The following is a 119481-nucleotide window of genomic DNA, read 5'->3' as shown; positions in this document are numbered from 1 at the left end:
TGTGAAACAGAGTATTATCTTTCAACCAAAGAAAATTATTACGTAAACTGTCGATCCCCTACATCTCATCCTATATGACAGCTTTATGTTCGGAGAAAGGTTTTCTTTTTCTTTTTTTAAACAGCTCTCATTGAAGCAGAAATGTTTGCATATGGTGACAGATGGAAGCAAGATAATGTAAACGTATCATTGTGAATATGCAATGTGTTAAATTTTTAAGTAATTTTCATGAGCCCAATATAAGTTGTAGATACTTTTAGGATGAATATATGGTGTGGAAAATTACAAACTACATTGTGAATAGTGAGACTATGTAAAAGACACAGAGTTCGTCACAAGGATTGGTGTAAAGCCTCACATGCAGCCAGGAAAGGTATGAACATGCCTTTGGGAAATGTGAGCAACTTAAGAGCACAGCCTTTGTATTCAGAAGAAAAACAATCAGAGAGACATTGTTGTGGTGGTTAAATTTTGTGATCATAGTGATACAGAGGCACTTGTGTTAGAAATCTGGCAGCAATCTTCCTTTTCTATTACAGGCTAACACTGAAAGCTCCCTGGGTGAAAATTAAATTATCTGCAGCTTTGTGTAAAATGATGTGTACCAGCAATCCTCAGAGACGGATTATAGTGTCTTATAGGGAGCAATTAGACCTGAGGTTTTCCCATGTTAGAGGTGTCTTGTGAGAGGGTGAACCGCTGTCAGCGCAGTGGTGATCAAATAAAACCGGTAAGGTCACACTCTACTCGCTGTTTGTCTTGTACTTCTTCGGGGACAGATAAATCACATTTCAACGACGAGGCACTAATTATAATCAACGACAGTGTTATTACACAGATAAATAGTGTGAAGCGTTACCACATGAACGGCTATTAGTCCGCCTCCCGAGGACTCACATAGTACATTAGTGTGTACAGTAGGCCAGCGAACAGATGGACAATACTCAGGAGGAGCTTGCACCGCATCTATCGTTCACGGCCATGAATAAATGATGGTGTGTGCCATGATCTAGAGCAGAGGCCATGTTCACCAATACACAACAAAACAGAAACAAACTAATCGGGTGGGGCATGAGGCTGGAGAAGTCTTTTCATTGCAATTGTGATCAGATCATATTGATTTTCTGTCAGAGAAATGGAAGAAGAGGCACAACTTAAATACCTGTACTCCTTCCAAATGAGTGCTGTCAACTCAAACAGTAATCAGAGGAATCAGGACGGAGGTATAACGTCTTAATTTACACATGTTGTTATTGGAGTTAACTCTTTTCGAAGATGTTACAAATTATTAAGGGATCACTTTTAGAGCATTCCTAATTGTGCACAATATCATGCATGCTGCGTAAAAGTATTTTCAAATAAGTACACATGAAGCAGAAACAATGAGCTCATTATTTGATTGAGAGAAAAAGAATGGGAAACAATTCTGTTCATAGAAATGTTTAGTTATGTGCTTATTTGAGATGAGAAGCTCAATAACACACTCGTGTCTGTATGAAGCTAAAGCCAGCAAACGTTCCCCTCAACATTTTGGATTGTTAATAATCCTGTTTGGAAAAGAATGAAAGACAGATACATTTATTATTTTAAATAACAGTCATTTGGTAAAGATTAGTGCACCTTTTCAATTCCACCTGCTACCCTGCATACAGGAGAATCATTACATATAATTCCTATTTTAAGAAATCAGTCTCCCAAATGTGGACAGGTTCTGATCATCCGGTTGAAAAAAAGAAAGAAAATGTAGCCTTGGGTAATACATTTAGCCCACAACCACAAATGAATGTTTTGGTATTCAGACCCTTGGCTTCTATTTTATCTTTTGGGTAGAAAATGAGACAAGTAATCCTTAGTTTACTTTCATCCCCTTAATCCCCCCCTTTTTAATTTCTATTCTCTGAGCATCCACCTGCTAGAGGCCCCGAGCCCCTAGTACCAGAGTCCACCTGCCCCCTGCAACCCTCCCCTCCCCTCTCAAACACACACACACACACACACACACACACACACACACAAACACAAACACACACGCATGCACACACACACATTCCACCTGATGCACAGCAGCACCTCCTGCTCTCCAGGCCTGCTGTCGGGCCTGCTGGCTCTTGCTTTGCGCCACTTCTTCCTGCCTTGAGTTTAAAAGCTGGACTTTTGCCAAGCCAAATAAACTTACAGCATCCCTTTCGGCCTAAAGAAGAATAGCTTTCATGCTACGATTACCAATGCTTGTTTAGTTGTTGTAGCTGTTGTTTCCATATTTCTGCTGGTGGGCTGGCCAGTTTCCACACAGCCTATAAATAGGTTTGGCTGTTGTTTATATTCTTCATCCTTTCACAGTTACACGTCAGATCCCCTGTAGTGAAGTGTACTTAAAATCTAATTTATTGCCTGTTTCGGTTCAGTAAACGAGGATGTGTACACAGTGAGTTCATCTGAGGCCTCTTGACATTTAACATATTCAACATGAACCTGAACCCCTGGCACTGGACTGTGGAAAAGGCAGAGTGTAGTGTAAATTGATGAGAATGGAAAAAAAACATTATCTAATGGAAGTGAAAAAGGGAAACGCATTCTCTCTGGCGGATGCCTTTGCCTTTGTCAACACAATAAGGAAATATAAATGTTGAGCAGCACCAGGAGTCAATCACACGACAATTCTGAGTTCCTGTTTTTTCGGGCGATGACTGGCGTTCTGCACTCAGACAGCCGGGCAGTGTCCAGGGCTGCTTTTTTGTTTCGTCCGTGTGAAACTCGCAAGCTTCCTGCTGTGGCTGGCTGGCCGCCAAGTCCCCAAACACCCCTCTACCCAAACTCAAACTCCAAACCCCTCCCTTCCTTGAAAAGCATTGAAACGTACAACGGAAATTTCCAGGGCCTGTCCGCCCGAGGGCGTGCCCCCACCCATCCAGTGACCCCCACCACGAACCAAACCCCTCCTCCCCCAACGGCCCTCCCTGTGGCCCCTGCTCCCTCCCCTGCCTTGAATCCAAAGGGACAGAGAGCAGCTGGAAGGTGAAGTGCAGCTTGCCGGCGCTGAGCTGAAAGTCCAGGCAGACACCTCTCGTGCGCCCTCCAACTCCGCCTTTCTGCAATCTCCCTGAAAACACCACCTCCTTCACTTGAACCCAGAAGTGCTTAAGAGGGCCGCAGAGTACTCTTGTACACCAGCCATAAGCGTCGGAGAGGCAGGGAGGGAAATGTGGAGAACTACTCTGTTTGACAAATCAATTGTCCTGCTGTGGTTAACAGTCGTTTTAAGTGTATGTACATCTCAAGCAGGGCCCTCTGACAAGGCCATTAAGATGCACAAATAGCTGCGACTTTAACACTATTAAGTACAGCCGAGGAACAACGAGCCGCGGTAATCGATATTGCTCAGGCGGGGAAACCCCTGACGCATATATTTCTTATTTTGGTGTGTTTTCAAGGCAAGAGTTATATGGTTTTAATCCGGTGGTGTCTTTGAGAACTAGATTACAAGAGAGACCTGATATAATAAGACAAACATACAACACGTCTAAAGGTAGACAAATAAATCACACAACAAAACTCCGGGGGAAAAAACAAGGTAGCAAAACATTCAAATCTAGCCTGAGGACAGTTTCCCTCTATTTCACAGGTGCTTTGAACCTAAAAGTCGTTCTGCAAAAACTGTTTACATAATTCTGGAAGATCTATCGTTGGGAAATCATTGATTGGCTCGTGTATTGTAAGATTTAAAAGAGAGAAGAAAGATGAGGTAGTTCTTATAAGTGACTGATGGGGACAACAATTAAAATATTGGTCCAGTATTGAGAGCAGCAGCTGCTAACAGTAATCACAACTTCCTCCTTAATGCACGGCAGCTCAATGAGCTTGTCTTTGCAAAGATGATTATTGTTATCATAAGTATCTGACCACATTAAGGAAAGCACCCGAGAGGGTAATAAAACGTTTTTCTTACCTTTTGCTTCCTGTTTGATATTGTGTCACGTGACTTGTTGCCGAGTTGGAAAGGGGAGGGCCGGTGTTGTCAGAGGTTTGTGTGTTGGAGTACAGAAAGTAAAGCTTAGTGTTCCCTAAAACATTCAGACTTTGTCTTAAATGACATAAAAGCGGACTGAAAATACACCTTTTTTTTTCTTCTTGCGAGTTAGATGAAAAAGTTTAAATCTCTCTAAATGTAAGTAGTTGCAGCCAACAGCCAGTTAGCTTAGCTTAGCTTAGCTAGCAGTCCTGCACAAAACCACAAACTGTCCCTTTTACACTTCTGTTTTTGTGTACACAAACAAAGATAACCATGTTGATTAGTGTGCTTTACAAGTGCTGTAGGGTTTTACCCTCAGACACTTTCCTTTCCAACAAGAGCTAAATCGATCTTCTCATTTAAATGACCTAACTTTGGGAAACGTTTCTCCTTTTCATTTGAAGTTGTAGGATTTTCTGTTCACTTCCTTTCCCCACTTCCTGCCTTTAATCACCCCCCCACACACACACACACTTCTTTTGTACCCCCGATCCCATCTCTGGTAACACGAACCACTGCTTTGCTTTATTGCTCACCAATTCTGCGTATGGCAGCCTAATTCTTCTGCAGCTGTTATAAGCAAATAAAAAACCCACCAACAAACCAGAAAAGTCAAGACAGGGAAGAGGAAAACAGGGAATCAAACAAAGCACTGTTCTAAAGCCAATGAAAGTGGAAAGAAAAAAGGCGGGAAGGAGGATGACTCAAAGACAAAGACGGCAGCGGCCTTGCCTTTTTACTTTCCATTCGTGCTCGCTGTTTGTTGTGTTCGCCTCACTTAAACAGCATCAAAGCACTTTGTCTTCAGAGTGAAGAAGTTAATCTATGACGACGCAACCGCACCACAGCAACCGTATCACATGACGCCTTGTTTGGCTGTTTGGTATTATCGGGACCTCCCACATTACAGGCTGCTTCCCAAGTCCAAGCCACAAAGTCTTGGCGTTTGGGAGCTCTGCCGCGCTTTGCAGAGCCGGATGCACCGCAGACAACAATTCCGCCTCCAGGACTCTCTCATGCACACATTCCTGTGGCTGGTGGTAGTGGTGGTGGGGGAGTGTGTGTGTGTGTGGGGGGGGGGACTTAACCTCTGGAGCTCAGCATGCTTTGTCTAATTCTACCCCCCCCCCACCCCCTTCCACCTCCATCTTACACAGGCTACCCCGACCTTTTTTCTTTTTTACCAAGTGCTCACGTACACAACCAGCTTTCCTCTCGCCAGGAGCAGAACACGGAGGCCTTCCCAATCAATGTCATTAAGAGTCAGGAGCGACATTTACGTCAAACAGGATCTGTCGCTTAATGGACGAGCGGACGCAAATGATGCGAAGCCTTAATTTCATCAATGTGAGCCGTGCAGTATCTATTAGGAACCCTTTCGGATCGCAGTCATTCGTATTAATGATACCACTTTCCGATTATTGCAGGGTAATGGGGGCAAAAAGTGTACATCCCCATGAATGATGAGCCCTCCAGAGTCGCCGTGAATTGCATTACGGAGGCAGCAATGATCTGTGTTGTTATTATGTAAACTGTGTTGAATCAGTTATTCATTCAATACGGACCCTAATTGAATAATTAGATCATGTCAGTGTAAAGACATGCATGTGTGTCGCCCCCCCTGTGCTACCGAGAGGCAACAGATGGAGCGTGTTACGTCATCATATTCATGTAAATTAAAAGCACAGATTGTCCTGAGAGACGTGGCACAAAGTGGCACGCTTATACATATCACACTGAAGGTGATAAATACCTGCGGTCCTTCGGGATAACAGTATCTTGGCCAGGTGACAATGACAGAGGACTTGCTGTGTTTTCCATACGGAGAAATACCACAGAAAATGCTGCTGAGTGATGATTATATTGTGTGTCATCCATCAAGGTTTTCAGCCTCCACATTTCCTGACTGGAACAGGCATCTACAGGGAAGGAGTGGAGGGGAAAGTCAAAGTAAATTGTTTTATAGCTTTTTTTATATGTGGGATACATTTCAATGAATGTATTGGCTGATATGCATTACAATCCCGGGAGTGATATATAATTGATGTGTGTTCATATTGTTTTGCCTTGTTTAGTTTGCCTTACAAAGGAAACAACCTTTTATATTTTGTGATACTGAAATTGCCACTTACACACCAGGCCAATATACACAGCGGCATTTTAAGATTACAGACATTATATGCATATATGTTTCTCATCTTTGAATATTCAGCCATGCTCGTGGCGTGGCATTCAGACAGTGGGAGGGTCCAGTTAGAAATGTTTTGTCCAGTGTTTCCTGGTCCTCAGAGGATGAGTCCTGCTGACTGATGACCTGACTATTCCTCTAGCGCCACCTTAATGTTCACATTCATGTTTTTTAGTGAAATGTCTCACCAGCTATCGGATGTATTACTATTACCATGAAAGTTTACACAAACATTTACGGTGGTGATCTTTTGACTTTTTTTCCCAACCCAATCACAGGGTAATACTTTTATTGACATAAAAGCAGGCTGAGAAGACACATATTTTTTACACAGAAATCTCTCTAAATGTAACTAGTTGCAGCCAAAAGCCAGTTAGCTTAGCTTAGCTTAGCTATAGCAGTCCCGCACAGAACCTCTCGCAAAACCACAAATTGTCTATCTTACACTACTAATTTTGGTGATCTTTTGACTTTTTATTCAACGCCATCACAGGGTAATAATTTTAATGACATAAAAGCAGACTGGACATACTGTAGATATATTTTCTTTCTTGCGAGTAAGATGAGAGTTGAAATCTCTCTAAATGTAAGTAGTTGCAGCCAAAAGCCAGTTAGCTTAGCTTAGCTTAGCTTAGCGAGTAGTCCCACACAGAACCTCTTGCAAAACCACAAATTGTCCCTCTTACACTTTAGTTTTTTGGTGACCTTTTGACTTTTTATTCAATGCCATCACAGGGTAATACTTTGAATGTACTTGGGTTTAAATACCAGCAAAACTAAAGACATTATCATCAACCTCGGCTTTTCTTTGTGTTCAGTCCACGTAGCACATAATAGCATATGCTATAAGGCCTGACTAAATGAATATGAACACGGTGAACAATATAACTGCTGAACACCGGCATGTTAACATTGTCATCCTGAGAATGTCGGCAGGCTAATATTAGCACACATATTGTAAATGAACTAAACATAATAATAACTCACATCAGCAAAGTGATTTATAACTCCCAGAGCTGCGAGCAGACTCTGTTTTGTCATATTTCTTTGTCTAACCTTTCTTGACCCGCATTCTATTTCATCTTATTGCACACAAGCCTCTGAAGCGAAGCTATAATAAACGCGTTTCTCTGCATGTATTATATTCATCTCTTTTTATGTCCAAAAAAACAAAACAAATACAAAAACTTGGATGTAACATTCAGCTCTCAAGTAACAGCCAGCGCTTCCATGGCAGTGAACTTCCCTCTTGGAGGTCATCAGTCCAAGTAACTCAGCTTTAACCCCGCCTTGGCAGTCGCTCCAGCCTGGCCCTGAGGCGGCGAGTCCTCCCCTGACCCACAGAATCACAACATCCCCTTTTAATGCAGCGGAGGCCTGGAAGTCATCACTGATACTGGCAACACACAGGGAGCGCTGAGGTCATCAATAATGACTCCATTTACTTAACACCGACCCACACACCTGCTCATTTATCATGGCTGACACATGTCAGCCTGACCCCATCGCTCAAACAGGAGCCAGCCACTGCAGATCTCGATCAGGTCACCTCCGGCTCGGAGACGGCTTCAGTGACTAGATTGATACGCAGAAAACACACAGAGTTAAGTGCTAATAGTTTCACAGTCGTGCTTGTAAATCCTGGATGCTGTCCAAGTGAGTGCATGGAGGTCAGCAATTCAAAATACTTGGGTTTTAGAATAATTTTGGAGTATAAAGCTGTTGTAGGCCTTGTGTAAAAAAAAAAAGAAGACCTGTTAACATATTGTAATTTAAGTAGAGTTAAAAATTAGCTATTTTTGCCTTTGTTGTCAGGGATTAGAAAATAATCCAGCCGGGTAACTATGAGGTGGGTTAGGGCGTTAGGACAGAAGGGAGATGAGAACGTTGCATGAATAGGGCTGTATTTTAAATTCTAGCTTCTTTTTAGGGACCCTTTTCCAGAAAACTGCATACCCCTGGAGTATTATCTTAACTTATTCTGTAATTTCTGTAAAGCGAAGCCAAAAATAAACTCCCTAACCCAGCTTTAAGGGTTATTACAGGTAATATTTCAAAGGCTATTTGTGCATTGATTATTTTAACATTTCTATAAATCAGTGTTTAATATTCCGTCTTGACAGCAGCTTCTGCACTGGTTTGTTTCATTTCGACACTGAACTGTCACACTCAGATATCTACACTATGTCTACGACGGCTAACCAATTCAAAGAAAACCTCTGAATGAATAAATCATGGAACCTAATGAATGTGCATGATTCCAACAGGAGCAGAGGTTTGTTGAATGATTAGATGATTATGACGATATGAATCACAAGTTTTTCCTAGTTTTCACTTATTGAACACCCATGGGAGATAATGTGTAAGTGGTCCTCCACCAGTAGCACCAGCTTTTGCCCAAATGAGAGGAGAGAACTAACGTGGCGTAACAATATTCAGCACAATCAATAGGAGTTGAATTTATCCTGCCTTGTATTATTTGTAAAATGTATATTTAACCTTAAAACAAATGTGTGCCTGGTTTGAGTGCAACAATACACTATTCTTCTTTAGTTTGGAGCTCTTTCAGCTAAATCTCTGAGGTCCCTCTGCAGAAGGAGCAGCAGCCTCCTCCAGCTCGATGCTCACACAGCTGCACGCAGAGTTGAAGATGGCGGCTCCCTCCAGGGATTCCCGTCAAAGAAACCGCAACAGTTTTTGTTTTCCAGTCGCAGTGGCGGGCTGCCTCCTGCCTCTGGAGACGCCGTGTTGCTGATGTTGGATCCGTTGAATCTCAGACGGACAGGATTTACAAATCATTGAGCCTTTCGAATACACGGAGGGAGAGTGGGCCCTGGTACTTTCCCCAGCATGCAACAGTCAGAGGGGAGGGAAACACCCTGCGCAGGTCAACAGTACGCCGGTTACGCAACACACAGGCGAAGGGGCAGAGCTCACATCCACGCCCAGAGGGCATTCGTGTTTTGGGGAATGTAATATGAACGTGCACGGAGAAACATGAATTCAGAGAACGCAGATTCTAACTCAGCAGGGCGTTCTGGATGTGGGGCAGAAGTATCACGGTCCTGTTAGGTTTTGTGCAACGACTCTGTGAACATAGGATTTATCATAATCGATGATAACACACTGGTGGAATGAAATGCCCAGTGACGTAAAAATATACAAGCAATTGTGACCAGTATATGTATTTTTTTTAAACGAGAAATAGAGGAATAAACTGTAAACATGAGGCATTCATTAAATCATAAATGTTATCTCATCTTAATGTCTGAAACTATTCTTGTTAAAGGGCTCAAACGCATCATTCATATTTCATCGTGTCTGGGGGCTTCACAGCAATATAGAAAAGATACAAATGATCATGAGAGCTTTCTTCTTTACGAGCCCACAACACCTTTGTGGGGAATCCCAAGTTTCCTACAACACCGATATTACACATGAATCAAATCGTTGACCCAGTACGAGTGAATGTGCCGGGAGAGTCGTGAAGACTCTTTCCCACAATGCATCTGTCGAGTTTGGACATGCCCAGACATTTTGCACAGGTACGTCAGCGGGCAGCTCTCGGGGTCTCGTGTAACACACACCACACTTGATCCTGACCATTTCAACTTCTTTAGAGACACACACACCTCACATTAAGTTATAGTGCGATATGTATTATTCTGTATTCTTGTCTATGACGAGCGTGTCTGCTTCCAAATGGTTAGAAATACATATCATTGTCCAACTGATCAGAGGCATTGATATGCGCATAATTCTCAGACACATGAGATTGTGGTCAAGATAATTGGGAGCCTCTTTCATCTGCAGTGCCGTGAGCACCTGTGTCACAGAAGTGTCATTTGGCAGAATTCCTGCCGCTTCCCGACACAAACGGCGTGTTGTTGGCGGTTTCCTCCTCTGGCCTCGCTCTGCACGCGTTTACAGATAAGGCCAAAAGAAGGAGGGAAAAAAGCTGACGGCGTTTTACAGACGCCACTTTACATGGAGACCTAAAGGAAGCTGATGGCGTGTCCACACCGGGAGCACTCTGCTCAGAGGACAATCAACCAAATATTTAAAGCTCTCAAGAAAATGTCAACGCATCTGACCCGAATGAAGGAAGGAGTGTCTTCTGGAAGAACGATGAAGATGAAACAATGTGATCCACTCTCCTGCAGTGTGAATCAACTCCGACTGATGCAGCAGAACCATGTCGTCTCTTCAAGAATATGCATTCTTGTCAATGGCGTCCAGCCGCGATGCTCCATCTCCATCTCAGCCTCAGGATTCTCTCCATCGTCACGACACTGGCAGTCAGCATCACTCCCTTGGATCCGACTTGCAGATGTTGAACTGGTGGAATTCCTCTTTAATGTGACAGAAATTCTAAGTATTGCACGAAATGCAGGTTAGACTTGAGGCAGAAACAATAAGATCTGAATGTACATGGTACGACAGGATAGAGACCACCAATTCATGATTTACCATATTTAATAAAGCTTTAGAAAAGCAACTCGATATGCGTTCAGCAAGCAGAGATGTTGAAGTTACTGCATCGGGGGTTTGCAGCAATGGAAGGCGAAACAAACGTCCATGAAGCCAACTTCCAAAGTTGTATAGGGCTAAAATAAAAACGTATTCATGAAAAAGAAACATTTAATAAATATTGCTCATGTCCTCAGGCTGCTACAGTAAGATTCAAACCTCTTTGTTCTACAGAGAATAAAACACACCTATGCTGGTTATCTTGATCCTTTAGGTAGATGAACAAATTTACTCTGGAATATAGAACACCACCAAATGACACCTAGAGTTAAACACAAAAAAAAGAAAAGAAGAAAGTAGCACCTGCCCACTAGAAAGCGATAAAGGTCTCTAATGGTTCCAGAACAGCAACAGCAGTACACCAGAGAGTTCACATCAGGTTTCTGCCTCAACGAGCTCCGGAGCCATGATGAATGAAACACTGGAGAAGCAGCCGTGTGGAGGTCCGAGCCGGCCGCAGCTGGGAGATGCAGACGCACCGAGACCGGACACCGGCCCGAGGAGCTGGAGGACCTCGTCCTGTCGTCCTGCCTTTGTTTGTCGCTCCACAGGAGAGCGGCGCAGGGCTGAGAGCATCAATAATAGAGGGCTCGCTGCATCACGCACAGAAGAGGCCGAGGCGGCGGGACCACTTCATGCCATTCAGCTCCTAATTAACTAATTGAAAGACAAAAGTCTCTCAATCTGGAAGCACAAATAAGTGATTAGGCTGCTTTGTGTCTGGACAGAAAGTGCTCATCCGTTTCAAAACGAGGCGGAACATCGAGTGTCGCCCGCGGCGAGCGTGAACTCTCGCGGCTCAGCCCCGTGTTCGTCAATGAGATCAATGAGATCAATGAGATCAAGGCTCTCGCTCATTACGGCGGCAACTAGAGCCCATAAAGACGGGATTTATTGTCAACTCGTCTGTGTGTGGAGGAGTTGGACGGGCTGTCGGTGGCAAGTCAAGCTCAGAAGGTCAATCACATGAAGTTGTAAAATGAGATGTAACCGACATTCATAACGGACACCGAGTGGAGGGCGACGGGGGGACGAGGGGGGAGATGTCGAGCAGGCGAGCTTCAGTGGAAAGAAATGGACTCCATTTTTTGTAAATCCTCCCCTCCAGCTGTCAGCCCGCTCCCTGTCCCATGGGGGGTTGCCACGGTGACAGGAGGCCACATGTCTCGGGGGCGTCGTTTTGGTCAAAGGACCCCATTGTTCTCGTGTTAAGCCGTCTTCGCTATGCCCGTCTGCTGGGGACAGGCGCTTCACACCCCACTGGCAGAGGAGGTGCAGCCGTTTGGCTCGACACTCAGACGACCGGCGAAGACGCTCCCAGATGCAAGTTTAAGAATCAGACGACGGGATGAGAGACAGAACACGGGCACATGATGCTCTGAGAAAAGTGAAAAAGTACCGGGCAACACACAGGCCTCAAGTGATGATGAGCCTCAACTGATTCCTATTCAGAAGCAGCCGCAGACAAAAGCCTCTTTGACACAGGTGAAAGTGCATCGACCAAATAATCTCCTCTCCCGATGATGACATCACTTCCTGGGGACTTCTTTCATCTCGTCATCGTTGTGAAGTTGACGGACGAATAACCGCCGTCTGCAACTCCCGCGGTCTGCCACCAGATGGCACCGTCGGCCCACGGCCTCGATCAGGCAGTTTCCCAGAAGACTTTGCAGAGCGCCAGAAGCCGCCGGCGTCCTTCAGCCAAGTGACTTGATGTCAAACGGAGCGAGTCAATTACCAGTGATGGAGAGATTACGGCCATGCGTCATTCCGGGAGCCAAATTCCCAATGTGAACCGAATTTGAAACTCAATTTGTCGCCGCTCTCCCCGCTCCTCTGTGACAGATGGATGGAGCCGATTTGAATCTCCGACCGGTGGAATCGGAGGTCAGAGGTCGATTTACTTCCAGACATTTGGCTGCGTTCAAAATGTAAATCAGGATGGTAATTATGTAAACTCTGCTTTCGGTTATGGAAACGGTTTCTGGGTTTATGTGAACGGAAAGCTGCCGAACTTGAACTCAACGGACCACACAGCTGGACCACGTCTGTGGAGATAACGGCCGTTTTATTATCCGGGTGAATTCCTTTCAAACGAGATTAAATCATGTTTAAATGAACACAATATGATGGAATGAGATGTCTTCACTTACAACCAAGGCATTTAATCAGCATAAGAACATAGCAAGGTACATTCTGATGTTCACTGAGAACACAAACTTATTTAAGATTTGGTGCAACCTATTTCCACCCGATTCACATCTTAAAACAATCCATTAAAAAGATCAGAGAACGCGATGGGGACCTCTTCTGGACATTTACCTGGACGTCAACTGTTTAGATCACCGAGGGGACCACAAAATAAACTACTCCAGCAACCACCACTCAACAGAAGTGTCTGAACCTATAAATTTGATTTGTGTTCCCCCCCCACTTGCTTACTTTACCATCATATCTTCCTCCTGCCCAACCTGGCATGGCAGATGGAGAATGCAGTCCAGCCGTCTGCATCTATCCACAGAGAAGAGATATTGACTTGGAGATGCTGAATCCAATGACTCTGTAGAGGGAGCCTGAACATGCACTGTGATTACCAGCCGAGTGCTCGGGTATTGATTGGGAGGTGGTCAGCAGAGAATATGATTGGGTATTGACTGGCTTGGTAAGCGGAGGGGAAACTGGCTACAAATGACTGGTCAGCTCTAATAATTCACAGGGAACAGAGGCATTAATGTTCTCGCGAATACAAAACAATCAGCCTGCTCTTTGGATAATCCTTCATCTCATCTGAAACAAACGGGACAGGTAAGTATGAAGGTGCGATGAATGCAGTAGTTATCCCCCTTTATTCTTCATCCATGTTCATGTCGTGGATTTAAAGTCTCACGGAGCATTTGTCTTGCGTCTCTTCGGGGAGTGACAGTTGGATGGCCAGCACAGCACTGAGCCGCCGGACCCGGGTCTTCCTGCGGGACTCCTTCATGGATTCAGGGGAGGTCCAAGCCAACCAGGCCAGACCGGCGCCGCTGTGCTCTGCGTTGCTCTGGTTCCTCAGGCTGCGGCGTACTGAGCGCACCTGGTTTCTACTGGCAACCGGTTTAAACACATCTTCAAAATTGAAGTCAGCCTGCCAGGAGGCGAGGTGTAGACCGGCTCCTCCCACCTCCTCCTGGGTCTCAGAGCTTGACCCGATGTCGTCCCACTGGATAGCGGCGGCGTGGTCTCCCCGTCCCTGCTCCTGCAGCTCAGAGACGTTTACGGCGCTCTCCTTGACCGTCATGGCGGTTCTCTCTGCTGACTGACTCAACGTGTTGTCGGGTTCTCCACCTGAAGGCGGGCAGCCTGAGGTGGCTGCAGCCGGACTGCCGTGGCATTCTAAGTTTCCATCAGAGTCCGTGCAAAGTGTATCTGCAGAAATGTGGGCCTTATGTTCAGTGTTCGGCTCTCCTTGCTCGGGCAGCGTGCGGTTCAGAGGGGTTTCGCTCGATGCCTCAAGGTTGGGAGTCGTTTGGCCGTCACCGTGCTCCTCCGTCTCTCCTCCAGTCGGATCCAGAGTCTCCTCGCTGAGCAGAGTATCATGAGAGACACTGACCGTCCTCTTCTTCAGTCCTCTCCCTCTCACCCTCTTTGTGGCCATTTTTTTAAAGCTGTTTGTTGATGTGACGGAATCTTCTGGGGAATTTTCCAAAGCGTTTGTCACAGTGAGCTCACCCGGTGCTAGAGCGCCGTTCGCCATCTCCGGGTTCCAGGGGGTCTCGTGATTTGGGGCTGAAGGGTGAAAAGAGGAAAATAAGAAAACGATCAGGTAAATTCATTTCTGCTCTTTTCAAGTTCTAACAGTAATAAATAATACATTCTGTGACAACCAAAGATTTTGAAAGGTTGAAAAAAATGGAAATAATTATAGACATATTACATTTTTTATATTACATTACACATGTCATTTATCTGACGCTTTTATCCAAAGCGACTTACAATCCTGTTACTTTCACACACCGTAGAGGCAGCTACAGGGAGCCACTCAGGGTTAAGTGTCTTGCTCAAGGACACATCGACTAGGGCGGGGATTGAACCGCCAACCCCCTGATTGACAGACGGACCTGCTAACCACTGACCCAGTCGCCCACTTTTATTATTATCTTTGACAAAAGCAAAACCCATAATTGACTATCAATACGAGAAAGATGAAGCTTTTGTCTGCGTTACCCGTGCTGCTCGTACAAGGAATGTGCGGCGCTGCTTGAGACCGGCCGATGAGGGCCAGCCTCTCGTTGATGGGGCTCAGGGTGGGGTTCTTGGAGGCGTAGGCTCGAGAGCCGTACAGGGAGCGGTCCACGTCCCGGTTCCACCGCCGCATCGCCGCGGCGGTCCTCTGTGGAAAGACAGCCTGCGTTGTCAGAGAGCTTCGCATTGACAGGTCGAGTCAACTGAAATCCGACAGCAGCTCATTATGTCATCCTCAGTAAGTACATCAATTTAAATTAGATATTTTTCCGTGGCCGATTGTGTAGGCGCCATGTCAGAAAGATTGGATATTTCAATTAATAATAATTATCATAAATAAAACATATGATCATACAGTTTATAATTAGAGTGTTACCTTCCAACAGGGACTAGAGCAGTTTTACCCCTAATCCACTTTCCTAAAACAGAATCATTGTGTCCAAATCTATTATGCATTAACCTTTTCAGACGGAGCATTTCATTTTCAGAGGGTATTAATTCCTATTTGGTTCGTCCTCTAATTACAAAAGGTCCCGTAGAAATGACACCATGTGCTTTACAGCGGATTTCGGCATGTTTATACACGGCTGTAATAAAATCTCTACCGTCATTCCACGGAGTGAAATTGCAGAACTGGGAGATATAGAACCCAAATTAAACCGAAACCCAGTCCTTACTGGGAGCCTGTATGAAAAAAACGAAACAAAAACAACGACAGTCAGCGGAGCGACAGCTTTCCAGAACGCCTTCAAACAAGGTGTTTGAGGCAGAAGGGAATTTATCGTCAATAACAAACTACCTGTTGTTCTGTATACATGTCCACAACTCCTGTGGCTCCATTTGCTGCCCTTATCTACATTTTTCTCATTTATTAATTTAGTGTGAATGCCCTGAAAGGATAAGTTTGGTGATCTTCTAGATTTTTATTGTGATAAAAAAATAAAATGAAAACACTAGAATCAACTTTGAATATATCCTGTGATCAATTCATCTTTGTTTTTAGAGGGATTTGTCAACAACTTAAAAATGTAAGATATCGTAATAGAGTTGCCATTATGATACATGTGTGGCTCACACTGGGGCATACACACAGTTATTCCCCCAACTCAGACAAAGTAAGTTGTATTTAGATTGCTATCTGCTCAGAGACTACCTCCCAGGAAGAACTGTCTGCAGCTCCTCGGTGGAGCCGTGTTAAGAGGAATCAAACGAACAGACTCCGCCAACTCACCTTCATCTTCCCGGAGGTCGTCTGGGCAGCCGAGCGCGTCGACCTCTTCACAGGTTGGCTCTCCTCCGGCTGCTGGGGGAACAGAGTTGGCAATGAGGAGACATTATATGATCATCCCTCTGCCACTCTCTTGCAAACATAAAGTCGTTATCCTCGGACGTGATTTAGTTCAGATCCAGTGGAATTAAACAGTAGATTGAATGGGAGCATGTTACGACTCCTAAATTATTTTAAAGCGTCTCGTCTGGTAAATGGAGCAGAAACAGCGCGTGGTGAGAGCAGACCTTTCTCTTTCGACTGCCGGAGCGAGCTTCGGCCTCACTGCTGGCCCGGTGTTCTGGTCTTGGCTGCTGCAGAGGACATTTAGAGAAGTTTCAGTGTATGAAATACATTTTTTACAGTGTGGGAATGGATGGTAATAATCCAGTGATGAACAAACTTTTACTGGATAAATGTGAAGCAAAGTTGTAGAAATACATCTTGTGAACACACAATGACCTCTCAGGAAGATGATAAAAAAAAACTAAAACAAGCGATAAGGATGCAGACCTTTTCCCTTCGGTCTCTAGATTGGGCTGGAGCTGCAGCTTCATGTTGCCTTTCCTGCTCTGGCATCGGCTCATCCATCTGGGAGGTGGTGCTGGGATGGACCTCAGACTCTGGAGGAAAACTGACGTTATGATTGCTGAAATCACATCTATTGAGAGTTTTCCAGCTGAGGTAATATTGGTTAGCATAGTTCATAATAACCAACAGAGACTAAATATTGGTGAAACAGAACTTTGATATAGCTGAATCCAAATGACCACGGCCCTGTTCCGTCTTTGATACAGTGGTTTAACATATATTATATAATATTTGCCCTTTTCCACACTTGAAGACTGGCAATTGGCTATTGGCTTACTCTCTAAAGCCAACGAAAATGATGAACTTTAGCTGTTTGAGCGACACGTGAACTTTAATTTAATTTCTGTTGTAGCTTGACACTCTGAAATTTGTTCGGAGACGGGAGAAAGTGGAGAACAGGAGAGATGTAGACATAAAGTTAAGAGGCAATGAAAGGAATAAATGTAAAAGTATGACGGTAGTTCACCTGTCAGAATCTGAGAAAGAGACTCCTCGATGAAGGCAGCGTTTAAATTCAACGGCTGAACTTCCCACGTACATTCTGAAGATTGCAGGAATGAAAAGAGCGGTGATCATTACAGAGCGAGACTGCACTCTAACGGAGACAATAATAGGCTGTAACTGTCAGGATAAATAGACAATAATAATCAACCTGGATTTCCCGTCCACGCAGAGTCAACCTCCTCCATGGAAGGGAAAACAATCTAGAACAACAAAATACAAAACAAGATTGACTGTGACATAAACATAGTGCGTACGGCAGCCTATTCTGATTATTGTAAGTAATAAACAATTATTAAACGACACTTATTCAGAATTGTATCCAGAGAGAAAACTAAAACTGTAGTGTCACACTTTTACACGTGTCAGTATTAATATAATGTAAGCTAGATGAGAGCCACTTGGATGGGCCCTTTCACAGCAGCTATTGTGACATGTCATTGCAGGACAAACATAGGTGGAATTAATAACATTAATTATGGCCCTGGCATTGTGCATGCTGCTCACTGGGAGCCTGCGACCCACAAAATAGAATAGAACCAGAAATAATGTTGTTAATTACACCCGTGTTAACTCTGCTTGGACACTTTCAATGTCGAAACTACTATTTTATGACATACAGAGCAGTATAAACACCATGGCATCATTACCAATCGTTCTTCATCTCTCTCGTCACTGTCCTCCCCCACAGACGGCATTCTGCAGTGGCGAGGCATCGCAAGCGTCGGCGAGGCACCAAACCCAGTGGGGCTGCTGGGATCTGGCTGTGGTGCTGATGTTTGGGATTCACTCCTCTGTGGGGTCTTCAGCACTGAGCGCGGCTGGAAGATCCCACCTGGTGTGGGTACCCGGGCTGGCTCGCTCCCCTTCTGCAACGGTGTGCTGGGAGGCAGGTTCTTATCAAAGAACTCAGGAGATAGCGGACCTCCAAAGCACACCCGCTTTTTCTTCTTCACCGATGTCCCGGTTGAGTCATCCTCTCCTGCAAAGAGTGTCAACCCGTTAATGCACAAATTATTTACTTTTTAATTATTACCCTGCCTGTTTGGACTCTTCCTTGATAAACCAACACAGCCTTTCTTCCCCGACCAAAAGAATAGCTTCCGCTTCCTGCCTGCCATTTCTCCTTATGGGCGGTGTTCCACCGAGTGAGTTTCTCCATGTGAGCAGATTGGAGACGGTTTGCCTGTCGGCTCGGCTCAACGATTGTGTGTCCTTCGTGCTGCTTCTTGGTCCTTATCACACCCGTGACAGGGTAGTTGAAGTTTAAGGTAGATTGATTAAGGTTTACAGATAATGCTCAGCCAGTTACTTCAGATAATATACTGCAGGTAGAATGTAACTATATCCGAGATATAAGGAAAAGTAAATATAATATATAAATTACACATGTTGCAGCTTTTTCCCCTCAACTAAAGACATTTTCACTGAATGAAAAGTAATATCTGTATCAATATTGGGACGATTGAATTTGCAAATCAAGCGCAGGTCTCGTGCGTTGCGGGTGCTGATCCCTACATTGCATTCATTCCATGTCGGTCTATTTGATACAAACACTGGCATTTCATGAGGACTATTAACACTCCCCTTGTAGCTAAAACACACATGGTGTTCTCCGATACACAGGACTCAAATGCCATTAATTAACACAATTTCCTTTCTGAAAATAAAGGTCAACTCTCCTGGTATTCAGCCTTTATACAATGCATCAAGCAAACGCTGTATACCAAGCCTCAGAGGCAGAGTTGAACCGAGATAAAGAGGTCAGTGACTTGCATGGCCACGGAGAGCACTGTGCGTTTACCTGTGGGATTCATCTCCAACAGAGAAGGAAAAGAGGGGATGTGAAGGGCGGGGGCATGCCGGGCTGGTGAAGCGGCTGCAGAATCATCAGGTGGCGGTCGGCGGGGGCTTTGAAGTTCAAAGATATCGTCCTGTTGAGAGAGACCATATGAGCCCCCTATTCTGCTGGACTGTAGTTCAAGGAGCTTCACAGAGCAGGTTGTTCAGTACGAGCGAATGTTATTGTGTATACAATTTGTTTCATCTAATAACCTCACTGCTGGTTTCTTTTATATTTCTTTCTTATATGTAAAACAGATCCTGTTTGTTCCCGCTAGTTGTCCAAATCTTGTGTAAACTGATTTCAACCACAGCTCTCAGCACTGATCAAAGTGATACAAACTGCATTTCTTGAAGGATCACCTGTTAAAAATGCGGGGCAGAAGGACCAGGAGATGCATAGTTCGCATTAGCCGGAGCTTTACACAACAAATACAGGTACAATATATCTGTTTACTAGCACAAATGAAAATGGGGCTGTATCATCTTTGATGAAAGTAAGATCAAAGATAACTTAAAGTGGCATTGTATAACACTTCTAAAAATTATACTTTCTGTCTTGGCGCCCGCGTGACGAGACATGTTGAGGGCAAGACGGTGTTAAGGGAGGAGATCGCCAGTCTCATAATTGTCGGTCTGTCTCGTTATCGCCTGCTGTGCGGCTGCAGTCGAGATGCTCGATTACGGCTTGGCGCCATGTTTGAGACGGAAGTGTGCTGTACTGAGCCTGAGGCCAAAGTCCCATACCTGAAGAAAACGGTGTGCTTGGTTATTTGACATTATAAATGTCACTTCAATTCCCTTTGGCAGTTAAAACAAATCGGCTTGAATTCTTACTGAATCTGGTTGTGTCAATTACACAACGTATCTTCATTGGTTCCCTGGCTATACCTTTGTTTTTGTGTTTTCCATGTGAAAATGGTGAAGTAATTATGTTACTCTAATGGTATTATCAGTGGGATGACATTTGCACCAGAGCAGAATCACACAAGTTGACATGAATTTCTCTGTGATCCACTCCTAGCTTTTGAGTGTCCACATCTGTGTGTGTTTAAGTCTGGACTAAGCCTAACCTGCTGGTTCCTAGCAGGAGAACAGGTTTGGAGCTCAAGGTCAAAGTGAAAGGTTGGGGATATAAGCACAGCTTGGACCTGTTCCACAGTCTCAGTGGATGACAACGGTCCTTGTGTCACAACCTGCATCACTGGTTCTTCTTCCTGTGGATATGATCAAAGAATTATCAGTTTCATTCTGCTCAACAGCAGCAAGAATACTTCTACCAGGGATACAGGAAATGTGTATTTAACCAACCATTGTTTTAGTTTAGTTTAGCATGAGACTGAAATCTTAATACTTGATGTTGCACTTTACAGAAAACAAGTGGAAGCTCCAAGTAAAAAAAGACCTCAATACCGAGGACTTAAATCAAACTTGCTTCGCTTGAGTTTTTTCCGTTTCTTTTTTATCGATGCTTGTATTTAAAATGTCGTGTGTAGCACGAAGATCTAACATTCATAGAAGAGTTACAAATAATCAGAGGATTCAATGGAAGCAAAGAATAGAGAGGAAAACCCTTTTAGTTCAATTATTAAAAGCAGTCAAGTAAGTACATGGACAGAGTAAGTGTACCTTCTGCTTCTTCAAACTCAAGTGGAAGATAGGAGTGCTGGCCTCTCTAATCTCCACCTCACAGCCGTCAATTGGGCCCAAGCGCCTCCTCTTGCTGGGCATGGCCGTCATCATTGGTGGGTTGTTCTCCTTTCCTCCATCATGGCTGCTCCTATCTGACGGAGGGAAAATGCACCCATCGAAAAGACACGTTATATAAACATACAAAAACAAATGGGACTTTGGGACAACTCAGTTAAATGAAGATTAAAGATCTCATATCAAATAAACATATCTGCACTGCTTAAAAATGTGATCAAAGGGATGGTGATAAACTGTCACCACAGCAACAGACAGCTCAGAAACTGGCCCGTTTAAGACCAAGCTCAGAGGGAAATACTGCTGGAAGATGTTGTCAGAGGCAAACTTATACCATGCTATGCATGAATCCACAGCTTTTCACAATGCCTCCGGACATCATAAAGAAATCTTACTGGCACATACCCTTGTTGAGAAATAAAAAACTATTAATCCTGTGGCAATGAGGCGGCCTCACCAGACAGATAATCTCTTGTCTTGATGCATCCTCCAGTGTTGCTGCTGTCTTGCTTTGGCATCGGATCACAGACCTCACTCTCTTCCACATCCATCAGGCTCTGGAAGGAGGCCATCTTCTGCCTCAGCATGGAGGCCACCCGGGGAAGTAAGGGGCTACTTCTCGCCAGCTGAGAGTTGAGACAGCAAAAACAACATATCTACTCAGTGATGCAGTTTGACAGGTAGACTTTTGAAATTACAAAATTACTGATAGGCAGGACATCGATCACCAACTACTTTCACACACACAATCAGGGATATTACTTTCTGTGCATCATCTCACTGCAAGTATCATGCTTCCGAATATCAAGAAATTACTATTCACAGACGAGAAAAAAATACTTTCCTTTGACCCAAAACGTATCCCTTTATTATCATCAGACTCATTACCTGCACCTCATTTTCATGGCAGAAGGAAGTGGGCTAGGCCAGAAACATCATGGAAGCTGAGTTTACAAGCTTAATCCTAAATTATTTGGTCGTAGACACTAAAGCTAAATGTAGGTGCATCATTAAATAGCATTTTGTAGTTCTCAAATGAGCATAACTGAGAATATATGCCGATGTAAACAAACCTTTAACAGCATCAGAAAAATATGTGCATACATAAAATACATAAGTAAAGACTCAAGAGGTTGTCTGTTGTTAGTCCAACTAAAAGGAGACTAATGCATGTTTTGTTCGGGACATATTAAGAACAAGGATGGACAGCACAGAATGGTGCAGCATTGATTTGAAAAGTATAAATGGATGTTAATATGGAGTAGGGTTGCACGATGTACAGTTACAAATAAGGTACCGTGGTACCCGTACATTCAAAACGATACGGTTTTGCACAAAAAAAAGATGCCAGAAGTGAAATCTGGAAATACTTTGGCTACATTGCAGACAGTAAAAAAAAATCTGACATTCAGACAGTGAAGGAAAGCCCACTGACATACAGAGACCCGTAAGGAAAACATATTATTCCATGAATTAAGATAAAATATGAACTCTACAATTGCTCATACTTATGAAAGGAATGATGTAGTCATCTGGTCAGATATGGACAGAAGGACTACATAGCCGTGCATAATCAATGCTATGATGGCACCATGTAATTTTCATTAATATCTTGCTGTAGGCCAATACTAATATTAATGCCATTTGTTAAGTGTTGAAAAAGCTGGGCAGGAACAAGCTGGTAAAAAGGGAACCACACAGATGTTTTATTTATTACTATTATAGATAAATAGACCAGTATCATATCTTATTTGTGGTATCGTATCGAATTCTGGTATCGTAAGTTTCAGATATTGTCATATTTATGGCAGGTATCGTATCAAAGTTCTAATTTTGGTATTGTGACAACCCTACTATGGAGTCAACATACTGGACTCATCGTGTGTATTACCTCACACTAGTATTCATTCCCATGACAAAAGAATGGGAGAGTCCAGCTTTCATGAAATGAAGTGTAATAGCTACTTTTACAATGATCATATGAGATGCATATTAAATCTAACTGAAGATGTCTCCATCAAGAAGACAGGCTCTTCTAAAATAATGTACTGTATATAACACAATCTACTTGATCTTCACATGTGGCAGAATGTGGCGAGCCACCAACATCTTCAGTGCCACAGCAGTCCCCTCTACGTAACACTGCTGGATTTAACAGCAATTTGCCAGAAGTCATCCTGTCAATCAAATGGCACATAACGGGAGCTCCATCATTTTCTCTTCTGTTCAATTGCTCCATTAAAGTTAAGTTGATGCAAAAGGTTACTGTTACTGATATGTCCAATTATTGGGTGTGATAAGTATTCAGCCCAATGCTGTTTGCAAGGTCTATATCGAGACACAATACCAGTAATGTGTTCAACAAGTCAGACATGATAGCTTGTCAACCACTTAGGTCAGGATCTAGAAAAACATTTACTGAAGTTGCTTTAAAAATCTCAATAACTCACTATATGTCTATAGAAATGTGTATGTGGGAATTTGGTTCCAAATCCAATTGGCTAATCTGATTTTAATTCTTCTCTGATCACATTTTGAAGCTAGAGTGAGTCAAAGCAGGTTGTGTACCAGGGACTATGTCTGTGAATCTATACTGTAGATGTACAACAACACCATGCAAGTACAACTATTTGTAGTTGGCCCAGTGATAACATTCCTCGTTTGCATCTCGGGGTACATTATTTGCTCAAATGTTATCCACGAAGGATCTCTCACCTCTGGAGTTTGGAAGGTTGGTGGAGTCTTCATCCTCTGTCGTGCCATGAAGCGGATGAGGGAGTTTGTCTCTGGTGAGCCACGGGCACCAACGCCAGACCTCCGCCTTGCCTTCATTTGTGCGAGACGAGATTTATCTAGGACAAGAGGAAGAACAATGCTTGAATCGATGAGAGGCAATGCAAATACTTTGGCAGTTCAACACCAAACAAATAAGTATCCTCTCACCTTTGCTTTTTGGTGATGATACTGGAGTAAAACTTTGCTCGGAGATGCCAAACTGCAGAGGTGTGAGCTCCGAGAAATTCAGTGAGGCTGAGGTGTCATTTAAAACTGGAGAGTCCTCTTCAACGGGAGGCAGCATGCTCTCTGTCTGATCTCCCTCCGTGTTCATCTCCGCGGTGGCCATCTGTACGGACAATTTGAATCAAGTTACATTTGATAATTTCAAGAGCAGCTGAACCACAATAACACGTTAAGTATCACGAACAAGTTGAAATAAATCACAACAGGCGACAAATAGGTTTACGACCATCAGTCTAATGCTTGTGGACAATGTCAGCTGACGAAATGAATTTAACATGGATTTAAACATCATGTCATGAACTTGCTAAATGTGACGTCGCCCTGACTTCAGCAGGATGCTAATATAGTTAGCTAAACCCCCGGTAGCATAACAAAAGTAAGCTAGCGTGGTTATCTCCAGCGTTCAACTTCCCTCATGTACTTCATGAATGAATAACTAAACGGTGCGGTTTAACGACACCGTAACAACTAACTTCGTTGTGGACCCCTGCCACTTTTTTTTATCGCCGACTCTCATGGAAAAGTAATAATAAAGCTTGTTTCAAGCTAACATTAGTTTGCCCACACGTTGGCTTGGTGTTAGACCACTTACCTCGTAGATTTAAAGTAAATAAAAGTGGTGTTTTCTGTTTAAATACATATAAACATCATATGTATGGACTACTGTGACGTAAAAAGCACTGACATATTATTACACGTTCCTCTAAAACACAAACGTAAGAAAGAGAGAAGCTGAGAGATTCAAATTCCGCTCCACGCAGGAGCCAGCAGCGACGTATAGATCCCTCCGCTAAAAAGTCATCAACGTTTCTAAACAAACACTTATACGACTTCAAAACATGATTATTATTGTTTAGCATTTAAAAACGGTTCAAATTGTCAATAACGGCGACACGCGTTGTTGAAAAGAATGTCGAGACTAAGTGAGAAACGGTATCATTCGGAGGAACTAACTTACGTATTTGTTCGGGTTGAAAGAGACCGGAACTCGTTTAATATGAACTGGCCAATAGAAATCCAGATGAGATTCCACGTGACCTCCAAAAGTCAAAGCAGATAGCTATATGGATGGATATACAGGACTGTCTCAGAAAATTAGAATATTGTGATGAAGTTCTTTATTTTCTGTAATGCAATTAAAAAAACAAAAATGTCATGCATTCTGGATTCATTACAAATCAACTGAAATATTGCAAGCCTTTTATTCTGATTTATTGCTGATTATGGCTTACAGCTTAAGAAAACTCAAATATCCTATCTCTAAATATTAGAATATCATGAAAAAGTATACTAGTAGGGTATTAAACAAATCACTTGAATTGTCTAATTAACTCGAAACACCTGCAAGGGTTTCCTGAGCCTTGACAAACACTCAGCTGTTATAAATCTTTTTTTTACTTGGTCTGAGGAAATATTAAAATTTTATGAGATAGGATTTTAGAGTTTTCTTAAGCTGTAAGCCATAATCAGCAATATTAAAAGAATAAAAGGCTTGCAATATTTCAGTTGATTTGTAATGAATCCAGAATGCATGACATTTTTGTTTTTTTAATTGCATTACAGAAAATAAAGAACTTTATCACAATATTCTAATTTTCTGAGACAGTCCTGTATATATATATGTAAAAATCTTTGGGTTTGTTCACTCGCTTTTCTCTTTATTTATTAATTGTTAAGTTGTGGTGAATAAAAAAAAAGTCTAAGCTGAAAACATAATAAAACATAATAAATAATGAATGAATGACATTTTAAGAAAATCAATGAATATAATAATGATGTATTCAGCCATAAATGACCACATTTTCACGTGTTTCACAAAAATTGGACAAAAATCAAGTCTTCAAAAGCTCTGTAAAGCATGCCCACACACAGCAGTCACAAACAAAAATAGTCCCTTCTTTTGTGATGTTTAGAAAGCTGGGGCCCAGCTGAATACACTGAGATCAGATGCAACCGTGAGCCTCTTCCCACAGCTGGGACTGTCGACCACATGAAACATGTGGCTTCTTGACACCAGGCAAGTCGATGGAAGTGACTGCTGTTGTTCTTGTGCAGCACAGGCTGGCCAAATAAAACAAGTCTAGTCAGTCACAGGTGAAATAAGCCGGTGTGTGTATGAGTTCCTGTCCAAATAAGATGTTCAGAATTTGAAAAACTGAAAGTCTTAAAGTGCTGGTCTGGCCCAAAAGATAATCATCCCCTCTTCTCCTTACATGTTGGGTTGTGAGTTATGATGTTTCTACATAGGATTTTAAAACTTTCGCAGGTCAATGCCTTCATTTTATGATGGGAATTATATTTCAAATGATCCCACAGTGTAGCTGTTTTAGGGCTAATCAGCTCAGTTAACGAAACATGCCTTGTTCCAAATATGTTGGTTTGAGTTGATTTTAGGTTTGATGTCCATTAACAGTCATCATCCTAAAAGTGGATATTGTTACACTAATATTTTATATAAGACATAGGAATTGTGTGGCATAGATGTTAACAGCTTATCTGTTCTTTGTTGTATTTTACATAACCACCGCTGTGAGTGGCAGAAGCACCCAGAATGCAGCACTTACAGTAATTAATGTCACTTCTCTGCTCTCTTGTGTCTTCTGGAGTCATGCCGATAAATACAGATCAGTCTCACACCAATTTGTAAGTTATGTGTTTATTTTCCTCTTTAAAATGAATTTGTAGATGTACATACCAAAATACCTTGGTTGGGCATCATTGGTTTGAAATATTTAAACACAGTCCAGTGTTTACCTTCATGTGTATGCTGAAGGAGTACTTTAGTGATTCAGTGTTGCTCTTCCATCAAATGTGAGCACTCAGAAGTCCCCATAATGCATCCCAATAGCTTCTTGTTGTTGGACCCCAGTATTTATTGGAAGCTCCGATTTATAAAAGAGATGGAAGCTATAAGCTAACCCAGCTATAGCACCTAAGGCTACTCCACTACACAGCCTACTGCTGGCTGTTTGATGCCCAATGCTGAAAAATAAGATGGATGAAATAAGACTTCAGGTGAACCCGGCAGAGGAAGGGTTGGGACTGTTGAGCCCACATCTTCACAGAGACCTGGCTCCATCGTCCATTCTGTGAAGCTGCACTTGACGGACGGAGAGCAGGACGGAGAGCAGGACCCCGGTGCGATGAGACTCTGTGTTTACATCATGATGCTTGGTGCTCAAACAGTCAAAGTTGATGGAAAATGTTTTCCTCATATTGCATTTTTAATGTGAAGATGTCCACTATATTATCTGCCCAGATAATAGTTATTATTGCTGCTGCACGACAGGAATGTACTACAGTTTTATTTGAATTTTTTTTCATGGGTTTGTTGTGTTACAAATGTGCATCCCTGTGTTGCATAATGACAATAATGATCCTTGAATCCTTTACGGCAAGCTCAGGCCAAAATAACTCATCATAAGGATCAATTTCTCAGATTCTATAAAAAACTTTCCAGAGCCACTGAAAACATGTTACTACTGTTTTCACAGGATAAGTAGTATACGTTAATGTTTAGAATTTCTGTACTTCCTCCTTACAAAAAAAATCACATACTTCGAGTATATCTCTATTTTTATTTGTGTATATATACACATATAAAAAATAAGGACATATGTACAATGATAATAAATATCAACACGTTTGTACAAGTGAAATAAGTTACTTAACATATTTGAAAAACAAACATAAAAGATCAATAACCAACGAGCAAAAATGGGGTAAAATAAAATCAGGTTGATAAAATAATACAAATAATAATGTGAAATACGGTTGAACTTAAAGCCATGTGTGAGAGAAAATATGATGAGCAAACAAACGTTTAAAAACCAAAGAAATGCACATCAAGTACATTAAACATGCATTTTTTTATGCTTGAGACCTGTATTCCTTTATCTTTTATTTCTTTGCAACATGTTCTGTAAAATAAAATGCCTAATTGTAAAAGGGAAATATTTTATAAGACATAACCGTGTACCAGTGAAGAGAGCGAACATGTTTTCGCTAAATGCTGAAGGGATGTAATAATATAAAGTGGGCACATTCTATCACTGATCTGCTTTGAATCAACAGATACATATTTGGTTTTTAGGAGCTGACAAATTAAATAATGGTTAAAGTTTTGGTACATTACTCAGCCTCTCATAAAATGAGGGGATACAGAATTGGGTCCAGCAGATCACTACTGACATAAATAGGAAGAACACAGGAAGTCCATCAGCCTCAAGACATTTTGCTTGTGGGAAAATGTAGCTGCAGCGTCAATATGCAGAGAGGTTGCAGACATCAGCTCAGTGGAGCAAAGTGGACGGACTGCCGAGACTTAAATATCGATCCGGATTCAAATCAAATTAATTTAGGTGTTTCAACAAGAACAAAAGCAACTGCAGTCTACTTTGGCTTATCCAAAAGGTGAAGAGGCACAGAAAAAGTAAACATGTTAAAATGCAGCCATGAATTCCTGTACAACCCTTGAACCATAAAATCAGACATATACATTTTTCTTCTTCTTCAAAGAGAGCATTATTCTTCCACAATATTAGTGTCTGTAAAAGTCCAAAAAAGGCCGATCAAAATGATGCGCTTGTACAAGGATGATCATATCAAAGATGTGCAGTCCACTTGCAGAGGATCATGCAACGTTAAAACGGAGTGCTGATGGCTGGGTACCTCTTCAACCTTGGGATCATTTGTGATATTCTACATCTGTCTCAGAGCTCTGTACACAGTGGGGGCGAAACAAGGTATTTCTGTCTTCCACTTCCTTCTTGCTGTGCTCCTGTGGTCCCAGCAGACACGTCCCAAACACAAAGGCCATTCCTAATGGACAAAGCACAGAAAGAGGACAACGTTTTAGTCACAGAAAACATATGCGTGCGGTCTTCCCTGTATTTGAAAGATTCCTTGAAATTGGATCAGAAAGTAGGTTATCTTTTTTCAGCCAGGAACAAATCGTATTCTGGGCAGTTGGTGCATTGGATAATGTATTCAGCTACTTCATACTAACACCTTATTATACCCTCCTGAGTGGGTGACTAGAAAACAATATAAGAAACAATATGTTGTTATCTTCCAGTTATGAGTAGAAGGTTGGAATGAAATGGTTCCATAAAGTGTCTGAATCTTGGTAGCAGAACATATAGTTATTAAACAGACGTTTCAGGCTGACAATGTTCTTCCTATACAGGACTGTCTCAGAAAATTAGAATATTGTGATAAAGTTCTTTATTTTCTGTAATGCAATTAAAAAAACAAAAATGTCATGCATTCTGGATTCATTACAAATCAACTGAAATATTGCAAGCCTTTTATTCTTTTAATATTGCTGATTATGGCTTACAGCTTAAGAAAACTCTAAAATCCTATCTCATAAAATTTTAATATTTCCTCAGACCAAGTAAAAAAAAAGATTTATAACAGCTGAGTGTTTGTCAAGGCTCAGGAAACCCTTGCAGGTGTTTCGAGTTAATTAGACAATTCAAGTGATTTGTTTAATACCCTACTAGTATACTTTTTCATGATATTCTAATATTTAGAGATAGGATATTTGAGTTTTCTTAAGCTGTAAGCCATAATCAGCAATAAATCAGAATAAAAGGCTTGCAATATTTCAGTTGATTTGTAATGAATCCAGAATGCATGACATTTTTGTTTTTTTAATTGCATTACAGAAAATAAAGAACTTCATCACAATATTCTAATTTTCTGAGACAGTCCTGTAAGTCAACTTATTTTGATCCTTGTCAAATTGAAAAGTTTTTCCTTCTTTATGAAATCTTGTAGTCGCAGGCTTCAGGCAGTGGAGGTTCCTTTCTTATCATTTGCTAGGAACGTCTCTGATGCACCTGTCCCCTCAAGACTTTAATTTGCCACAAGGACATCTTTTGATTAGAAGGAACCGGGTCGAATGAAGCAGAACCTATGATGAGTCTACATGCTACATGCAGCTCTGTAGGGCTGTACTTGCTACTAAACTCACCACACAATGCAAACTAACATCAGCAATGTGATACGGTATGAAACAGTTATCGGGGTCCAAACAAACCAAATGTGGTTATATCTCCTCTGGTTGATTGGGTAGCAAGTAAATGACTATGCAGGTTACAGGTTAGGCCTTACGTGCACGTCAAGCACTTAACAAACATATTTCATTTGAATGCAACTTTCCCAAATCCCACATTAACTAAACACAGTGGGCATAAAAGGAAGTTTACATTTAAATTTGCATTGCTCGTGACTTTATGGTGACTCGCAATTGTCCTCATAGAAAAACACGGCGACAGCTTAACCTGCACTTGACCCACATGTGCACAGTTTGATTGACATGGCATTTTTCTGATTTCTTCACTGCCATTGGATGAACACCATATTTTAGAAGAGTACATGTTCTGCAGTTATTTAACTTTTAAAAACTAAAGCCAATCAAAATGCGGGAAATTGTCTCAATATGTGGAAAGCGGGACGAGGGACACATATGCAGGACACCTGGTGACCCGAGGTAGCTATAGCTTTAGGGTTTGATTGGTTTTATTCTCTAGCCAATATGCTGTAATAATAATAGCTTTGTTTGATTATTAGCAGATCAGTCTTCTAACTGTGGGTAATGCTGGTCTCTGTAAGATAATCTGTATTGGCTCATCATTTAAATGAAGATTGACATTTTGGGAAATGCACACATTTTCATTCTTTCCGAGAGTCAGATGAGAAGATGAATACCATCCGCAAGCCTGTCAGATGGAGCTGGAGCCAGTTAGCTGAGCTTAGCACAAAAACTGAGGACTAAGGGAAACAGCTATTCTGGCTCCATCTCTAAAGCTCAACAATTAACACATAATGACTCCTTTGTTAAGTGTAAAACAACAAACAGCAGTTTGGGGGGTTACATGCCAGATCATTTCCTCGCCGGCAGCATTGACTTTGTGAGGTTGGCGACTTTGTTTCTACACTTCAGTTGAGTACAGATTAAACAAACAAGATGTGCAATTTAATGAGCCTTTTTTAAAAACCTTTGTAAAGAGCCACGTTTTGCCCGTGCTTTCAGTTTTTCATGCTCGTTCAGCTAACCGTCTCATGGTCTCACGGACAGATGGAAGAGTGGTATCGAACCGGCTAATTCAATTCTCAACCAGGAACCAAAATGTGGCCACTTTCATTCCAGTGATCATTTAAGGGACAGACAGATACATTGACTAAATCACTTTGAAAAACCACACTGAGCAGACAAAAAAGCGAAATTAGAAATCGTTGTTTGCATGAATTTAATTAAGTGGAACAATACCTCTTCACTTGTTCACGGCCGTCTCCCGCCTGGAGCCAGCAGTTTGTCTGCGTGGCAGCAATCAGTCTGTCCATTCGTCCATCAGCACTGTGTGTGTGTGTGTTTTACAGTGCTCTTCCTCAGTATAAGTCCACAGTAGCCCCGGGTCAGTCTCTGGGCATCGGTAAGAAGGGGAGACGGGGGGGGGGGGGGGGGGTCAGGGTTGGTGCGTCACAGACACACTGTCATCCAGGATCATTCAGAGGACTGCGAGTGTGTCGGTGTGCGTAGGAGGGGTTGCTTCCTTCTTGGCAGTGCAAGTCACCGCCCTCACCACACACGTACAATATAAAGCACTTATTGAGACATCCACAGCGGTCGCAACAGTGACGGTTCAACTACATTCTCCTGGCCTAATGTCTTCATGTCAGCTTCAATTAGGAATGAAGTGTGCAGTTATTGTCCTGCTGCTAAGAGCCGAATGCAAATAGCCGTTTTTCCTACTACAGTGATGAACAGACGTCCGAGAGCGCTCAGCCAAAACGCATATCTGTTACACACTTTGACTCTGATGAATGTCGTTCGCAGTGCACTTGCAGTATGTTGGACTCCAAGCTGCGTTTGAAGGTCACCGTGCAGGCCTGAGCGAGGAACGCTACGCCCTCACATCGTCACTCACAGAGTGGAGCCATTAGTCACTTGATAACCGTTTGAACGCCGCTGTAGTCGGTGAGACTTGGAAAAAAAGAACGACAAGAAATGTCTTAAGTCAAACCAACCGTCACAACAACTGGAAGTGGAAGGGATCAAGGGCTTTCTCCAGGGCTAAATACAACATGGGGGTGGTGGTGGTGGGGGGGTTTAAATTGAGCAGAGAAAGTCTTGAGAGAATGTCCTTCATTCAACCCCCCCCCACCCTTTGCATCTTTTACTCCAATTCACTTCATTTTCCATTTCATTTCCCCTCTCTTTGTCTCTGGCGCTCTCTCGTCTCCTCGCAGAGCTCCTGCTACGGGGACATGATTGTCGTCTTGCTTTCGAGATTAATTAGTCTTTTTATATACCGCTCTCGCACTCTTGGCTCACGAAATACAAAAAAGGGAAGACGCGCTTCCAGTTTTTTAAGTGCAGTAAGCTGAAAAAGTCTCAAAGGAACAGAAGGACAGAGCATCAGTTCAATATTTCCGGTTGAACTTGCCATTCGTCAACTGGTTTCGGCACGCGGGCGAAGAAACACTCTTGGTCCGCTCAACAGAAAAGAAATTGTGCCCTTCAGAAAAAGAAATGTAACGCCATTTGTTTGATTTTCGATGCTTGAGGTGTTCTCCTCTGCGTTCAGCCTTTTTTAAATACAAAATGTACACAAGTGGCGTTTGCACAGTGGAAGCAGAAAAAGCCACAACCAAGACTGCATGTTGCCCAGAACATAATAATTAGAGGAGTGCACGTTGGCGAACACAGTGTATGAGTGTTTATATTTAACATGCTGTGTGCTATAAATGTCAACAGTGAGCCAAACAGGCATTGGCAGAGCGAGCGAGTGAGAGAGAGAGAGAGAGAGAGAGCATGGGGAATTGACAGCGTGTCACTGAAAGATAGAGAGAGAGAAAGAGAGAGAGAGAGCAGGCATCCTCAAAAGGAGGGAGGTAGGTTGGTTGTTTTCTTTTTCCAACTCAGAGAATGGAGACGGAGGAGGCGGGGCCTAGACGGACGACTCCTCGGGGTTGGCGTCGGGCAGCACGCTCCTCTGCTGCAGAGTGCGTCTCAGCTCCTCCTTGAAGGGGCTGGAGTAGTCGTTCCCGCTCACGCCCAGGCCTCCCACCCCGCCGCCCCCAGCGCCAGCCCCGCTAGCCCTCTCCTCCCCTGCTGTGCTCAGGTTGAGGCGGACGTAGCCATTGCTACCCGAGCCTCGAATGTTGGTGAGGCTGAGACGGCTGGGGGAGTGGATGGGCTGGCCGGGAATGGCGCTGGGCGACGCCGTGCTGCTGACGCTGCTGGGCCCCAGGGCGTGACCGGGAACGATCTTCAGCGAGCCGTCGGAGTAGTAGTAGTTGGCGCCGGTCTCCCAGAAGCGGTCCTCGTCGGTGGGCATCTTGCTGGGCACGAAGGTGGGTGGCTCCTTGGGCAGGGTGATGGGGTACACCAGGGTGCTTTCCAGAGGCTTCATGTCGGCTCCCTTTCCCAGCGCCAGCTTCAGCCTCCGGCGCAAGTAAAGCGCCGCGACGAGGAGCAGCAGGCACGCCGCTCCGAGGGTGATGACCAGCACCCAGAAGAGCCCCATGCTGCTGTCTGGAGCGCGAGCCTCCATGAAGACCGGAGCGCTGGCGACTACGGCCACCTGGTAGCGCTCCATCTGAAACTTGACCCCCTGCTCCTCAGAGTAGCAGATGTAGCGGCCCGCTTGCTGCTGGCCCGCTTCGGGCACGACGAGGGCTTTGAGAGTCCGGTCGAAGCGCGGCCCTCCAGCCTCGGGGTCACTCAGCTGGAGCTCACGCTCGTTGAGGACCCAGCAGGGCTGAGCCAGGTTGGAGACCAGCTGGCACGGCAGCACCATGTCAGAGCCCACGACCACTGTAACGTTCCTCAGACGGGAGTGCTCTGCAGGGGAGGAGGAGGAGAGGAAGAGGAGGGGGTGCAGAAAAGAGTAGAAAGAAGAGGCGTCAGCCATAATAATTCAAATTCATATTCTACACTAGACGGCACTTGTCTGCTTTATTCAATGTATTCAGTTCAATCCAAATGTATTCACTGAGTCCAAGTCCATTTCCTATACTTGCTCCTGCACTGACAGATGTTCCCACAAGGGGCCACTACTGAGGTGTGACCCCTTACTCACCAGGGCTGGGGATGGAGACGGGCTTATCAAACTTGGCTTTTCCCCGGCTGAACCGCTCCAGCATTAGGTCCTGTGACAGGGAGGAGGTGGAGCTAGAGGGGAAAGAGCAGAAAGAGCGGGAGATTAATAATCAGAATTATTATTACACCAACTGTGTAATAATCATAATAATACTCAAAATAACCGTCTGATAACACATCAAAACAAATGCTTAGATAATATTTTAGCTACAAAATAGCTGCAACTGTTCTTAAATAGATCAATACAGTGTGCGAGTCTTTTATTACAACATGCTGGATGTTACCCAGCTCTGATCACAGCTGGATTATGGAGTCCGACCACCAGGGACATCACGGCATGTAAAGTAGGAGGATTTTATGCAACAGCTTCAGGGGGAAAGTCTGCAAAAGCTGCAGTAAAAGAAGCTTCCGTCTTCGGTTAAGAGCTGCTTATATCTCGTTAATAGACTTTGTTTAGTATGGTTTCACTGTCCAGTTAAGGGGCACATCATATTTAAATACTGTTCCAGGGGCTTGGCCGCTCTTGCAACTGGAAGGCGACAACAAATATTAATAGAAAAAGCCTTTTGTATGTTTCACATGTGGAATACAGTATGAATGCATGGGTGCATATAGGTACTGGTCTCACCCGCGGTGGAGGTCGATACGGACGCAGGCCCGACCCTCGCTGTCCCAAGCGCAGTAGGGGTCCCGGGCGAGCAGGCAGTCTGGCTGGGACTGATAGCGGCTGCAGTTGGCCAAGGGCAGCTGGAGAACCTCCGAACGAGAGCCGATGTACAAGTACTTCTACAAACAAACAGAGAGAGAGAGGACGAAGAAGCAGAAGAAGAAGACAGAGAGCAGATCCAGCCATCACCCGCAGACAGAAACCAGAGAGAGATGAAGAACAAGGATAAAGATAAACAGAAAGAGAGAGAGAGGGACTCAGTTAGAAGTTATGGGAGATAATGGGATAATCACTCTCAATTACAATAACAATCCACCCGCCTGACCCTCTTCCAATCCAATCTGGATTGCACTCTTTTTTCAAAAGCCGTTGTAAAAAGTGTGGTCGCGGCTCAGCCGGCGTTAATGAGATAAGCAGTGGGGCTTTAGGGGGCGGGGAACGCCTCGTCAAAACCGCATCGATCGGCGTACATGTCATCGTAGAACCACAGGGAGGCACGGCCGGTGTCAACACACGCGCTCGGTTGACAGGACAGGGACGTTGAGAAAACAACAGGGGCAGAGGTTCAAATCCCTGCTGAGGTAAAGGGTTGTAATTACTGTTATTGTGAAGAGGGTTTTGGATTCACGAGGTGACACTTGATCAGAAAAAGGGGCAGCGTTAATAAAAAACGTCAGGCCAGAGGCACCAGGCTGCCTGTCACTGGATGTATGATTGTAAGTGTCTGGCAAAAACAGATATTAACAGGACGGCAGATAAAGATAAAGTCAGCCGGTTATCATTCAACAGCAATGGAAAAGTGATGCAACAGCACTGCAAGCTAATGGAGCTCCGGAACTATTCTTTCGAGGGATATAATCCAGAACCAAGCTCGCTGTGCCAACAAACCTGAGTAACCATCCCCCCTGAGAGACCATTAAGAGTTCTTATCTCTCCAAAAGACAGAGAACAATGCAACGAGGAGTGAATGACGATAACGTGCACCTGGCAAAGCTTTCCTATTCAAGATGAGTACGAGCAGATAAAAGCTCAAACGATCACAAAAATCATTCTAAATCCCGCTCAATTTGTTGAATTTGTTAACATGTTCTGAAGAAAAATGTATCCGGACTTAAATGAATTAACTGAAATGCCAACACTAGCCGTAATGCATTTTGGGACGTTGTATTTGCTCGACTAAACGGAAGCGATGAATCTAAAAAGGGATCCTGCGGTGATTTAGACCCTTTAAGCCCGCAATGTGCTGTCATCAAAATTGGAGGGCTGGATGGGACAATTTGTTCATTTCTTTTTAAAACAGACAATGCACCAATCAAGCCCACTTTACTGTGATTGGCTGTGGGGAGGTGAGAAGGTAAGCGGGATTCAGACTACTCTCTCAAGCTCTCTTTGTGCATTTTATTTGTCAAACTCCATATGTAAAAACAAACTGCAACGCTGTGAATGACCCCCTGATGTTCAAATGAGCATCACGTCTCGCCCCTCTCTGTGACTGCCATCTTTTTCATTTATTTGGGACTTTTTGAGTTGGTGACAGTTGACGAAACAGAGGTTGTGACCTTTTATGTTCTAGTGTGGGCCAAGCTCCAAAAAAGCTAGCTTTTGTTAGACCTCTCTGCCTGTGAGGTAAACACCCACATAGTAAAACACAATTTCTTCAACACAGCCTTTTCCATCTAAACCTGCATAATTCAAGCTAACCCAGGTGACACCATCAGGGGACACTTTTCTCAGACTTGACAAAGCTCTTCCGGAGCCACAAGAACATTACACAGCTGTTTAATGTTCCCTATGAATAGTTTAAAAGTCTGCAGAATTTAAATTGCGACAATTCCCCTTGACTAACACATTCAGTGAAATAACAGGGAGACATGCCTTCCCCTGGTCCTTACCTTGGAGTGGGAGATGGTCAGGCTGTCCACCGGCTGCGCGGTCTCAAACAGCTGGATCTCCTCGATCACGTGGGCCTCGGAGCCCAGGATCACCACCCTTTGCAGCCAGCCCTCCGCTGCAGCACACAGGAGCGAGAGAGAGGAAGGAGGAGTCAGCTCACTTTCATTTCAAGTGCACATTTTTCAAACAAAAAGATTTGCACCTTTGACCGTAGAACAGCTGATTTGAAAATCATTGATATGATATTAAGACATATTTTAGTACACAGCTACGACTGCACACCAGTTCATTTGAATAATGAAAATGTGATTTCATCAATTTGGCTGTTCAGCTGTGCCGGCATACCAATGAATTGAAGTATAAAGAATCTGCAAACAAACAAACACCTGCTGTGACTGCAGCCGTATTTTACTTTAAATATTAAAGTTGTCCACAGACATGATGCCCGACTAATTGAGTTGAATGTTGATGTTAAAAAAAGTCAATAAAAGACAAGGACTCTCGACAGGAAGGGTACGCTTGCGATCGCTTCCAAGAAAAACACTTTCATCAACTTCCATGTGTGAAACGTTGCGGCAGCACGAGAATGTCATGCAACTCTGCAACTGAGAAAGACAGAAAAAGAAAACGACTTCTTCAGCTAGAAGTGAGTCGAGCTCAGCAAGAAAACAATCTAAAGGTGAATTTTAAAGAGTCAAGATGCTGTTCTTGGCCTTTTAAGACCTTAAAGGTAACATCAGACATTTGCCGACTTTTTTATGTGCTGTTTGGGGAGCTGATGCCGGAGGAGGAGATCCGGTGCTCCTCCTTTCATGTATGCCATTGTGAACAAGTTGAAATCCCATGTGATGAAAAGCGTTTCAGGCACCGCTGCTGGGGTGACCTTGATGTGTGTGAGTGTGTGTGTGTGTGTGTATCCATGGATGGAATAGTGCTACGTGCTGACACATACTTTTTTGTGTGGCCCTCTCGATTAAGAGACCGTCACGGATAATATGAAAAACTAACTCGGTAGCCGGCGATGGGGGGGGTCTGAGTGAAACACACACACACACACACACATACACAGCAAGCAGCATATCATCACTCTCGCCTCTCCCGTCGCCAGGGACCAGCGTTGGCTAATCCCTCAATCCTGTAGTCTATTTTAGTGAAAAAGAAAAAAAAGGCGTCTCCAAAAGTGTTCCCTCTTTCTTCCTCTTCGCATCAGCTGTCGCTACGCTGCAGCTAATAGCTAATCAAGCCCGCAGCCCAATTGGCTCTACCAGCGCGTGTCTGCCAAGGGGCCCTGTTGAGTCTGTGCTGTGAAGCACGTCAAGCGGGGATGACTGCAGTTGGCTGAGGGAGCGAGAGTGTGTGCGCATCCCAGTGCGTCGGTGTGTATCAATCTGTGAGTGTGCGCCCACGTGTGCGTTTGGTTTGTGTGTGTGTCCGGGTCGGCCTCCCCGCGTGCCAGCAGAGAAGCCCCCGAGTCCGCTGTTGTCAGTTTCCACAGTCGCTGCAGTGATCTGAATGGTAAGTAGTCGAGTATTCTCTCCATTCACGAGGTGGGCTGCATTCAAATCCACATTCCCTGGAATCTACCGTCGGATCTGCGTTATGACGGATTAAGGCTCCGGCGGGATTTCTCGATCCGTGCCAAAACAGGACACCTGCATATGGGCCTGATGGCTACGACTGGAGGTATTAATTAAGTCGTGCATACGTAGATGTTTCCTTTGATGCATTAATGTGGATATCGGCATGCAAATCAAGTCCTTAATTGAAACCCAGCTGAAGTCTGGCCAGATGGCATCTTGTACCGTGCCTCATGCCAGTACCTGTCCCTGTCTGCTGCCATGACCTGTGAGCTTTCATCTCTTCAACAGATACTGTGTGCAACTTCCCCAAAACACACACACACACACACCCACACACACACACACACACACACACGCAAAGACATCAACACAGACTTACCCACAGAGTTATGGGAATATCAGTAATTTATAATCATTAAGTATATAATAATAAGTAATTTCAGCCGCTATGGGGTCTCTCAATCAAAACAAAATTGTGGGATCGTGTGTGTTTTAGTTTTCCTTGTGAAACAACCCCCGCTGTCAATGACAAAATCAATTAATTCTAGCAATAAGTGAATATCCTCCATCACGTGTATATGGCAAACAATATTAAACAATAACGTGTCTCGACAACGACCTTCTGCACTCTCTGACGCATCACCTGGTGTTTCCCTTGTTTTCCCGGTAGTGAGAGCAACCAGAGGGCGTAAAGGGGACAAGACGCCACAGACAGACAGGCGAACAAATGAAACGCACCGTTACATTAAATATCAGCACAGATTTCTCTGGGTTTGAGTCTCGTCTTGTGTTTCTTTCGACATTTTAATGTCCCATCATAATGATCACGTAGCCTCGCCTCCCCTCATGTAGTTTGTACCTGTGCCGATGAACAGCATCTTGTAGGCCCGCTGGTCCAGGGCGCTAACCCGGTCCACCACCAGCCGTGTGAAGTTGACACCCTTGGCGAGCAGCAGGGGGCGAGCCAGAGCTTTGTCCTCGGTCAGCGGGTGCTTCTTGGCAAAGTTGAGCGTGGCGTCAGGCAGCTGCAGAGAGCTGTTGTAGCCGGCCTCCCTGTCTGAGTTGGTTATACACTGCGGCACAGACAGAGGACAGAGAGACGGGGGGGAGAGAGATGGAGGGAGGAAAGGACGGAGGGAAGAGCGAGAGGGCCAAGAAGGAGAAAGAGGTGAGGGAACTTCTTAGATGCAGCTGGCACAGGTTGGCATGGCTCGCTGGCTTTGAGATGACTCCCTCCCTCTTTCCCGTTCTCTCCTCCTCTTCTCCATCTATATTTCACTCTCCCTTTGAAATCCGCCTACCATCACTTCCCTTCCTCTGCTTCCTTTCCTTTCGTCCTGGATCATTACCTTCTTAGCTTTTCGTGTCGTGCCAGCTTTTGCTCTTTTCCACTTCCATTGCTACAGAAACTCACTTGACCCATTTATACTCCCCTCCCTCTTTCATTATCCCCCCTCTGCCCACTTATGTCTACTGCTGTGGTGCAGGAGTTAACAAAAAAAACGGATGCAAAATCCCCCCGTACATTTTAGAATAATACTCTCGCTTCCTAAAGTTGGCCGGATGGCTTCACCAAACATCACAAATCATACACGCTAGTATCGGGCTGCCAGTTTCTTACCGATCCAGGTCGTGGAACAGGGACAGCGCCGGTGTAGCGCCCCCACCTTTGAGACGCCTCCCTGTACTCCTTGTAGGATCCTTCAAACACCTTCTTCACATCGCTGATCTGGTACTGGCAAACGGCCGACACATCCACGTCGCCCCTGAAACATGGCGACAAGGCGGGGGAATTAGCGGTGTGTGGCGGGACAGACCGAGAGACGGATTACCCGTCGTACACTTCACGTCTTTTCAGTCGCAAACAGCTTTTGGATGCAGCACGAGTGGAGCGACGGATGTGAGCTGTAGCATACAGAACGGAATATGGAAAAACACCCAGCAGCAATACTGTATTTACACATATATACATTTATATATACACTACCGTTCAAAAGTTTGGGGTCACTTAGAAATGTCTTTATTCTTCAAAGAAAAGCACTGTTTTTTCAATAAAGATAACATTAATCAAAAATCCACACTATACATTGTTAATGTGGTAAATGACTATTCTAGGTGGAAACGTCTGGTTTCTAATGAAATATCTCCATAGGTGTATAGAGGCCCATTTCCATCAACTATCACTCCAGTGTTCTAATGGTACATTGTGTTTGCTAATCGCCTTAGAAGACTAATATCTGATTAGAAAACCCTTGTGCAATTATGTTAGCACAGCTGAAAACAGTTATGCTGGTGATATAAGCTATACAACTGGCCTTCCTTTGAGCTTGAAGTTTGAAGAACAAAATTAATACTTCAAATATTAATCATTATTTCTAACCTTGTCAATGTCTTGACTATATTTTCTATTCAATTTTCAATTCATTTGATAAATAAAAGTGAGTTTTCATGGAAGACACAAAATTGTCTGGATGACCCCAAACTTTTGAACGGTAGTGTATATGTACATATATCGTATATTGCTGAAATGATAAGATGTTTTGATACACCGCCTGTTAGGAAGCAAAGTGATGTACAAATTGATTGTACATGTAATACATTTACTAACAGGCCACTGAAATTAATTAGTTGGTGCCCCAGCTCAGGTGATGCATTTCATTTAATGTTAAGGCAAAGGGTGTAGGATCCTTTTATTTTTGTACCTACTTTTAGACCCAAATTGGTACTGAATTTGGGTAGTGACGCATCAGCCAGGCATATTAAGTGATACTTGATCTGCTTATGTTACAGATTTATTTCATTTCCATCCTCATCAGCTGGGACGACCCTTTTTTAAAATGTAGTTCTGAAACAGAGTTCATGTTGATACAAAAAAGCACACAGTTATGAATTAGCCACTGACACTGTGGATTTGTCCTGTAAGGAAAGTGCTATCCCGTCTGAAACAGTACCGCTAATGTGCAGCAGTGCCACGGCTCTTAAAAGATGAACATCTAAACCAAAGGACGGCTCTGGTGTCTTGACGTTAAAAAGATGGCCTATTCACTCAGATTAAGGTTTGAACTCTTAAGTCAGCATTTACATAATGTCCAATTATCTTAATGCCAGGGGACTTTAAGGAATGCCCAGCCAGTCACGGAGAAAAAAAAGATGAGGCGTTTTTTCTGCCGCAGGAGGAACTCTGAATGAAGAAACAAAGCTTTAAGTTCCAAGCTGGTTCTCTTTGCGATATGATATCTTATTGAGGAACACAAAAGACTGACATCAAAGGGTGTTACCCAGAGAGGGAGAAAGTCTCCAACTCTCCTCCCAAAGAGAGCCTCCTGTCCTCGCTCCTAAGTAGCTCATTTACACATTACAGTTACGTAGCGGTCCAGTCTTTACTCCACTAATAACACCACCTGATCAAAACTAGGATACTTTTGTCAACACCAATCACCAGATTGTTGTTTAATTAACACTTGTGTTGAAGTTTTCTGTTCAGAAGAATTAAATCGTAAACGTTGATTTGACCCTGAACTATTTATTATCAAGCTATGTCTTCCCTGCTCAGTCTCACGAAGATGTAATTCACTGTTACTAAGGCAACGAGAGGTACGATGGATTTCTGCTCCCAAGACAAAACAAAGGGGGTCACACGACTCAAATTGGAAGGTAAGAGACGAGATGTGAATAATTAGATTCAACCAATGATTCAATCTCTAGTCTATTGAAATTCAGGATGGAATACTTGTAGAACAGGACCTAATGAAAACAGTTATTTTCTGTCTCCCGAATGTGGTAAATCTCATCGGAAACAACATTAATTCTGTGTGACATTAAATCTCTAAAACATGTTCAAGCACACTTGAGTTGTATCCACTCAAAGTAACTCACATTACTGTCAGTTGAAGGCCTATTATATTAAAAGTCCAATTACACAGTAAATACCTAATCACATAAAGTACATCATGATAAGTATCATGTCAGACTGACCTGAGATTTTAATCAAAAGCAGAGTAACTGATATGTTGGCAGAGTGATGGAGTGTCTCACCCAGACGGCAGATGGCCCGGGTAGTAATTAACTCCCATTCATCCGAGGATGACAATTAAATTGAGCTAAAGTCTCCATCAAACGCGTCCGACAGCGGTCAATCCGACTCACCACTGCGCGTGGAAGATGCCGTAGAAGGTGGTCCCCCTCCAGTCCTGGCCTGGCAGCGTGAAGACAGCCCTCAGGTTGTTGAAGGACACGTGGCGCTCGGGGAGGGAGCACTCCAGTCGGGCTTTCTGGAAGGTGGTCCACTTCTTCTGCAGGGTTCTGGTACCACCCAGATCCCCCTGAGAGAGGACACATTAAATCTCATCAATGGCTGATGGAGGTTGAATATATGCACATTATTTTGGGTGGTTGGACCCCCCCACAATGTGCCTTTACGTGTGCATTGTATTCAGTTAATTATTAAGGAACGTTTAAGTACTGGAATAATCAACGAGTCACAGTCCTGTTGCTGCGGTCTTGGCGAGGGCTCCCTTAGAAAAATACATCATACTCAAAATAATAACAACGACAATAATAAATCCTCATAAGAATAAATCCTGATTTTTATCAGTGTAATTTATTTTTCTTGTTGACCATGTTCAAGTATTTAAGTTCCTTAATTTGTACAATACAAATAAGGCCCAATTAGCCAATGTCTATGTGTGTTATAATTTTCTTTTTTCCTGCACCGGACCTTGAGATTAAAACGGGGGAATGTACCAAACCAAGAATGTTGTGTACCCTTCCACCCCAACACTGTTCCCATCCGCAGCTCCATAATCATAAACCTGATCCATGCGAATGAGCTGACCCAACTGTCGGCATGCTGGAAAAACCTCTTAGTTAAGGAGCATTTACACCCTGGGATGTTGCCAGGTGCCATTGAAATGCAGGATAATAATAATAAAACTATTATATTATACAATAACCATTGCGCATTGATGAGCTGTCCCTTTAAATAGTACACTGTGGGCTGAAAAGAGGCCTGTCTGCCACATATGTCTTATTCCTATCATCTTCACAGATTGCAGAGGCTGTAAAAGGGAATGGGAAAAAAATAAAACGAATGCTTAAAATACAGCAGAAAGACACAGACACTGTGCCACGGCTGCGACAGCAATATCAGCAAGAGCAGCTGAATTGTGCATTGCTTTAGTACACATCATGTGTGAGCATCTGTTTCTAATTCCATTCAGAGATGCTCCATTGTTCATCACATCAAAGACATGAAAGGGCACTTAGCATTATACCCTGCATATATTGTACACTTAATTTAACACATCTCCTCAGACGGTTAACAATCTATTTTGCGCAGTTTAAAGGTGACCAAGATGATGCGTCTGCGTGTGTAACTGTAACAGTAAACCTTCGCCGCTGTGACTAAAAGCTCCTGAAAGCCACGCAAAGATAAAAGTAGCTGCTGTCTTAAGTCCCAGCGAGAAGCACCTCTGATGTCTGACCATAATCACCGTGGTATATCAGACCTAATCAGTTATCCTAATGAGACCATTCATTAAGCAAATGAAAGCATTCATTACCAAATAGCTCCATGTCAATGTAATTGTCTTCACGTAACACATTGTTGGTAAATGGTTGTTTAGCGGAAATTCAGGGTGGGATGAATTAAAGCGCAGGACAGCTATTTCCTCTGTGCTTAGTGCTTAATGCTGGTCATAATATAAACGCTTAACGAAAATGTGTCCTATCACATGCATCAGGTTTCTATCACCTTCCACACACACACCGCTTTGCAAGAGGGAGATGGAGCTGATGATTAGATGGATGCGTGCAGGGATAAGTTCACAGATGTCAAAATGTGAATGCTTATATTTTGAGCCCTTTTGAGAAATTGCGTGTCATCTGTGTAGAAAAGCTGTGTGCTCTCAGTTGAGGCCGTTTGTATCACTTGCATTAAAATCCACCTAAAAGCAGAGTGGTTGGATCTGAACTGAAATAAAAACAACGCCGTTATGTCCACTTAGCGCCGTAAGTAACGTCACGCAAATCCTAAGTGTGATTTATCAGATTTACGGCTATATATATTTAGTATTACTTAATGTACACTGGAGCTGTTACCTCCTTATATGGGCATCTCCTGTTGAAGTCCAGAATCGTTAGCGAGTGCTGTCTCGTCCTATTAAGTTCTCAGAAACAGCTGCCAAAAACAGCTGGAGAGAACACAAAACAGCTGATTTCAAGCCAAGCATGCGTGCAACTGTTTTAGTGTTGGGCTTACGAACGTCCCCGTGCATTCTGAATTAGTCACGTTCAGATTGGTTTCGGTTTGAATTAGGTTGATCCATGAATACACTTCCACAGACGCACAGCAGTGTGAAGAAGACCGTGTTGGGAGAATCCTAATGGGATCTGTTCTGATCAGCCGGAGTATTTATTACCTTGCAGACTCGGGCCACTCGGGCCACAGTGAGCTCGGTGTCACAGTCCAGCTCCAGCGCTCGCTCGCTGAAGAAGAAGTAGATCTTGTCGTCGTCCCCTTCTTTACTGCCGCTGCTCTCCCTCACCAGGGCTGAACCCACAAAGTCCGGCTCTGCACACGCACACACACACAAACACACACACACAGGTAAGTATTGACACACACATCAAAACGGAGCAAATGCTCTAAGCCTCTCGGTTCATTTGAACTGAATCACACACATAGACACACACACGAGCTCCACACCTCCGTCTTATTCCTCGCCGCCTCTTCTCACCTCTCTGTGTATTTTCTATCAACACTCTGTCCTTCGCCTCATCTCTCCTCCAGTCATTTCTCGCCCCGTGTCTCTCTATTAGCGTCCCATTTTGTGTTTCTCTTTCTCCCATCCATTCCCGTCGTCCTCAGATTGTCTCTATATCCAGCCCTCATCAGATTTCGATTGATATGTTTTGAAAAAAGGCGGATGCAGACATTCAAAACGACATTCAGCCATATAATGCTGAAGTATGTTTTTTCTCTAATTACAGGGATACAATTTTTCATCCAGATGGACTTTTTTTGGGGGCAAAAAAAGCCTCTGAAGCAGTTTTTCACACCATCTTGGGACACTTTAACTCCCCACTGAAACCCAGGGCCAATTAAATGCTCTGAGGCAGGTTAGAAGCTGCTTAGATTAAGGTGAGGTCAGCTTCATTGGCCTAGTTTTTAATAAAAGCTCAGTATCAGCATGAATAACAAACAGACACATCGATCTGAACCTCAGCCTCATCTGTATGTTCCTCATCCTCTCTTCCCTCAATCTTCCATTCATGTTCTTTCATCACACTTTTTCCCCTGCCGTGACTTCATTCTATTCTCTCCCCTTCATTTCTCCTCAAGTAGCTCACTCCTTTCTCCACCTCCTATCCCCCAAAAGATAATGATCCTCCGCTATAGCCAAGCCCTGTGCTTCATTTCCTGAAACTCATTACTCCCCCCCCCCTCTTGTTCTTTTGCATGTTTCTCGCTTTTTCTTTTTCTTTTAATGAAACTGTTAAAAAGAAGCTGGCGTTATCTCTAATGCGATTCATTTGTATTTAAATACATATTTAATGTGTCAGTGTCGCAGAGTCTTGGAAAACTTGAACTGGTGCAGCATATTAATATTTGATTCAATAGTAATTATGGAATAGAAGAGCATATTGTGTGAATAATTATAGTAGCTACTGTGATGGCGTAGCTTCTACGGTGCTTCTCCTATCCCCCTTTCCAAAACCAAAACACACAGTAAATGTGGAATGAACAAGGCTCCAAACTAGCAACTAACTTACAGAAGTTCGACTAGTAGTACTAACTACCGCGAGATGGTACGCACTCTGCAGCTAACATGCAGCAGCTAGCATACAGTAGCTAACCGAGATCGAGGTACATTTCTCCTTCTTCTCAAAGACTAAATGAAACACATTGCTTGGATTTAACCTCTGTGTTGCTTCTTGTTTCCACAGGAGAATTCACACAAGGTTACATTAGTACAAAATAAAATGTTAATGAATTCTCGACATGAATTAATGTGCTATAAAACTACGGCAAATGAGGTATTATGCAAGAGGAGAGCAACGCTACCCTTTTGTCTTTTACATGCACCATTAACTGGCGAGGATACTGACCTGGGACCCGTCTTCTAGCATTACATCATGTATATAGCCAATAAGTGCAGATTAACCATCCCTTTACATTCGCTTTAAAGAGCTGATCGTATATCAAATGTGCAAACAACGGTTTAAGACAACAGATTTATGGGTCGTCACCCATTGTCGAAGACCCATTGTTTAAAAAGTCGAAGACCCATTGTTTAAAAAACTACTAAGCATTGTGAGTAGTAAATGTGTTTGAGCAAACAACCAATGTAATACTCTTTCCATCCATTCCCTACCCATTACTTTCCAGATAAACACTTTTTTCTCTGTCTTTCTGATGTTACATTACATTACATTACATTACATGTCATTTAGCAGACACTTTTATCCAAAGCGACTTACAATAAGTGCATTTCAACCTAGAGTACAAACCAAGAACAACAAGAACACAGGAAGCAACACTTCCTCAACTCAGTCGAACCACAAAAGCACCACAATAAGAGCCATCCCAGTGCCACTGAAATGCAAATCTGTGTTTTAATCCAGATATAGTCGGAAAAGATGTGTTTTCAGTCTCAGGCGGAAGATGTAGAGACTTTCTGCTGAATGTCTGATGTCTCCTTTTCCACGTACCATTGAGCCAGGCAGGCAGGTATTCACTCTTCATGCTGTAGTGCTGTTGGCCCAGGTTCCTCAAAATGACCGGCTCTGTACCCAGGAAGTTGTTGAGCGTTGCAGAGTACAGCTCCTTATCTGTAACAACAAAATACAAGCTCTGGGTTAATTCTGGTTTTTTTACCGGCCACAATTGTACAAGCCTGAGAGAGGGACACTGGTTTAGCAGGAGGGCCGCCAACAATAATATAAAATGGCCGCCTTTAAATTCAAAAACTTTCACACAAATGCAATACGCAAAGTTATATACAAAACAGCTGCTGCAAAAGTGGGTTGTGGAGATCTGATGGACATTTTATTTTTCCGTTAGAGCTGTAAAAACACGGTGGTGCTGTTCACTGCTGAGATGGAACAAGCGGAGCAGACCGTCGGTTGATTGGCGTTGATTGATATGACTCTGTTTCCAACGAATGACCGCTCATGCCTCTCTGTTTTAACATGATCCTCTAATGATCGTTACGCTCGCTCAGAAACACTTAAATGGCGTTTTCTTTTCGATCCGTTTACATTTAGTAAAAATGATGTCATCGGAAAGTGCGCGCAACCTGAACAAATTGACTTTCCTCATCCGTTTGCTATTTGTGAAAATTAGGGTTTATATTAGGATATTTTCATGTATTTGGTGGAGAAATTTAACAGCCAGGGGTTACGAGCATACACGTCACTCAATGCTAAATACTAAGCTGTCTGCGGTTGTGGACAGAACGTCAAATATCACTTTGACTTCATTGAGTTTTAAAGTGGTCGGCAATGCGTTTAACCGCCAGTGTTTCAGTTCAACAAGTGACAGTGATAACCGGTGACTCTCGGCCAAATGCTTCCTCGGTTGCTGGAAGTGATGGGAGCTGTTGAAAACATGCTCCACAAGACACTCTGATGCTGTTGACAGTTCAACATGGATATTTAAAGCTCGCCACCATGCGTGCGCAGATTTTTTTGCCTGAACACGGAGTTGATGAAAACATGCGTTCATTTCCATGCATTCCCACTGTCACTCACCCACTATGAGACCAGTATGCCCCTTGGCAGGGTCATATGGGCATTTACCCTTCCCTTCCTCCAGGGCTGCAGTGCTGAGCGTAAAGGAGTCGGCGTTCTGCAAGCACACACAGGAACACAGGTGTTTGGTGGTCAGCGTGTGGTATGACCCACACCACACAGCTGTAAGCTCCGTCTGTCCTTTCGCAGCTCCGCCCCTGGTCATGTTGTCCTATCGCATCAGTGTCACGTATATGCACACACACTTACACGCACACATGCACGCACACGCATATACAGACACACACAGACACACACAGCATTCACACATTCAACGAACCCAGCATGGGAAACTATTTATTTTTACATTCTATCACACAGTGGTCTTCGCTTGAGGTCAGATGGCCGACATCTCAAGTTGACACCTGTCAACATTGGTTTACAATAACTCTGTCAAGGGAAACACACACACACACATACACACACACGCACACGCACACGCACACACACACGCATAGTTACCACGTAGGTGCATTTGGGCTGGAAGGCGTAGGTGCCGCAGGTGTAGAGATGCGTGTGGTTGTAGCTCTGCAGGAATCGGATGTAGTTGAAGCACTCGGTCTGTGAAGGCGAGAGGAGGCATTGTTGGAATGCTGCTGTTCGTTGGGCAGGTGAAGCTTTTGTCCTCTGTTAAGGTGAAGTTTACTCCACCATGAAGTCTCTCGGTGTGCTCACACACACCTGTGAGATTTAGCTTTCGTCTCATGCTTCAGTGTGACTTCTTTCAATTAAACCCTCATTGACTTGAAACATGTTTGCTGATTATATCCTTTTTTATTAAAAATGTGTGAAATCAGTTGGCCAGTATTGTCAGATTGAGAGGATCTTTTGGAGTAACGTTACTTTCATTTATTATGTGTAGGAAGTCAGTCAATCAACACTGTGATACTAGTGTCCCATTGCGGACAAAATATTAGGTAAACACAATATCTTAGTAACCTTTAAATTGAAGAAAAAAATTACATGTTTCCATTCAAAAGATATGCGTGTAATTAGCAGTGTAATACATGCAGTGTTTTATGGAAAGTGCCCTTCAATGTCTGTGCTGTGAGGAACAATAAAGCTCTTTGAAGGTGATCACAAATGATCACAACTGATGTGAGAGGAATGAATAATTCAGTTCATCCACTTGATTTTGCTTTCACAGCAGCTAGCTATATCTTTATCTCAAGGCTGTAAATTCATTTAAAACAGCTCCTGCAATCAGTGAAGATAATAGGATGAGATGTGTCTGACAGACACGGCCGATAACTACAAGATGACATAAAAGACTTAAGTATAACAACGGTCAGTTAAAACACCATGTGGTTATTCCTGTCATATATTTGTATGTGTGTGTGAGAGTGTGTTATGTGTGTGTATATATATATGTATCGCCATATGTGAGAATTCAAAGCTGGACTATAGAATAACAAATAATTTTCTTTTCTAAATGTTCTGCACAACTATCTTGAGTCATGTTGTACTTTCTGAAACACATCTACAAAAAATAAATAGTCCATTTTAAAAAGGTGAACTTTGAAAACACATAGTTTTGATAACTTTTGAAACTTTCTAACGCTGCTGTCTGAATTTCTCAACGGGTTTTTCCTTTCCTTTTTTCTTGGACTCAGTTTTAGTTAACTAGAGCACTCTAGTGAACTATTTCCCTTTCTGTTTAAAACCACATCAAAGGTTATAGTTTTAGCTTCATTTCCAAAAGGGCTGTGAGCTTCTATAAAATATTAAACCCAAGTGTACATAATGCAGTGTAAACCGAGGGAAGCTTCTCCTGAGACTCAAGTGCCGAGCAGTTCACCATCTGTGTTCACTGATGGAGAGAACAGCTCGGACACTGTATGGGCGTTAATGCTGAATCACAACGAGTTACTTCTCTTTTAAATAGCATCATTTTTGGAAGAAGCTAAATATCATTATGAGATTTGTTACGTTTAAAAAAAACAGATCTGATGGAAGAATGCATCTCCGACCGTGGTCCATAGTTATAAGATTGCAGATATTAAAAGGAATAGCTTCCTGCTGAGAGTTTGACGAGGAGATGAATACCACCCTCGAGGCTGTCAGTTGAATGTGAAGCCTCTGCATCAGGTGTTTCTTTTATTTTAGACTCTCTTTGGAGCAGAACCCCCCTTCAAGGTGGCTGATCCTAGCCCCATCTGGAAGATGCACATCGCCTGCATGCTGATGTGAGTCCCAGACTCACTTGATAGAAAAATGAGCAAAGTGAAGTGTTCTCGTAAACTACTGTCTTAAAAAAACGACTGCCACTGTGAGCAAGGCCGCTGACCCCGACCACTGTCAGCTACAATCCAGGTTACCTGGTTGTTCTTCCCCTTGGCACTGCAATCCCTCTTCTTGTCCAGCGGCGCCGGCCAGTCGATCTGGAAAAAAGAGAGAGAGAGACAGATGTGATGTGGGCGCCATGTTGCCTTCAGGACCGATGCCGTCTGCCTTTTGGCCCATGAGTAATGCATCCGGCAAGTACCGATGTATCGAAACATCGTGCTCGTTCGCTGTCGTGGAACTTAGACAATAGATATATGTGGACATGACATCAGCTCATGTCTTTCTAAAAGAGTGCCCTAAGAGGAGACATCGTGGCAACAAACAGCTGTTTTTGCTTAACTCAACCTATTTAATACACGTTCATGTTTCGCTTCACCGCTGACCTTTTGTTGGTTGCTATTTGGTGTTACTCACAGTAGCTGCTTTTTTAATGGCTATGCGACACATGACTGAACTTTGCTCCGTGGCCAGAGGTCCACACTGTGTTTACTAAGAGGTTTCCACATCATTAGAAATAATTACACCGCTCATTACAGGCAGAGAGCTGCAGAAAACGCAATATTAAACTCTGATATACTTGAGTGGGATTTAACCAACAGCAATCCAACAACGAGTTGTTGCCATGTACGGTGCTGGTAGACAGACTGACTTTTATATTTTATAATAATATAATGAATCATTAGTATCAGTGGCTTTGACGTATCACCTGTAGGATCTGTGGTTTTTACTAATGTGTTGGAGTTTTTTTTAAAGAGAGATAAGATAAAATGAAGCATAGCAACACCAGTTACTTCAAATTTGTTCCCGAGGGGATTCTCATTCGAAACTCGTCACTGTCTACTTTATTAGCTATTGAAGAAACTCAACTTTCCCTTTTTCTCCACATAGATCAGGTATTTCACAATAAAAGCACCAGGCAGCGGCAGCGGCAGCAGCAGCTCTCTCTGCGGATGCCCGACGACCTACAAAAGCACGTCTGCCGAAGTGAACGTCCTCTTCACAATAACACGTGGCTCGAATAATAAGCTCTTTTCACGTTCGCGGTTTTAGAGACGGTCTTTGTGCGACAAATAATTGCAGGAATTAAGTATTGTTAATGAATGGTTCATAAGTATCTTACACCGCCAGTGAAAGAACCGATGAAAAAGAAGCTTTTGCTTAGGGAAGGACGGTTTCACCACCTTGAAAACCCTCTGCTATAAGCTCCGATGGTTTATCTCACAGTGTCGCAAGTAATGAAATCCATGCTTGGGCCATTAGCTAATGAATACACATAGTACAGTGGTTCCAGGGCAGCTCCAACCCTAAAAACTAATGTGCAGAGAAAGGTCAGCTGGATATATGCGAGCCGGGATTCTCCAAATGCAGTACTTTTTAAAATGCTGGCGGTGAAACGGTGCATTAATGTAGCAAGTTTAGTCCAAATTGTATCAGTGGTGTCTGAGGTACCATTCGCGAAAATGACTGAACACAATTACTAAATGAAATAATGAAAAACAGAAGGAACAGAACTTTTATACAACCGACGTGGGAGAGAACACCACTAAATAATGCAGGAGGAAGCGCGTCAGGACACCAATGAGAGCTGCCTGGTTTCAAACACTGAGAAAAACACATCGCTCGGAGAAAAATCCGCCAAAAGAAAAGACCGCGTCCATAAATGTAATGACGGGAGACAGGGAGCGAGCGAGGCGGCGAGTGAAGGAAATAAAAGAGCAGCAGTTGAAGGAAGGAAACGGGAGGAGGGCTGAGGGAGCGATGGGCAGATGGCGGCAGAGGGGACGGACCATTCCTTCGTCTTCACACTGCCATTTTTCTGTGTTGGGCTCCTTCCCACGACACTGCACACTGGGGGGCTGACAACAGGTGGTCTTATCATTACTGTAAGACTCATCACCCGCGCTCACACAGCCACAGCCTGTGTTGCGTGTGACAGTGTGTGTGTATGTGCAACTAATAACTGCTCATTACGGCACTGAATTAGATAACAATTCCCAGGCCGCTGCCGGCTGCCTGCTCCACCTTCATTGGACGGCTGCAATTGTACTGATTGCAAAATGGACCAATTATTGAGGCAGCGAAGCAAAAGCAGAGTCTCTGAGGCCGTCGCATGTCTATGTGTGTAGGTGTGTGTTCGTCTGTGTATCAGGTCAAGTCAAGGGTATTTATAGAGTGCTTTAAACAAGCAGTTTTGTCCCAGAGTGCTTCAGAAAAACAAGATACGCAAATTAAACAAGGGCAATAAAAAAGTGATTGAATAAGTGCATCGTAAACTCTTGAGAAACCGGACCAACGCCTGGGAAAGTGTGTGTGTGTGTGTGTGAGAGTGCCTGTTCACTCCCACACATTCATCGTGGATATGTTTGTGCTAACAGAAGTGAAATATTGGAGCCAATAGCCACGCCCATTAGGACATTTGGCAGCGTACTCACAATATTGCTGTTGGAGGCTTTTAGCGACAGATAACATAAATAACTTCAAGTTTAAGCAATAACTTGTCAAAAAACATCTGTATTTAGTGCAATATATATATATATAACTTGATCGTGTAAAAATCCCTTTGCTGATTGACATGCATGATACATTTTTATATTATAAGACCTTGCTTTTATAAGTTTATGGGATTTTCATGGTTCGATTTAGTTTGAAGATTTCCAGGTTTGGCACCAACAACTGAAAAAGTTAATTAAGTCTAAATACTGTACATAATGATAATGGATGCTTTATTTCGCTGGCTTCTCTTCATTAACGTTCACAATAGAACAAATATGGAAGTGACCTTTATCATCTTCCATGAAGAAGTAGATTTGTTTTTATGTTCTAATTTCATTTAACAAATGATAATATTATTTTACATATTCCAGCTATGATAACGTGTTACATGCATTTTGTCAGTTTCAGGGCTCCACATGGTTTTCTTCGCTTTTGTGTTTTTTTCATCAAACTAAATTTAAAAAAGTGCCCGTTTTCTGCTCTTGAAAGTTGACTTTTAGCTAAGAGCAGTAATAAATACATTTTATTATATTTGTTACCCTTTAAGGAGGACACTTTTTTTTAGAAGGCATTAAATTGCTTGTCAGCTCGTACATTATTATCTTGTACGAGGCCTCAACATTTTATAAAAGAAGTACAGTACAGGCCAGACCAATAAAGAACCCAACAACCATATGACTCAGTCGACTTTATTATGGTACCATTACTGGGAAGATCTTTGATTTTTTGTGTGTGTGTGTTCTGAAATTTCTTTTAGCCCAAAAAGGATAAAATAGGGTCAGTCTAAGTTAATAGACAGCAACAAAAGGGTGGCAGAGCCTATGCAGCATGCTTTTTGCCCCTTTGCTTATTCAAGCTGAACCTTTTCAATACTAAGTATATCCCAGTTGATATCATAATTGAATTTGGCGTATTTAAATTAAATATTTGAAATGTGTGTTTATCTCAGTAACCAGGCTGCGCGGGGGAGACCGACGCTTTTTGTTCCTGAACTGTCCATCATGAAGCCTTGTGATATTACATCTCATGTGTTATCATTTAATTTCTCACATTTCTACAAAAGCCTTTCAGAGCGTGTGGGCGTCAGTCACAGGCTGTATTGTGTGGATACAATTGCTTGTCTTGAAATCCTTCCTATCATCCCCGTATTGAAGTTTGGGCAAATTGTAATCCCCTCAAATGAAACACAGAGCTTTTAAGGCGTGTTACCTGAGGCCGGAGCTGCTTGCTAATGTCGTTGGGGTCCAGGGCGAACAGCGCCTCCCGTGCGCCGACGTACAAAACCCTCTCGTGGTCGGACAGAGTCAGCATGCTGTAGTTGAACACGCCCTGAATGCTGAACCTGGCCATGCTGTCCAAAACATCTGGAGAAAGACACAGAGGGTCACGGTTACATCGCTGATAACTCACAGCAGCAGCACCGCTCATATTTCCTTTCGACGGATCTGTTGACAGAAGACAGAACCAAACCCGAGAAGAACATTTCACACTTCCCTTATTGCAATCGGTTGATGTCTCATCTTATTCGTACCGTCGAGCCTCGCCTACTCCACCGCCCCCCCCCCCCCCCTCCCCTCTCGCTCAATGACATCTGTGCGGTACACGGTGCACTTCACCCACAGCTTTGCTTTTCAATTTAACCCCGCGGCAAACCGTCCCCCATCTCAGCGTAGTTTGTACCTCTATTTAATACTCACAGCTGATCTAATCGCCATTTAATAATGAAAAAAGAGGACATTTTTTCATGTTGAAGATCACAAGTCATAAAGATGCAAGAAGATCCAGATATTTAATCAGGGAGTTGAAAGGAAAAAAACAGCCTCGAGGAGAGTGATGAGAGGCCTTCTTTACCAGGGTACCGGAAACAAAAGGAATAGTAATGTGTCTGTTGTGTCTGTCGGTTTAATGTGTAATTTATACAACAACGTTTATATATTTTTGCACTGCCCACGAGTAATATCACCAAAAATATCAATCCATTCTGGAGTGGGGAGGCACCCTCTACACTTCCGGGACCTCAGGCCACACCCATTTTTTAACCCGGTCCTCGTTTTGACCTCATCAACACATCCGATGTTTCCTGACTGCATATTGCAGAAATAAAAACACTGCAGTACTGTAAACGGCCTCTGCGGTAGTCTAACAGGTGTCTGCAGGAACAACTCAAACCTCACAAGCTGAATGAGATGCCAGCGTCACTGTCTGGCTGCCAATCAACACAACAACACATCAACTCAACGGATGAGATTAAAAAAAGCATTTTTTTCTTATTAAAACCTCCCACGGTTATAACTCAGGATTGCGTTTGCTGAAACTAGCCGAAGTATCTGGCTTTAAGATCTGTTGTAAATGAATCTTGCGGGAACCACTGAAAGCTTCCCAAGCTCGGTATTTACTTTCAGGACCTTAAGCAGAAGCCGGTCTTCAAGTCAAGTCTGATAAGTTACAGATCTGCATGTCAGAGGCGAGATAAGATGGTCTTCTATTTGGAGAAGCTGTGCAAATAAACAAGAAGCAATATTGCACTTGCCCTCCCCGCCCTTGTTTTTGATGAAGAGTGCAGTGACGTGTGCCGTTAAAGTTATGCATCTTAACGGCAGCATGAAAGCAGCAGCGTTAGTTTTTAAAGAGGCGCCATGTTGATGAAACCATGATCTCACGCTGATAGAAGCCCAATCTGCAATCTAAATCTTTTTCTTCTTTTCTTTCCGATAAAAGAAAACTAACCGCCAACCGCCTTCAATCAGACGTCGGCGTCGCTTTAAAGTGAGCTTTAAAAATTCAGCTGGTTATCGAGCCAACCGCCGGGAGGTTTGTTTTCATGCACTTAATAAATCATAAATCAATAACCGTTCCTTTAAGAATAGCTATTTTCAAATTGAGAAAATCGGCTAATCTTGTTTTTGTAAAATTACCTAAATTGCGTTTTGCCTCAATTGGACACTTTTGCTTTTAAACTAAAGATAGTTGCAGGACTCGTAGCACTGCAGCGTTAGGAGAGAGCAGCTTCATCAAGGAGACGTACACAACGGGGATTTAGAGGCAGACGTTATGGGAAAAGGGAAAAGGAGCTCCGACGTGGACAGAATGCAGAGCACAAGAACATTGATAAAGGGAGTAAATCTGCAGGTGTGATTAGATTGTTCATTATCTTGATGCAAATCACATTTTAATAAAAGCCTGAATGAGGCCTTTTACTCTGATTAGGCTATCACTCAAGAGTATTAACGGAGTATTAGCCTCCTTGTAAACCCAGTTATTGATCATTTGACATCAAATAAGTGACTCGATGTGATTTGTCTCCTGGCTGTCTGATTTGTTCCGGGAGCGTCCACGTCCTTAGGATTGTTTCTGATTCCCGGACTCGTGTGCTGGCGAAAACAATCTCAAAAAGGTTATGAGAAAATCACAGAACGCGCTTTGTGTGTTCCCCGTCCGAAGAGTTTGTTGAAAAATCAGAGAGAATTTTTTTTCATCAAAATATAAAATAAGGTGCAAACACCCACCCACCCATTCACCCACCCACCCACTCACACACACACCCACTCACACACACACACACACACACACACACCCACGCACCCACACACATGCACCCACACACATGCACAGCCCGCCTGCACAAACACACGCGCGCGTACACACACACACACACACTCACTCAAAGGCACACACATACCCCCACACCCCCCCACACAGACACAGATGCCCGAATACACACACAAATACTCACACTCACACTCACACACACACAAACAGATGCCCCAATACACACACACACACACACTCACAGGCGCACACACACACACACACGCTCACAGGCACACACACACACACACTCACACACAGGCACACACACAGATGCCCACACACACACTCACACACCCACGCACCCACACACATGCACCCACACACATGCACGCCCGCCCGCACAAACACACGCGCGCACACACACACACACACGCACACACACACACACACACTTACTCACAGGCACACACATACCCCCACACACCCCCACACAGACACAGATGCCCGAATACACACACACACACACTCACACACACACACACAGCGTACAAATCCCCTGACTAGCATACTGACATCCTCGTGGTGCAGATGCAGGACGGGAGGAGAGGGAGAAAGGAGGGTGTTTAGTTTCCTTAGCCACACTCTTGTTGCTTGTAGTGTCACCTTGTCTCTTCTCTCTCACTTTATCCGGGCTGATAGAACGTGTGCTCAACGCGAGGCGATGACAGCACGTAATGCGCTCTCATAAATTGAATATGAACATTCCTTTTTTTGTTTTTGACAGCATGAATATTTTCACGTCTTTTCGCTGTTTCCCCCCCGAATGAAAATAGCAGCTGGAAATCCAGAGAGGGAACGGCAGGAGCTGCTGTGATTTATAGTGTGACTAACAACTCATGTGATGCTGTGGCCTAGTTGGGACTAAATAGACTTTTATACATGCTGCAAGATGTACTGGATGAAGGAGATGTGTGTGTGTGTGTGTGTTAGATAGAGAGAGAGAGAGAGAGAGAGAGAGAGAGAGAGATTAAAAGTGAGGCCTGTTACTGAAAGCCTCAATTTTAAAAAGCCTCCCAAAAGAATGTAATTTCTCCTGATCACATTTTCCTTCTCGTCCTTTATTTTAAAGTAAACCTTTTTTTTCTCTGGTCGCCACTGTGTAAAATTGGAGCACAATACTTTTCTTTTCTTTCTAATTTCAAGGAGCAAGATCCAGATTGCCTCTCAAGGCTCTCAGCATGTCCACAACGAGCCAACGGCTCACCGCTAACGGCACTACCAATGCAAACTACCTCGAAAAGTAAAAAATCACACCCCATTATCAGCCGTATCTGAACCACTCAGAGAAGCTAACCAGTGGAGCACGCTCACGCGCACTAACATGCACTAAAAGCATACATGGACAGCCCAGCTATGTCAACAAAGCACAGACAAGCTCGGATAACAACACACACAGAGATGGAGAGCGAATTCCTTCTCTGTTCAGTTAGACATCCACTCCACCATATCTTTACATATATAATATTTGTTTGCTGCTATGAATGCTCTGAATGTTAAACACAAGCCCTTCAACATTCAGCCCGTTGAGTCTCGCTGCACAGCTGGTCAGCGATGGCCAACAGCGGTCCGATTCGACGCTGCATATCTGTCACACGATAACAAAAAGTGTCTTTCTAAAAGGAGGTTTCTTTTGCAACCTGATTTTGGAGGAATGACCACACTTTTGGAAAAGCTGATTATACACTGGGCAATTGGCTTCTTTAAATGGGACAATTTTCATATAAAAAGACACAAAAGGTTCAAAGTTTTAGCTGTTAACGGCATAATTGTTCTGGAAAAAACTCTAAAAGCCTCTCAAGAAAGTATTTTGACCATCGTGCCACAATTAAACCCTTCCACTTAAGCTTGTGCGTGTGTGTGTGTGTGTGTGTATACAGTATATGTGTGTGTGGATGTGCGTTACCAACACCCGGCAAACATTGAAATCTTTCCATGATATGGTGAAAGCAACCAGAGAGGGTGGCATGATGCACAGGAGGATGGAAGGAGAGATATAGAGGAAAGGAGGGGATAACCAAAGGAAGGGAACAGGGATAAGTACTGAAGTCAGCTTATTATGTGAAGAGCAGCGGCGTATAAACATTGGAGGGTATGCACGCGGATGAGGGCGCTTGATGAGCGAGAGAGTGAAGAGAGAGAGGCAGGCGGTATCCTCAGGGGAGAACTGAGCACATCTGTTGTGTTCCACACAGTCGGGCAAGAGCGGACACACTTTCACTGACACGCACACACACACACACACACACACATCAGTATGCCTCTGAACACATGAACGCGCGCAGGATACACACAATTTACGGGTAAGCTAAAAGACACATTGCCTTTGCACGCACCCACACACACACACACACACTCGCATGCAGAGCTCTATATAGATCTCCAGGGGGCCTGCTCAGTGACTTGAACATCTCTCCACCAACGGAGGGAAAGTATTGCTCCGAGTGGCGTGTTTGAAGGGATCAGTGGCTCAGTCATTAAGAGGTGATACGGGCAGGAGCACTTCCCATCTGCCACCACTCTGTGGCAGCCCTGAGGCTACCTGCTGTGTGTGTGTGTGTGTGTGCGTTGTAACCTGAGTGTGTGTGGGTGTCTCTACAACAGACACAAGGCTGTCCACACCTGTGGGTCATCCCTATTTATGTGCAAGTGAACAAGTGCATATGTATTTTTTGAAGGAGAGTGTGCGAGCTTGAATTGGTGTAAACACCATCTGTCGGTTTACAGTTTTTTTCGATTGCTAAACGACAGTGGGCACAACTGGAGTCACATGTGCAAAACTCTAACTACAGTCTGCACTACCAACAGTCACCTGAGCTAAACAGTTCACATCACCTGCAAAACTCATTCCAAGCAACACAACTCTTAACACATGATTCAAAACACGCTCAGTGCAGCCAAACACTCTGCACAGCCCTCACTGAGATAACACACACTGTCACTCAGAACTAACAGAGAGTAAAAACACTAGCATCAAACACCAATACAGAAAATACTAACTTTTCATCTTTACAGTTTGAACAATTTCAGTGACTTCAAACAAAGTCATATTTTCTTCAAAGAAAAGAGAGACATTCTTTCACATGATTTATTATTTTTTTTAGAACATAACAATTCTTTAAGGTAAATGAAAATTAACAGCTTGCTTCAATAGTCTGCAGTAATTTACGGAATTACAGTAATGAGAAAAAAAAGGTAGAAACTAAAAGTACATAATTCAAACAAATAATTGAGGGGCTAATCCTGCCTCTCTCTAGCATCAGGCCACATGTTGTCATCAACATCACATCTCATGTTCTCTCTTGCCACCTGGGGAAGAACCTTCTGGAGGGCCTTATCCATCCCTGGCAGTCCTCTGGACTCGTGTCCTCACATCCGGCACGCATGGCTTCCAAAAGAGACATTTGGTCATGTGGGTGGTGACCAAACACTTTTGTTGCACCCTCAACCCTGCCTCTCTCAATGAGAGACCATGGTTCATGACATTACATGACATGGTCTATAAGTGGAGCCCTTATTTCATCTGGAATAACAGCTCTTTGTCTTCCTCCATGCATCCCGCTCTCCCTGCCTCCCTTCTCCCTCCACGAACTTGTCTTCCTTGTTCCATTTCCAAAATGAGTCTTTCTGAGCTCTACCTATATATACTGTAATATATATATATGTGTGTGTGTGTTCACTAACAAGTCTAAAACAAGACACCTACTTAGCCTTTCAGCTGAAATTGCAATCATCAGTGTTTGAAAGGCACAAGGCTGAAATGTATTCCGTTTTGAATGTGTGGTTCACAGTTTTGACAGCAGTGTGTTAGCATTTGAACAAAGTGCTGTCGATCCTCAGTGTTGTGCAGGTTGTGGTTAAAGTCATGGGATAAGTGTTAGAGTTTTGAAAACTGTGTTCAAGCAATGAAAAACAAACTAGAGTTTGGTCCACATGAACTGCTGCTGTGCAGACTGTGGTTAGAGTTTTGCACATGTGACTCCAGTTGTGCCCACTGTCGTTTAGCAAATGAAAAAAACTGTAAGAGAAATCCTGTTTGATGTTTTCACAGCTGTGGAGAACTGAAGGAAAAGAAGGCCAAAATAAAAGAGGCAATGATGACATAAAAAAATCCTCTTAAAATCAATGTATTCCAAAGCATAAAGGATTCATATTATACAACTCGCCTTGTATTGAATATTCAGCAATGCGGCACAAAGAATCTGTAGTGTAAGACATTTGAAAACTGTTTCAAGCTTTTAACTTGAAGATTGTTTTGAGAGACGTTCCATCATTTCAAGGACCGTGTGTGTGTGTGTGTGTGTGTGTGTGTTTGTGTAAGAGCGGTTTGGGTTAAATTACAAGGCCTTTGATCCTTCTAGACAACAGTAGGGTGCAGAAGGAAAGAGAGAATATAAATAAAAGAGCATGAATAAGTAATGAAGGGCAGAGACGAGGAGGAGAGGCATAATGAGTCCACCAGATGAGGAGAAATACAAACAAAAGGGTAAATAGAAAGGGAGAAGACAGATGATTGTCAACGCAGAGGCCCTGACCGAGGCCAGCTCCACTCGAAACAGAACTCATCAGAGATCAGGACATATCGCTGGCTGTGTCTGTGTTTGAGACTGTGATGAAGAAGTATGAGAATTCCTCTGCGTGAGTGGACTATATATTGTTGAAAAAACTAGGCGCATATAAATAAAGAGATGTTGGGGATTAAAAACGAAAAGAAAAAAGTGCTTCTCACTATTTATACGTCGAAGTTAAGAGCAAATACACGGCTGTATCATCCTAAAGGTTTTGCTCATTGAGTTAACTATAGGCTGTATATGACTCTATAAATATATATATATATTTATATAAATATATATATATATTTATATATGTATATATATATTTATATATATATATATATATATATATATACACACACACACAATTCACAATTTGTAAGTTTTGGATTGATTTCCTTCCTTTTAGACATTCTGTTCTGTTCCTTTCATTTCTACTCAAAGAGGCCTCCATCATGCTTGAGAGAGATAAACCATCAAAGTGAACCTGTTCTGCCAGAGTCCAGTGAAGCTTGACCTCCACCAGCAGCCGGTTGGCTGAAAGACAGATCGCCGGGGGAAGCCGCCCGACTCTGTCCTCAGGTAACCACGTCCACCGACCGGCACCTCTAAAGCTCACACATAAACATCTCATATCTCATTTTTTTCGGTGTAAAACTCACTGGCGGCTGACAGAGACTTCATATTTAGTGTTCAGGCATTGTAGAGGAGAGGTGTCAATCTTCTCATCGAGCTCTCGGCAAGAAAGGGATTTAGCATATTTCCCAAATAAAGAAACAAGACCATTTGCAACAAATTTCCTCCATTGAAAGGTTTTACTTCAATAAAAATGCCGGAGTATTTAAGGCAAAAATGTACTGTAAGTATCAAAAGTAAAAGCATCATGCAGAATAAAATCCACATACCCATCACATATCATTATGTATTATTATTAGTGATGCAAAGGTGATGTGTGTGGGCAGCTTGTTAATCGTCTAGCTTGTTGAGGCAACGCTTACACCTTTATATACTGTTGTATAGCTTATTCCCACAGTGTCTTATATAATGCCTTTAAACTCATAATGTGTATAATCTTCAAAGGTACATTTAGTGGAGTAAAAGCTACAATACATCACTCTGAAAAGTGGTGGTGTTAAAGTAGAACGACATAGAATGTCAAGGTACTTTTAGAAAACTTTTCAGACATTGCACTTCTACTTCTTTGGCTATTTTGAATAACATCTTTCTAACAAGTCATGACAGACTGTGTAGCTTCCGCTCGAGTGTCCTTGAATGCACCACAAGGGAGAATTGTCCCATAGTCCCAGCATACAACTGCAGTACAATGCAACAACAATGCAACTGCAGACACAACATTATCGATAGGAGGACACGACGTGGAAAACCGAAACCCAAGGCCTCCTGAAGTTAGTCAAGCTTGTGATGGGATGTCACTCTGAGGAAAGCGGACAACAACTTGTGTTAATATGGTATCTTAGTGGTGACATTAACAGCCTGGTCTCCGGGTCATGTTCACAGCTTCACCATCCTGCTCAGCCTGAATCATACCAGGCCAATCCGAGCCAGACCGAGCAGAGCTCCGATGTGGGGTTGAGGAGGAGGGGCCTGTTGCTTCAGGGCCGGGCTGTAAAGGTCTCGCTCCGGGCCTCGCCTCTGTAATCTGCCTCCATCGGCCTTCCAGCGGAGCTCCAGCCTCCCTCTCCCCGTCTCCTATAAATACACCCAGCCTCTGCATATATCTCGCAACCGCCGAGCCACTCACTCACCAAACTATGATTAAAGGCCTATTTTAGGGAGAGCTTTGAAGCGGCAACAAACAGCGAGCGAGAGGCAGAGACAGACAGACAGACAGACAGGCAGAGGAGGGAGAGACGCTGTGCAGCGCCCACACACACACACACACACACATGCAGATTTACCTGAGCCTGTGCACACACACACAAACACACAGAGCCTCGTCAGATCCTCATCTGAGCAGGTACCCTCTTTGAAGGAAGAAAAAACAACAGTGTGCACACAAAGGCACACACACTCCCACGTGGATGCACAAGCTTTGTCTGCTGAACAGATGACAAGTTCATAGGAGAGTCAGGGATACGACAGAATGAGAGCACAGATACAGAGAGACACGCGAGAAGGAAATATATACAGAACGCTACCAGCTAAATCAGCAAGAAATGTAGGTCATTATGGACGATCTGCCGTTGTAAAATGAGAATAAATGAGATTCATAGGATTATTCAACACAAGAAACCCCTGTACTTCAGTCGCTTGTGACTGAATCAGAATACCGTGACGAATAATAGGAAGTACACTGATAAAAGAACATGTTTTTAAGCCAAATAATTACTCGGCTCTGCACAGCTTACATGTGTAAGCCGTTATTTGTCGTTGATGATGCGTTTGCGTTTCCAGAACGGCTTTTTCATAAACAGTCATGTCGACACAGAGCCAATGCATTCAGATGAATTGGTAGAGCGAGATGAAGGGATGGGAGAATGGGAGGAGAGGAAGTGGTAAAAGTGGATTAACACAAGAACGGAACAAGTCAGCATAGTAGGGGGATGGTTTTCAGAGAGGGGGGCTCGGGGGGAGGTGGTTGGAAGTTGGAAGATGAAAGCGGCGGTGGGGGGAAGGGGGTTGAAACAGCCGAGCTCGGTGGGGGATCGCTCTTGCAGCCCAAAACAAGCTGAACAAATCATCGAGGGCTATGCCACAACTGAGGTTTTTCCACTCCAGCGTCATGGTGCAGCATGTATGACTGGTACAGCAGCGGTGAATTTGACTCACTGAACGATTTACATGGCAACAATTAGAGGTATTTGTTGATTCAGAAGAACAGTGAATTTCTGCCCCTCGAGTCCTCGTACTGGAGGCTGGAGACAGCAACCCTGAAGAGTTTACGGTTTCATTAAGGAGAAATCTCGTTCTACCACTGGAGCTACAATCGCAAGCAGTAGATTTCTACTGATTACTCAGGTCTGCGCCTTTTGAATGAAAGGTGCTCATGGCGTAGTTATTGGGAGTACAGGGCAACATAGAAATGTTCAACGACCAGCGGAGGAGGCGAACATGTGCATTTCTGTGAGTCACAACATGTGGTCGTGTTCATTCAGAAAGCTGCTCGGCATAGGAGACTTCTGCTTGTGCCTCAAATTCAATATTCTTGCACATGATCTGTATCCCTTGTGCTGCATGAACAGTTTTGAGATCTGGCACCGTGTCTTTTCATTTTAATTCGAGAACTAGACGAATGAAAGAAATAATTCAGTGCGGAAATTATTCTTTTTTTTAACCCAAACTCATAAAATAAAACTGAGAACATCTGAAAATACTCACATTGGAAATGCCCAAAACCAGTTTTACAATTGTACTTGTTAACTGACTTCAACCATTACTGCTGATAATGTTCCTGTCTTATCTCCTGTAGTAGTACTGTATAATACCAAGCGTGTCTCAATGTCCAAAACCCTCATGTGCCTGCACGTGAACTCCTCAGGTGGCCGAGCGTATGACGTGAGTAAAGCATCAAGTCAGGCGGTGTCGCGTAAAGACGTCCGCGCTCGCCTCTCATGTGAAACCAAAGTCTAAGTTGGTTTATTGTGAGCCACGTAGCATCACTATGCTTCGGTAACGTAGCACAGTTACGGAGCATACCCAGCATTACCATGTTGCGTAACATGGCCAACGTAACAAACTAACTCAGAAGTTCAAATTCTTCATTCCCAAATAATTTCTCAGTTCAGTCTACTCATTTAAGCCCAGCTACTGACTACAGGAACAGAGATTAACTTTTTTTTTAAGGAAAAATCCCATTTTATTTATTTGCTTTCACGATGAGTTACTTTTTGGTTTGAACTCAAACGATCTCTCCCTGAACCTATCTGAGCTGGCGATATGTGATAAACCAATATCGGGTGTTGTCACATGTTTAACGTCATAAATGACGCCTTAGATTTACGCAGAGGGATTATGAGCGGCAGTGATTTTTAGAGCTCAGCGGTGGCACTGCTACTTCTACAAGAAGGTCTTTGGAGAAGAGCGGCCACTGAGTGGCATTTCCATTTTCATCCACATGCTCACACATCAGGTTTCAGTGTGACAACAGAGAGCGCTGCAGCGCCTGACATCTGGTCCCGGCTGTTAATCTTCGCTAACCAATCAGCACAGGGTCGAGAGATGAGTGACACTCATAGCAGATGAAAAGCGCTGATGAATCTCCATCTTCCATCCCTCCGTCTTCCATCCCTCCCTTCCTCTCCCCCATTTATCCTCCCGGTCACGCACAGCCTCTCTCTGCCTCGCTCTCAACCACTCATTATTGTAATTAGAGGGAGATACGGCAGAGAGACAGAAAGAAAGGGAAAAAAGAAAGGTGTGGAGAGAGAGAGAGAGATGTTTCTGGAGGTCAGAGGCCCGGCCCTTTTCCACTCTCTTATTTCTCTCCCGCCATCTCTCATTCTATCTCCTCTTGGAGAGCAGTTGCTCGAGCTTTTTTTTTAAGATGCATGTGCTGCATCAAAGCTTTTCAAACAACATATCACATTTCCAAGGGCTCTATTTCTCCTTCTCTCTTCACCTCCCTCTTTCTCCTCTCCTCTCCTCACTCATTCTTTCCTCCTTTCTTTGTTTAACCACAGCTGCTGCATTTTGTCATAGTTTTAGCTCCCTGGCCTCGGTCCTTGGGCTGGGTCGCGGAGTGTTTGTGTGGTTGTGGGCACGAGGGGATGAAGCCAATGGAAGAAAGAAGAGAGAGAGAGAGAGCGAAGGGAAGAAAACAAGAGGGAGAAGACAGCGCTATCAGCTGAAGCTCCTGTGGTCCATGGAAAAAAAGGCCAAGTGTGTGAAAACAGCTTGAAACTACATAATCGATGCGCCAATCAGCTGTGAGCCATTAAGTAAGAAACAGGAGGGAAAAGGCCACAGCAGGTGAGTCTAAGAGTCAGAGAGAGGAACTCTTAACTTTAAAGGTTAGGTAATGTTCTAGACTCTAGAGCAACAAATCCCATGAATAAACAATGTTTTTTTTGTAAATGTGGAAAAAACCCTCTAAAATAGGGGATATGATCCGTAACCAATTTTCAGTAGGAGGATGCCTCACGGTTTCTTTCTGATGTGACAATGTGACGAGCGTGCCCAAAAACAGGGTTCGTAAAGTGACAGTGGAAATCGTTCAAACTTTCAAACTAGAGTCGCTAATTGTTGGAAGCAGTGGAGCAATAAACAAAGTCGCTTTCAATAAAATATATTGAGTTTCTGTTGAGTTTGGAATAAATGTGGATGAATGTCGGCGGTCTGACTGGCGTCGCTGCGAGGAGAGCGTTTAAGTCTCAACTCTTTTCCTGGGATCGGTTACCGCTCAGAGAGCCATGGATTAACATCAGCCCTGGCCTTTAACATCAAGTCAAAAAGTATGGATGAGAAGGCCTTTGGCAAAACAAATATTACAGAGACACTCGTACAAACTGAACATACATTTGAAAATAAATCAAGATACATGCACCATGTCAGTAATTCGAGAAGAAAAGTATGCAAATGTGTGGCGCTCATTAGCAGCTCTACGAGGATCATTCACAATGTGTGTGCATAACATGTCTCATCAGGAGCCAGCAATCTTTTCCCCAACAATGAATGCGACATGTGGGCGGCGAAGAATAACAACAATCGGAAATATCAACATGTGACGAGGAGAATGAAAGAAGAACAGGTGGATGAACAGAGAGAGAGAAGATGATTGTGTTTCTTCTTCTTCTGCATCCTTGTATAAGCCTCATGTAACTGCTGGGCAGGGGTGCTGGTGTTGGGGGAGGGGGGGTGAATATTATCTCTTCAACCATCTCGGCCCCACCATAACACAGCCAACACCCACACACACACACTCCTCCTGCACGGCCTGGAGCTCCAAATTCCTCAGACTGCCAGCCTAAGCAGTACACACACACACACACACACACACAGACAGACAGACAGACAGACAGACGCACGCACGCTTGTTTTCTTGTCTCTGTATTGTAAACTCACACTGCATGCAAGCAGCATCTCGCTCTCTCGCACACGCATGCACGCACACACACACACACACACACACACACACACGTTAATATTGAAGCTGTGTGTCTTTGCCCCCATGCAAAATGAAGCACGAGGTGAATGGCTTGCAGAGTGTGTGTGTGTTTTCCTTTCTCTGTCGTTCCACTAAAGCTACTTTCTGTCCTTTTAAGGCAGTTAGTGAGTGGCCTCTCTCTCTCAGTCTTTCTCTGTGTCTCTCCACCTGTCTGACTCTTGCTTCCCTTTATTGATATCGCTCCCCTCTGTCTCTTCTTATTTCTAACTCCAATCCTTCCTTCCCTTCCTCTTTCCGCAGCTTTGTTTTCCCATTTTGTCTCTCTCTCCTATCTCCTCCTCAGCAACGTGGCAAGAACCCATCCATAAAAGTCATTTTACCCAATATTGAGCCTGAAAATTTCATTTTTCTTTAACCAAGTGGAGAAATCTGTCAGCGGGAGAGATAATCCCACTTGTCTCCAATGCAAATCACTTCACGTCAAGAATCCTTCTGCACTCGAGTGTCATACTTGAATCAAGTATGGTAGAAGTGTTTCATGACAAGGATTTTATTGGGAAGACATTAACGACACACACACAAAAAAAGATGGAGCTGCACTAGAAGCGAAGGGAAGTTATCTCGTCTCGACAGACAGATTTATTCACCATCTTTTGGATACTTTTTGGTATTGCAGATTTTGAACTCTTTCCATAACGACCCTGTGGGTGCAGCTGTCCCCGTTTGCCCCGTCTGGCGTGTCCTTACCACGAGTGTGTTCTGGGGCCACTCCGCCAATGGTGGTTTTTGCTCTGTCACACTGGAATCTATCGACATCCTATTGATTGTCCCCGCCCTCGTTCCCCGTCCTCACATCCCCAGTGATGACTGTATGGGGGGGGGGGGATAAGAGGAAGTAGGATGACTGTATGGAAAAAAGGAGAGGCGGAGAAAGGGAGGAGGGGGTGGGGGGGGTGATAGCAGCGGGAGAAAGCTGCATTTGCAAATATCTCCACACCCCCGCCGCTACCAAACACCATTCTCCTCAAGAGCGGCTGAAATCTGAGCTCTTTGTGAAAACGCCATAAGAGCATTACGAGTTCATACGATGAGCCGCTGCATACAAAGCAAAAAAAAGGGGGAGGGGAGGGATAAAAGGGCCAACAGGAAGAAAAAACTAGGAAGAGAAGGGAATGGAGAGATAGATATGGGATGAAAGGTGGAATAGGTGGTACACAGAGGTGAGAAAATGTAGCTTCTTTTGCCACCTATATTTTTTCTCTCTCTTCGTAACATTTCCATAATCCCCAAGTGATAGAATGCAGTATTTCCCCTTTGAGGGATTAAAAAAAAGGCTTCTTCAGTTTGCAACAATTGGTATTGTTCAGAGGAGACAGTCGGGCTCGGCTGCAGAGGAGGGCCGAGATAAAGAGTGCAAATGCAGTTGAGCTCCGGGATTAGACTGTAGTGTTGTTTTACTGGGGGTCAACTTCGTCCTCTTTACTCTTTATCTGAAAGCATCCACCTCTGATTAAATGGAAAATCCGCCCTGGTAGTTGTAATGGAATACATTTTTGCAATTACTGGTTTTGTATCGGATGTCTGACCAGATAAATCGTTCCTCCAACAGCTGCCAGTCCATTAAATCCGTCTTACGGTCTGGCTTCACTGGATTTAGTCGAGGCAAAGAAAGAAGATATGCGTCCATGTTTTGTGTCAGTTTCAACTTTGGTGATGCAAATGTGGATGTTCACCAATAGCTCGACGTCTTTATAGCACTGAACTTTGAGAGAGCCTGAAGATGGAAGCTATGTGCTTTACCGAGTCCGTTTATTTATGTCCCCTCTGTCTGAGAAGGAATAGTTTGAGACAGTTCATCAGACTGTACGGCGACCAAAGTCAGTGGAACACATATATCAAATAAACGGTGTGAACTTACACAAGCCTAAAACCTTGTAACGGATAGTCAGTAAGCCCAGCAAGGTACCGAGAGAACAGAATAGAGCCGAGAGTCCTACAACGCCACCGTATTCTAGTAACTAACCAAGAAATATCACATGGTTCCCTTCGCCTTTAAATAAAGAAATGCAAATTCTAACTGTATGTAACTGCGTTAATTGTTTAATCTCTTAATATGTGCCAAATATGTTAACAAAATGATTTTGTTGTTCTAACTGCGCTTATCATAGAAAACCGCCATTTAGCTTGTAAGTAGCAGAGTATAACATTCTAGGAGGTGTAAGTGTGAGGATACTAGTTAGCAAACAAAACAGACAAGCAAGCTTGTATATGATAAGAAAACTAACAAAAATATTGGGACCAATATTTAGCACATAATGATCATATGGGATTATAAACTTGAGTTATTTTTCCTTTTATTGTGACTTCAAGGACCCGTTACCTACATTTAAAGTCTGTCTTTCATGTAAATGTTTCAATGGCAATGCAGTCGAACTCCTCTACCAGCTGGTAGCACACTGCTCACTCACCTTGGTATCGAACAGTCTTGCGTGGGACTGGGTTCCAGTTGAGACCCAGCGTCTTCTCCCATCCCACCAGAAACACCAGGAACAAGAGCTTCGTCCCGCCCATAGCTCCCATATCAGCTCCCATTCGTTGGAACTGGCGTTGTGTGATGGATCGGGGGATGAATCAGTTGATGAGAGGGACTCGGGGGAGCAGCCGAGCTCCTGGCAGCCTGCCGGGAGAAAGGAAAAGCAACACATCAGCAGGAAGCAGCAATTCACTTCCTTTATTGGCTTGGTTGTTTATCAGAAACTATTTTGTCAAAACAGTATTTACCACGTGCACGTTTTTTCTCTCAAAGAATGCGGTTCACACATTCAAGCTGCACTGCGAGATAAATGTGTCCCTTTGAAAACATGAACTATCGAGTTTCACAATCCAGAATAATGTTAAACAGAAATGAGTTGTGCTAATCAGTAAAGCCAATAAGGACATAACTGTAATCAGTGTGTGTGCCTCTCTCTCTCTGTGTGTGTGTGGGTCTGCCAACCAAAATAAACAACATATTTTAATGACTTTTGGCCCAGGGGTTATGCAGGAAAGTTTTCTCCGGGCCCTTCCTCACGCTGAGCGATAATCCAGCTATCAACACTCAAAAAGATCATAAATAGCTTATCGCCGTTCTCTTGTCGGGACGATTCAGCAGCAGTATATTAAACCGGGGCTGAGTTATCAAAGTTAATTGGTGCTGGCAATGCATCAAATGCCAACGTGTTGGGAAATGAATGTCGAGGCAAGGACATTCCAATAGGAGCGCGTTGTAAATGAATTGCCTTATACCTAATGAACATGTCAAGTGTGCTTCTACAGAGTGGCATTACCGTCAATAAGAGCACGGGGCGATTGACTTGTTAATGTGCTGCAGGTGAGCACAGGGTGAAAAGAGGACTTTCACATTAAAATAGTACTTCGACACATACAATGACTCGCTCGCAAGTATTTTTTACAAATGCGTGTGAGGACCTGGCAGCCTTTACACTTGTAATGTATGTCATATAACAAAGTGTGTATGACCTCCAGGACATCGATTAGCGGCATGAATGTAATTCAAGATGAGACATGTTCAAGATGAGACATGTCACTTGTCAAACCGCTGTAAAACCAACCAGGAGCAACAATTCATTTATTTTCATCAGCGGTATTTTAAATATAGTTTTTAATTACGTTGGCCTGGTGCCATCAGTAGATATCCTGCAGCCACCTGTGCTGATAAACACCCTCGATCAATGATGACAAGTGGGAGATTAAGAAAGGTCTATAATTATTCTTTAATAACTGCTCGGGGGATGGGCGCATTTATGAAACATTATATGGATTTCTTGATTAAAGGGTTGAATTACCATCTCACTCGGTGACATCTCGTGATGCAGATAGTGTTATATGCCCACGTTGTGAGACATCCATCTGGGATATTTCTGATCCGATGCTGAATGGAATTTATCACCACCAGTATCCAGATACTGTCCCTGTTACTAAAGCCTTCCGTATGATTCAAACATACTAGGTTGTATGTGTCATTTGATGCCATCTTAAGGCAACAGTGTTTGTACCTATTCTAAATGACAGACACAAGTTGCCAGACTGACCGTGTTTACATGCATTCGAATAACTGGCTTAGTCGGACTGAAATCGAATTATCCGTTTCATGTAAACACCTTTGTTCGACTATGTGCGGTCCGACTACGATCCGATTAACACCCCTGGATAACTTGATCCGATTGATAATTCGACTATCGCGGCATGTAACGGTGAATTGGATTAGGAACTGGACTTTGCGTCTTTGCGCATGCTTGAGATCCCGCCGCCCTCCTCCCTCCCTCCCATGTCGTGACCCGGAAGTCGAAAGAGACGATAATGTCACTATTAACATCATGCAAGAATAGTAGAGGATGTAACCGCCTTGCTCTCTGTTCGCCATCTTTCTCGAAATGTTGATGTTGTTGTTGTTGGTTGTTGTTGGTAGTGGTGAAGAGGTCAAGCGGAAATGGCTGTATCACCACGAGTTGTAATGAAAACAGCGCCACCTATCGTATCGGATATGACATGCTTTCGGCCAATGATTCAAATTACTCACTGCCATGTATATTGGGATAATAGCAGATCCCCCAAAAGATAGCATAGTCCGACTTAAGCAAGATTCGAATGATACCATCATGTAAACGCACTGATTGTTCTCTCTCTTCAGTTTTTCATGCCAGACTCTCCAGCGCCTGTTCTCGGACCGATCACCTGTTGCCGACCCTGCCTGTCCCTGTTTAACCCGCTAGCCTGACTCCCGGTGAACCTCCCAGCCTTCTGTGTGAGCGTTGCTCTTCCTGCTGTTTCCGGAGCTTTAAATAAAAGGTCAAAGATCCCAATAGTCGTGTGGTTGCATTTGGGTCCAGACACGAAGCGTTACAAAAGGTCATGCGTTGACCTCCTCCTGGATTCCTGATCTCTCTGCGGTACAAATACAGAGACCGGTCGGGGGAACTTGAAAAAGTGGATGTGAAGACCTGGCTGTGTGTAGTCGGTAGGATTATCAGATTGTCTGTTTTTTGAGGACAAAAATCCTCTGAAGCAGCGCCGTGTGACTGAGCCGTTGGGAATTGGGCTTCACACGCGGTTGAAGTGTAATCGACAAAAACATTTGGATCAACAGTTTTCACACATGAAAAAGAAATTCTTTAGTAGAAAGTAGCTCTCATCAGATTTTCTAGAGTAGCTGCATTGAACAAGCTATATAATGAAACTATTACATTTAAATGTCATTTTAAAATGCTGCGGGTATCACAAGAAGATTCTGTTATTTTCAAATGGCAGCAGACATCTCAGATATTTATATGTCAAAACATCAGCACTTAAAACTCAAATGATCTGCAAAAAAAAGTTCTTCCAGTAATGTGGGTTTAATTTAAATGTAAAGTTGACCCACTGCAGCTCCAACTCGCTGAACACAATCCAAACCAAGTGGAATTACTCTGACCATAATACCAAACCCATTACTGAACTTGAACTCAACTACTGCATAAAAAGAGCATGATGGATCGTTCTTAATGTTTGCATTCTATTGCTGACCAAATATCCTCATAATAATTTAAAAACAAGTTACACACACACATGGGCAGAATTGCACACATCTCCTCTCTGCACCTGCTGCTGCGTATCAGCGAGTGAAAATGGTGCCTTTGATGATGCACGCTCAACGGAGATTGGAATCCATTGACTTTTAAACAGGCACAAAATGTCAAACTGTATTTACTTTAACCCGGCACAAAGACAGAAAATACCTCTGTGCTCGTAGCACATTTCCCCCACTTATTCCCACAAGGGAATACTAAATTCCAGTGCTGGCAAAAAACAAAAAAACAAAACACACTTGGCCTATTTGGTGGATTGGCGAGGAGGTAATCGAGATTTTGGAGTGTGTGTGTGTGTGTGTGTGCCCACGTCCAACCAATGTGTTATTGATAACACTTTTGATAGGAAAATAAGAAGATGCTGAAAGAAGAAGAAAGCCCCTCCCAGACTACCTCCAGCCTCAGATCATAGCGAGATTAACTGTGAAAGGACTTCATTCCTCGGAATGACGACTCCCAGCTTTATTGGATCGATGCTGCAGGCCTCGCCGGCCAACACTCAGGTGAGCTGAGATTGAGATTGAGATTGAAAGGTGGGAAGGGAGGGAGTGAGGAATGGAGAAAGGAATGGATGACAGGTTGAAAGAATGATATAATTGGAGAGAAGAGTTTCTTGAAAGGTCGAGAAAGAAAGTAAAAAAAACAGTTATGGAGGCTTTTTTAAATGTATTTTTATCCCTCAACATCCATCCTTTTATCTCTGTGCTGAGATGTAACCAAGTGAAGTGGGGATGCTGTCGGCCGGATTAAGTGAAGAGGCAGCGTGTAAACACTACAGAGGAAGTTAAGGAGGAAGAAGAGAGCAGGGAAGACAGAGAAACAAGGCGTTGGCCTGGAAAAAAGCATAAAATCTCTCTTTAATTCCGTGTCCCTCTCTTCCCTCTTCTCTGCATAAGCATCACCATCAATATTGCTGAGGTGTGAAACTAAATGCTGCTTTTCAAATCCAAGAAACGATAGTTGATAACATCCTAGTGAAATATCATTAATACGGTTGGATAACTGTACATGTTGTTCCCTTTTCAACTGGTGCATGCTGGGAAAAGCAAAAGGTGGATTGAGAGAAAGGCCGTCGTGGCCGACTTGTCTGCAGGCAACACTTGTCCGCCTGAACTGTAAAGTTGAAGCACAACGACAACACCAGATAAATGGATTGATCAGTCTGTAAGGCCCAGGGATCACCTCAATGTGCTTCCCTATTTTTTGGAAGAGCAATATTTTTGTATTTATTGAATTTATTGATGCCAGTCGGAATGTTATTTCAACAAATAGAAAACAACCAAAATATGAAATATATTTGTGTGGGTCTAGTGTCAACAATAAAAAAACAACTAAATTACATTATTGGGCTGGAGAAATAGTTCATGTTTAGATAAAGAATAGAAACGGCTCAAAGCCATTGGCGTGAAACAATATTATTTTACATAATGAATGTCTTCTGAAATGTTTGGTTTGTAAGCAATGCTGGAACAAATAAACAGATTACTATCCTTTATTTTAAAGTAAAAGTGCCAATAATACATTGAATGAATAAAGCACTTAGTTTCAAGTAAAAGTCATGCATTTCAAAATTGTATGAGAAAAACTTTAAAAACCATTAAAAAAAACAAAAAAGGGACTATTCTTCGAATCAGTGCGATTCCTTTAGTTCTGCTTTAGTAGCATGTAGCAGAGAGATTCCACACAGAGCCAACACAGGACATGGGGCAATAACAGGCAACGAACAACTGATGATTGACAAATTGTTTACTGTTCAATTCAAAATTGCACAATGAGTCTGCGAGCCACACCTGCGGGGAACTTTCTAAACGCCAAGGGGAGGCGGGATGTATTCGTCTTTTTTCTTTCTACCAAACTGAATTATGATTCCTCGTCATGTCGTAGGAAGCGGGATTCAGCCTCACTTGCTCTCTCTCTCACCGCGGCCTCCTTTAGGTCCTGTGGTGTCACAGAACTCTGCAGGTGGCATCAAATCATCTTTTAGCTGCTGGTGTTGTTGTTGAGCCTGGTTTAGCTAATGAGCTGAGACACGGCAGCCTCATAATATCAGTCAGCACTCCACAATGGAGAGCTCATTAAACCGTACTAGAGAAATAGGCCACATGTTCTGATGAGCTTGCCGAGCTCCCGTGTGTGTTTTGGCCTGTGCTTGTGGATTTGTGTCATTGTGTGCGCACATGTGTGGGTGTCTTCTTCTTTCTGCCTGAATGCGAGCGTGTGTGTGAGCGTGTGTGTGTGTTTCTTATCAGAGTGGTTCGATGAGTCCCTGCAGGGAGAAGCAAACCAGGGTCGTTTCTTCGAAGTGAGCGGATGTCGGCGGAGAAAAAGAAAGACAAGTGCGTTGTCAACCCCCATCCCCCCATCCCCCGCCCTCTTCTCGTCATCGCTCCATGTGGGTTTTCTGTTGTCCTCTTTCTGCCCTTCATGTTCCCAACCACTCCTTTCCTGGCAGCCTGTTCCTACACTTCCTTCTATATTATCTCACACACACACACACACACACACACACACACACACACACACACACACACACACACACACACACACACACACACACACACACACACACACACACACAGTGACCTCTGGTGCGGTCCCAGCTGACTGCTAGTCCTTCCAGGCATTGTTTGGCTTTTAACCTCAACCTTTGACCCTTTTGTGGGTTCGAGAGCCAGGGCGCATCACCAACCACCCTCCACTCCGACTGTCACACTGGAACAGACTTAATGTCCATTAACCCGTGACTGCCCCTACACAAACACACACACACAACCAGACCCACCCCCCACACACACACACAACCACTCACTCACATGAACGGAGAATGGACTATAAAGGACTGACCCCACCCATCATCTCCTCTCTCGCTTCCTTGCAAAACAAACACAGCAGCTCTCTTCTTTCCTTCCTTCCTTCCTGCAAGCCCGTCCCCTCCCCTTTCCCTCCACCTTTTATTGCCCCGGGTGCATTATAAAACATACACAAATACAAACTCTCACACACACAAACTGAAGCTGTTTCACCTAAACTGAACAAACTGGATCAAACGATTTCACAGCTCATGGACGGCGGGATGAAAGCGGCTCCAGGACTTTTATGCCGCACTGGAGCAGCACCGATGGATGAATGGTTGGACTAGTGTACGAATGTCTGAAGCTGCCAAGAGATGTTTTTCAACATTCATTCAGTTGAATAGTTACAAAAAAGATCCCAACAAACTCACTGTAGCTGTATAGTGCTGAAAGCCTCTGCAATATTAAAGAGAGAGCATCATGGCACATGAAACTCAGTATTAACTATTATTAAAACCAAGGCTCATAAGTTTCTAGAATGGAGAATAATGTCAAATGAATAATTACTTTTAAAATATAAAATTCCTCATCAACTACAGCAGGGGTGCTCACACTTTTTCAGCACGAGAGCCGAGAAGTGTCAGCGCAGCGAAAGTGAGAACATGTGTGTCTGATTTTAGTCCAAATCAACTTATTTTAATCAAATGACATTGCACCAACAAGTGTTTTGACTTGACTTTAAATACTTTTGGGACCAAACAATAGACAAATATAACTTCAATAGCGTGCTAGTGTTTTTACTACCATTGACGTACCAGGGATGAATCACACAGGCAGAGGACATCACTTCAGAAGACAAATGGGGTTCTAGCTTTTTATTTTGCTTTTAGAGAGAGGTCTCGATCCGTTGTGCAAAAACACGATAACTTTCCACACAGAAGAGACGCTGCCAAATGATAATTTTGTAACCCGAGTTCACCTCATATTCTGATGGCATAAAATGATCTCTAAGAGCCTTTGAAAACACCAGACAGCCATGGAAGCAGATGAATCATAGGATAATTTGACCAATTTATATGATTTTATACAGCTGAAACGTTTTGATCAGAGATCTTCCCTAAAAATTGTTATGCTGATTTGAAACTGAGCTCACACACTTTTGGATGCTCAGCAGCTCTAGCTGAATAATGCCTGAAATATGAATGTACACATATACAATGGCTCCGCTTGTGCAATCTATCAAAGAGGTAAATTCAGAGTTCCAGGTTCAAGTACAGAGCAAAATGGCTATGAAACAGTAGAGAAAGACAGGTGATGTTACAGTGTTCTTGTGGGATATGAAGTGGGGGAAGTCAATAAGGACCTTTTCTATGCTATTACTTTTAACTCATTCACACAGTCGTGCAGAGCCATGTGTGCAACAGGGCTGTAAATAAGTTCCACATTACACTGAGAAGCTTTTCCCCATACAGTGACAAGAAAGATGAAGACAGCAGAGCTTTTATTCAGAGTGTAGAGTTAATGGAGCAGACAGGGACCCTCCATTGACATTAAAACGCACACCCACGCCAGACTCAGCATCTGAGAGTCTTTGTACAAAGACACAGGTGGAAATTTAAAGCAGGTGGTGTGTGTGTTTGAAGGCACATTTTGAAGCAATAGCAAGCATGAGTGAGCCTGCATCTAAGTGATGCATTAACCCTCCTGTTACCTTAGGGTCAATTTGACCCCAGGCTGTTTTTCACTGTGTCAAACATATAAGAAATATCAACTTTTTTATATATTTAAAGGGCTATTTAGGTAGTCAACAAACAAACATAAAGTACCTCACACTTAAACTTGGGAAACAATATTAATTCTAATAATTTTCTGGAGGTTTTAATTCTACACGTACTTCCATCGTATCTTTGTACTCTAATTCAGCTGAAAACCCCTGGAAGCTACCATCTTCGCTCTGTGACCTCTGCTCAAGGCCTCCTCTTGCTCTCCGTCCCTCACGTCCGTTTGGAATTGGGAAAAAGAGGTTTTAAGTTTGCTGCTCCTGCGGCTTGAAATTTGCTGCAGACAGACCTGGGTCTCCGGGAACCGGTCTCCTGAGGTGTTTTTAAAAATAGATTGAAAATATTGGAGGGAAATTCATCGAGCTGTAGATGTTTTATATGACGGAGGTATGTGCTCCTGTGTGAGCTGGGTTGTGTTGACTTGAGTCTTAGTTTTGGTTTTATTCATGCTGTGATTTTGTTTTTCGTTTTTTTTATATATTGTCTGTCACTGTTTTATGTTGTATTGTATGGAACTTTGTGTGACGTGCTGCTGCTGCTGTCTTGGCCAGGACACTCTTGTAAAGGAGATTTTTAATCTCAATGAGGCATTTCCTGGTTAAATAAATTTAAAATAAAAATAAAATAAAATTCTAATTGACCCCAAGGGTAAAATATGGCAGTAAATATAAAGGTAACAGGAGGGTTAAACATTGAATGGGGTCAAATTGACCCTAAGGTAACAGGAGGGTTAACTAGCATATCTGAGATTATAGGCGTGAAAAAATGGGTGTTGCGTCTGTCTGTTGACCAACTCACATTAAAGAGCTGTGTGTTTACAGCTGTGTGAGTGGAGGATGCGCTGGCACAGATGAATGACTGCTGTGTGTAAGAAGAGATTTGAAAGAGTACGTGATCAAGCAAGCATGCAGCTTCCATCTGAAACATCCAACATGGTGTTAACTTCTTTTTCAATTTTTGTTTGGGAATACCCTTTTAAATCGGCTACCATCAAAATGTGAGCCACTCATCGCATTTCATGCACATGAACACAATATTTCCCATATCTGCACACAATTAATAATTTGCTAACCAGCGGCGGGGCATCTCACAATTCAACTGCATCACGTTAATGTCATTGACTTTCCTTTCACATGGTGATTTGAATTCACCTCCCATCCTAATTACCTCAAACTGAAGCGGAACTAAGCACTGCATTTGACTTTAAACAATCCATTTCCACTATATGGAAATGGCAAAAACAAGAGAAAAAGAAGCCCTCCCATGAGAGTGCAACATATTTGCCTCTCTCGCTGCCGACTCCCCCAAGAACACTGCTCTTTCATGTCTCTCCCCTGGGAGATTCTGCAGGCCTTCAAATCTCCTTCTTCGCTCCTTTCATGCTTACTGTAGCTCTGGCTCGCTCGCCCACATCCATCCCCCCCACCCCGTCTTGTCCGTATCATGGCACGGTTGGCTGGTCAGGCGTGGTCGGCTTATACTTCTTTGATCGGCGCGCTGATCTCTTCCATCAGTGCCAGGGGCTCCAGCTGATTACAGATGAAATGGATCTGATTTGGACTCTAACGCCGGGCCAAACACCTGCTCAGACCCGAGGAAGTGATAGAAGAGGAGGTGCAGTCGAGATGAAACCAGAGAGACTGACGTCCAGCTAATCTGCCAGAAAGACCATCTGTGCCTTTGGTCTTTGGAGCTGAATGCACGTCTGATGGAGTCAGACCGTAATCCAATCATTTGGGGTGTGGACGTGGCATGGAGATATTTAATTTTAACTATTGCACTTTCAGTACAACAATTCAATTACTGTTGATCCCCAACTGTACTGATACAACCATTGTTGATGCATAACCCAGGAGGAGTGTTATTGGGCCTGAACATATTTGTAAAGCTTCTAATCAGATATTCAAGTTGTACCAATGAATATTTAACATTATGGGCCAAAAAGTTCCTCTTTTACTGGTGAATTCACATAATAGTATCCCTTCATCTCCAGTGATTTAGAGTGTCTTTCAGGTCATTATTTGTTTTTTTATGGTTGCAACTGTAACGTTTTGTTTCAGTGTCTTCGCTCTCTCATCCTCGTTGCCAGGCAACGCAGGCAGCTGTTTATGATGAAATTAATAAAAACATCCTACTCTACACTAGCTAACTAGCACAAAACAGCAGGCAGACAAAGGTAGCCACTGGTGAACACAGTGGAGCATGGAGCACCTTAAGAGACAGATACGTCTCTCAGGAGGTGGTGGAGACCAAAATAGAGCTAAGAGAAGAGTATATTGGACTTACATTCATCAGTTAAATGTAATTTTAAATGAATGCTAATGCTGCCTTACATCTGCTTTTTGTCTAAATACCATCACCCATTGCACATCATTCCCACCACTGAGAAGGTGACCCTCCAGGGCACGTGTGCCTCCAGGACCCTGAAGATCGAAGCAGACCACTCACACACTGGACACAAAGCAGGCTAGACACTGTGACCCACCAGCACCAAAACAACAACTACATGAATAAAGCTCAGGACCCCACTGACATGGACTCTTAGTTCATTTTTAATCATTTTTATTTTTCTTCTATTCATTCTTTGTTTCTTGATTTTACTTTACTGTCTTTTATTTGTTTTTCGCCAACTATGTTTATGTAACAATACAACGTAGCAAATTCCTTGTCCGTAACATAAATTATTTTGTGCTAACCAGACAGCGAACTCCTCAATATTTGTGAGTTTTATGTGAAGTGAGTACTGCGGCAGACTCCGTTAAAAAGAAATAGCACAGCCAACCCGTCAAATGATAATTTACAAAGCAATGTGGCCTTGATGAATTTGGCATACAGTTAATACATCAGAAATAATTTTCATCATTTGAACCTGGTATTTAAAAAACCCGGGAGCAACAGGCGAACCGGTTTTAAAAGTGACATATTTTCTTTTTATAAGTGCTCTGTGGTGGATAGAATTTACGCAAACGGGAAGAGTGGTTCATGATTCCGAGAAAACTTTGGAAAGGGACATAAAGATATAATATTTTTTCTCCCACCCTAAACATCAGGAATAGATTCACCATCCAGCTACTCTAGCCAGATTACTCGTAATCCTTTAACCTGATTGTGGAAACCATGTTTTTCGTTTACTTGAGATTTATGAAATAAGATTACCTCAGAAAAGCCACACTAACCAGGTTACATATGTCCGAGCAGACACAGTCTGTTTCTCTATCTCTATCAAGGGCTCCCTTTCCCTTTTTCTCTCTAGTCGACCTTGTGCTGTCAGCGCAGCGCATGTTGTGTCTGATGTGTGCACATGAGGGCAGTGAGAAATGGTGAAACCCACGTGTCCTGTGCCCTGCCTGAGGGATGCTGGGATGACGCTGGGACCTTTCATCAAAACACATATACAAGTCTGTGTGTGTGTGTGTGTTACTCAACGATCACCAAGTAGTCACAAGTCAATCAGCCTTGCTCAAGGCTACACACACAAGTACACACACACGCACACATACTTTCACCAATACTTGTTGGTGCATATTTAAATACTGAATATAATTGCTGCACAGATAAATGGACTATAGAGTAATATATCTTATCATATGCACACCCACACTTCTTCAGTTTCACCGCCCACATATGTTACTCCTGCTCAACAGTACACCGGCGCACTAATCAAATCACTCCAGCAAATATGCCCTTCTCCCCCTCTGTTCATGTTCAGACAAACAAAAAAATGGACAAACTTTCTCTGTTGTCTTTCAAAGCTCATTAAAAAGTATTCACTGCTGAACGATTTAGCGCTGCAATCATCTCTGAATAATATAAATGGTCATATTGACGCCTGTGGGCACCAGACGTACTGTCTCATTTCCGAATAACAACCGCTGGGCGTGTGAATGCAAAACACTGTGACACACACACACACAGACATGCCCACGCACACACTATCTCCCTTTCGCTCTGGTTTCACTCTCTGCCTGCCAGTTTCTGAAACAAGTGTGTTCTGGCTTGGGGAGACCGCCTACTATGCTCCTTAGGGGTCTAATTGTCCGTCCAGTAGCACTCTTTCTCCTAACCTCCCACTCTCTCTCGCTCCTCATCTACTCTCTTCAGGTCACTTCTTTGTGCTTTTCTTTCGGGGAGGAGTTCAGGAGTTCACGCTGAGCCCACAGTCCTGGATCTCAGTGAGGTACCACGAGGCAGAAAGGTTACACCTAGCTGGACTCCCATGGAAACAACCCACACACCTCAGTGGCAAGCCAGCAGGGAGGGTTACCGTGACACAGAGATAAATAGAAAGTACAGCGCTGAAAGGAGGACAGATTTGTTAGAGCGAATTTGTTGGCTTCCATGGTTAAGTGTCTTATTTTGGTACATAAAATAGATTTCTTTATACACTTATCCCGTTTTACAGCTTTCCAAAGAACATTGAGCTAGTTGGAAGTTGTTTTATAGTCACATCCAAACATATATGGCCCCACAACCTATGGTTATTAAGGTGCGTTCACACCAAAAGTTAAACTATTTTTTCGCGCGACCGAATACCGTAAAAAGTCAACGTACAGATGAGTGTGGCTGCGATAGACGTGATAGTTTCCCGGGCGGCGCGTTTGGGGCATTTGGGGCGACGCGATGTGGGCGACACGTTTACAGTGGCGCAATTTTCGCCCCGAGTTGAAATATTTCAACTTTGAGGCGGTCATCTCGCAACTCGGGCCAATCAGCTCTTGAGTTCCGCTCTCGTAGCGCTGGAAGCGGAAGTCTTTCAGACGTAACAGTAACTTCATCGGTGAAAGTGACCGAGCTGTGTGAGCCTACGGGTGATGTCATGAACCCAAACACGATAAAAAGGGGGGGAACTATTGTTTCCGTTACTGTAAAAAAAGTTAAATCCAAACTGTTTTTTGTACAAATAAACTATGTTTTGGGGCAACGGCTGCAATAGATGATTGAACAACAATCGGTGAGTCAATGTAGGCGGCGTTTGTGTGAACAACATCTCAACCTGTCATAATCAAAACTGAAATTCTAATCCAAAACTTGCTCAAACATATTTCTCAAAAACATTCCAAACTCTGACCTACCATCAGGAGGAGATGGGGAATCAATTGTTTGTTTATTATCAGCGGAGATATATTGTTTTAGAACCGATATCATTGCAGAACAGGTTTTTAGACTGTATCTAAGGTTTGGAATATTGTTTTTACCATTGTGGGATGTTGTGTGTTAACATTAATAAATAATACAAAAACAATCCATCATTTTGTTGGGAGGTATAGCTTGTCTGTTAAGAAAATGTAAGCATTGTGAAAATGTGTCCACTGACTGCATATTGTTTGAAAACGACATGAAATGTGTGAATGGTACGGCCACAAAAGACCGTTGCTGTGCTAATTGTCTTTAGAGTTTTGAAAATGTGACCACTGGTTGGACAAATGCTTGGTAATAATAATAATAATACATAACATTTCTATAGCGCTTTTCATAATTCTCAAAGACGCTTTACAACACATAATTTAAAAAATCCTAAAAGCTATGCATTAAAAATTACAATAAAAACAAACAATAAAAGCAAATAAGAACGTTCAGAGCACACAATCACACATTAAAAGCAGTTTTGAACAGGTGGGTTTTGATTAGTGATGTAAACGATGAGAGTTCGGTGCAGTCACGGATGATTTTGGGTAGCGCCTGAAAAAAACTGTAATAGTTGTGGAACTCGGGCTCAGCTTCAAGACCTGTGATGGACGGAGAAGAACACAGCACTGAAAAGGAGGCGACATTCACGTGAATGAGTCCGTTTCGAGCCAGATCGTCACTTGCACCACATCCCCAAACTAAAAGCCTGTGTTAATGAGTTATTATTATCCAACACACTTAAAGGTGAAGTTAATGAACAGGCTTCATTGCATTCAAACGAAGCTCTCGTGGCTCACAGCAGAACTGTAGAGACAAATCAACTTTCCAAAGCCAAGTGACCACATGAAACTACGAGCATCCACCAGCCTGTCGCACCGAAACATAAGCAACCAGATGTGAGCCGTAACACAATGCTTTATGGTTACCGTGTGCAGCAGTGAAGCCGTAGCACACCTGCCATAGTGATCAACTGTCGCGTTGCCGTGTTGTGTTCACTGCCGCTGGTGGACATGAGCACCCACATGAAGTGAGAGCAGTTCAGTGAGCATCCAGTGTATTTAAAAACTGAATATTGAGGAAAGAAGATTATCTTTTAGCTTTTGGAGTTATTTGGTGACTCGTCAGCGTTAGCCCCCTCCACCTCAGTGTCGGCGAGAAGACCGGACACATGAAAAGTTGTGCTTCTGGTGCTGGGCAGTTCCCAGTGGCCTAAATTAGCAGACTGTGGTTCTACTGGGCAGCTCCCAGGAAGGAATGTGCATTTACTGTAAAAAATACTAAAATGCAAGGCGGGACATTGCTAAAGAAGCGTGTGCATACTCAGCAGAAGAAAAAAAAATCCTTCTTTGGATGAATAAATGTATGAAACAAAAGAAAAGTGCCAACGACAGCTATGCAGTTCAGGAAATCAACACTCATCAGCTGAAAATGCACCTGGCAGACAGAGAGTACAGCCCAGCCCAGACAGATATGTGCTGAAGAGAAGAGAGGCGCAGTGAAAGGTGAGAAGAGTGAGAAGAGAGTGCTGGGCCTCATTGCACTAACGCAGGCTCTATTAAGCCTGATTGGGACCATTAGAAGAGAAAGACGATACACAGACCGCGAACAGCGCTCCTCTGGCCCGGCTCCACATGAACCACCGCCGGCTCTCTGCTGTGGCGAACACTCGGCCTGATCGATAAGCAATGAGGAGGAAGGAGAGGAGGGGGAAAGGAAGGTGGCGAGGCGAGGCGAGCGGGAGAGAAAAGAGGTCCAGGTTTACGGGAAGATAAGCCGGGATCGATAGAGACAAGGGGCTGCTGATTCCCCCGCGGGGAGGGAGGACGGAGGAATGATGCTGCCGGCTCCCGCTCGTCCACCTCATCAACGCTGACGGAGGGGAACCGGTGTGTGCCAGGACACTTGGGCGAAGTCAATATGCTCACAATTGGCAGCAGAGGTCCTCCTGCGTGTTTACTGCAATAACGTTAATATACTGTAAATCTCAGGGGAAAGCCGTTACTCAAACAATGGCTGATGTCATTAACGAGCCTAAAAACATTAGCACGGCAACAGCTATCACTATGCTACTGTGTTTTTATTTTATTTGTGTATAGAAAAGGCTGTTCTCATTTATTAGACGCTTAATCATTATTCCCCTCTACTTTGCCCCTTGGGAGTTTTTGGTTGAGAGTTAAGCCAATATCGGGGAAACGCAATATCTCCTGCACGTCATGCCTCACATTCAAAGATTGAGCCGCTGGAATACTTTTAATGTAGAAAGAAGCCTAGAGTATCTTAGATGGCATTCAAACTCGCATTTGTATTGAGTCATCCTGTGAGAAGAATAGTACCAACACATCTAAATTGTATTCACTAACAATGGTATTGTTTTGTACCAGACACAAACAGAAATGTGAAAAGACATTGGTGGTGGATGAAACTCAACACTTCCTGGAGAATATTAAAAGCCTACCAGGAACGAGGAGAATTACTGTATGCCCTTTAAGGAACTGCAAGTAAGTGTTTTAACGTGGAACATTAAATGCTGCAGCTGAAGTCTATCTTGTTATATAACGTGTGCAGTGCATCTCTCAGTGGATACCTGACACCTGTCCCCCAGCCTTGATCTACATAACCTCCACCTCCCTCTATCGCTCTCTCCGTCTCCCTCCTCCGACTGTAATGGCCCCCTTTATTTTTCCTTTCTCACCCTTCATTCCTCCCAAAGCTCTTGGATGACCATGCTAACACCCTGTCAGGAAAAAAGCTATTTGTGATCGTCAACCGATATCCTCACAGAGATAAACACGCAGAGATAGAGAGAGAAAGAGAGAGAGACACACTACCAGCATTATTAGATAGAGAAGGGGGATATTGTGACTGTTACACACACACACACACACAAATACATACACACACTTCAAGAAAAAATAAGGACTGAGGAAAGGAGAAATGTTGCCGAAGGCTGTTTCTTTGGAGCCTCCGTGTTTGCCGTGTGTGTGTGAGCACGGATTGATCGCTGTTGTCGTTACGGTATTTGTGTGCACGGTTAAGTGCATTCCTCTTGGTATTCTGTTTGTGGAAGTTGGGATACAAATAATTTCTTGAGTCTAGTAGTATCCGCTTGATCGAACACACAACTGAGGGTAAAGAAGATGGCCACGGACTGAATAAGTGTCGTAAGTGTCTCGTGGTGATATCGGCGTCCCTCGATGACCCAATTTCAGAAGTAACGGGAGCACAATGGAGCAGTGGTCCCCAACCTTTTTTGAGCCACGGACCGGTTCCGTGTCAGAAATTATTTTCACGGACCGGCAATATAAATGACGTAATAAATATGACGTCATACAATTATACGAAGGGCATAAAGTGCCAAAACTACAACTCATCATTACGCTGAATTAGTGTGAGCCGTGCGCTTGTTTACCTGCAACGAGCCGCTAATGGAGACGGCGACACAGACGTGTGTTTGGTCCGCTGCTCCTAACCGAGTTCTGGTCGCTGTCATTAGAACACCGGCAGAGTTGTTGTGTGAAATGTCCCTTAAGGCCACCGTCATTTGCATCTCCAGCACATGTTCTTCTAGCTCGGACGGCTCGATTCACCGGGTGGGTTTGTTTACAAATGGGTTGCAGGTCTATTCTTTTGCAGTCGGGTTTTTTGTGGTTGGAGTACCGCTCAAACTCTTTGAAAAGCCTCTTCCACCCGGTCAACGTCTGAAACATGTAGAATATTCCGCTGTTCACTCGTCCACACAGCAGCGACTTTATCGGCCAACTTGAAAACAGTTGTCATTTCCCTGAAGTGACAGAATTCATTGAGCAGGTTGAATATGTTTGAAGATTCTTTGTCACTGTGCCGCCAGCAGAGGGTTCGGCGCGTGAGACTCGCCTGCAGCGATAAACCCGAACTTTAAGACTCCTGAACTCGGCTCAGACGTACACACGGGTGTATCCGGTCCTTTTTCAAAATAATATATTTTTCCGACTGATAAAAAAAAAAAAATTACAACTTTTTTTCCGCGGCCCGGTTCCAACCAAGCCGTGGACCGGTACCGGGCCGCGGCCCGGGGGTTGGGGACCCCTGCAATGGAGGACAACCCCCGACTGTATGGCGATTGGTTCACTGTTATTTACAAGTGATCAGATTGGATGTCCTCTGGTGTCCCCATAGTGCTCTGCTGGTAGCCGCATGGATTCGTCTCAACGCTTCCACACTTTTTAAATCATGGATTGAAATTGAAACTGGCTTGAAAATGGAAAAAATAAGGCAATTAAGCTTTTTTCTTTTTCTAAAGCATTGTAATCAAAGAAAACCCTTCATTGCCTTACTTTCATGAGTGATATCTAGCTTTATACCTTTTCAAATGTTAAATCTAGATACAAATAGATAAAGTGGAAAATACATTCGATAGTTTGATGCATGTGAGTCCAAAACTATCGACTTTGTTCAAGTAACACAAATCGTGAAATGTATTTTCAGTAAACCTAAACTTTAAATTCTGTGCATGGTCGTAGCTACTGGCAACGCTGCAATCCAAAAGCTTCTCTTCCCTTTCTTCCTTGTTTTCAATTTTTACCCCGTCGGCGAAATATGGCCGCCTCACCTTCACTCGCACATACAAGCGGAAGAGGATGAGGTGCGAGCATCCCACACCCCCACTCACACAGATACACACTCTCTAACGCACAACTTTCAGCATCTTTCTGAAGGAAAATGCCCCGAAATCTGAAATCCAATATCCTACTCAAATTCAACTCTTTGTTAGCTTTCTCCTTATCTCCCGGCTCGAGCTCTCCGCTGCTTTCCCTTTGTCTTGCTGGTGTCTCATTTATTTTCAAGGAGTACCTGAAAATGCCTGTAATTCCCTCATCCTGTTTTTGAAAAACGATCACCCCCCCCCTCTCCTGCATGTCTTTCTTTTCTTTTCCCTTCTAATTTCCCCTTTATTTTTGTATTATTCCCTCATTTTACAGCGCTCCCCCTTTCCTCCTGTGTTTTCTCTGTTCTCCTCTTTTCATCCACACTACCAGGAAGGTTTCAGAGGATCCAGAAAAGATGCTGCTGTTTTTCTCCACCCCGTCTTCTGATTTCTCTTCCTTACTTGTTTTCTTCTCCTCCCTTGCGCGCCTTCTTGTTCTCCCTTTCAGTGGTTGTTGTTGTTTCCCCCCCCCCTCTCGTCTTTGTGAACGTTGAATCGAGACACTTGGCTCAGATGAAGGTCACATCGGGCTAAAGGAGAAGAGGAGGAGAACAAGAGAAGGCATGATGAGTGACGAGGGTGGATGTTTGTGTGCAAGTATGTGGCACGGCTGCTTTTAATCATTGTAATGTCTCCCTCAGAGAAGACCTGTAAACATTCAGAAGCTCACGCACACACACACACACACACACACACACACACACACACACACACACACACACACACACACACACACACACACACACACACACACACACACACACACACACACACACACACACACACACACACACACACACACACACACACGTGCTGCTTCCATGTACACACACAGTGAACTACACACAGGGACATGCTAGAGAGCCAAAGTAATAAAGTGGTATATTTCTATGGGAGCTGTGATTTTAACACTTTAATTGTTGTTTAGGGTCATTAAAGGTTTAGTTCATTTCAATAAGAAGTGCTGGAGTGGATGCTAATATGATCGATGACAATAGACAGACACACGTTTAGATAGATCAATACAAAAAATGCTAATTGATTGATGGCATTGAGTTGAAGCTGCTAGTGGAACAAATGTGTCTCTCTCGAGTTCCCAATTTGGAAACGAAATGTCTGACACGCTTGTCTTGATTGATCTTTTCCAAAACCAGTGATTAAAAAAGAGGAACAAAGGGAGAGCAGAGCGGACGTAGCTTCCTGTTTCGTCCTTGCGAGTGACGCAGCAGGACGCATTAGCACGTCCTCGACGACTTCTGCAAGTGGTTTGAGTGCCCCTTCATACTTTGTCTAGAACAAAGTATGAAGGGGCACTTTTCACAGGAAGGTTATATAAAAGTGGATGAAGCAACACAACAACAGCCAACAAACTACAAAAGATTCTTCCATTTTGCACTAGCCGTTTCCTTAAAGATGTGTTCCCATGAACCCATGTGCCAAAGCTCAACGAATTTGGTGCAGACATTGACTTGATTTTCGGTTATAATTAGTGTTTTGGGTCATAATACATATGAAACATGCATTATGGCATGCAAAGCAACACACACACACACACACACACATACACACCTGAACCCTAAGGCTGCTCACATCCATTGGATCCCACTGCAGATCACATAACTGCCAAGTCTCAGCCGTTGTGTGTGTAGGTCATACATGTGTGTGTGTGTGTGTGTGTGTGTACAGAGGCGTAGATTCATGTCAACATCGATGGCTCACTAATCGCGATGAGAGCGCCGCGAGCCAAGCAGATACTGTCGGTAACGTATGGGCCAGCTAGTGTTACACACAGGGCGCATACAAAAAAACCTCCGACACCATCATAGTTCATTCCCAGCTGTCAATAAACTAGACACTGGAAACCCTGCTACACGGTGTGCACACTGCCCGGCACTATATCGACTGCGAGAGCGCCGACGTCCATCACACTTTATTGATCGAGCGCGGGAAACCCCACAAAGCATCTCATAGAAATCAGAAATCTTTGAAAAGTGTCTCTACTTTAGGCCTGTTGGCAAATTGATGTGAATGTCATGATGCCCTTATTACATGAAAACTAAATAAAAACAGTGTATCACCAAAATGTCAACTAAAACAGCCCTGTTGTCATCATTGAAACAACACAATAGGTTGTCAAGTGGCCTCTTTATCCACCGGAGTAGACGGATGTTCTCAACCCTTAAATAAATCAATGAATCCTTTATCACTGGGCAGTGACAATATGAAAACCTTCCATTGGCCCGGCTTTTCTGAAGAAAAAAGACCAAAATAAAATAAAAAGGTTACGTAAAAATCAAATTGAAGGCAGGTCCTTCCTTCAAAATCGAGTTAGTTTAATTAAATGTGCTGGAAAGTGAATTTAGACTTAATGAGAAACCTCACGTCTGTGAGTCACCCCCCGTACGAGTGTGTGTTTGTGTGTGTGTGTGAGTTAACTGCTTCTGGTGGAGCGTTTAACCCTTCAGTGAGCGCCTCCACTTGGGACTGAACCGCCGGTGAGTCTGCTGAAGCTTTCAGCGAAGGAACTTTAAAGGCTGCTGTGAAAAACAATCTCACCGAAAGGAAATATACTGCTGCTACTGAGGCCACTGGCTGTGCTATCTAGAGGACTGGATGCCCCCCCCCCCCCCACACACACACACACACAACTATGTGACAGCACAGCAGCATACTGGTCATCTCTTGTGGATTTTTCCTAAATAAGTAAGTCATCCAGACCTCAGCTTTCCATTGGCATCATCCAAGGGAACACAGCAGCCAAAAGCCTGCGAGGCTCCACACAAACACACACACGCACACACACACACACACACACACACACACACACACACACACAAGCAGATCGCCACACAAACCAGTGTGCACACACATACTTCCAAAAACACAAACAAGGCTGAGAAGGAGGAAGAGGGGTAATGTGGAGGGGGAGTTGAGGGTCTGGTTAAAAAGCAGGATTTCAAGAACACCTGCAACCCCCCCCCCACACACACACATACACACACACAGCCTCCAGCTGCTGGCTGCCTGTGCGTTTGACAGGCAGCACAGTGAGGGGCTGTGTGGAAGCCAGCCAGCCGCTTATGAATCAGCAATGACTAACAGTTTAAACCTGTACTTTCTGAGCTAATCGCCTGCATGCTTATTGTAAATGCATGCGTTATGTGTGTGTGTGTGTGTGTGTGTGCGCGTGCGTGGGTGGATGTGCCGTATACCCACGTCGTGTGTGAGCATGGCACAGTGTGCCTGAATGTGTGTTGATGTGCAGTAGCCCTCTCCATCAGGCCCAATTGTGACAGCCCGGGCCTATAATTGCTTTGCACCAAATTTGACATTCTCTAAGCCGACAGCACCCTGATGAGCAGAATGAAAGTGGAGTGACGATGTTCCCGTCACTTCCTCCAATCTGCCTCGACAAGAGCACAACTCCGGGCTCCGTTTGATCAAGACAAACGCAATGGGATGCTAATGAGATGCAAAGGCCCGGGCTTTGAGCGCATGCCAAGGTGTGTGGGTTCGCTTCGTAAGAGTGCGTGTGTGTGTGTGTGTGTGTGTGTGTGCGTGTGACTGTGCCAGTAATGGCAGCTCTAATCAGCGGCAGGATTGGAGGAGGAATGTGGCAATAAAGCCCAACAAAATGCCTGCCAGTCCCTATTAGAGCCGAGCACTCTCTGAAAGTGTGGCTGACGACACACAGAGAGAGAGAGACATATATACACGCACACACACACACACACACACACACACACATTCAGACACACCATCTGTGGACATCTGGCCAAGGTCAGAGTGAGGTCTGTTCAATGAACGTCAACTGCACACCTCTTCTCACTCCACCACCACCACCAGCAGCACCAGCAGCACCAGCAGCACCACCAGCACCCCTTTAAAGCTGCAACGCCTGACTTCACGGTCTTGGTCGTCCCGAGTGATTCGGTCGTAAACTGTGACCCCTCTAAGTGCAGCCTGTTACCCACTGGCTGTGATTTACGAGCTAAAATTAGAGGTGGCCTCCATTTACTGAGGTCATTATCAGCGGCGAGGCCCGACAGAGTCAATTGCCACCGAGATCCCTCACGAGAGACGTCCGTCCATATTCCACCGAGAGATCGATTATTCAGTGTGCGATAGAAGTGACTGATGCTCAGCTGGCGGTCCACCATTCGTCTTCTCCGGTCTGCTTCGGCTCCGCGTGGCCATTCCTTTTGGATGCTTTGGGAGATATGCGGCTTTGACAATTATTATTTAAATGTGAACAGAGATGGCTGATGTTTGATCAATGATGCATTTGATACCACTTTTTAAAGTTGTAATAAATAGCTTTATCAATTTTAATTAAGAATGTACTCAAGCTATAGATTAGTTTAAAGCCAATAATAAGAGCCACTTGTGGGTTGCCAGATAGCCTCTGATTGATTGGGCTGTAGAATAGAACGAGGAATAATTTAATAAAATGAAGAGTTGCTAAATCGCCTTCGAAGCTTCTCATATCTGTCCGTCATAAAAATAAATGGTGAACGGCTGCACGGATGTTTTTTAAGATGGACTGTAAACTTTTTCGTTAGTTATAATTAACGACTGCTCTAACGTGATCAGCACCGGAGGAAAAAGCCCTCTTTGCCAGCTCTGAACTCGGCACAGATGCCGTCAAAGCCTCTGGCGCTGCAGTCGGTCAGAACGCATCCATCGGGTGTTTGGCAATGTCAACTCGAGGGTTTGAAGTCCTATTGTCTCTGCGGCGAGATCCAAAAACAACTAAGTAAAAACTCTGCATTTGTTAATGTCGGTACATAAAGTGATTGTGATTGTATAATATTTGTTTCAGTGAAGTGGGACCTTTCCACTATCATCCATTCATTTCCTGTGTTTGCCTGCTTTGGATGCTTTTGGCAAAAAGATATTGGGCTTGAGCTGAGGAGCCGTGATTATTACTCCCACTGAGCCAGAACACACAGGAGCCACCGTGGACACAATACACTGAGCAGCACCTGGTGTGTGAGCGAAACCGAGGAAGAGACACAGGGAGGAAGAAAAGGTCACATCCATGACACACACACACACACACACTCTATATCAGACACCTCATTCAACTAAATTAGTAGTATTCTTGAGCTTTATGGTGTGTGTGCATGAGAAGAGGAAAGCCCTGCAAAATGAGGTGGTGGGGTGAGTGCTCCGTGTGCATGCATGTGTGTGTGTGTGTGTGTGTGTGAGAGACCTCTGTTTACATAAGAGAGAGGATGTGATGGTAAAGCACTGGCTTGGGCCATGGCCTTTTCACAACAAGGCCCAGGCTGGTGAGGAGATTTCTCCCAATATTTGTCTCATAAAGGGAGTAAAGCCGGACAAATCCATCCTGCTGAGGTGTCGTCTGATGAAAGCGCTCCACGCACCGGACCACTTTCACTCTGCTCTTCTCCCAGCATGCTCTTTACGGGTATCAACACAAGTAGACTTTTCCACCTTGTGAAATGTCAGATAATATTTTAGATAACCCTAATGTGGCTTATCTAAAATATTTCAGAAGTCAATGCTGAATATTTATCAAATTTCAAAAATGTGGACGAGGTCGCACGATTTCAGAGCGAGCGAGATTTGGTTAGTCACAATAACCATCTCGTGGGATCATATCCAAATTGTTCCCTGCTCTGGATTTTGCCCTCGCTCTCAATACTGAACTGTTGTCTCCACGAGTAGAGACAACAACAACAACAACAACAACAAGGAAAAATAGGGTCTGGGTTGAAAAATAACAAAGTTAAACTTAGCGAAATATGCTAAATTTGCACTAAAATATGGAGATTCAAGCGTCCCCGTCTATTGGGAACAATGTACTTATAAACATATAAATATATATATATATATACTGTATATCTGTCTTTTTTGTGAATTGAACTTGACCCTGGATGAACACAAAAGCATCTCTTAATGTTTAAGCCTCCATTCACCGTTGATGCCATATCTCTGCAGATAACAAAAACCTAAAATACACATTCTTTGCTTTTTTAGATGCAAGTTGACGTCTATTTATGCAACAGCTTAGGCCTTCTGGCCTGTACGAGAAAGAAAATCCATCTATTCAAAGTATACTTGAAAAACTATTTTTCGGCATTGGTCCTGACTAATGTGATCGAACTCTCCAAAGACGGCCGACCTTCTGTGGTTCAGGGTCTCATTGAAGGAGACCCTGAACCATCGCGGAGGAGTACGCCGTATTTCAGGTCTGCCGTGGGCCCTGAAGAACAATGGTGCCTGCCAGTGAATAAGTAAACCGGGTAAACATACTGCCTGTCTCTGCATACTCTGCAATATTATTCTCATTCAAGGTCAAAGCCGGAGTGATTTTTCTTCTTCTTCCCCCGTGGAACCACCAGAGGCAGGGATATCCTGTTTCATTAGCTCTCACTGCTGCTGCCCAACACAATATAACCGGCTGAGGGTTGGAGCCGCAGCTGAAATAGCAAATAGAGGATTATTGACGGAGAGGAAGGTTAATATATGTGAGCGTGGATCAATGCATGCATCTACTCCTGTTACTGTGTGTGTATGTGTGTGTGCTCATCCATCATGTGCATATTTTCCATCGGGTGGTATACGTGTTTGTGAAGCTTAACTTGCATCTGCCCCTGCGCGAGCATGTGTGTGTGTGTGTTTGTTTCTGACAGTAACAGCGGGAGCTCCAAGCGTTATCTCATTACGTGGCTCTCCCAGGCTGCAGGAGGACCCTGTCTCTAATGGCCTCTGTGTTCATCGCAGTGAGGCAGACAGAGGGCGGAAAGGAGGGCCACCCTCCCCCCTCCATGGTAACTGCCAGGACCCCTGGGGGCCCATGGCAGGGCTGGCTAAGGCAGCAGCTACAGCCTTGGGGGACCGATACAAAGGGGATCTCGACAGCTAAACAACTGACATCACCTTCCACTACTGACCACGTCTGCCTCAACCCAACCCGGCCCCACACTCAGTGTATCATACTCACACAACTCTACTCATCCGAATTCTATCTTTTAAGCATCAGTTCACTCGAAATTACAAGCACATATTTTCTCCCTTACCTCCGGTGATACAGTCATGGGCCATGCAGATACTTTGGGGCTTCATTTTCCTCATGTTTTCGACTGAAGCGCATCACAACTTGAGTGTCGAGAGAAGCTCTTTGAACAAACCTTCCTGCCACAGCAGCAGCAGAGAGCAGAGATAAGGACGGCGAGAGAACTGACCCTTTAACCAAATCATACTCGGAGTGATGACAGGCAGAAACACCCTGCACCTCGAAGGAAATGACTCATCTTCCTCTTCTCTGTAACACACACAGCAGGTGACCGACGTCTAGGCACACGCACACAGTGGACTCAAACTGTTTAGCCCGACATAATGAAGCACATAATCACACCCACGTACGCTGGGACACAAAGGAGTTATATCAAGACGGATTATCCCTGTTACACACACACACACACACACATACACACACACACACACACATACACACAGATGAACCTGCATGCACGCAAAGACGCATTATGAGCCCGGGCAGACCGAGTGCAACAACCTCGGACTGTTGCCACAAGATGACAACGACAGGAGAAGGCGTTGAAACTCATGTATGAATACACATTTCATTATTATTCTCAAAATAATAATGATTTGACTCGATCAAGGAGCCACAAAGAGGGGAGGACGAAAACAAAATAAAAGGAGGGGAAAAAGCACACGCACACCTTCAGCTCTGGCCGTGGTCATCTTTATTAATAAACCCTCTGACAACAAACACACCCACATCAAGGCCCTCAGCCTTCATCTTTACCCCAAACTCCCTTCCTCCCTTAGCTCCTTGAGAAATGGCAATTGCCAGATGGACACAGTGTGTGTGTGTGTGTGTGGGGGGGGGCAGCGTTGTCTGTAACCACACACACACACGCACACATGAACACACACACATACACACAGACAGACAGTGCAGGATGGCCTAGACACGGCATTGCAGTGATCTGTCAGAGGGTAACAGCGCAGAACAGGTGTGTGTGTGTGTGTGTGTGTGTGTGTGAGTGTGTGTGTGAGCCTCTTTCTGAGTATGTGTTTTGGGGAGAAGCAAAAGAAAGGAAGGCCAGAGGAGACGCACACCGACACACTAAGAAGCATGCCCCTGCTCATTTGTTCCCACTGACAGGAGGAGAGGGATGGTTCTCCACAAGACGAGCCTAAGGGAGGAGGACAGGTGTGTGTGTGTGGAGTGTGTGTGAGGGAGTCGGAGGAAGAGGAGAAGAGGAGTAGGGAGCTCAAATCTGCATCTGTTTTTGTGCGAGCAGCAGCAGCAGCAGCAGCAGGGCGCCCTTCTCACTAACCGCGTCCTCTAGTTCTTTCGGGACCATCATTTTCCGTGGACCGAGTCTGTCCTTTACGTGTGCGGAAGTTAACTAATTTATATATTATATATGTTTATATTCTACAAGCTTGACATTTCTGGATCTACGCACATCCGGGTTCCCGTGCATTCCTAATGCCTCAGAAGGATTCCACTTCAGTGAAATCATGAGCCGGCATGATACTTTTGCTTCGATGTTCAAATGGACCACGAGCTTCTGTAGGTGGCGCTCTTTTCCTCTTCAAGCCGCTGCGGCTGTCACTGAGGCGCGACACAAACGACTCAGAACATCCTCAGGAATGAATTACACAAGCAAAGCTCGAGCTAAAACAGACAAATACAAACACTATGAAGTGAATGTTTGTTTAATCACTCGTATGAAACCCACCATGAAACACGTTAATCATCATAATAGTAGTAATAAGTTATCTATTACTTGATGTACATTCGGTGGCATTTCTTCCAGGAAGCTAAGGAGCAGAACATGTGACACCCTTCAGTCCATCGTCTTGCTCAGTAAATGCAGAACAGCTGGTGAATTTCTCCATTCTCTCCGGCTCGGCTGCATTTAACCATCGGTTAAACGGCGATCTATTTTTCCACGCCAACGAAGCGTTTTTTCGACGGTATTTGTGCTTCTTTTGGGGTTGGAGCGATGGCAAAGACAGTGAGGGTACCAACACACACATGGCCAGCTGGGTTTGAACACACTAACGTCGTGTTGGTCTCTGAAGCCGCTGGACATCCCTATGAAACACTGTTTCTACCGCGCGGGCCACATCTTGTGACGTTAGCCGACACAAAAAGAAGCTCTGAAGTGTCCTCAGGCTCTTGAGGGAGAGCATATATTTGCTATTGTACCAAATGCTTGCGTATATTTACATGTTAGATATAGATGTCAACTCAATGATGGTGCAGAAATAGAAGTTATGAGACACCAGGCATTTCTATTGGGCTCACTAAATGAGGAGTACATCTCCTCGTCATGAGATTAAAGCACAAGGTGAAGCTCTCCATCAAACCGGCTCACTTACATCTTATCCAATTCCGCCTTACTGGATTCCACGGTGAGGTAATGGGCGGTGAGGAACTGCGTCAGAGTGCAATGCTGCGCGTTGAAGGCGGTCGGCGGCCGTTCGATGCGGGTAGAATGCTCGCCGGGCAATGTGGTGAGGAGTCGTTCAAGTCAGAGTGAATAAAGGGTGATGAGTTTGATTTTTTTTTTTAAGGTTGAGATTGTCAGCACTTACACTACCGTTCAAAAGTTTGGGGTCACCCAGACAATTTCGTGTCTTCCATGAAAACTCACACTTATTTATCAAATGAATTGAACATTTCATAGAACATATAGTCAAGACATTGACAAGGTTAGAAATAATGATTAATATTTGAAGTATTAATTTTGTTCTTCAAACTTCAAGCTCAAAGGAAGGCCAGTTGTATAGCTTATATCACCAGCATAACTGTTTTCAGCTGTGCTAGCATAATTGCACAAGGGTTTTCTAATCAGACATTAGTCTTCTAAGGCGATTAGCAAACACAATGTACCATTAGAACACTGGAGTGATAGTTGATGGAAATGGGCCTCTATACACCTATGGAGATATTTCATTAGAAACCAGACACTTCCACCGTGAATATAAATTTACCACATGAACAATGTATAGTGTGTATTTTTGATTAATTTAATGTTATCTTTATTGAAAAAACAGTGCTTTTCTTTGAAAAAGAAAGACATTTCTAAGTGACCCCAAACTTTTGAACGGTAGTGTATATATTCAGGATTGAGATGTGGATCAATACAGAACAAAATGGAGTGAAAGCTTCTTGTCGGGGGTTAAAAACTCTCTAAAGCTACCTCTACACCGTACACGTGACATCCAATGAAAAACCATGCAAGCCAAATTCTTTAAGGTGAGTTCGAAGCTCCTGAGGGCAAGTCTCCCTGCAGGCTGCAGATCAAAATCAATATTTCATCTACATCACAATCACAGATGGAGACTCAATAAAACCAGCTTGATAGTATTCGAACAAAAACCTAAAGCTCTGCTTTTAGAACCTGTAATGTATTCATACAGACTGTCATCACATGCAGCTTTGTCACCGGGGAGCCTTTTCAACTTTCCATCAACTGTCACTAATTGCAGACCATTTTGAATAACATCGGCATAAATAAAGCTGCCTCCGAATGAATGCGCAGCTCACTGGTGGCGGACACATGCTGTCAGCCCTGGAACCAAAAGCTCAGCAGTCAATTTGAGATGGAAAACATGTCTTCAGTCGGGCAAATTGGAGCCACATCTGCCCATAACCAAACCCAGTGGTGGGCTGACTGTTTACACAGGCTGGCAGCATGCAATACCGGTGTCTTTAAAAGCGATGTGTCAAATTCCAGACACATCTACTTATTTTGTTTATCGTACTGCCTAAAAATTAGCACACATACCGAGACGCTCAAAGGAAACATGTTCCAAAATAAAAAAAAGTCACATGAGGTAAACAGATGCAAAAGTCAATTATTATTATATATATATATATATTTTTTTTAAAGATACAAAATAAGCTCTAGAACGAATGAGAGAGCGTTCCCTGGCCCTTGAAGTCAAGGTTAGAGGAAATAACTAGGCCATTTTGGTTGCTGTCATAAAAAAAACAAAAGCGGCAGGGTGCCTGGGAGGCGGGGAGAACGACAGCGGTACAAAGAAATCAAATAAAGGCCGACAGTGAATGAAGTGCAGAGAAGGCCCGTGGTCAACGAGCAGACGTCAGAGAGCGGCCGACGACAACGATCGCACTCCCCGCCTCTGTCGGCTTTATCTGCAGTATTTGCTGCTTTCCTATTCCTGTCTGCATCACTCTGTCTCACTTTTTTTTTGATTCTCTTTTATCATCTCAGACATTTCTCCGACTCTCATTCGCTCCCATTCGAGTTTTCTCCATTCTTTCAGCCGCCCTCTTTCTCCTCTCAGGTCTGTCTGGCACTTTCTCTCTTTTTCTGTGACTATTGGACTCTGTCCCCCCCCCCCCACACACACACACTCTGTCTCAATTCAGTCATTTTTTTTCTTTGAAGGAATAATAAGACATTTTGGGGAAAACATTTTTTTTTCGCTTTCTTTTCAAAGAGCTGTGAAAATATTGACGACCACTTTCATTTCCATACACTGAATACAAAGCAACAGCCGAGAGACGGTTAGCTTATCACAATGAAGGGATGCAAATGGGAAAACTACCACTACTACAATGAAATAGTTAAATAGTTGGAGAAACACGCTTATTTGCTTCCTTTCATGAAACAGGAAATTTGAAAATATTGGGCCAGGCTAGAGCTGAGATGTGTTTCGCATAAAGTCTGAAAGCAGAAGAAAACAACTCATCTGGCTCTGAAACATACTCATAACAGAATTAACATGTTGGATCATGTATGTTTTATTACTTCAGCCATGCTAGCGAGAATGAGATCAGTTTGTTCATGACATTGGAGTCATTTATTTTAACCAAAATGTTGAACTATTCCTTTAACTTGTTCAGGTGTCTTTCTCCCTCCTGTCTGAATAGTGTCCACTGTGCAATCCCTCCATTTAAATGAGTGATGAGGAATCCAACCCCACACTGCCACTGCACCCGGGAGGAAACACACACAATGATGTCTTCATAGTTTAGTAACAACTCCCTGGTGTGTGTGTGTGTGTGTCTCTGTGTGTACAAAAGGTATCCGACTGAGGTAGAGTTCTACAATTCAGGTGAGAATAGACACATAATTCACAACTGCAAACATTTTATGTTTTCATATTAATTTAAAACAACCTGTGTGTGTGTGTGTGTACGTGTTTTTAGGATCATTTAACACGTGTGTGTTTTCACGTGGGAGGTGTGACGCAGTATGTATGACAGAACAAGGAAATGTGAGAACGCAGTGTGTATGAATGTGTCGGAATGCTACAGCGCATGTGTTTGTTGATTTTGCAAAGCTCGCCCCCACTCACACACACACACAACACACACATTCCCTTTTCCCAATCCCAGACCCCTGGTGCCTTTGTGAGTCAGACTCGTTATTGTGTGTGCCTGTGTATATGAGAGTGTGTATGTGTGTGCACATCTTAATCTCCAAGCTTAGACAAACCCAGCAGAGTTTCTAGTAAATGTTGTTCATAAAGTCTAGCAGGAACTCTGTCTTTCATACAGCTGTGGTAACACACACACGCACATACACACACACACACACACACAGCATGTATATATATATACACACATATATATAATTAATAAGACGAAAGGAGACACAGACACAAAGCACTTAGACAAAGGCACACCCTCATATACACACACACACACACACACACACACACACACACACAGGTAAAGATGCACACAAGTTACCACACGTACACAAAGATGCAGACACAAAGAACAGCCACACCGACTCAGAGACATAAGGCATTGGCACAGACACAAAGAAACAGTTGGACACACACACACACACACACACACACACTGCGACAGACACGAGGGCCTGACGGCATGCAGCAGATCCAGCACCAGCACGTTGACGCAGAGCACACAATGCTGATGAGCAACACAAGCCTTCACGCTCTGAGCGCTGAGGCAGCATGAAACGCAGCTCCAGAGAGGACGCTTGTTGTGAGGGACGTTCAGCAACAGCTCTGCTGAACAAAGCAGGAGTCCATGCAGCTGCAGAGGGGAGAACTCACACACAGCTCACACACTCACACACCTCACAGCTCACACACTCACACACACCTCACACGCACCTCACACGCTCACACTGATAATTGTGAAGGAGTGTGAAAACTCACACATACGTGGCCAAAGGTCACCGGGCGCATCCCTAACGTCAGATGACTTGCTCTACCTGGGATTTTATATTACAGATGTGTTTTTGTTGTCAGAATGGGCTGCTGTTGTTGTTTTTCGGTTCCACTCTGCACATTTACAACGGTTTGCTAAATTTGCCACTTTGTGCTTCACGCTAAATAAATGCATCGTGATGTGATGCCAGGAACCAGCTGACACGTTCGCCGTTTAGTCAGTAGGACTTTCAGTTGTAGGCTTTTACACTCTGGGGTTTTCAAGCCTTCTTCTGCTCTGTAGAAGGACATACATTAGGACTGATATTACATCTTAATAACAATAATTAGTACGTAAAAAGCCTTATTGGAGGAGCTACTTTGTTTTCGGTCTGTATTGGTTGGGAACAAGACAAATGGGTCCAACAGGTGAAGTGGTTTGTTGAGATGTAGAAGCATGTGATTACTCTGAGGAGAGATTTTTTTTCACGCTGGCTCTGATTACCATTTATCACAGCAGCTCAGCAGTGTTTGTCAAGTCTGAATCTGTTCACAACGCCAGTAATCCCGCGGCGGTAACTGTAGCCGTTGCATGTATTCAACACAAAAGCCATGGTGTGTCATTATGATGCTGATGTGTTGCAGGGGTAAACATTTAAATAAACATTTTGTTGCATTTATAACAAATTACGAGTTGTGTATCTTCTTCAGTCACACTGAAAGACTTCCCCACTGATACATGCTGTGTGCTGGTGTTGCTGTAGCAATGGTGGCGTGCGTGTGGAAATGTGTCCAAAAAAAAATCATAAATATGAGAGTTATCGTCTACTCTCCGGTCATAGGTGATCAGATGAAAAAGGGGGTGGGTTCACACGACTGCCAATAAGATCGTGTTGTTTTCATCAGTATCAGCCAACTCTGTAATATTGAGCACTGACTTAAGGAAAGTGCACACAGGCATGCACTTTGTCTCTGTCCACCTACACACATTATGTAATGTATAGTTTGACATGTTGGTACACGTATTTGCTTTCTCGCTGAACTAGTCGACAGTCAGCCATTGATCGTCTTAGCTTAGCATTAAGAAACATGCAGTCTGGCTCCTTCTAAAGGGGATGAGATACAACCATCAGGATGTCTAAAGCTCTAAACTGTTCAAAAGAAAAAGAGTAAATACATTTAAATAGACCAGAACATAATCCCCTAAAAAATATGTATTTTACATGTCTGCAGCTTCTAATCACAAAAGGCACAGATAAATAAATACAGGCACACTCAGCTAGTTAGTGGAGGGGCGGGGCTGGTTGCTTGGCTTAGTGTTGGGGAGAGAGAGAAAGAAATACTCTGCCACAACCACACAATCACACACACACACACACACACCCCCCAACACACACAAAGAGCAGCCAACTTAATTTCAAAATCAATTAATTAAAACGCATGGTCGTCTCCCACAGGGAGTGAAAGACAAATTTGAGGAGTTTAATCCTGGTACACAAAGCAGAGCTTTTCAGCCGCAGAGATATGAGCGGACAGGATGGATGGAGGGATAGAGAGACGGAGGATGGATGGTCAATGCATTTTAAAAAGGGAAGACTTAGTGGCCTCAATTTGACAAAAACTGTTTATATCTATCTATCTATCCATCTATCTATTTTCTAAAGGACGGAAGAGAAGAAAAAAGCACAATCAGCAGATAAAGTGAGCATGATGGAAAGAGAGTGAGTGTGTATGTGTGTTGGTGGGGTTCATAAGCATCACTCTCACTCCCCCACTGTCTCTTTCCATTAGTTTTCAGGCTTAAAAAAAAAAGAGAGACGTGGTATTGATTTTTTTTGACGTGTAGAAGCAGAGGGGGGCTTACATTTAGTTTGTGTGTGTGTGTGTGTGTGCGTGTGTGTGTGTCTGTACTCCGTGGCTGGTCTTACCTCAGGCGAAAAAATCATAATAAAGAGTTTGTCTTTCTCTGCTCCCCGGTGTTCCTAAAAAAAGACTTTGCCTAATAGGTACGGAAAAAAGAAAAATTCTGCAAGATAAACTGTTCCATATGCCGCCAGCATGAGAGAGACGATGGAGACGATGTGAGTGTACTGTAAGTGTGTGTGCCGATGAAATGCGTCGATTCGGCACTTAATGTGTGAATGTGTGAGTACAGGTAAGTGTTTGTGAGAAAATGCAAGTGGCCTTCCATATTTGTCTGCTGTCTGCATTGTTGAACACCACAAGTGTGTTTGAGAGTCTGAGAAGGGAAAACAATAAGTATTTTGATCCTTCTTGTTTTTTTAGATCCTTGAGTGAAAGTATCAAGCAACAATTGTCTCGGGTAGGGAAGTCCTGATTGCAGAAATGTAGGCGTCTATAACTCCTGAGAGATTCCATGATTTCTTGATAACCAATTTGATACCACAGTAAAAAAAAAAAAAAATGTTGAGCTATTGTTAGGAAGTTAAAACGGGTTATAATTCCGTCTCTAAAATGCTTTTTTTCTGTTGAAGGGACCATTTTCCCATCAAACTACGAGATATGCTCGCCTAATTTATGCTTAAAAACCATGGAGCTTATACAGTACATGTGGAAGCGTGTGAGTGTAACAGGCGCCATGTGGAGAGGTCTATTACAAAAATACAGCGGGCGCACAGCAGTGGAGACTAAAGGGGAGAAAAGTGAATAAAAGTGAGAAAGATGAAAGAGAGAGAGAAGAAGGTGAAAGCCAGGTTGGAAATTGACATTGTAATTGTTGACTGCCGGTCGACTCTTATCTTGGTTTCTCAGGGCTGTTGTCCGGGCAGGCTGACTTTTTCTCCCGTTCCAATCTGATCTCTCTCTCTCAAAGAGTGGACCAAACCTGGCAACCCATTTGTTCTCTCTATTTTTCCCCTCTCGCCAGCCCTTCTCATAGCCCATCTTTCTCCTCCTTTCTGTCATATTATTGTGGCCTCATCTATTGATCAATTCTGTATTTTTTCCCCCTTTCTCTTGCCAATCCTCTCTTCAGACAGCCAGACATCATGCAGAGAGCAGTGGCCTGGAAAAGAGCCGCATGAGAGGGGGGAGTACAGCCGGCCTGGGGTCAAAGGTGAGTCTGGAGGAGGATAGGGGTGGCTGAGGGGGCAAACACAGGCTCTGTCTCTCTCTTGCTGCATTTACTCCAAGGATTTCAGGCCCTGGTCTACATATCAGAGAACTAAAAGGTTCCTTCATTCCACTGTTTTGTATTTCCATCGCGGTCTACAGACCGGGAGACTAACGAGGGCGGCTGGTTGTCGCAACGGTGAACACATTCTGCGGATCCGCCTCAACTAAAAAATACGTTGAAAACAAACAACCCTTGGTTTTGATCTCCCTGCGACGACATTTACTGCTGCGTAGTATTTATTGATGCACGTTGGATGTCTAAGAGCATCTGCCTCCACAGTAAATCATCTGTTGAGTGCTTGGTGAGTATATATTTATATATTTGAGTCGGGAAGTCGACAGCAAAGCCAAACGACATTCTGACTCCCAACATTGTTGAAGAACATTTGAGCAATTAAGCAAAGAAGGCTGACACCATGAAGAACTCTCACAGACTGACAGTATTGACAAGTTGTATGAACATGTCATATTTTTCAAGATGGAGAGATTTTAAGGCTAAAAAAAGCTCTCCTGGCAGTGGATAAAATGACAATCTTAAAAGTCCAACAATCCAATACCTTTTTGCAAACTTCATGTCCACATATTTATTGCAATTCTCAATTTGTTTAAACAGACCACCAAATGGAAATTGGCGATTTGAGGTTTTACCCCAAATTGCCCCATTGGAGCTGCTCAGTGGCCCCCAGCAGAAGGCTCTGGTTGGACTGGCAGCTCCCACTTTGAAGGCAGTCTGTGCAGCTCGCAGTGCTTTTTACCTTGCAGCCATCATGTCAGTGACATTAGAGCACCGCTGGGTATAACGATGCCGTTTGTATCAGGATCAAAGTGTGATCTTCCCCTCTGAGTGTTGACTAGATGAGGTATTCCTGTTGTCTGCATGACTTCATCACATCTATCGTGGGCAATATGCAAAGCCTAGGTGGGTAGGTGGCTTTGTCAACATAAACTACCTGCAGGTTCAGGATGTTCAGGCCTGATCCGGTGCTGGCTGTTTTTTACTTTTCGTTGCAGGCACACACAAAAAAGGTCTCTCATAGGAAGCAACCGAAAAGGAAACGAGTACCCTTGTGCGGCACAGTTAGCGGCTGCTATAAATGCTGCATATGAAGAAAAGGAGCAGTGACTCAAAAAGGATCCACGAGGCAACATGTGATTGCTCAGGGAAAAGGGTGTCTCTCTCCTCTTCATTGCACTTTCAATGGTTTTCTACAAATCACACTGGGTCTTTACTGAGCCACCTCCAGTGGAACCTTATTTCACACACTGTCCGGCTTCCTCTTCACACTTGCCAAAAGGGACCCATGGTGCTGGAGAGAAATACTTAGGCTACTTGGTCATAAAAGCAACACAAGTCTAACATCGATTGTTCAACAGAAAAGGGTAACGTAGACTTGATGGGCCGAGTTTCCATTAGGAAGCGCAACGCTAAGTTAACTTTACATTTCCAATTAGAGGTGCTACACTGGGTGAACATCTACGTTTTCATTGAGGAGGGCTAACGACTAACAAGGGGCCAGGATAACACGAGACACACAGCAAGAGGAGCTCTCAGTCTCCCGACAGCTAAGTAGCTAAGCTACTCCCAAATGCTAGCTCAGCCGAGCTCTAAAAGAGCGGCCATGTAGGGGTCCTCCTGCTTCCGATAAGCCTGCTAGGGCCCCTCTGGAGTGCCTACCCTGGAGAGAGCCATTAGACGGGCCACAGCTCCTTCCTGGATAAGCTGCAGCTTACCAGCCTGCGAGCCACAGGGCAACTTTTTATTGTCCTTTCAAAACTTTATGTGTGAGTGTGGGGCGATAGCTTTGGAGGGGCTGGACGTGCTGGAGTCTGCAATACAGTGTGGTGTGTGTGTGTGTGTGTGTGTGTGGGCTCAAGCTGGGCTCTCCCGGCACTTCCTGCCCACTAAAGGCCAGTCCCACGGTAGGGAGGGCGAGCTCTATCGGACCAGAACAATGCCAAAAAAAGGCTGTCATAAAAACAAACTAGCCTACCATGCTCTGGTTAGCAAGGGGGAGGGGCCTACATAACCCATAAAGCCCACTGCATCTGCATCAAACTCGCACACACACACTCATTTGATTTGCAGATATCCAGTCCACGAGCCGCTATTTTTTACTGTTATCTTTCGTTGGGTATTCATACTCATTTGCATGCACCCAGTAAACAATGCATGAAAACAGCAAGAAGGAAGAGCCACACACACACACATCATTGTTGCCACTGACGGTAAACAATAGTAACCTCTGCATTCAAACTGGGTCCAAACAGCTTTGACGTTTCACCAAAACCAGAATAACAAAAAAAAAGAGAACAATTCCGGCGGTCCTGTGTACACAAAACACAGTGCAGACGACCGAACCAGAAAACATCTGCTGAGTCAGGACAAACAAAACAACAACAAGCAACCGACGAAAAAGAAGCGCATCGGGGGCCTCAGAAAACATTCTAGATACCTTACACAGTGCCCCCGAAACACAGTTGGCTCGCTGACAAAGGGTTTTTTGGCCCAGCATATGAACATCTCGATTCCTATCCAGCGTTACAATTGGGCTACAGCAGGATGGGCTGGATGAAACGGAACGAAGAGTGCAGCTGCTATCTGAAGAGGAAATAACTGAACAAGTATCAAATATAATTTCTATGATCAAATGATGACTTCTCTCCCCGAGTCTGCCTTTGACTCCATTAAAAGATCAAAACACACTGCATGGCCAAAGATGCTCTCAAAGGATGGATCGTGCTGTACAGATGAAACGTTGTAATGGAAACTCATTAGAGGAATAGTTCAAAATTCTGGGAAACATGTTGAACTTCCTTTGTGCAGAGAGACCGATACCACTCTGCTCCTATAACGAGTGCTAAATGTGTACGTGGAGCCGGGAGGTGGGTTCGCTTAGCTTTACAACAGTTTCCCCAGATGAAAACCTCCTTTACAAATGCTCACTGTCAAACCTGCTGTATGTTCATATTCATTGAAATACAGAATTTTCATCAATTTCTCGGACATTGTTTTCACTAAACCCAGCTCAATCACGAGTAGACAAAACAATCCATTTAAATCGCTCTAATTTCCCATAAACCCCTGGATGGAAACCCATTTAATGATAGAAGCCTACATGGAAAACCGATCAACACATAGAGAGAGAGAGAGAGAGAGACGCCGGCGGACAGCAGATGGCTTACAGTGGTCAGCTGGTAACACACAAGCAGGTCAGAACTCTCCTACACCACATTCAACCACTCATAAATAATGCAGAGGACACGAGCCAGGCGGCTTCTTCTCCAGACCTCCAGGGGCCAATAAAGTCAGATAGAGAGAAAAGACCTTGATGTCATGTCACATGTTCCTTCATTTATTTCAGACAACAGTGATTAGATTTGGGGGATGTGTCTCACCACTGCATTCTGACAAAAGATATAGAAAAGGAGTAGAATGGATTTTCCCCATTCACAACCATGTAGCAGGATGGCCAGAGCTGCGTCCATTTCTGTGTGTACTGGTAGTGCAAGGCTAAAATGAGCAGTGGAATGGTTCAAGGGATCAGAGGGCAGTGTTACGAGTCCCACATGGCGAAGGCAGGAACTGCCCTGTGAACTGGCCTGTGATTGGTTTACCCTGATAGTTTGACCCCCAATACTAATCCTTACCGATCTCAATCCTCATGCCTCAAACCAACCAATCCAATCGACGAAGGCAATGAGTGTGAGCAAACCAGAGACAGAGTAGGGCGGGTCATGCCTTCACCAAAGCAGGAGTGGTCATTTTGCCTCAGGATCTGCATCCACTCTCCACATGTAATGGCCCCACTGACCACTCCACACTTACTGGCAAGATTTTGACTTTTTATATTTTAATTAAATTGATCAGCCGGAAAAGGGGGTAAATAAGAGATCAGAATGAAAAGCTTCGATAAACACAACTTCCTGCATTTCAAGAGTGAACATATTTGGTGCATCCAGCTGTACTTGCCTCATTCGTATGCGCACCATATCGAATTCTCCACCAGTCCGACTTTACCGGACACACTTTTCCTCCCTTAGGGTTCTTTTATTTATTGATTGCCCCAAAGGGAGGCTGTATCATTCATGGAGAGTGGCACATATTTATAATTGCCTTGTGTTCCATTATTCTCGAAATATTGCTTCCTTTTTTGCTAAATTGTAAATTTTTTGACGATGATGCCAATATGACTTAATTTAACTGAATTGATTTTGAGAGGAAGATCCAGAGAGGCTTCTACGAGGCATTCGGGGTACTGACATGACTAATGTGTACTGCTTTTCTCTACCCGAGCAGAGTCTTTATACACAATGGGCTGAATATGGACTTGTTTGTTCAATTGAAGTTGAGCTATATAAGTGGTAATATACTTTGGCAACGCAAAAAATGACCTCAGTATGCTACTCGAATGGAGCCCAAAGGAGTGAGAGAGAAGAAAAAGGGGAAAGAGAGAAGAAAAAGAAAGTGTGCATAAGTGGGCGAGAGAGGCAGAGGGTGAAAGAGAGACCGAGCTCAGACGGAAGGGCTAAGTCGCAAAGGAGCAAAACGCTTCTCGTCTCGGAACAACGGCGATCACAGCCGCTGCCGAAAACCTACGGATCCATTTTCAATGTCTGATGGAAACTTCTCAACAGGCTTTAAAGCCACGGAGAGGGGCTGGAGGTTGAGCAGTGTGGTGTGTTTGATGTGTGTGTGTGTGTGTGTGTGTGTGTGTGTGTGTGTGTACGTGCTTTGACTTGTTTGTGTTCTCTATTAGTAGGGCCTTCTGGAGCATTTTAACATCAATAAATTATACGTAGCTGCGTCAACTTTGAGACATTGGTTAACAACTGAGCCAAGAGGAGCTGGAAGGGCTGGAGGCACTACGGGTAAAGAGGCACGAGCGAACATCAACACTTTGACGGTACTTATGGCGCATTGATAAGAAGTAGAACAAACTAATTGGGACATTTCACAACACATGCAGAGAAAAAGGAAATGCCCGGGAAATACAACAACAAAATCGGATGCAGAAACACTGCTGTGTCATAAGTTACGTCACAATTCCATCTGCAGATTCTGAGCAGGTTTTTAACACCTAATGTACGACTTTAGTCCCAGGAGACGAGGCGCTACAGCTGAGAAGCATTCAAATGAATTGCAGGTGGTGTTTAGACAGCTCCGTGAAGTATTAAATAACAACAACAAAAAGTACTTTATTTTTGAGAAGTGTTTGTACGATAACTGCATTTGGACGATTGCCATGTCCTTCATACCGTTTGCAGTCACATGGAACAACACTACACATCATAACCATGGATTCTGGGGTGGGGGGGGGGGGGTCACTGCGACACGTAGGACTAGTTACTACACGGTTAATGCTAGAGAAGAACACTTCCCCAACGATACCAGAATCATGAAATCAGATGATTAAATGGGACACATTATGATGATTTTCAGGCTCATACTGTCTGAATATTATTGTAATCTCCTCCTGTAAACACTCCATTTTAGCGACTTTCTCTTCCCCCCCCACGGATTGGCTTGCGATAAAATATGGTCCTCTTTTGCGAAAGCAAGGGAGTCGCAGAAATAAGGACAAAACACCGAGAGGCAACATCTTAGTTTGAGGAGATGCAACAAGATTCATGGTTTTTGGTCTTCATGACCGAAACCAGTTGATACCGGTAATTAATTACAGAAGACGCAAAATGATCAACATGCCAGTGTCATGCTAATGTGTGAAAATCCTTCATGTTGGTGTGTGAATGCAATTGAGCGAACAAGACTTTTATATTCTTGTGTCACAGTGACTTCTTTTGATCACAGCTGTGCACATATCACACCTTCTCTCTCCCACACACACACACACACAACCTTGTCTCTATGGCTCCTTGATAATTAACGAATATTAATAATAGTACATTCACATACACAGAGGAAGCATGAAAACATAAGGTTTATATCACTTTGACCCTCTACCCTGCCAAAGCCCATTTACCATGATGGTCTTGTAAACAAGCTTCTTCCCTTCCTTCTTCTCTAAACATCAGCCTGTCCTGCAAAGCCCCGCCTCCCGCCTGTTTCACTCCAGTACACACACACACACACACACACAATCACATGCAAACACACACACACACCCATACAAACCAGCCTCACACACACACACAACACAGCCTCACACTCAGATACACACACACAATATCACACACAAACCAGCCTCAGACACACACACACCCTCACACTCACACACACACACGACCCATCTGCTTCTGCTGTCCAGACCTTGCATCTGGCCTGCCATGAACTATATCTCTGTTGAACACAAACACACATTTTAAACACACACACACACTCACACTCACACTCAGACAAACAAACACGCACGTACTGTGAAGCATTAAAACAACCCAGTAGGGGCGATTCTGTTCATGCAGCGTCAGAGAGGGCATGGCCGGAGATGTGCACTCCCTACAACTCAGCAGGAAACACGGGCCAGTTAGAAACAGCAAAAAGAAAGAAAAAAAGAGAGAGAGTTTTGAAAGGAGAGAAGGGCAGATAGAAAAGGAATTAAATCATTGCTGAAAGAAAAATGACTTTTTGAAGGGAAAGAAAGCTCACTGTGGGAAGCTGGCACATCAACTGTTGCTCTGCGGAGGATGTGAAGAAAGAAGAAACCTCTCCCACCATAAGAAATACGTGATTGTTAGCAAATTCAGATTCGCTCCCACAACACCAGGCATGAACACGGCCTGAATGGCCTGCGCGTGAGTTTCTGCAAGCAAAGCTATTGTGTCTAAATGATCAGGAATCAGCGAGTTATCACGGGGGTTTAATGTGCGTTCAGCTGCACGCCATGTGAGCGACAGTATCTGTTGCACTGATGCGATGCATGTGACACAGGGATGGCAATTAAACACACACACACACACAGGGTTATTTGGGAGTTTTTCCTGATCCGATGTGAGGTTTTGGGGCAGGGATGTCTTTGTGTACAGATTGTAAAGCACTCCGAGACAAATTTGTAATTTGTGAAATTGGGCTATACAAATAAACTGAATTGAATTGAATTGACACACACTCACTCAGGCAGCAGACATCTGGTGCATTGACGACGTAACGGCTGTGATGCAATGCTGGCCCTTTGGCGTCATAAACAGAGCTTATGTCACATTCGTGCATGAATGCAGACACATTGGCAAACACATAAACGAAGATAGTGAAGCTGAGCTCAAGTAATGGGTTGATTCTTTGATTAATCGGCAACTATTTTGAGGACTGATTCATCCTTTGACTCAACTAAATGTTTTCCGCAGCTTCTCAAATGATGTAAAAGGATGTGAAGCTTTTCTGTTTTGTATGTGAACTTTTGTCTCCTGGAACTTTGATTTTTCTTTTTTCTATTTTACATTTAATCGACAAAACATTGCTCGCTGGAGAAAACCACCCCAGCAGATTAGTCTTTTATGAAAGTAGTCGTTTGTTGGAGGCCTGTGGCAAGTGAACGGCAGCAAGAACACATGTCCAACACAACACCCAGAGGAGCACACAACAATACACACGCACATGCTGTACATAACAGAGTTGTCTAACATGTCAAAGTCTTTATATGAGACTGTTTAATGTGAATCTGGACACGTGTATGCCTAAATCCGGCTGTATAGGCATGGCTGTTAACATGTATGGCCCTTTGTCTTCTTGACTGAGTGCTGTTTAATTGTGTGTGTGTGTGTGTGTGTGTGTGTGTGAGTGAGGAGCATGAGAAGTGTGTGAGGGAAGATGGGAAGGAGGCTGGCTGTCAGGATGTGGAGTCCATTGTCTGTCCGACAATGAAGCGGACAGACAATGAAGCGATCGAGTCGGCAGGAGTCCTGTGGCTCTCTCAATGGAGGCATTAACATCTGGGGCCAGAGGGTTGCGTGATGTGTGTGTGTGTATGTGTGTGTGTGTGTCTTTGTTGCTACTGCCCTGGATAAAACTGGATTTCCAAGGCTTTTTTACCCGCCTGGGAATAATGCAGATGTCAGGATGAATGTTTTAACAACCCAACTAGACTACCAGTGTTGTACAATCTTCTCAGTGTATTTATTTGACAGATTACGTTCATTCTTAAAGGTTTGTGAATTTCATTTTACAAACTAAAAAGGTGAACTTTTGTCGGATTATCCTCCCTACATCCCTCTAAACTGCAAATGCCAACGTGCGCCCCACGCGCTGAATACTACACGTTATATTGCTTACATTAACTCTCTGCAAATGACACGGGGACTTACACAAACACACCAAACTATCTGCCCACAAACCTTTTAATAAAGAGACACAACAATCTTTGATGAGAAAATAGCACAAACAACGAAGCAGTGTGTGGGTCCTCAAGCGCTCGTATAAAGTCATCTGCCATATCCCACATGGCAATAACATGACTCCAATAACTTCTCCCACAACCTCCGACTGTCTTTATTTTGAAGGGCCACACTCCTCAGTGCAGTCTGTGCGTTAACTGGCAGTGGCACCATCCAGCTTGTAAAACATGAAGACAAGGACCCCCCACTCCTTCTCCTAAACCACCACACCTTTTTACTCTCACACACACACACACACACATACACGCTCACTGTCCAGTGTGGACGCCTTCCCTCATACACTTCCTCTTCCTACCCCTCCTTAGTAATTACAATAATCACTCAACTGAAGCTAATACTTAGTTCATTATGGGAAGAAATCAGAGATGGGTTGGGGGGGGGGATGTGGCAAAAATCACTTCAACATAATATCTCAAGTTAGTGGGATATTGTCACCGTAAGTGCTGAGTAAGGGGGAAATAAATATACTACAACTATGAACCATTACAATATATATTTATGTTTTTAGTAACAGTCTGTCTACAACCTATGTGAGCATATTATACTTCATATTTTGACACAACATCTGTTACATCTCTATGAACTACACACTTCTCTCTTCCGGCAGCCGACACAGGTCTCAGAGTAAATCTGTCTAGAAATATGACATCGATGCCATCGAAGATGAAAAGATACCGACAAGCTCATAAAAAGGTTCCTCAAAGTTCAGCAGCACACACGCACCAGACATGGAAGTAACGCATGCACATCATGAAGAGGGCTTCCCCGCTTGGAGTGGCTCACACACACACGGGCATGTAAAGCGCGCACACACGGTACTGATACGTGGGATTGTTGTTCCTTATAGTTTATTGCCGGGGCTGTGATTGTGGAGCTGGAGATAAACAGACGACAGAGTTGATTCTCTTCCAGCGGCTCCTGGCCGCAGTGCGCTGTGTTGACACGCCGCCCGAAAACCAGGGATAAAGTTGCACCGCATTGAGCCCCAAAAAACGCACAAAACCGACAACCGGGAGACGACCCGTTGAGACGTCGCGTTGTATCCGACCGCGTCCTGTTCCCAAGAAGAAAAAAAGGAGGCTTCATGGCAACAGTTGGAGATCCGGAGACTCCGGATCGAGATGTTTTCTTCGTTTATAGCCGACTTTCAGCAACTGCAACCACCATTACGACCAAATAGAGAACTTACCTTGTGATGGCGGTGATGATTAAATGAATGCGTCCTGCGCTTTTCTCCTCTCCGTCTTTCTCTTGACGACTGATCCAGTATCCCGTTCTCTCGCGCTCTCTCTCGCTCTTTCTTTCTCTCTCTCTCACCCCCACCCCGTCGCTCTCCTTTTCCGTTATCTCGGATTTGTTTTTTTTCTGAATTTGAGTTACGACTTATTCCACATCCTCATCAATTTCAGATGAAATCGCCCGCGCGGTTGTTCTCTTCTTATTTCCTCTTATTTTATTTTTCAAATGGTTGGACTAGAAAGCAAATCGAGCCATATGATCCTGTCATTCAGTTTTTCTACACAGAGGAACGGGCTCTCCACGCAACTCCCTCCCAGGGCTTTGTAACATGAAACCAGGGGAGGAGGAGGAGGAGGAGGAGGAGGAGGAGGAGGAGGAGGAGGAGGAGAAAAAAGGGGGAAGAAATAAAAGAAAACGTGAATTGAATACACTCTCTGGGACCAGCTAGATGAGTCTATCCGCCTCTCCGCGCAGAAGTTTCAGCAGTAGTCCGCACAGAAGAGCGTGGTCGTGGCGCTGCGTCTCAGTGACACTCTACCCTGGAAATAGTGTGTACGCGCGGGCGCGCGTGTGTCTGTGTGCGTGTGTGTGTGTGTGTGTGTGTGTGTGGCGCTGCAGCGTGTGTGAGTCCCCAGCCCATACTCCTGCAGTACGCAGCACAGCGGGGACCTGGGAGCGTTTAAAAAAAGGCACGCAAACAGGTCCCGCCCATTAGCCCCTCTTAACAAGGGCCCCGACACAGACGAGGGGCCCCCCAGCAGCCATTACACTGCTCGATTAAGACAATTTCATTGTGTGGAAAGTGAAGGTCTGTTTTGGCAAGTGAGGCCTGACCTGAGACACGCCAAGGTCCTTTTTAAAGGGGCTGGGGAGCAGGGTGGCCAGGCTGTCAAAGAGACCATTGTTAGATTGAGGTTCTTGGCCACTTCCTGCCCCGCAGAAGAGCCAGTGAGCAAGGCACCGGCTCCAAACCTATTCTTTACTCTTACTTTTTCATGGCAGAGAAAATGTTCCCCACAATGCCGTATTGATACAGCAATATCATTATGGCGCACTGTCATTGCATTGAGCTTAGGAGAAATAACTAAACCCAGAAATACTCCATTAATGTCCAGCTTTCATAATTATTTCCCTTAAACACTAAATAACCGTATTGATTTTCCAATTAGATTTTCCAGCATAGGCATACCACAGCACTGAGACAGCTCTTGTTATGGTCTTCAATGACATCTGAAACACAGACGGTGGCCGAATTGTGGATTTAGTATGACTAGACCTCACTACTGATTGACGACAACATTTTAATAGACCGACTGGAGAACTTGGTGTGACTTTTAGGCATAGTCGTAAACTAGTTTGAATCATAAAAGAATGATTTGTGTCTGTAGCTAATTACACATATGAGCAGATGTAATAATAATAATAATAATTTTATTACATTTATTTTGCACAATTCAAACAATAAAACATAAAAATCACAACGGAAATAAATGAATATCACAGTGCGGGAAGAAACAAAAAGCCAACAAGGCTTATTTGAAGCCTCCACCTATATAATATTTAACATTTTACAAAATTACAAACATAAAATGAAAAATGTATAAGATAGACAACAAAAGAAAAACGAAACTTGCATGCGGAGATCCCCAAGGCTCCATTCTTGGGCCTCTTTTGTTTTAACATATGTTTTCACTGACTCAAAACAACACTTATTATGCAAATGACACATAACATTTGCATAACCATACCACCAGGAAACTATGGTCCACAACAAGCACGTTGTAAAAATGCTTTTTAAACTAAGAAGGAGCGATTAAAAGTCAGCGCTCAAGTTTTTCTTTAGAAACCGACAGACCAAGCCAGAAGTCGTTGTGTTGTCGTCTTCAATGTGAATAGTAACAGCCGTAAGACGAGTACAAAGTCAGCTATCACCTTCAGAAGAGTTCAAAGGTTAAAGGATTCATGTCTCAGCTGAATTCGGAAAAACGTATCCCTACATTGATCTTCAGGTGACTCGATAACGGTAATGCTGTCTTCTCAGATCTCTCCAAAATTGATTAGACCGCTGCAGCTTATTCAGAACTACTCGAGTCCTCACTAAGACACAGATCAAATCACACCAGTTATGAGGTCTATATACACTGGCTTCCTGTCTGTTGAATAATTTATTTCATAATGGTATTTTTTTTTCATCACAGAATGGTTTCAGGCCAAAGTACATATCTTCTGCTACATTATGACCCATACAGACCTCTCGGGTCATCTGGGACGGGTCTGCTTTCTGTCCCTAGATTGAAAACATAAACAAAAACATGGAGGAGCAGCGTTCACCTTTTATGCTCCAGATGTCTGGAACAGATGCACAGAATACTGCAGGTCCGCCGCATCTGACTTCTTTTAAATCAAGATGAAACACTTTTCTGTTTGCTGTCTTCAATGAAATCATTTCATATGCTGCACTGTTACTTTTACTCTTTGTATTTTATACTATGCTATACTTTGTCTTATTCTATTTTAGCTTGTTTTTATTTAGTATTCTCTTCGCTCCTAAATTACAGTTTTTAATTGTATTTAAATGCATGTTTTATAGCAGGTTTTATTTGGACTTTGTCTTTTGATGTTTTATGTAAGGCTCTTTAAATTGCCTTGTTGCTGAAATGTGGTATTTAAATAAACCCCTTGCCCAGGTCCAACCCCCCCCCCCCCACCCTCACACACACATGCGCACACACACACACACACACACATGTTCTGCTTATTGTTGTTCACTTAGATGATTGAGCTTCACCGTGCATAATTTGACACCAGAAGGCTGTTTTCACATTCATCGGCTGAAGTATCAAAGTATTTTTATGTGTCTTCAAAGTCTTTATAGGTCTTTGCAAGAGTTTATTTTTTTACATCACCATGTTTTTAAGCTCTGGCTTGTTAATCAAGAGCAATTTTAACTTCATTTTCCGGACCACAGAAAGAATAAAACATTTTTTCTTCGACTGAGATAAATGACGTATAAATGACTTGCGAAAAGCTGAGACAAGCCAAAAGTACGGGCTAATGACACATAAAAAGATTGTGAATTGTTAAGCTATTTATACATATTGACATGATCCCTTGTTATTCTTGCATATGGTCTGACGACAGAAAAAAACATATTTTGGACTGTTTTGAACCAACATTGAAACTATTTCTCACAGAACTGATGGACACATTCACATCAAGAGAATCCAATTAATTATTAAAGATAAGTTAAAATACTTCTCATCTTGCAGAAGCAATCAAATCTCACCTGCGGTCCGGGGGGAGATGGTGATGGGCCGATCAGGGAGAGTGCGAGGCTGGTTCACGGGTTACTTGTTTGTCTTTGATAAGTAGGCAAAAACACTTTTTTCTAAACAAAGTGTTTGGTATCTGATGATGTCATCAGGGTCATTTTTTCACACTTTGAATCCCCCTCGAGCCACCGAAGACGTTACCTAACTGTTCTCACAGGCCGAGTTCTGCTCCATGTGACTTGTGAGCTGAACTAAATGAGTGAAATCAGCGGAATGCCCCTTTAGTAAAGAACTATAACACCATTGGTATTGTGGAAGCTGTGCAGAACACACTGTACAAACACTCTAACACCAGCACCAATGCAGGAACGCACATACAATGAGACAATTGTCTATTGTTGTTTTGCCCTGAAGCATGCTGGGAGGTGTCCTTTCAGGCCAACATTGGTATATTTCATTGTAAACTCATATATAAACTACTCAGTTTAGGTCGCCGAGAATTTTAGGCTGTTGGAATACAACACACATGAGTGAACAATAGCAGTGTTTGTTGATCTGATGTGAAATTAATAATCCTGAGCAGAGAAGGCAAAAACATGAAATGACACAAAAAAACATGCAATCATAATCCAAAGATTAAATGTGCAGATTTGAAGGCAAATATTAGAATGATAATCCACATGGATTAGCACAGACAATACATATTGTTTGTCAGTATTGATGTAGCTCCTGACAGCGTGGGGCCTTTTAACCTCTGAACAAATCAATAAACCGTGACTGACATCGGCCATCTCCCGAAAGACGAGACCAAAAACATCTTCGACTATGTATCTGCCGTCATTACTTTTACTGCAGGAACACAATCAGCACTTTAGCTCCGGTTTACTGCCGTCTGCCAGCGTGTGTCTCGCACCTCGAAGCCCCGCTTGATGATAAACTGTCTGCACCGTCTGGAATCACGTGATAGAAACGCTGCAAAAATAGTTGCCCCGAATCCTCACACAGACAGATTACCAAACAAACAAGGCTGGAATCACAATGCTCATCATCTCTCACACACGCATCAGGCTGTATAGACGCTCTGGCACGGATTCCTGTGGTTACGAGAGTTAATGAGTTTGGATTTAGGACACTAATTTGGAGTCGAGCTCTCATTCCGAAGTGCGTTAAAAACCGCTCAGTGATGAAAAGGAGAAGTAGCACGGCCTCGGGCCACATCAAGAGACGCCGTTGAGACACGCGCTAGAAAGCGCTGCTGAATACGGTAAATATGGCCTTCTAGGAATTCCAATAAAAACAAAGCTTTTTTTAAACAAGGAATCTTTAAAAAAAGACCCTGCCCTTCTCTTTGTATACGCAGGTCAATGGCACTTCAAAATGAAAACACTGATGAAAATTAATTTTCAGGGATTATTCACACCCGAGGGTAGATGAAATAGACTTCAGAAGTATGATGTGAAGATGCAGTCATGTGTGAAGTTCTGTGGCTGACCTCAAGTTAAATTTGTTATTGATGTACTGCGCTACCTATTCAGCAGGCGCCGTGTAATAAATAAGAATTTCAGTACATTGAACAACTCTATATGTATTTTTTTTACTTGTTCTCTTATAAGCTTACATTTTAAACCCACAAGGCTGTGAAAGCCACCCGGGTCTTAGTTTAGAAAATCCATGCTGCTGATTGGACATTTTTGCAGTTTTTATTCCACCCTTTGACTTTTTATCCAAGAATTAACTCCAGCTTCTGATCATGCATCATCATTATATTAATAATTTGGCTTCGGTTTCTAGTAAAATGGTCAGAAATGCATGTTTAAGCTGTCTATCATAAGAGCACATTCACAGTCCCCCTGACTCGCTTACTCTCAAACCTTTAGACATTTATAATTTCATGGAAAACGGCACTGCAGTTAATTTGCATCTCCACTCAAATGAGAGCTTTTTTTTATTCCCTTCTCTTTTTGTTTTTTACTCCAACACCTGCAGTGTATGTGAAGGAGCACTCAATTTGTCAGCGTTTCTGTTTATCAGGGAATGTACAGCCGTCAACACACTGAAAGAGAACGCTTTTTTCGCATACAGCAATGCCATCACTTTGAGCACGAGGCCTTGAGAGTGTGAAAGCAGAAATTATAGACTCATGGCTGACAGAGCGGCAAAGGAAGATAGCGGCTGATAGAAAGTCAGCAGCTCGGAGCTGCATCTGATAAACAATAACAAGAATATGCAAGTAATTACAGCATTCCAGTGGTATACTCTTTTTTTTAGGAAGTTAATATGATGGGATAAAAAGATGCAGATTTGCATTTTGCGTCAGAAGAGCTTCAATAGATTATTTTGAGATTATTATGTATTTAAATACCTCCCAGGATGCTTTAGTATGTGTACCTTAACTGCAGTGAGTTAACCCTCTATGGACGTATTGGCTACCTCACAGGGTCGTATGTCGGACATGACCTTATGCAGCAACGGGGATCGTCTTCACCCCACTTATTTTAGCTTCACTGATGTCATTTATAATTCTGTGTCTTATGACTTAGTCATTGGGCTAGCACAGTCACTTCACAGCAACAGGGACACAGGTTCGATCCCCGATCCGAGGTGGCCCTTCTGTGTTTGCACGTTCTCCCTGTGCAACAGTCCAAAGACATGCCCATAAGTGTGAATGGTGGTCTGTCTTTTTATGGGCCCTGTGATAAAACTGGCAACCGGTCCAGATCGAACACGGCCTTCCCCCAATGTCAGCTGGGATCGGCTCCAGCATCCCCGCGACCCTGAATATGACAAGCAGCTTGGATAATGGAATGGACTTGTTCATTGTCGGAGGCATCATTGATGAAGAAGAATGTGAATGTGATAGGCTGATATGAGCATTTTTTCAGTGGCACCAACCTCAAACAAGGCAGAGGAGCTGGTCGGGAGTTTGTTCCACTCACTTTATAATGGACAGATGGTCAAATTAATGGAGTAGGACACAAATCAAACCAGCCGCTTCTCTCTTCCGACTTTTGAAATCCATCACTTTGGTCAGTTGCTCTATGCGTCAGGCCTCGACACTCTACATGTCCGTAGTCATGATAGGATTGAAGGAGGAAGTCACGGAACGTGGTATAAACAGCAATAAAGTCTACAAGCGGAGGGAGGAGGTCATGCTGGATGGGCGGGTCCAAAAAGCAAACTCAAGAAACCAATGATATTTTCTGTGTGAAAAACGAAAAGTTCAAAATTATTCAATTCAGTTTATTTTCCATCCATCCATTCTCATCCGCTTAGTCCGGGGTCGGGTCGCGGGGGCAGCCGACCCAGCAGGCTGACCCAGACTTCCCTCTCACCCGCAATATTTTCCAGCTCTCTTCGAGGCGTTCCCAGGCCAGCCGGGAGATACAATCCCTCCAGCGTGT

General features: G+C 43.6%; 2 protein-coding genes and 1 long non-coding RNA gene across 8 annotated transcripts; 1 reads left to right on the top strand and 2 right to left on the bottom strand.

The window, feature by feature from the left end:
- Window positions 1-12871: 12871 nt before the first annotated feature.
- Window positions 12872-24756, bottom strand: cdca2 (cell division cycle associated 2). Of its 3 annotated transcripts, none has more exons than XM_056419811.1 (15): window positions 24473-24756; window positions 23803-23983; window positions 23575-23711; window positions 21317-21485; window positions 20782-20936; window positions 20226-20369; window positions 19115-19244; window positions 17961-18292; window positions 17462-17513; window positions 17276-17350; window positions 16732-16841; window positions 16467-16532; window positions 16183-16254; window positions 14934-15099; window positions 12872-14495 (listed from the first exon to the last, which is right to left on the bottom strand). In XM_056419811.1, the coding sequence occupies exons 2-15, from the start codon at window positions 23981-23983 to the stop codon at window positions 13603-13605; spliced, it is 2682 nt and encodes an 893-aa protein (XP_056275786.1). In that variant the 5' UTR covers window positions 24473-24756; the 3' UTR covers window positions 12872-13602. The 3 variants fall into 3 exon arrangements, with proteins under 3 accessions (XP_056275786.1, XP_056275788.1, XP_056275787.1); XM_056419813.1 differs by having other exon boundaries at window positions 14949-15099; XM_056419812.1 differs by having other exon boundaries at window positions 16183-16251.
- LOC130197240 (uncharacterized) lies at window positions 21458-23124 on the top strand. Its single transcript, XR_008832407.1, has 2 exons — window positions 21458-21539; window positions 22948-23124. It is a non-coding gene; the product is annotated as an uncharacterized LOC130197240 (long non-coding RNA).
- A 2412-nt stretch (window positions 24757-27168) lies between the features above and the next one.
- sema4c (sema domain, immunoglobulin domain (Ig), transmembrane domain (TM) and short cytoplasmic domain, (semaphorin) 4C) lies at window positions 27169-113055 on the bottom strand. Of its 4 annotated transcripts, none has more exons than XM_056419237.1 (17): window positions 112759-113055; window positions 87321-87448; window positions 69379-69587; window positions 53915-54069; window positions 50245-50307; window positions 48389-48487; window positions 47888-47984; window positions 46847-46966; window positions 44554-44705; window positions 42281-42456; window positions 39756-39900; window positions 38994-39207; window positions 36554-36669; window positions 34623-34780; window positions 33975-34066; window positions 31160-33736; window positions 27169-28701 (listed from the first exon to the last, which is right to left on the bottom strand). In XM_056419237.1, exons 3-16 carry the CDS (start codon window positions 69500-69502, stop codon window positions 32841-32843), a joined length of 2607 nt encoding a protein of 868 aa, XP_056275212.1. In that variant the 5' UTR covers window positions 69503-69587; window positions 87321-87448; window positions 112759-113055; the 3' UTR covers window positions 27169-28701; window positions 31160-32840. The 4 variants fall into 4 exon arrangements, with proteins under 4 accessions (XP_056275212.1, XP_056275211.1, XP_056275213.1 ...); XM_056419236.1 differs by lacking the exon at window positions 112759-113055 and adding an exon at window positions 93968-94229; XM_056419238.1 differs by lacking the exon at window positions 87321-87448.
- Window positions 113056-119481: the final 6426 nt, after the last annotated feature.

This window comes from Pseudoliparis swirei, chromosome 7 (genome assembly GCF_029220125.1).
Source record: "Pseudoliparis swirei isolate HS2019 ecotype Mariana Trench chromosome 7, NWPU_hadal_v1, whole genome shotgun sequence".
NCBI lineage: Eukaryota > Metazoa > Chordata > Actinopteri > Perciformes > Liparidae > Pseudoliparis > Pseudoliparis swirei.
The sequence above is the reverse complement of the archived record's forward strand: the minus strand, read 5'-3'. Positions and strand labels throughout refer to the sequence as shown.

What these genes read in the sequence shown, in the direction of transcription:
- cdca2 (XM_056419811.1), bottom strand. Translation starts at nt 23,983, where the DNA reads ATGGCCACCGCGGAGATGAACACGGAGGGAGATCAGACAGAGAGCATG. An exon ending in GACAAGAGATTATCTGTCTG is followed by an intron (nt 20,937 to 21,316) that starts GTGAGGCCGCCT and finishes TCCCTCCGTCAG; the next exon opens with ATAGGAGCAGCCATGATGGA. An exon ending in TCCTTGTACGAGCAGCACGG is followed by an intron (nt 14,496 to 14,933) that starts GTAACGCAGACA and finishes TTCACCCTTCAG; the next exon opens with CCCCAAATCACGAGACCCCC.
- sema4c (XM_056419237.1), bottom strand. Translation starts at nt 69,502, where the DNA reads ATGGGAGCTGATATGGGAGCTATGGGCGGGACGAAGCTCTTGTTCCTG. An exon ending in GCATACTGGTCTCATAGTGG is followed by an intron (nt 46,967 to 47,887) that starts GTGAGTGACAGT and finishes TTGTTGTTACAG; the next exon opens with ATAAGGAGCTGTACTCTGCA. An exon ending in CGTATCGACCTCCACCGCGG is followed by an intron (nt 34,067 to 34,622) that starts GTGAGACCAGTA and finishes TTTCCCCTCTAG; the next exon opens with CTCCACCTCCTCCCTGTCAC.